The following is a 128,573-nucleotide window of genomic DNA, read 5'->3' as shown; positions in this document are numbered from 1 at the left end:
AGGGAGCTTTCCCAACACTGTGCTTCCTCATGCAGTGGTATCCTAAACCAGCTCCTGCAAGGAGTTATAAAGTGTCTCAGGCCTCCTTCAGGACTTCCCTTTGGGCCTTTTTCATACAGAAAATTCAGTGTCTTTGCTTTTCTAACCTCTAACAAGTCATGCACTGACCTGACAGAATCAGGTCAGTATGGGCAAGTCCCTCTGCTCCATGGCCACTAATGGACATGCATGGCCATCATGTGGTCTTGTGCCCTGGCCTCTGACCATCCTCACAGTTTTAATTGCTTTAATTCACAATCTCAGATCTGGTGTCCTGGCACCATCCAGGGGAAGATATGAGCATGGGGCACTTCCCAAAACTTCTCTACTTGGGATAGGGAGAACATGCACTCAGTCAGCCTCTCCTGCGTGTTTTGCTGTGCGCTTTTTCCTGTGTGCATTCCTCTGGCCCTGTCCAGGGCTGGGGAACAGCCCTTTGCCCTGTTTTATTTGGCCTTCTAGGCATTGTATCACTTCATTTTCAGAATGCCCCCATGGACTTCCAGGGACATGGGGATGTTGCTTGGCCTCCCGCTCGGGTGGGACAGGATGCGGGGAGGAACACTGCATCGTGGGAAAACATCTGAATTATGAGCCCCTTTGGGGGTGAGTGACTTCATACCGATGACCTGCGAGCAGCAAAGCAGGCTGAATTAGTGCAATAAAGTATTAATTAAGGAGATTGCCATAATGTCACAAAGATATTCTTGTGCTGGTTTACCCCATTGCTGTCAGGGAAGCTGGGCTATCAGGCCATGCACGGTTATGCCTTTACTCACTTGATTACGGGTATTTGACTCGGGTTAAGCCTTTGGGTTGGCACAGCTTTTGTGGCAGCATGCAGTGGGAAGAGCAGGGATGTGATGTGGAATAACAGGGACTCAGATGTTTTGAGACCATGCAGTTGGCAAGTTCGTCTCGTCTCAGGCAGTCTGAATGGATTAGCAGTGCTTTGCAGGTGCAGAGGGGAGGTGTGTTTTTAGGGCACCACTTGATTCCCAAGGTAGGCAGATGTGCTTTGAAGCAGCTGAGGTTTCTGAGCTGTTCTCATGGCTCCTCCGCTTGCCTAAGGACAGGGAATGGGGCTGGGCTTCAAACGATGAGTTGAATCCTGCCCTCTTTGAAGTCATTGGCAGAAATTCCCAGCTATGAGGTCTGTGTGTCTGAAGGCGCTGCAGCAGAGCAAAGCACCTTGTCTCGGGCTGGCCAGTTTAACTGGAGAGCCTGGAACCCACGTGTTTGGGGGGACCCTATGGGGCACATAAGCTATGTAGGTTCAGGCTGAGATGCAGAGTGCTTTGTGGCTCAGAGGCCTCATTAAAACACCCTGTAAGTATTTATTACAACCCATCCCTATTTCCTCCCTCCCTTGAAAGCCCGTACTTACCTGCTATGAACAACCTTTAGTGTGGGGGTATTCAGACACAGTTCAGTGGGCTCCAGGCAGGGTTTTCAATGTTGAAAATTACAGAAATAAAACACTGCAGAGAAACAGAGCCAATTGGATCTGGAAGGTGTGGAAGAGAGAGAAACAACGTTGTCAAGCCTCTTAGCATGGGAACGCTTGCACGTGTGTTTACTTGGTTGTGCTTCTGATAGGTGTCTCAAGCTTCCACAAATGATGCCTGGCACAGCCAAAGTGGTGAGGTGCAACAGTCATGGGAGCTCCTGTGATGGTAGTGGTTGGCTTTGACTCTTTGTATGGGTGAAGTGGCTCTTCAACCCCTCCCACGGGCTTGTACTGTCCTCCAGTTTGCATGATCTGGCACAAAGTTATAGGTGTTAATGCACAGTTACCAGTGGGCTGCAGCCATGAATGAGGCAGGACTGTGCAGCATCACAGCCCTGGATATATTGCAGTGGCCCAAATGTATGAAATCTATGGTAAAACTTCACTTTACTGTGTAGTCACTGATGACAGCAGTCACGAGCCCCAGATGTTGAGCTTGTCCTCTGCTCCTTGGAGACCTTGTCTCCATACCCCAAGGTCAATAGGGGCCAGAATACCAGAACTGGATGCTGCAATGGCACAAGCTGCTCTGGGTCACTGCTGCCCAGTGTTTGTCCTAACAGCAGTTATGTCTCTACTTCATCTGCTGGATGGATGCTTCCAGCTGGGTTGAAAAGCAATACCGTGGCTCCATAGCATGTCCACTTCTTTTTAGTTTGTTTTCCATTATGCTAAACGCCAGCATGTCTGATGCCATCTTACATTTAGACCAATATAGTAGGTATCTGCAGGACTGCAAAATCTCTGAGGCTGAGTAGTCAGTTGTCTGCTCTCTACTTATTTGACTGCTGTTGCTCTCTGTAGCCTATTCCTCCCCCTACCAAGACAGATTTGTTGCTATCAAAGTCCTGCAGCTGACATATTTCTAATCGTCCCTTTATTGCAGTCTATCTTCTGTAAACAATTAGCGAACCCTCTTTGGGATTTGGAGTTACTGCGTTAACTTCCTCATTGCATAGCTTTTTTTGGCTCTTTTATTGCTTGGCAAGAAAGATTTAGTGGCCAGAAGACATTAATACGCTTGCTCTCCAAGTTCCTGGGCTTTGGTTAATCACTCCAGCTGAAACCTGTTGATATTGGATGGTTTCTGGAACTTTATTGTGTGAGGCTTTATAGTACATTTAACAAAGGAGCAATAAATGAGCTATGTGGCAGGCACGTTTCTGTGACGGAAATTGTTCTCCCCTTTGGGACAGGATCCTAAGACCACTCAGGTGAGTGAGATTCTTTCCACTAACTCAGTGGGTGTTTGCTCTGGTCACTGAAGAAGGGTGTCAGGACTGCCACCCGGTCACTTGTGGTTGGGGGTCCTTTGCTACCCCCACACTCTGAGCTACACCATGATGGTCCTGGGCAAAGAGCTGTTGGTGAAAAGCCTGAGTTACTGAGCCTAGATCTCCTCTTGGGGGTTTAGGGGTGCCTGTCAATGTGAGCTATGCCTAAGAAGGACTTCTTGAAGAACCTCAGTATTATGTTGTTGTTTTGGAGTAATGTGTACAAAGCAAAATGATTTTTAATGTATTTTGTTTCCCGGTGTAATGGTGATTGTGATTTACTACTTACACAAAACCAGAGCACAGCCATTAGCTAGGTTTGCTGCATGACATTACTTGAGGAATCTCAAAATCGTCTTTGGTTGAGCTCAGATGCACCCACCATAACAAACTGACTCAGACCAGCCTGTTTTGACTGTGAACGCTGGCCTTTTATCTCCTTGTGTTGTGCCATCGTTTTATCTACATGCTGAAAGGTTTCTTTTTTCAACTGCTGAAAACTGGTTACTCATCAGGCTTGGAAGGGGTCTGCTGTCCTGTCCTGGCAGGCTGCTGCTCCCCCTAATCCAGGGCACCACATTCTTCTTGAACTCTGAGGAAAAGGGATTCCTCCCACCATTTTCCAGGCATTTCAGTGTCAGCATATTACATAATCCATGCACAGTTCAAGCCATGCTAGCATTGCTTTTTTTTCTTGATTACTCTTTATTATAGTGCTATGTCAGCATATTAGTTTGTTTTCTTTCCTGTTGGCTTCCAAGAATTTGGCTCAATCCTTGACATATGTTAGTGCTTTCATTGGCCAAAATTATGGTCACTGTGTGAATAAGCTTTATGCAGGGAAACTGAGCATCCACACCGGGATGCTGTACAGGAGGCGAAAGGGCTGAGGAAACACTGAGGTTTGGTGCCTGAATTGCCCATGGCAGGAGTTGGAATTAGATAACCCTTAAGGTCCCTTCTAGCATAAAACATTCTATGACTCTGTGATTCATCCCATCTTGTTTCAGCACCAGAGGATGTTCCTTGCCTTAGGACTCTGGTGGCCAAGAGACAGTCCCCTCTAGAGGGAAACTTGCTTCTTTTAGCAATGCACTAGACATGCCTATTACTATTGGAGGCCCAAAGCTTAGTTTTGGTGTGGTACCCAAGAAGGGTTAATCACTTCTGTCAGTTGAAGAACTGGAGAAAGCAGTAATGCTGTGCTTCCCCCTCCCTCCTCCCCTGTGCCCAGGCCAGTAATTAAAGTATTCATCTGGGATATGAGAGACTCCCAGGAGTGATTTTCCCCTGCTTGATGGGACTTGAACTTGCTTTCCCCAAAGAAATGTCCAAACGCAGCTCTCAAAGCCTCTCCCAGGCTCTAAAACTTTTAAAGATGTTCCCATTTGTATAAAGGAATTAAATTGCCACTGGAACAGTCCAGGTCTCCCCTCTTCCCAGTTGAAAGCCCTAATAACAGGCTCTGACGATTCAGGAAACCTGCCCACACAATTCGTGGCTTCTGTTTGAAGGGCTGAGATTTCAAAGCCAACCTCCATCAAGAAAACCCTCTCTGACTGAGTTACCAAATCCCAGCAGGGTCTTTCCATCAAACCACAAGGTGTGTTAAGCGGAGATGCTCCTCTCTTCTAATGCAAGCATCATGGATATGCTAGGTCCTACAAAGAAGTACTTTATTCAGAGAAGTCACCTTGCCTGTGGGGCCCCCAGGCAGCTCTCTGTAGTGGATGGCACCCATTTGAGGGGAGAATCATAAGGAAAAAGGGTGTTGTGGAAAGCAGGGTTTTCTCCAGCTCAGACTCTGGAGTCTCACGGGGCCAAAGGACCCCATCAGGAGGGTAAGCTTTAAGTGCTCCAGTTCAGTTTTGACTTTCAGGCTTGCATTCAGCAAGGCCATGAGTATTCCAGACCCTCTCTACCATAGGTTTGCTGCTAAGGACAGCTTGGTGGGCCATGAGGGCTTAAACCTCTTCTGTAACAAGTATAATATTTCACTCCAAATGAGATTTTCCTATTAGCAGCCATCTAAATAAGCAGTAAATTTTCCTGTGCAGTCAGTAAGAAGCACTGTATTTCATCAGCATGTGAACAGCGATTCATTAATGTTCTAGCTTTATTTTAACACATTTTTCTAAGCATTCAAAAAAAAAAACCCATTCCCTTTGCAGTAAACTATTTTATTTTCTGGTTGGGGGGAGTTGTTCTTTTTTAAACACACACATTGTGTGTAAGTTTATATATTTTTATATACATATGTATATGTATATACATAAAATATGTGTGTGTGTATATTTTATATAACATAGACTTATGTGTGTGTCTATATTATATTTGGCCTCTATCCACTCTGGCCTGACTGCCCTGAGCTTAGAAACTAAACAGTTTCAGGTTTGGCTGGTGCTGGGAAGGGGAGGGGGGGACCACCTGGGAACCTGGGTGCTGTGGGGACCGGCCAAGGAGTCGTGGTTAAACACGTGGTGCCTTTTAGACCGCAAGAGCGACATGAGTGGAAAGACTTCATTTGGCACCATTGTTGCTGCTGAGCTGATGGATGGGAGTTGAAAAAGAGAAGAAATAATATATATATGTCTTAATAAGTGAAAAATCCCTCCTCCTCATGGCTGGGTGTGGTGCTTTAGATGTCTGAACAGCAGAGCCTCCCTACCCTCCGGAGCTTACACTGCGAGGCCTTAAACCTGAGAAAACAAACACAAATATGCTTAACAGTATGCATGTGAGAACCTGCAGAACTGTTTGCTCTGGAGCCCGGGGGGAGCTCTGTGCAGGGAGCTGGAGGAAAGCCCATGCTGGGCATTGAGGGAGGCTTCAGTGCGGAGCAGTGTCACCGTGGGCTTGTCCCCACCATGTTTTGGCTTGAGTGTGGTGAGGATGCCAGTGCTGGCGGTGGGGAGGAAAGAGCCTTAGAGCTCTTCTTTTAAGGCCTGGAGCTGGTTTCACTTCTTTGTATTTATGTGCTTAGATGAGTGTGTCTAAAAAGCAGCTTGCCTATCTTTCCTACCATCTTGCTCCCTCATGGGTACCAGGGGAGATGCATGCAGAAGAGGTGAGGGATTCATGCCAAGAGGTTCAGCAGAGGTTTAAGTGGAGGGTTTTGGCTTGGTTTGCATCACTTCTGGACCACTTTTTTTCTTGGCCTTCCCTATGGATAGGAGTATGTGTGCACTTATATAGCTCAGAGGACCACAGTACATGGCTAGGGGACAGCCTGTGAAGATGCTTGTTCTGACTCGCTGGGATGCTGTTTGTCACCCTGTCACCTCTTTGGTCACTGGGGTGTGCTTTTGGGGATGCATCTGCTGTGTCTTTGTGGAACCTTTTGCACAACCTGCTGCCAATACTCTGACAAGGATGATTTCATACTATACATCTCACGACTAGTTATTTATAGCCATATATGTAGCAGGGGCTGGCCTTGGCACTGTGTCTGGCGGGCTTCACCCCCAGTGCATTGCCGAAAAAGACCCCCAGACAAAAGCAGAGATATGAATAAGGGCCAAGGATCATTACCTTGGGCAACAAAAGCCGTCCAGGAGAACAAAAATAGCACAGAAACAGCCCACAAAAGGCAGAAAATCCTTCCTTCCTGCCACCTCCTCTCCAGGCCTTGCCTCCAGTGCAGGGGAGTGCAAGGGCAGGCGATACCCTCGTCGAAGGAGCCGCAACAAAGAGCGCATCAGCACGTCCCCGGCCCCAGGGCTACCTTTGCAGCCCCACCATGCCCTTCCCTGAATGGGACATTCATTGTGTGGGGACACAATGGCGGAGAACCCCACGGTGACACTGAATGAGTTACAATGCCAACATCTGTGTGACAGTTTCTTTGCCGGGTGATGGAGAAGAGGCAATAAATTCCTGATAGGCTGACTTGGGAGAGCAGTCACCCATGGCAGGGCCGGGGCACGCAGGGATGGAGTCGCCTATTTAATGCTGCCGCATGTGTCCCCAGCTCCCTGCCTGTGCCTGGAAACTGGGGGTCAAATGCTGCAGCCCCCCTCTGACAAGGCGCTGGTGAAAGTCAACAGAGAATTAGGGACAGGCAGCAGCCACCGAGCCATTTAGCTCATCTCCTTGTTGCCGTCTGCTCTTTGTTCGGCTTAATGTGGATTGACCCGGTGATTGTTGGACTGTCTAATTCTTCAAGCCGGAGCCGAGATGCCTGCTTTTGGTTGGGGTGGTTTTGTGTTTTTATTTTAATGAAATGACTTTCTCCAGCTGCCTTGTCTCCAATAAAGGGGAGAAGCAGTCTGCAGGGGCGACAGGCAGTAGTGACAGTTTGAAGCTTGAGGAATGTGGGTTGAAATAAAACTGAACGCAGAGCTCCCCTCTGCTTGCTTAACTTGGATGTGGAGCAACAGGGAATGAGGATTTTCTGTTTAAAAAACAGCTATTCATGACCTTAAAACTGACTATTTCTCCTCTTAATACAGCCTTGCTCTTTATCCAATGGAGGCTGTGTGGTATCACCCGGTGATCCTACAGCAGGGCCATCCCACCTGGCTGAGATACAGCAGCTCTTTGATAAGAACGTAACATTTCAGCTTTGGACTCAGGTTGTATTTTCTTTTCCTGCCACGTGTCCCTCTATTCATTATCAAAGACGAGCTGCCTACTAAAAATAAGCCCTGGCATTTACATTTGCCCATTTCCTGAGGATTTCTTAAGAACAAAGAAGTGCTGATTAACGATCCTGTCACTGATTAATTATCAGAGTTTTAAGAGGCCATGTCTATCTGCACGGCAGCACAATTCCGTGTATGTTTAAACATTCCTTCTGCTGCATTATACATCATCCTCTTGGGACTACTCCCCATCTGACTTGGGAAGCGTTACAACTTTTCAGCTCTTGTTTGCTGCAGAGCCCAGCCTCCCTTTTAATGGTTGAGCCTGTGTAAACTTGCGGGTGAGTTAAAGCAAGTTTCCCTTCTGAATCCAAACGTCAGTCTTTAGTGATGTGCAAAATTGTTTTTGGCAGAGCTCCTCTCCAGTCAACATGCTATCTCTAGTTAATTATTATAATTTGACCTAAAACTGTTACATGTTCTGGAAACTCTCTGAGATTGAAGGGAAATCCTTTGAGTTCTTAATCCCTTAGCGTGCCATCTAAAACCAACTAAAAGCTGATGCATTGATCTGTCTTTTGATCTTTTCTCTCTGAGACTATAATAAAACTGCTGATCCATGATACCCTCAATTTGTCAGCAGAAAACACTGCATATTTATTTATTTGTTATTATATGGATCTTGAATTCGACTTGGTTTCCCTGAACCTCTTATATCCTGGAAAAGGTGCAAAAAGAATTGCATAGGAGCCAACAAGAAAAATCACTTCTAAAAAGTCACTCCTTGATGGAGTTACAGCCAGTAGGACCAGAAAGTCCTGTTAGATCATCTGGTCTTACCCCTATAAAATACAGAGGTCACAGAACTTCACCCATTTATTTCTGTATTAGGCTCAGTATGTTGTGTTTCACTGAACTGTATCTTTCAGAGAAGTATGCAGTCTTAATGTTAACAGGTTAGAAGAGAGGTAATCCCCCTGGGTAAGAGGCTGAGCATGCACAGAAATTAGAGATAAAAACCCTACAAAAACATAACCCCTCCATTTGCTTCTATTAAAGTAGGATTTTATTTAAAATACATTTTGTCTTCTTTAATCCAATGTCCATAAAAACTTCTGAGATGTGACTGATTTCCTTTGACAAATCACTCCGTTATTAAAGGAACTCTGGAAACAGCAACTGATATTCAACCTACGTATATTATGTTTCATTCCATCTCCTTAAAATGGCCATACCTGTTGTTATTTATCTCATTCTATTGCACAAGTGCTTATATTTGCCCGTCAGGAACTGTTGTCCCATGTACTGTACAATTCAAAGGAAAAAAATGATCCTTGCTTTAAACAACTCATGCTCCAATTGTTTTTTTCATTCAACACCCCTAAGTTTCCTTTGCTTTGTTGCTGACTAGATCCTCAATGTACCTGCTTTGGCTCCATCATGTAGAGATGGACCAAACCACACACAACCCACAGCATCTGAAGGGCTTGTTTGGTTATACCCTAGGAAGTATAACTTGTTCAGTTATGCCTTATGAGGCTCATTCTGTACCTGGCATAGCTGGGTGTAATAGCAGGGTTTGCCCCTTCTCATGTCCCAAAGTGGTGGACAAGCTAGTTTGCCTTGCCACATAGCCACAGAGATGATACACTGCCTTTGTCTTCCCTTCCTCCACATAGCAAAACCTGTCCCTAGATGGCCCCTGTTTGTCTTAAGGGAGGAAGCTCCTTTTAGCTGCTTGAGTCACGGAACTTCTGGAGGACCAATGTGACCTCCTGGATGGGATTTGGTGTTTGGTCTGACTAACATAGGATTTTGATGTCTGAGGCACTTGAAGCATCTGAGTCATTCTATTCAAATCACTGGAGGCAAAGAAGTGAGTCTCTCTTGTGTTTCCAAAAGGGCTGATTTTTTGCCATGTTTTAATCCCCCCCTTTTTTTTTCAGGGCTGAGCATTGCACCAGGAGCCTAAAGGCATCTCTTCCTTTTCTGCTCTCATTTCTGACTGTCACTTGGCACTCAGCGAGGTCTTGACTCCATCGCTGGAGGTTTCTCCTTTAGGCTTTTCCTCAGGCTGGTTGTCAAGACAGGCTCATAGGAGCAATGTCATTGAGTCCTCTCACCATGAGGAAGGAACTGAATCCAAGTTTGCTGTTTCTTGGCCCTGTGCCGTAGCTACCCTGGTGCTGAGAGCTTCCACTTCCCCCTCAGGACATGTTTTTGGTGAAGGTGCCAGTGGCTGCTGTGCATCATGCTGACACATCATGTTCAATAGGCCCGGACATTACATGATGGTGGAAGTCCCTGGTGTATCCCAAGTGGTTTGGGCAGAAAACAGGGTGTTTTTTTCTTGTTTTATCCAAGGAGGAAGCATCTCTGAAGCAGAACTTTGATCACCCACTTACACATGATGGAAATGTAGGTGATTTCAGCAACTATTTTTTCATCAAACAGGAAATTTGATCTACCTTCAGAGCCACCATGTTCTTAATCCAATATTGTGGCAACATAATTACAGCTACCCCAGAGTGGGGTGAGCACAGCAGGATCTGGATACCAGTGGCACACAGCATGGAGAGGAGGGTTAGGGGACCTGACAGGGCTGTGCAGCAAGGCACGGAAGGCTGTGATGCTTTCACTGGGGACACTGTAAGCTAATGTACGGACCTGGAGGAGCAGGCAGGAGTGAAAGCTGTGGTGGTGATAATTTGTGCTGATCTCGATACTCAGAGGACCATCAGGATTCATTTTCTCATAGTTCTGCTCAGCCCGGAATCAGGTTTAATCTTCCTTCCTCCAAACTGTGGATTGGGATATAGCTTTAGCTGGATACTGAGGCATTTCTTATTTGTAACTCCATTCAGACCTCATTAATATGTTTGATAATCCTCTAGAGCCATTGAAGAGGATATTCAATGTGTCCTACTGGGTTTGTTGATATGGTGTGTCTGTGAGCCCGAATAGAAACCTGAGCACCTCAATTCACATTGTCTTTGCTGCTGTTAGATGTCCCTGCAGCTTGGGTTTATACCCATTTGTTTGTGACAAAGAGAGAGATGGCTCAAAATATAGAAAGTCTGGTTGCAAGGAGGTTGGGAGCTGTCTTCAAAATCTGCTATTCAGGCATGTCTACACAGAGAGAGTGTGGATCCAAGGTACAAGAGCTGTTCTGGTGTTGGATTAGGAGCCCTCACAACGCTGTCATGAAAATAAATATCTTTGTGTTCCTTGGAGATCAAATTAACAGGTCCCTTGTTCCACATTAAATGAAATTTGTACATTCCTGTAGCCTTTTTATTGTGTCTCTTCGGGATTGTATCAGCAGCTGCTTGGGCAAATGCCAAGTGAATTGGACTCTGCAGCCACTTTGCATGGAGAAAAAGAAGCCAAGTGAACCCTGTGCTTGAAGCTCTGCTATGGATATCGATGGAGGGACATGGAGGTGCCTAGGCTGGGTTTTGCTTTGAGCATGCAGGATCCAAAATGCCAGCCTGGATGCCAAAGGAGCTATGGCAGCAGGAGCTAGCACAAGAAGAGCTTGAGCTCTGGGAAGGTGACCCTTTCCTCTCTGGCTCTGTCCATCTGGGTCTGGCTCCTGTAGTGGTCCCACTGCTGTCGAACCCAGTTGAGCTCCCACAATAGCATCAACTTCAGGAATCTAATACAGAAAAGACTCCATGTGGCCACAGCTGCCTCAAACATGATCCTCAGCCTTTGCTTGGAGCAGGTGTAAAATGTTGGCAGTTGCAAATTCTTCTCCTAAACCCCTTGGCTTTAGAATATTCCCATTAGAGATAGTTGTTTTCTCTCCCCTTCCCAAAGTATTGCAGCACTGGGCTGCCCCTGGAGCAAGTTCCAGCTCCCTCTCCTCACTAGCTCAGCCGTACTCCTCCTCCAGGGCTTGTCCAGACTTGGCACAAAGGTGCTAACACACTCGCACTGAAACATTTCCTAATGAAAGATGACATATTTTCAACTGAGCAGCTTTATCTTTTCCTGCTAACACCTGCTAAAAGCAGCTCCTTCTGTCCACACAGGGATTTGAAAACCTGTTTGCTCAAATACTTTAGCTGCCGTGTTTCAGGAATGCTCTTTTCCCCATGGCCAGGGTAGTCAGGACACAGGGGGCTGTGTTCCCTCCCCACGTGTGAACCTGGAGCTAATGACAAAGCCTGGCTTTGGATAGTGCAGGATCAGGTTTAAAATGAGTGACAAGCCCTGTTTGCTTTCACTCGGCATCCAGGCTGGGGTGGGAGAGGAAAGCTTCACAGGCCAGGCTGCAGGCACTGACCTCCTGCAATTCAACTTCTCTTTTCAGCTTGTTCCAAATGAGAACAATTTGTCCTGACATTTACTATTCCTCTTCCACTCCTTTCTGACAATGTCTTCGGTTTTGACTCGTTTCTCCTTGCCCATCTAAGAGTACCTAAACTTAATCAGAAAGATGATTAATTCTTCATTTTCAAAAGAACTGGCATCAGGTACCTCTGGCAACAAGAACTGCTTCCAAAGCCAGTTGGATTGAGCTCCTTCCTCCCCCTACATAAGTCAGGTCAGGTCAGGATTACCTGAGGTCTCATCCCAAAAATCCTCCAACCTCATCCACACATGAAGCTGTTTGTGTAATACTAGGAAGAGCTGTGGGAGTGGAGATTGCAGGGCTGGGCTTATGAGTTTCAGGCCTTTTGGGGAAGAAATCGTTGTTCCCTGTTTCCTTTGCTAGTTATACAGGACCAAACCAGCAGAACAGCTCTGTTACTGAAAGGGGCAAGTTAAGGCTCAATAAGGATGTCCTGTCTGGGCTCAATTCTGCTTGCAGTGAGCTCAGTCTCAGCACCTCAGTCCTCGGGTGCTTGTGTTGAATGTACCAGGTTCCCTCTTGGGAATAAGGAATAACCCAAAGTGAAGGAGACTGGGGGAGTCCTGCCGTTAGTCAGTGAATGAGTAATGAGATACTTATTGCTCCTCCCAGTGCATAAGGAGTGTAAGACATAAAGCTGGAACCTGTGTCCGAAAATTTAGGCAGAGCTACAGCAAGATTTATTTCAAGGCAAAATCTGGTAGAACTCAGTTGAACCGCCCTTTGTGTGACAGCACCTCCCAAGCCCTATGCAGTCTTCCAGGTTGAGCAACACCACCTTTTACCTTCTCCCCTTTCATGCTGTGCCCCAACCTGAGTCTGCCCATGACTCGCTTTGCCAGCCTGGATCTGTGTAGCACCTCACTTTGGGGGGAGCTCTGCCGAAGATGATGGGCTGTGCTTGGAGGGGATCCCTGCCAAGAGGAATTCCATGGGGAATTCACATGGGAAAGGTGATGGAAAGATGCTTTGGCTAGTGGGGCCAAGTGGGGTTAGCTGGCATGTCGCTTATCACAGCCAGAAGACAATAAACCTGGTGAACATACAGATCTTCCTTTAAGGTCACCCCTAGGTTCTTATACCCATGTGCTCAGTGGTGGCAAAACCCCTTCACCGTATAACCTAGAAAGAGGACTTTGTTTCCCAATACATTTCCTTAAGTTAGTAGTGTTCAATAATATTAATAGTGAAAGGAGTAAGGGAAAAACCTCTGTTTACAACTGCAGTGACAGCCAGCTCTTGCATTAGCTGGGTTTGTTGGTCTAGGTTGGATTTTCTATAGTCCAGACATTGTCCCCTGGAGCTACTGATGCAATGGGCAATTCTGTTTGTGACAGCTTGCATAGCTTCTAAGCTGCTTTTCACTTTTCATAGGAACAGGACAGAATTGTTTCAGAATGCTCTCCTAAAATGGATTTCCATAACATTCATGTGTTTGGGTCAAAAAGCCCATTAAAAAAATATCCACACCAAATCCTTACATCTCTCCCATTACAGATTCCCCAAAATTCCAGAAAATCTCCTCCAAATACATGATCAACCCCAAATGTCTTTGCCTGTGCTTCCACATGGTGACATTTTGACAAAATGGAGATTTTCAGAGTGTTTCCCTTAAAGTCCTTCTGTACACAACCTTTGAAACCTCACTTCACAAACCTCTATTTCTAACAAACTTACCCATGGCTCAGAGTTCCCAGTGCAGGTCCTTGGGTACATTCTTTCACTGGTTTCACTAATTCCCACACTGAACCTCTTCTCTTAAACCTATCTGTAAGGCTGTAAATCCAGTTCAGTCATAAAAAGTGGATCTACTTGCAGAATATATGCATTTTCCAAATCTTAGGGGACTGATTGTGCTCTGGTCCATGGAGCTAAGCCAGATTGCCCCAGCTGGCCCCCTTTCTAAAATGAAGGAATGAAAACAGGTCACACAAATGATAACTGCTTGATGACTTTCATTGCCCTGATCTCACTGGTGCAGTGTGGTTTATGATCCAAGCGTGGCATGGATGGGAATGGTCTGCTGTTCCTCAGGTACATTCCTCTTCCAGTTCTTGTGTTTGGCTGGTTTGTCACTGATGCATCTTTGACTATTCACCTCATTTCAGATGTGGACGTAAGTAGCAGTTTTTATTTGATGTGAAGAACAGAAGTAATCACAGTGCTTGGAAGCAAAAGGCACTGTTTGTTTTGCGATGCACACAGGGATTCCTGTTTTGCAGCTATGTTGCACATATTTCATAGCCTTGTAGACAGCTTCTGTCAATTAATGTGAATTATGGCTCCAGAAGCATTCGTTTACCATAAACCTGCAGTACATTAACTCCTGAGTTTTAATCCCTGCCAGCGGCAAATTCATTGCAATGCAAATAGAATGATTTTGAAACGTGTGACTAGAAAGACATTTCTCTTGCAGGACTGCTGCTTCAGATGCTGTGGGGAGCTGTTTTTGTATAGCTCATGATTCCAGTGGGGACACTTTGTGTATCAAGATCAGGCTACAGGCTCCCCCTGGAGCATGGGACTACTTGCCTCCCATTCTGTCCCCAGATAGAGAGGGAAAACCATTGCCCCTGGAATGGTGATAGTGGCACAAGATTGTAAACCTGGTCTATGAGTATGCAGAAAGCTGAAGGAAGAGGACAGCTCCTCCCAGCACAACCCAGGATTCTCTCCTAAGAGAACCCAAGAGCCCATAAAAGGACAAACCCCTGGCTCACTCCTCTCCTTCCTCCCACCTCTGCCCCAGGCTATGTGGTCTCAAAGTCCCTCCTGAGATCTGGGGCTTGCCAGCTCCCTCTCTGAGATGTTCACTCCTATCCCCAGTGAGCTGCCCCTTTCTTTAAGAGGCAGGTGAGTCTTCTGTTGGTCAAGTGCTTTATATCAGCTCATGGAAGAGCATGTTATGGATAAAACAAGGGAGCAAGCAAGGTGGCTAGCAGGTGGGAAGATGGGGTGTGGGTTGATATGATGCCCCAGGGTTTCAAAGATCGAGTTCATCTTCTGGCATTGCAACCTGGGAACTTGGGTTTCTTGAGAACTCTGTAGACCTCTTGGTAACGTTTGATACGTGTCATGGGGAGGAAGACTTAGAGCTGTAAACAAAAGTTAATCTTACAGAGCAAAGGGAGATGATTGCCTGCAGGGCCTGTATCCATGCAGATAACCAACTAAGTCTTGTTTTTTAATAGCAAGGAATGCAGGGTTTATTTAATTTTTTAGGCAGAGAATGTTCACAAAGATCTGTAGAGGACTTTCTTTCCTTTGGGATCTACAGATGGGATGCTGGTCTGTAGAAGCACATCCTGCATATGGAGGTATTTAGGCAGTGTGATAAGGCACTCCACTGGTAAGGATAGATAGATTTTGGATGGGGATTCTGAAACGGTGCTCAGCTGAGCACCCATCTCCACTCTGCTAGAGGCTCTTTTAGAGTATTTGGTCCTTTATCTAGTCTAGCCTGCATTTCAGTTAGCTATTTTTACAATGATGGCAAGAGAAAACACTAATCCAGGCATATCTATACTGTGTGGATATTCTGCTGAGTGTGTCCATAAAAGCACCTGGGCTGGCAGATAAGGCAACGTTCTGTCTTTTCTATCTTTTCTCAAGCCAGGACAAATCTTTCTGAAGCATTGACTTTCATATCTGCTCCTGAGGTAGAGTTTTCCTATGCACCTAGGGTAGCCGTACCAGCTGCTCTCTTCCACTATGGCAATGCAAAGCAAACCAGAAAAGCTGGCTAAGCTGCTAAGGGAAAGAGTTCCCATGGACTGGGGAATCCTCTAGTAGGGCAGAGTCAGTGCAGGACAATTCCCACTGCCAGCACATGGACTGGATTACAGCCAGGGACAGTGCCAATGGTGCCTGTATTCTGATGCATGATAAGTAAGCTTGTATAGATGTCGTTCAGATGATGACAGCAGCCTTCAAAGACATTTGGTAGTGACCTATGCATTGGTTGAATTGACTTTGCATAGCCTATAGCTTATCAAGTGAAACCCAAAACTTTTGATGCTCACTGGTTGGTTCTCCAGTGCTGCTCTAATGCTGGGGTGCTGACTGACCTATGCTGATCTCTGCCATGGCTGAAGAGTTTCTTTGCTGTATAACGCACCGTTGAGAGCTTTTACATCTCCCAAATGGGTTAGAATGTGTGTGTATTTTTGACTTAGCAGACACTTTTCACTGTGTGTGTACAGGGTGTAAGGAGCAGCTTGAGGAAACATCTTAGCACAGCAAAGCAAAGCACAGCGAAGTTTGTTATCTCTTGCAGACCAAGAAATCATTCCTGGGTACATAGGGTATTCAACCAGAGCATTTGCACCTCATCTACTACCTGCTTGCATAGGTAGAGTGCCTGTAACCACTGGAGAGTAAATGCGCTCTTAAGGGAATGAGACAGCTTTTGCAACTGAAACCTTCACAACATCAGCTTTGAGAAAGCATGACCACACTGGAAGGAGCCCAGTTGGATGGAGGCTGGGGTATGGACAGTGCTCCCAGGTGAGGGGAAGTGCATGGGGAGGAGAATTGTGCCTGTGAGCATGGTTGTGGCAAGTGGGCACAGACTGAACTGTCTTCCAACAAGCCTTTTGTAGTGGGTGTGCATTGCTAGTGCAGCTGGAAACCAATTTCCATCAGCTCCCAAGACAGGCTGGAGCTCACAGCAATGCCCAGTTCTGTATTTCAAGCTTTGCTGGAGCGTGCAGAGCTCTCGGTGGTACCAGTTGATGCCTGGTGCTCTAGGGCTTATTCCTATAAGCTGCCATTGCGTAGGAATGCCCTTTTATGAGAGACTCCTGCTGGTGTGGGTGTTGACCCATCTCATATATACAGACTCTGAAAGGTTTTCATTTATTCAGTGACCACAGAAACTAGTTCCTTTGCTATGGCTTGTCTGTTGTGGGAGACTGCCTTGTGTTGGAAACTATATTATCTGACATGCCTTAACTAGCATCACGTTAAATGCTGCTTTGCCCAGCTGTCCTTGCTGCTGCCAAAGGCAAAGTAATATTGAATATTGTGGTGCTGCTGATCTAATCATGCTAACGAATATATTTGCTAAGGCAAACTTTTCCACTGTAGACATAATCTGAAGTTTTAGACAAGTAAAGAGTACATAACTGATTCATCTCTACTTGGTGTCTGCTCCTTATGCTTGTAATTACCAGCAGCTTTTACAGAGGGTTTTGTTAGAGAGGAGAACATTCACCCATTCATCTCAACAACATTGTTAGTGGGAACAGTGGGGAACTTACAGAAAAACTTATTGCTCCCTGTTTCTCTTCCAACATCAGGGCAGGTGGGATGCAGGCATTAAGAAGGTGGTGAAAGCCATTCTAGGAACAAAGAAAGGAGCTGAGAAGTATGCTTTTGGCGTCTCATTCCTTGTTTTTCTGACCTGACCTTGCGCCATGCATACACTTCCAAGGAACGTCGTAAACCTTCTATTTTGAGTCAGGAAAGTGGGTTTTAAAAATCATTTCACCAAACTCTAACCAGGGCCAACACATGCACAAGGGCCCCTACATGCATCTGCAGCTTGTACCTGTGTGGCAGTTATTAGCTGGTCATCCCAGTTCATGGCTGAAATTCCAGCATTATCACTCTGCTTGCAGAGAAGCCAGAGTGAGCCGTGCATAACCACCCATTTCATCTTATAGAGGAGTTAGGCCATTTATGGAGGTTATTAAACAAGCAGAGATGGAGCTGGAGCTGGGTTCAAACAGTTGGTCAGTCTTAGCTTTCTCCTGCAAGCTCAAATCATTACAGTGCTTCCTATGGTAGCCGCTTCTGAGATTCACAGGTGAAAAGGCTGATAAGATGCATGGCTCGGAGGGGTGATTTAACAGGGCTTCCCTCCCACATGGAGCTGTGCCACAGCGGTCCTCATGGTCACAAAAAGCTTTTCATGGGATGGACTGGAATTTGAGGGAGAAATGCCCTAGCTCAGCTTCTGGAGCACTTTAGGAGCTGAAGATGATGAAACAGCGAGTGAGGCAGTCCTGCAAGATCTGAGGCACCGCCATCGCTTATGCATGGATGTACTAATTGGTAGGAGACTGGAGGCAAATCTGAATAAAAACACACTGCACAATTATGAGAGATTAAATCAAGTTGGATTAATTGAAATTGCAGGAGCGAGGGGAAGGAGCGCACTGCTGCAGCTTGAACTGGTTTTACAGAAACTATGTCCACCAAACCTCCCTGGCACTGAGCATCCAACCAGAGGCAACTCTTGAGTAACCAGCTGGCTTGCAATGAAAACCAGCTCCTTAAACAACCCTTTTTGCTTAACCCTTGGACCAGTTGGATAACTCTGCTAAGGATTAAGTAAAGAGGTTTGCAGAGGTGCATCCAGAGAGGATGGAGGTCAGAGCTTTTGGGTCCTGGAGGGATTATGCTCATTGCTTGACTTTCTTTGGTGCTGTCTGTAACCTGGCTTTCCACCTCAGCCCGTGCCAGAGCAGCCATTGTGCCCTGCCCAATGCCATGAGATCTCAGTCTTAAGTCTCACTGATACTTAAATATAATTAATAGTAAGATTAACCCAAGAAGCCCAGGGAAGGCTTTCTGCCCATATCTGCTCAGAGACTGCATCTCTATGAGAAAAACACACAGGAACTGCAAACTCAAAATGAAACTCCAAAGGAGAGTGCTGGGTCATTCGAGAGAAGTTTTAGCAACAAATCCAGCCCAGCTACCATAAAGTGTTAAAATATTACTCACTTGCTTTTATATGGCTGAAGATCAAGTGAAACACAGGCGTGACTGAAATACTGCCTGTCACAGGGGTCTTAGTGGCCAATCACCACCACACTTATAAAAGGCTGTTCTGCTCCAAGCAGCACCAGTGTCAGAGTGAAGGCAAGGGGGGAAGTGCAGTCAGAACTGAACCAGTAACTAGTTTTGCAAAACTTACGGATCTTTTTCATGTCTGAAGATTGCTTTTTTTTTTGAGAAAAAAATGTATCTATTCTACCTTAAATACAAGTGAAAATCAGAGCTGGTAACTGTCACCTTCACTTCCTTTCTTTGGAACCTCAGAGGCTGGGGTTGTGACACTAAATGATTTTTAGATTTTGTAGTTGCAAAGAAAAGCTGTAAAAGGCCATTGGAAAGTCCCCTCCAAATTAAACAGTGAGAGGTCAAATAAAATGAGCTATGACTGGTGACTTAGACTGAAAAGTAGTAATTAACCTGCTTCTTTGGGCTGGAATTAGAAATCTGGGGGTCTGTTAGTATAGAAAACTGCTACAAACCCCATGCCCTGCCTTTGTCTGGCACAGCACAGTGTTGTCTTCCATGCCTACCAGAGCAGGATGATTCCTTTTCCATGCAAATTTTTTGGTGTCAGGAATGGATCACCATGGGGGAGTTGAGGAGAGTTATCCTAGGGGCAACTTCTCACAGAAGCCAAGGTGGAAACACAGGTTGGAAATCCATTCCCTGGCCTCTCACTGAGCATGGATTCACATGGTGCTGTGCAGCCGCTCGGTCACTTACTGCATTAGTGACCTGGTCCAACTGTTAGCCCAGTAGTGACCATAGATGCTTTTTGAAACACATTATGGGAGGAAATGGAAAGTATTTCACCTTATCTGACTCAGTGAACCCCCTTTTGCAAATGGGGCTCCTAAAGTACATCAGTGTTCGTTTGCTCCTCTTCGTCCCTAAGAGAGAAGAATTGCAGAGGAGTGCGCTTTCCCTCCTGTTAAATACTTCTTACACGTCAAGCGTGTTCATTGCTGCTGGCAAAAAGCAGCCAGACCTGTAGAAGGAGAGATTGCTGAGGAATGTGTGGGGTGTTTGGGTGGAGCACAAAGGAGCAGATGTTCCCACAGAACAACAGGGTTTTATGGTGAATGCGCAGAGGTAAAGCCCTGGCTCCGGGGCAGCTGGATGCGTTAGGTGTACTCCAGAGTAAGAGTCACAGATGCAGCAGGACTGCAGGAAAAATAACTGCTGGGATGTGCCTGAACCCTTGAAATGCTGCCTGTGCGGGTTTCCCACTGAGGGAGCTGACTGCGATAGCTGTACATGGGATAATCTGTGTCTAGTTTGCAGTCTCCCTCAAGCAGAGAGTGATGACGTTTAATGTCAGGTAGAAAAATGCCTGTAAAAAGTAAAGGTGGGGAATTTCGAACCTGGGCATTTGAAGATGAGCCAGCTAAATCCATGTCTTAGTTGGCAACAGTGAAATGCCACGATTTTGGCTTGTAAGTCTTGTGTTTTGTAAGGGAGTGGTCAATATGTATGAAATACCTCTGCCACCTCACCCAGGCCAAGACAAGTCAATCCTCTGCTGCATGCCAGTGTGTCCTCATGCCCGGGTTCCTAGGGCTACTGCTACAATATGTTGCATGTACGATCAGCTAGTTAAAGAAGTTATTGCTTTAATTTGCACCAGACTGGGAGCTTGCGCTCTCAGCCCTTATCGAAACATGCACCTTAGCTTCAGTGTGTGTGAACTGTGGTGATTAACTGTAGAACCTCACCTGTCAAGTTCGGCAGCTTTGGCATCATCCTAAAAGATTCCGCAGGGATCTGGAGAACCCCTCTTGTGCCCCCACTTGTCACCGAACCCTGTCTACCTCTGTGTTCATGGAAGACTTGCCACCAACTCACCCTGTTTCTTGAGCTTGTATTGCTCTTGCTGTACTCAATGTACAAGTCTTTCTTGCTTCAGCACCTTCAAGAAGTGAAAATAGATTGATGGTTAATAATGCATTTCTCTTCTGATTCCCACTCTCTGAACATTATGTCAACCCAAAATCTGCTTCATCGGTGCCTGTGCTTCAAAAGCAGCTAAGACGAATGGCGTGGGTTACGCTCCTTGAGTGTTACTGAGAGCTTGGTGATATCTGATTTCCTCTGTCTTGGTTGTATCTTGCTCATGCGTGCATTCTGCACAGAAATCTGACAAACGAATCACCAGACTAAACTGAGATGTTTCGCCTCATCTGATATTTAATGTGAACCATTGGCTCCTTTGAGGCTGGAATGAAGTATTAGGTTACAGTCGCCGTAATTAGCAGTTGTGTGAAATGATCGTTAAATCCGCTTTCTGAGCCAAACAAATTATTCAGACATTGAGGAAGAAAACTAAACAAAGGTCAGATCAGCTTTAGATTTGATCATTTGGAATTATATGCAAAATAAGCTGGAAGGTTTGAATGGCACAGCGGCACAGGGACGTGGAAGATCTGTCCCTTTGTGGCCACAGATTCTTATTTCTCAAAGGGAGACAAAAGCTCTCATCATAATCCATGGGACTGTGTTTGCCCTGGCTGTCTTGCATAGCTGAATCATGAGAGATGATGTGGACTTTGTAAAGGAATATCTGTAGCACTATTTCAGGTGCTCCTGCAGTTGAAGGAAGGGGAAATTGGCTGATATGCGAGAGCTATGAGGAGCATTCCAGAACAAGAACCAGAAGAAAGCTAGTTACTGAGTGAATAAAGAAAAAAGCAGGTGCTGTGGCACTGATGCAGCTTCCCTAGGAGATGCTGAATAGCACAGGCTGGTCCTGCCATGTGCTGCGTGCAGGGCTGCACAGGGAGGGACACACCGCTCCCCAGTGCCCCTCTGCAGAGCAGGCAGGAGTTAAAATCAGTGATGACAGTTTTAGCCTCTTATTTGAATGCTGGCATCCAGACTGAAACGCTTTGCGGTCAGCTGAAGTGACAGTCTAATTTTAGGTATAATTCTCTGCTGCTGAGAGTGCGAAGTGACCCCTGTACCAAGGCACAGCTCATGCAGACCTGGAGTTCAAGGACAAAGAGTGGGGCCATAGGGGTAGTGAGGACTCAAAGCATTGCCTTTGACCTCTCTTTGCAGGGTAATCACAGGTTGACTTGTCACTGAACAACCCCAACTACAACATATTCCACAGATCTTTCCTATTGCATGAAGCCATAGTGATGTGCAAAACCACCACTGCTGACACTTAAGTACTGGGATGCAGCATTACAGCTGAGCACTCAACCTTAACGCTGCATTGCTTGACTGCTTCATTTCCCAACTTTAATGTTGCATAAACAACAGTTTTTCTGCCCTGTCCTACATGCTCACACATGCACAGAGGCCTTACTTCCCTCCCACACAGGCTACCCTCCCTTGGCTTTGCTGGAGATTTTACCTAACAACTGAAATAATGGCCTTTTATACAGTTTCTTAAGATTGACTTTAATGATGAGGATGAGCGTCTCCCTTTTGGAGAGCTGCCCGCTCTCCCTGGGCCCATACTGCTCTTATGTTCTTCCCTGTTCATAAAACCCCTGTGATACACTGACTCTGGGAAAGGCAAACACGAGGTAGCATCACCTACATGGGGGTTGTGGCGCATTCAGAAAAACTAACTAGCTTTTGGTCAGCCAACCAAGATTATTTTGGATTCTGTAACCTCAGAACCTCCCCTTTTGCCAATAATTTCTTGCCCTTTCTTTACCTTGTAAAAATTTCTTGACTTCTATATTTAAGTACAAGGCTGATGGAAAAGTCAGGACTATTTCTGTGCCAGCATAGCGCTGTAATGTTGTAATGAATACAGCACTTACCTTTCTGTGTTCTGAATGTCCGATAACAGGTTTGCTTTTGCAAACCCAGTTCCTGAAAATGTCATTAAAATCACTCTCAGAGAGTGGAGCTTTGCATGGAATGGACTTGGTATCCAAAGGCTCCCACTGGCTCTGGTTTCTTAACTCCTATTTATTCTTTAAAGAGGAAAAAATGTGATCCTCATAAATAAATGTTAATTTGGACTAAAACTAAACCAAAATGAGGTGCCAATGTGCACGTACCATCTGGGCTCTGACAATCTTTAGGTGAAAAATTGCATCATGAGCTAGTTAAAGGGGCATAGATTGGGGGTGGATGAGGTGTCTCCAAGCTGTTTCAGCCCATCTAAGACTTCCTCCAGGTTAAGGCAGAATTATGACCTTAGAACTAAACATCAATAAAACTGGTAAGCAATATGAAAAGCATCCATTTACCCAGAATATTTATTTACCAGCAGAACTCTTTGTATGCTGAAATTGTAACTAGTAAGTATGTAGATACAACTGTGTATTAATAACTACGTATTTGTTAGTTAGCAGAAAAAAGCATTGCAGCAAAGGGGAGTGATGCCCACCTGGCACACTCCAGGTACATTGGCCTGCCCTCTCCACAGACACTGATATTAACAGAAACACCAGGTTTTTGCTATTATTGGGTTGGAGGAGGTCCTCTCACCCACCATAAACATCTTTGCTCAGCCAGCACAAGAAGAGCTGGAAGCCCCTTTGCCTTCCTCACCTGCAGCCTGGGACCTGCACCCCTGTCTGGATCTTGGTGTTTGTTTAGCATCAGCCACACAATGTGTGCTGCTTTTATCTGCATTTTTCATCTAGTAGTCACCGTGCTGGTCAGGAGCCAAGTATGGTGGTTCAGACCTTGATGGTTGCCTTGCCAGATGAAAGCCCCTGGCCATTAGGGGTATACTGCACAGGGTCTCCTTCTCTCTCCTGGGCTATTTGGAAGGTGGTAATACTTGTAAAGGCATGACCTGATTTTCAGGCATGTCTGTCATTCTGTTGGGGTATGAGTATCTCCTCGGGTACTTCGTGAAGGGCTGCTTTGCAGATGATTTTCAGTAGTTTTATTATCAGTTGGTGTTTATACACCCCAGGCTGAGGAGGTGAAGGTTATTCTGTGTGAAATGGCTTTTTTGAAGAGGGACACCCTGCAGGGTTTCATTAAGATGGTCCGATTCTGGATTTTCCTGGTGTTTCCCAAAAGCCTGACCATAAATGACTTTGGGAGGTATTTGCAGAAGTTTTTCATGTGCAAGCCATAAACCTCCAACAGAAGCATTAGGTAGGAATGTGCATACTGACGAGGGCGTTTCCACAAACATATTTTATAATGCCCAGATCAATCAGTCCTAACATTTGCCTCCTGCATCTCTTGTGTAGGTTGGAGTTGACTGCATGGTTTCTGTCCAAGGATAACCACCAGAAGTCTGAGTAACTTGTATAGCAAGAGCTCCGAGATGACATTCAGACTGCCATGACTTTGAAATCTCACGTGCAGGTTGTAAATGAGAGCCTTTTTCTGACAGCACCACATTCCCAGTGTGTGAACTCATGAGTACCTGGAAAGATATTGCATCTTTCTTAGGAAACCATCTGGCAGCTTGGTCCTTTCCCTCCTCTTACAAAGATGACTCAGCTACTGCCATCCATGTGCCTGTCTCTGCTCTTCTCTTTGGTTTCCATACTGCCCTCACCAGCCAAACATCTCAATGACTTTCTGCTGACGTGTTCAGCAGTGCCTACTCAGCGGTTTCCTAAGGGCTCAAGGTCCATGGTCACGTAGTTAATGTTCTGCTGCAGTTGCCTTGGCTGGACGAGGCAGTGCTGTCTGCTAAGACAAGGCAAACTCCTCACTGACATCAAAGAAGAGAAGACATCCCTAGGAGACTGCTTTAGGCAAAAACTCAAGATTGGCAGAGAACTGGGAGTCCTCTGAAGGCACTGGCCAAGCTGAATCAATTACACACATTCCAGCTCTTGAGCCTTCACACTGGTGCACAGTGAAGGTGCGGAGGGCATCATCCATGTAATGTCAGCACTTGAGTGCATATTCCTGTGTCACTTCACACAGATGATTGTGTTAGGACCCTGTAACACAGGTGTGCAATGAGCCCCTAGCAGTGCTCATTGAGTTTGTTCCTCCATAACAGCCTCAAGCACCATCACCAGTGAGTGTGTCATCATCTGCAGGACAGAAGTGGCTGAGGGAGTTGAATATTGCAGGGAAGCACAAGACTATGAAAGCAGATCTCTGTCTCCTATAACAAGATTACCAGGTTACCTGTCAGTACTGTTAAAGCAGGTTTAATTCCAGGGTCTGCTAAAAGCAACTTCTGCAAAGTCTAGCAAATTCTTACTGTGGCAGAAAATTGTATTTGGTGCCTACCCCATATTACTGGTGGAAGCGGAAAAATCAGCTTTGACTGCTAGATGTGTTTTCTGCCATGTGAGGGAAGTGTCTGATGGAAGGTCAGCGCAAAGAATCATTTCCTGGCCAAGTTACGGGTTATACTGGGAAAGAAAGACACCCATGGTGCTACCCAGGAGAGACATAGAATTATTTCTCTTGGGCTTTTTTTGTAGGGCCAGAGCTATCTCAAAAGGCAGTGTGTTGGCTCCTGGGGAAGTAGCAAGCTGCTGCCTGGATCCTGGTCATCCAGGCTGTTTCCAATGTGCATGAGCACGTCAGGAGTGCACAACAGCACTTCTCCAAAGAGCACATCTGTGCAGGCTGTGATCGCTTTGTGTTTGCTAAGTTACTCTCCAAAGCAGATAGTTCCTTGAGGCAGCTCAGTGAGGGCTTGTAGGAATTTGTTTGGGGTTATTTTGCCCAGTTCTACCAGTCTGGCAGAGTCTTCAGGGGATGTGCTATGTTTTGTATTGCCTTTCCCAGCCTTGATTTTCTGCCATTAATACTTCAGGTTATGATCTTCTATTAAGACCTTTTGTCAGTATGAATCAAAAGGGAACAAGTTTCACCACCCCTGCTTGCAACCTGCTCTTTAATAAATCTCTAACATCTGGAAGTCTCTGATTACTCTAACATCCATGTTGACTTTGGCTCAGGGTAGGCTGAATCCAAATGCAGTGCCTACCTGAGATGTAAGGCACCTACCTTTGATGTAAGGCAGTGGTACCACCTTCCACCCCTGCCACTCTAACATGCCTCGAGAGCATGCAGAGGAAGGTGAGGCAGCGCCAGAGGTGAGTCTGTGTGGTGTTTAGCTGATTGCCAGTAACAGGGGCTAGACAGGGTGTGTTATCACCGGAGAGGCCATGTGTGATTATCCATGGTGTTACCTTGTTCTGCCCAGTGTTGGTTTTAGTTTGTGCTGCCTGATTTTCTGGCCAAATGCATAGAGAGTGCACCCCAGTGCCATGGATCTGTGGAGGTACTAATGCTCTATTGGTGCTAAACTCCCCCTTGCTTTTGCTGCTTGGGTTTGGTGCCCAATGCTTCTTTGGATGTAGAACTTGGCTAGAAGATGCACCTGACTCTGTCCGTTCTCCCTCTTCTCCTCTCCCACTGGGGTGCATCCTCCTTGATGGCAAAGCCACTTTTGCTTGCACTGGTGAGGAACCTAGAGCAAGTCATGCTTGGTAGGTGATGCACACAGATTTTGGCCTTTAACAAAATCATTTCTGGGCCAATCCCACTTGCATATTTGTTAAGGTATCTTTCTTCTGCTTTTATACTTTCTTGTCCCATCCCCTGCTTTTGCATGCTGCCCCCCAAAAGGGCCTAGGACAGGTACAATGGTTACGGGTAGGTGTTTGGTGGGGACCAAGCAGGGGAGCTGATCACACAGTGGTGCATGTGGGCACATATGACCCTGCAGGGCTAGGAGCCGATTGCAGCACCACATGGTAGGACATGGATTTCTTTCTCGTTTTAGATAATAATCTTGGGGGCAGGGCATGACACTCCTGCTTGACATGTTGCCTACACCTGAGATGCTGCTTGTGAAAAACAAAACGATGGTGATGAAACAGAGAAACTAAATCAGAGCTAACATGGCTGACAAGGTGGAGGAAGAAGAGGGTACAATGAATGTTTCTTGGTGAGCCCATGGTCCTGGGTCAAGAAGCCCTAGAAAGCTATTCAGCTCCCAGCATCTCCTCTGAGCATTCCCTTGTGTCCTCCTGTTGTTAGTAGCTCTGTGGTTTTAAGCAGATCCATTGGTCTCCTTTTATATTCCATTTTCATGTCAACACAAGTGATGACTCCAGACTCCCTATCTGCAGGTTATGCAGCCTCTGGGAGGGATGCACTTGCTCAGAGGAGTCCACCAGCAGGAGACACCTCCTTCAAGAGTTTTGAACGGCACCACCGCCAGGAAACTTTGCTATTTTAGTTGTAGTTGCCATCTATCACTGACACCTGCAGAGCCTCAGACTTCTCTTCCTTTTGCCAAATCCTCCCTGTCTCACCATAGAGCCATAACCAATGGGAATAAATCAGGGTTTCAGTAATTTGTTTGAATGTTGCTATGGAACAGGTCATGGCGTCCAGTGCGAGGTCCTATTTGTGTAGTCACCAGCAGAGGAAAGAAAACATTTGTTCTGCTTTGAGAAAGACCTCTTTCATGTGGAAAGGGCAGACAGTTCGGGTGGAAGGCTGTGGCCACCGCAGGATGAGCTGCAGCGGGATGTACACTCCTTGACACATCCCAACCGAGCAGCTCTGCAGATGTTCCTTGAGATGTGTTTGCACGTTGCTCAATGCACATCACACGCCGCAGCCAAATATTCATCCTCAGCTAAGAACTGGCTCTATTGTAGAGCAATTAAAAGTAAAGCACCACCCTCTCCTCCCTAGCCCACAAGCAAACAGTGCTGTGGGTGAAGGCCAGTGGAGGAAGAGTGACATCATGAAACCCAAGAGGGAAACCAAACATCACACCAGCTCCATGTGCTGGTCAGCTACTGAGCCAGGACAGAGACATGCCTTTTTGTGACTTCTGCGCTCCCTGTGTGCTCAGAGGACTTTTTTTGGGTAGCTATGAAGCACGGGTATGCTACACATGAAAGCTTAGTGCAGAGCGATCCATCCTTCTCCTGTTTTTCATGTCCTGGTGGCAAATGTTGCACAACCTCCTCACCACCCTGCCGTGATGGAGCTGTTTCCACATGAACCATCAGAAGGCCATTTAGCTGTGCTCTGACTGCAGCCCTGGATGGCAAGGGATTGGTCCCTGGCCCATGCCACTCCTGCTGGACAGGGCTTAGGGCTGGCCACCAGCGTGTGTCCTGAAAGCATGGAAACAACTCATTCCAGGCAGCAAGACTTCTTGCACAATGAAGTGCACCCTAATAGTATGTAATAAAGAAAAAACAGACTGATTTTTTCTTACAGTGGCAAATAAATTACCTAAAACCCTATATAATTCTATTTTCTGCTAGGATGCAATAGTGGTGGCACCAGTCCCAGGGCTGCAGATGTAACCTGCTCAGATGCATGCATTCCAATGTCTAGCTGCTTAAAACTATGGATGACTGCTACTATAGGTAGGCTATATGTAGGTAGATAAACTTGTATGCAAAATTGGGGTATCTGGGATGCAGTTCAACAGGGTTACTTGTAGGAATCTGTTAACATTATATGGAAGTGCTGGTAGGATTGGCCTAATATTTCCCAACCTTCCCCTTGCATCGTCTACTACAAGCGAAGCAAGGATTTAGTGAACTCCCTTGCTCAACCACTCCAAAACCAAAGCCAAACATGGGCTCCTCTGGGAGCAAGAAAGGGTGAAGCCCCTTGTGCCCATCCCACCAAGCACCGGGTGCCTGCTCCAATGCACCCAACTTCTCTCTTCCCTAGTGGTGGGCTCCTCTTGTGCCCCTTCCATCTCCACCAGCATCTGCAGGGCTGAACACAGCATGAGCACCACCACCATCACACTGGGAGAAATCTGCAAGAGGTTTACTGAGCAATTCCTACCCTTGTGCTACTGCTACATGCTCAATCCTGTGCGAGACTCCCCTATGCTCATACGCACACAATGGCTCGTGTGGCTATAAATACACACATTCCCAAATAAAGAATACGGCCCTTAAACCAAAATTGTTATAAATTTATTATGAATATAAAACCTGTGCTGGCCAGGACTCACAAAGCAGCAGTGTCAAAAATAAACCCTCCTGGCACTACAAATCCCAGAGCCAAGGAGACTCGGCTTTGCAAAGGACCCTCACGACAGGGAATAAAGCCCCCAATTGAACAACTTGTTTATTTCTTTTTGTTTCTTTGTAAAAGTAAGTTTGCCATGTTAACAAAAGCAGAATAGTTTTATTTAGTGTTCATCTCACACCTTGGACAGCTGCAGCTGTCAGGCACAGAAATACAGTATTAAAATAAACTGAATAAGAATTGCTCATCGAAAAGATCACACTAATGCAAACTTGTGGATTGGAACATTGACAGTATAAAATGTAACAAAATTGGAAATTTTAATTTTTAAGCTTTTAAAGATAATAGTCCAGGCTATAAAACTATATAAGCATTGAATAAGAAATGTTAAAGTCAACAAGTCTACAACAGATACATCTTGTAAAAACTCAATAAATTATATATATATTTATAATATCTAGTAACATTTGAAATCATGCACAGTTTTGTACATTTTCTTTTCTCAGTACAGGAAAACTCAATGCTTCCAGTACTTGGAATGTACACAATTAGCAGACATTTGTAAGAAAATACCAACAAATTCTTTTATTCCAACAGAACAGAACAAAACTCTATAGAAATCTACCTTCTCAACCTTCCATTGAAGTAACCTCAAAACTATAAATTATTTCTTTAGGATAAGGATTTTGTGGCTCTAAGAAAACAAAATAATCTTAAAATGAGATGCTGTCATCCTGTTATTCTGAAACATTGATATGTAATATGCACCAGAGGAGAATGGAAAGGATGAATTCAGGATGCAATTTTCCTTGCCTCTTTGTGGTAGTGAAGTCTTCCAGACAAAAAAAGCCCACTCATAAAAGTAACCGCAGCCCAAATCTTCCCCCTTGTCAGCTTGATCCATGCTAAAATTCCCTAGTTCCCATCTGTGCTTTTAAACAGCTATCTGATGTCGAGGAACAAAACCAGCACAGCATTTTAAACACAGAAAATGGGGCACCACTGGCATTTTCCAGTGCGTTACATACAACAGAAACACGCAGTCACTGCACCTCTCCTGCAAACACTGTCATTCTTCTTGCTATTTTGCTCGCATGGCATTTCTGAAGCCCAAAATACAACGGTACTGGCAAAAGGGGGGGAAAACGTTACCCCGCATCATCCAAAATCAACAGCGTGTTTTGCTGCACACCGGTTATTAAATCGACCACAAAGAATACCTTCATTTGAAAATAGAAAAATAAACACCCTCCTGCCCCCTTAATGCACAGTGGTTAAACTGATGGAAGAATTCTTAGCCCTGTTTTTCTGCAATATGTAAAAAATCATCTCTCTGCTGCTATTTGTTTGGTTTTAACCACTGGTGATGAATTGAAAAATAAACTCACCTTTGCTCACTGCAATCCAGGATAAACTAATATTTTGCTTTTTAATGAATACATATATATATATTTATAACATTAAATGTACTTTGTTAAAGGACTGTACACCTATACACTCTTTCAATATTTCCCATAAACACAAAAAGAAAAACTTGATTAATATATTTTTTCTCCATTTTTTAATAAGTTAAAGAAAACCCCACCCTTAAGCTCGGTGAACTTTAAAGTTTACAGTCACACTACGCTATTTAAACCCATGAACAGATAATGTTAATGTCTATAAATAACTTCTTTACAAATATACATGTTAAGGTACAATTTTTAAAACAAAACTGTGAAGGTATAAAACAAACACAAAAATCTTTTCTTTTTGCCCAGATCAGTATATCCTAGATTGCAATGCTCCTATTTTGAGACTCTCTCTCTCAGTACTGCTTTATGTTGCATTAGTATTATACATTCTTTTTTTTAATATATTTATTTATATATATACAGGATATATTTATAGATATATACACAGATTCTCTGGAATAAACCTTTTTGATATAAGTTAAAGGCTCTTGCCTACAGGTACCCGTAACTTCTTTCTCCGAGTCACTGCACGTAGATGGAGCCAAACTGCAGGTGTCGAGGGGTGGATGGAGAAGTGCCCACTCACCCTTGGCAAGCAAAGATGCACAAACCCCAAAAGCAAGATTTTTCTCCCCAAAGAGGTTGTTCTCAAAGGTCAAGATATGGCTTGAGATGCCCACCCCTGGGGTCTGCTCCAACCTCAGCATGGCCCCATTGCTCCCAGCCCAGTGCAAGGGCCAGTGGCATGGCCAAAGCACTGCCATTCAGATGACTTGACTGTCTCTTTTTATGTTCTTTTTTTCCTTTCTCCATGATGGTTTGCATTTTATTTAATTATCATTTTTTCCTCTTCTTCTTCTTCCAAAAAGGATTCCTTCTATGTAGCTGGGCAGAACGATCACGAAGCTATAAAAACGACGACAACAAAAATATAGATATTTTTATAAATATATGAATCCCTGCAGGCAACGTGGCTTTTCAGCTCCACCAAAAAGGTTCATGTACAGATTGCATAAGCGAAGAATTTCTACATTCTTTACACTTCTTTTTTTTTCATTTGTGTTTTTTCTTTCTTATTTAAAAAAAAAAAAAAAAGGAAGATTTTCTTTCCTCTTCTTCGTATTGCAGGCACAGTACGGCTATTCTGGCACTGGAAATGCAAGCGCAGAGGCTGGGAGGTCAGTGCCCCCCCAGCTTCAACATTCTCCTTAGTCCAAAAAAAAAAAACAAAACAACCCAAAAATGAAAAACAACCCCCCCAAAAAATCTCAGATATGATAAATCATCTTGGCAAGAGATTAGTTCCTTCAGGCCAAACAGTGCTTCTTGACTCTTTATACAGCAAATGGGAAAAAAACCAAAAGAACCAAAAAAAAAAGTTAATTATATTTCTTTTTCTACCCTGAACAGCTCGACAACAACACACATCTCTGGGCACCATCGTGCAGTTCCACTGGAAGATCCTTCATCCTCGGCACCCCACATTCCTGTCTCCATGGGCACACTGCCCTCCCGTCCGTCCGTCCATCCATCTCTCTGCCCAGGAGGGGCTCCTCACGTCCGGATGACGCCGTTGCAAGGAGGGTGCTTGGGCAGGCAGGGCTCATCGGGCAGCAGGTCATGTGCAAAGACTGAATCATCCCCCGAGGAGCACGTGCTGTGGGTGTCCTGGCCAGCTGGTGAGTACTGCTCGAAGGGCACCGAGAGGTCCAGGTACTCCTGCCAGGGCAACAGACCCATCAGTGCTGGGTGCCCACAGCGGGGACAGAGCAACCCCTCCCTGTGCCCACCCCATCACACTCACATCGGTGGATGTCACGGTGAGGACCCTGTCCAGGTCTTCCACCAACTGCTTGAAGGTTGGCCGCTGCGAGGGGACAGCGTGCCAGCACTCCCGCATGATCATATACCTGTATGAGAAGGCAAAGGGGACCATCAAACATGGTGCGGCTAAGTGGCACCCAATCACCCCCAAATCGCTTGAAAGAACAGCTATGGCCAATGCATCTTCAGCCATGGAGACCTTGGTGCATGGCCAGTTGAGTAGAAGACGAGGAAGGTTTTGTGGAGCCATCATCCTCATCACTGATCAACTCGTGTGTGCCCATACTCTCAAAGCAGAAGGACCTGTCCTAAAGTGACATGCCAGAGCTGCAACCCCAACCACCACCTACCAAACCAGGGGGGGCATGTTATGCAGCTCAGCAGCCATGGGCTGAGCTGCAATGAGTAGGGATGGGTAAGACTATCTGGAGATGGCTGAATAATCTCACAGTGCGGATACCCCTACAGACCCAACCACAGCCTCGGGTGGTATTTGGCCACAGAGGGAAGGGGTAAGGACATCAGCCCCATCACACACTCACAAATCATGGGTGCAGTTTGCGGGTTTATCCATCCGATGGCCTTCCTTCAAGAGTTTGAAGAGTTCTTCAACGGGAATTCCCGGGTATGGAGACCCTCCCAGAGTGAAGATCTCCCATAGTAGCACTCCAAAAGACCAGCTGGAAACCAAAGAATGATCTTTAAAATTCAATGAGTTTTTTTCCAAGCCCCCCCCATATCCCCTCCCCCCCTCTTGGCTTTATTTCTGTGCAGCCATGCATAGCTAACAGAGTCATCAATAGCATGACTAATTGCCTAGGCCATTTTTACTAGTTACTTGGAGATCTCTGCTGATCCAACTCAATAGCAAAGAAATCCCAGGCACCAAGTCTGAAATTGAAATGAGCATTTAATCAGATAGGTGACAGCCCATCTATCACCCACAGCTCTTTGTTAGGTCTTCCACCAGCTCCACTGAATGGAACAAATCAAATTATTCATGCACGGCTTCACTGAATTGCAGGCTTGGAACCACAGGCCACTAATTGTGCAAGCTGATACCAAAACTTGCTTGTTACAACACTCATTTCACTGGCCAAGCCGGGAGAAAAATACCCCAACAAGCATCAGTGGAGCACTAACGTTACACACTCCAGTCCTGCAGCTGCGCCCTGGGTAAAAGTCCTCCTTTTCAAACATATCTTTTGCCTTCTTCATTTTCTTTTTAAAAACAGGGATTATCTGTCCCTGTTTCGCTTTCACACACGCTCGCTCTCCCGTTCTCTAGCTTTGATTTATGTGTCATGCCCGCTGCAGCATTACCTAAGCATGGAAACTATGATTTAAGATCAATGAAAGCCAAAGTATGTGAAAAAATAGAGAAATAGATTCATTTGTCCAATTGCAAGCGGTGAGCTTTGGGGAGCAGGCACTGAATTACTGCAGAAATGCCATTATCAACCACATGTTGAAATAAAAAAGCCAGCGTGCATGCTGAGCTAGTTCAGCCCTTGTGAAGTTCAGACGTGACACAGATTTACACATGAGGCAGGCTCTGCTGTTTGCTTACCGTGCAGAGGCACTAAAACGGACAAGATAGGATTAGGAAAAATAAAGGAAATAAATGAAGCAGCAAAATTAATCCAAGAATGTATTTGTTGAATAGTCTCTGATCAACTCTACTAACAGCAGACAGAACGTTTCAAGCTCATCCCACATACTCAGCTGAAATGCAACTGTCTGGGGCAAAGTGTGCAGGAAGCCAAGGGCAATTCTTCTGCATGGAATTTTCTTTCTGCACAGTTTTTGACTGAGGAGGAATCACCTCATCTATAAATGACTAAGAAATACCTGCTTGCCTTCCAACAATTTTTCAGCAGCTCACTAGAGATCCTTGGATGAAAACAACTAGATAACAGTAAAACAAAACCACGTGTGCAAAGCTGCAGCTTGCAATCGAGTAATTTGTTTTTGCATCCCCAGGCACCCCAGCAGTGAAGGAGCCCTGCTCATGCTTAGCAGTACTTTGTCTTTAAGATACTATAGGTGTTGATTTCCTGGTCATTTCATTATTTTCCTTTTAAAGTGAGGGTATGCTTACACATCGCTCTGGTGAGTATAGACCCGGTCAAACAAAGCTTCTGGAGCCATCCATTTCACAGGCAGCCGACCCTGTAATTAGGAAGACAATGGGAACATCCCATCAGCATATTCCCCCAGCCACAACGGCACCATCTGAATCTTCTTTTCTAATCCAGTTTGAAACATTTTCATTAACAGCCACATCTGCCTTCCCGGTCACTGGGCAAAGCAGGAGTGGCCACATATAAACAGATTAGAGCATTTGATCCCTGGATCTTCATTGACAATCTATGCAGTAAATGCTCTCTGTGGAGGACTGTATTTCACTGCCAAGGCAGGTTTAACGTATCAGCTCATCTAAATCTTTGCATGGGAACAGCATCCATTGCTCATAAATGTAGCGAGCTCCGCAGCAGAGCTTGAGACAACACTTTCCATCTCTGGTTGGAAGAAGCAGTTGACTCCGAGTCTGAACCTGGCTTGGGCTGAACTTGAAGGGAAATTTCCAACATTGAAGGCAAGGGCCATATCCTCTAAGAAACAAATCCTGATCCTGCTGAGGGCTGAAGGAGGAGGCCTGACCCCAGGTTTCCAGGGGAACATCCTACATCAGGGTCATAAACATGGGTTGTCACATGTGAGATATATGAGATGACAAAGATCAGATTAATCATAATTCTTTGGGGCTTTGCTTGGCCCCTGGAGGGAGTCAGAAAGGACTGTTTTGTGTTTGAGGCATAATTCGGCTGCAGGGGGACTCTGTCCTCTTCTGACCCACTGTCTCACTGTGGGAGGCAACTAGAGATGGGACATAGGCAGGATGCATAAATAGGATTATGCTCTCAGCTGTCCAACACAGCTCTAACAGGGAAAGTCCATCTGACGTATGATTTAAATTCCCAACAATTGTAATTAATTTATGATCAAGAAATCCTTGTAATTAAGACAGATTTCTGATGTGATATTGGAAAGGACCAGTATTTACATGGTGAGCTTTGTAGGACTGCCTGGATATTTAGACCTCTTGTAGTCACAAGGCCCTCAGGTTCTGCAACGCCTTCAATGCCTTCTATTGCCATGCCTGAATTGCTATAGTTGCAGCTTCAGGTATAGCACCACATATACAAGAAGTGATATTTCTATGTCAAGGACTCTGGTGGGACAGAAGTTGGCTCCTTAGGACCTTTACTCAGAGAAATGGAGCAGACTGGAAAGGGCTCCATTCCCCTTTGGTTAAAAACTCAATTTCTCTTAGCCTAAAGCCTTGTGGCCAGAGCCGAAGCCTCACAATCAGCTGCTAGCAGCAGTATCTGTCAGGAAGAAAATGAATGGTGGGTGTATTGCTGGGACCAGCCTATCTACAGTTCCTCACTAGATGATGCCACCAGCAGATTTCTTCCTCCTAAGCCTCCCTAGAAAGTGAGGCATGGGATAAGGTCACTTGCTGCAGGGATGACTGAACTGCCTGTCAGGAGAACCGCCTGTCCTTGGCAGCTCTATACTTACATTGGTGGTTTTCTTGTAATAGTCGATGTTGTGGACGTCTCTAGCGAGGCCAAAATCAGCTATTTTCATCACATTGTCTTCAGTGACTAACACGTTCCTGGCTGCCAAGTCGCGATGAATGCACTGTGAAAGGTGAGCAAGTCAATAAATAAGGGCTTGTTAGCTGCTCGCGCCTGGAACCAACAGCACCGTGTGGTTTATGAGCTGCCGTTTCATTGACTCCCAAGCTCATAAAGCTGTGGGCACCGCTTCACTCCTCACTTTCTGTGTCACTGCCCCATCGTGCATACTCGGTGGGAGCCACCTCTTAGCAACACCTAATCTGCAGCCTCTGCGGTGACGCAGCCACGCGCCTTTTCTCTCCAAAGGGGATGATGCACAGAGGAGAAAGCTAACCCTCCTCTTGTGTGGGCACTTAAGGGGATGTGAAGCTGCTTTTCTGCCCTGCTTCCTCCAGGAAGAGGAGTGCAGGCTGATGCTTGAAGGAAATAATGTCCTAAAATTAAAATGTCCCAAATACATACACAGTACATAGAATCATAGAACAATGTGGGTTGGAAGGGACCTTTAAATGTCATCTAGTCCAATCCCCAACATCACAACTGTTAGCTGAGGAAGAAGCTAGATTAGCCTGCACTGTGCAGAGAGTTTAAAGCCACCAAGAGCCATCCACCCTGAACTGCAGCCACAAGACAAACACATCTGACATCTGAAGCTGAAGTTGCTTTTGCCATGGTGCTCCCTGCCCACAAAAGAGGACACACCGGCTGGTGCACAGCTTTGTGAACCCAAAGCCTGATTCTCCACTTGCTGATGTCAGGGCAAATCAAGACTTAATCCCAGGGTATGATGTAAGCAAACACAGCAGCCAGCTCAGTGCCAGCGAAGTGCTCCCCAGGGAGCATCGTAGCCATATCCACATATTGAGCCAAATCCACTGCCAGTTCTACTCCAACTGAGCCTATATGTGCTGCAGACAGCCACAAACACGTGAGCTACACCCAAGATCTCAGCTTCCTCATGACTGCTCTGCATCTTCAGTGCTCTCAGAAGGAAGATCAGAGAAGAATCAGAAGGAAGGACAGGGGATGCAGATCCTGACTGTTGTCTAATGTATCAGTGACATGGTGGAAGCTTCAACTTGGCATGATGCTCACACTGACCGCTGCTGCCTGAGCCTCAGAATCACACATCTGAAAGACAGCTACCTCTAGAAGTGACAGAGGTTGAATAGGTGAGGACAGGCAGCAAGGTCTGCATTTCTTGTGCTTTCATATGCATGTTGGGGATGCTAAACAGGCCTGCAGGTCACAGCGAGGGCTGTACAGCTGCATGATTCATGAATGCAGCCAGCATATGGCAACTCCTGCATATGGATGAAGCCTCCAGCAAAACACTCAAGACACTTCATACAGAAAAATGTGGTCTCTGAAGGGAGAAGCCTGCCAACATTTTGCCTGAGGTTGTCCTACACACACACAGAGCATTGCATGCCTTTGAACACACGGGTCTGACTGATGCTTCTACCAAATGAGGTTTCTCAACTCACTTTCTGAGATGCCAAGTACTCCATGCCCCGGGCCACCTGGTAGGCGCAGGAAACCAGGTCTTTAAATGTCAACTGCTCCTCGGGCAGCTTGCAGGTGTCGAAGGAATAGTCCATGCCAGGTGGGCGACGTGCCCTGAGGTATTCCCGCAAGTTCCCCTTTGACGCGTATTCCACCAACACATAGAGCGGTCCTGCAAGCAAGAGCACATCAGGATCCAGCGGAGGAACAGCTCACCACCAAGAGCTCATCTGGGATGTTCTGGGCAACCAGAGAGTAGTTACACAGAAGGGCCAGTCAAACCCAAGCCTCCCACAGCCCTGCGAGCTGCTTTGCTACGTACCGTCCTGTGTGCAGGCACCAAGGAGGTTAATGATGTTTTTATGCTTCCCAATCATTTTCATCATTTCCATCTCAGAGACCAGGTCAGAAAGGTCCTTGTCTGTGGCATCATCTGGGGAAAGCAAGAGTGGAACGCAAAAACATGAGGAGAAAAGTAAGTGTTTTGTGAAGCAGTCAATACAACTGCTGCATAGGCACGTGGGGTCTCGGTGGGGAAAACAGAACTCAAAATATGGCAGTGTTTGTTTGTTTTTATCCTACTTTGGGAAGAAGAATCAAACCCAAAGTTAACTACCGCAAGGAAAGATAAAAACCCAAATAAACCGAGATAAAAGTTCATATGGGAATTAACAAAGCCTTTCATCTTCTGCTTCATCCTGTGAAGTATTAAAGAAATAAAGTCACTTTTGCTAGGATAATTTTGCCTTTCTGATTGCTTTCCCCCCTCACCTCCAGGGGCAAAGAGTTAAGGACTGTGGAAGGTCAGAGCTGGGAGGGGGGCTACAGGAAGGAATGCATTTTTTTGCATGGAAAGTTTTCTGCAACTACAGTAGAAAAATGGGGAGAAACATCCCCAAATGAATGCTTTGGGTTAACAAGATGGAAATGTTCCTGCTTCCAAAAGCAACTTCAGAATGACAGAAATGTAAACTAAACAAATCCTTTTCTGATAAGAACTGTTATTTTTGTAAAGCTGTCACCCCATGTAACCTCAACCCCGGGCTGCTCACTGCTGGAGCATCTGCCCTGCTTCCTCCAGCTGAACTCCCCAGGGTGATTTTGCCTGCGTGTTGTCTGTGTTTACTGTGTAGAGGGTAAGGATGGGAACAGACTCGTGTGAAGGTGCCCAGTGACTCCTCCACTTCTGGCTTCCCTTTAACCTCTTGGGAGTTTGGGATCAAGTGTCTTTAGTGAAGAAACTCCTCACAAAGGAGTCTGTCAACCAAACATCTACAGTCTTCACCTGAGCTCGTTGCACAAGGCTTTGTGAGAACAGGCAGTGCTGGTTACAGGAGGAGTAAGGAGTGGGCTGATTCACAGAGCTGGCTAGACGGGAAGGGGGTTCCCCTTTTTCTCAGGGATGCTATTACCCCTTGGCAAAGAACCGGGTTAATTCCCAGTCCCTCTTCCTGATGGGATTTGCACTTTTAGGTGCTCTCCAAGGAGACAGCCATCACCCTCAGGCTATGTGGGTGAAAGGGATGAAAAGCTGTTCTTACTTTACTCTATTGTATCTGTTTGTATAAAAGACTTAGAAGAGAAGAGAGGAAACCCCAGTGCAAGATGCTGTTCTGCTCTCTGTCAAATTCCCGTACCTTTTAACATCTTGACAGCAACTGTGATGGCCTTGTTTGGCTTGTCCTTATCGATCCCAATCGCTTCCGCCATCACCACTTGGCCAAAACACCCTTCACCGAGCGGCTTCCCCAAGGTCAGGCTGAAGGGAGGAACAAGCAGCCACATTAGTGGGTACCAGGACGGTGGCATTACCAGCAGGCACTGGGATTGCGACCCGTGGGTCTGACTGACCGAGAGCGTGCCAATTCCCACTTGGGATCTGGAGGCAGTTCCAGCTCGGAGACATTGGCCAGCATTGGCCCATCGCTGGAGGAGAGACGTGTGATCCGGACCAGGGGCGTGTTGGAATTCATGGAAGAGTTGGACTCCAACGACACCTGCTTGGGTAGAGCAAATGAAGTGTTATTGCCAACTGTACTCCCAGGCTGGGCACTGCCTGAAATGGATCATGGAGAGGGTTTGAGCTATCTTTGCTCAGTGACTCAGTTGCATTCTGGCAATTTCTAAATGGGAAACTGTCTACTTCTCCCCACTTCCTTGCAGAACTGCACTGCGGTCAGGTTGTTAGCTGGTGGAAAGGAGGGATAGCTCAGCTGTGCCCTCTAGCAGGCGGGTTTAATCTGTTCATTTGTTCCATGTGTGTCTCCACAGCACGTACAAGCTACGGAGTGACTTCTGTTCTGGCACTGTAAATGCTTATCACAAGCTTGCAGTCAAAGCCGTGAAATCTGTATTCCTCACTCTGTGGTTTTACATTGTGCCTTTTCCTCCTGCCCCTGTCCACTGACACGTGGCAGAGCATCCCAAATTGCATGGAGAAAGAGGACCCTCTCCCACCTCCATAAGAATTGGCTTGGGTTCATCAGTGACCTCTGTGAAAGCAGGGACAAGCACAATTAAATGTGCTCTATGCTTCCCAAGGAGCTTCACCAGAGAGCCTGCACTAAAGTGTTCCCCTGCAAGATGCGCCTTCTGCGGCATCCATGGCTGCACTGCCAGCCCCTCTTGGACAAGGGCAACTGAAACATAGCTGCTCATGAACCAGAGCCAGCTGCCAACAGCTACTGCTCCACTGGAACAGAAACAAATCAATAAGAGGGGGTTAAACTCCTAGATGCAGCCAACTTATGTCCCTCTTGGGCAGTGTTTTCCTGGCAGAGTGCTGGACCTAGGGAGAACATTTCAGGGAGGGGAAAAAAGAGAGGGATGACCATAGGGGGGAATAGGAATCTTGTATCTACTTTCTGTTACCTGTCTCTTGAGTGGGAATTTGGAGACTTTCTGTACAGTGGGGGTGTTCATGGCTTTTTTGTTTGGCATTTTCATCCTGCAGACAACCACAGCAGCCACCACCAGGACGAAGAGAATAAAGCCAATGCCGTAACTGAAAATGCCAGCATACACTGAGCCCGAATCATCCATTTCCATGAGCTCCTCCGCTGCAGGGTGACAAGAGACACCAGTCAGGATGGGGTAGGCAGCTGCCTACATGCAACTATACAAAAGCAGTGCAAAGAATCTGGGGAGGACTTGCTCATCTATGCCAATCTGCTGAGTGACTTCAGTAAGGGGGCTCTCCCAGGCCAGTGGTTTTCAACCTGCGGCTGTAGCTAAAACAGTCTACCTTTTGGGGGGTAATTTTACTGCACTTTGATGCAACCCTGGGGTTTCTAAGAGCCTTCAGCCCACAGGTTGAAAACCAGTGCTCTAGGCTGAAGGCATCACGTTTGTGCTGTTCCTCTGACCCGGATCTTGCTTTCCCCGCCCATCCACACATAGCTGGATGTCTTGGATGTGCAAAAGCTGCAGGACGAGGGTTTGATGCATTTGACTTCACCAGCAAAGATTTCCACTGGACCGGTGCCTGCCCTGAGGGACCAAGGAGCCCAAAGGGCACCCAGGGGTAAGGCATCAGACAAGGCAAAAGCCTCACAATCTGCACAACTATTTAATAAAAACTTAGTTCTGTCGAGAAGAGGCTGGAAGGTCTGACCCAGAGAGGTGGCTGAGCCGGAGGGTGATGGCATGAACCAATCAGCCAGGGCTACCTGCTAGCAAGGCTTTTTTGGGACCAGCAAAGCTCAGCTATGTTTCTCCCCTTGTTCCTTTCAGGACAGGCACAGACACCGGAAAGGAAGGACTGGTGGGACTGGTTTTCTGTTCCCAAAAGGCGTGCTGGCATCAGAGGAACAGTCAGCAGTGGGAAACTTTATAATGAAGTCATGCCAGCGTGGTTAGCTCGCTAACGGCTCATGTACATCACTGCTGCCCCAAAGCAGCATCTTCGGCAAGCAGCAGGAGCTTTCCCCTGGCAGCAGCAGGCTCCACGTCTGCTCTTCAGTGGCTGTGTCCAGGGGGACATAGGGAAAGGCCTGTTGGTGACACTAGGGGCTGTGCCAGCGGTGCAGGGCCTGATTCTGCATGGAGCCATCTCCTCCTGCGAGGAAGGGTTACCAGACATCCTGGGATCAGATGTTGGTGCTGCAGCTCTGCTGCCTCTGCTCCACATCTCCCACAGTGTGGACAGGGGTTTACAAGCAGTCGGGCTGTATCCTGTGCCCTCTCTGTGGGCAGCGCTTCGGGGCCTGCTGCTGCACAGGCAGCTGTCAATCACTGCATCTGACTCCAGTATAAAGTTCCACTTCAGGGTTTTTGGTGGGTTTTCTCCTGCTTATTCTTTGCTTAAATGAGAGGTGTGATTTCACATGGTAAAAACAGTTGGATGAGACAACACCAGGAGATTTTCAAAATAACAGAGACATCAGTCTTATAACCAAAGGAAATGATTTCTCATCCAGTGGATAGCAGAAGCAGAAACAGGATCAGATCAGCTATTATAGAGCTGGCAAATACACAAAGGAAAGACCAGCAGCAGGTTCGAGCATGAAAGACACCTTGAGCCCCAAGGCGATTACATCCGAGCCACCCGCACAGATAAAGTCAAGATTAGAAATGCCGAAGTTTCCAGTTCCTAAACACATCCTGAGATGGATATGTTGCGAGTTGGACCAAATGTGGTCTATGGCTGCGTGAGCCAAAGTGGGGTGTACAGGATTTTCTGTGCCCTTTCAGTAAAGGTCTACTGAACATACTCCAGGTCTGTTCCTGCACTCTCTGCAAGGTACAACACCCATGAGATTCTCTATGAATACTGCTGGTGCTTTCCTGGAGTGTGCTCAAGCCTGCCCCATAGGTGGAGGCAGCTTCTGCAGGTGAAGGGACAGCACAGTCTCATTCCCCTCTTTTGAAGAGCAGACCTGTCTGTTGCATATTCTGCGCCGGCTTTATCATCAATGAGAGCTTTTGCACATGAAAGGACCACAAAAGGTCACCCTGGCCTTGGGTTTTAAGCCTGCTGCAGCTTTCATTGATCCCAGCTGGAGCAGGCAGCATGCAATGCCCCTGGGAGCCGGGACTCCTGGGTTCTGCCTACAGATGAGTCTCCTCGACCTTCTGTTTGAGATCGCTGTCTTGACCTGCTCATCCGTGAAGTGGAAATAATGCTACATGCAGGGAAGGGTGTACTCACACCAAGCACTTATGCATCTCATTTCAGGTTTAAGATATGAGATTAGACAGAAAGGTTCCTCCCTAAGATGATCCACAGCCCATGTCCAATTTAGGTGCCCCAGATCACCTGATGGGGAGGTTTCCTTCTCCCACTGTCAGTGTAGAAAGATAAAGCTCCTAAATTTGGCTTAACAGTCTTCTAACAGGGAGACTGTGAACACTTCCCTGTTATCTAGATCAAAAAAGACACTGGGCATTCTATGTCATTACTGCAATAATAATGCAACTGTTGAGCTGCAATGCAAAAAGTGTCAGCTGTGAGTATGCAACAGGAGCCTGCAGCAAATCCCAAGGGATTTGCTCCCAAAGAACACCCCCTCTTTCCAAGCAAGGGGTGGTGTGAAGGAACTTGGCATTTCTAAAGCAAAACATCAAGGCACCCTGGAAAGGAAAGGAGAGGCCAGCAGAGAAGAAAATACCTGGTAGCACCGTCAGCCAAGCAGAGTGATGTGAGAACCCAATAGAATTCCCTGCGAGACAAGTATATTCCCCAGCATCCTCAAAAGTAACATTTCGCAAGTACAGAATCTCTAGCTCCTTATCCGTTGTGTTAACACCTGCCGTCTACAGGGGAAAAAAAACACACACGTATAGAAAAGAGGGAAAACAGAGAATAAGCCACATTCCCAGCAAGTGTGAGGACACCACAGGCAAATCTCAAAAGCAGATTAAGGTGGTTTGGTTTGTATTATTTTCCAATGGCCCATCTTCCACATTCATTTATTCATTCCCCTCTGCAACCTGTAGTCAAAAGCAAAAAAGGTTCCCTTCACCAGGTTCTTACTCTGTCCCACTAAAGAAGCATGCAAGCAAAGGCATCCAAATGAAAAATTGCCCCCACAATATGACTGACTTCAGGTTAGTAGGGTGAGTACAAGGGTGGGGAAAGGAGGGTGGTAAAAGAGAAAAGGAAAGACAGAAAGAAAGGAGGATAGAGGGGAGATGTAGTGGGGAAAGACTCAAGTGCTGATCAGAGGAATATACAAACATTTTGGTTCATTTCATCCAAAAAAAAACAGTGAAATTTGGGGGTTTTTTACAAATTTTTCAGAGTGGGCATCTCAAAGCATATATTGAGTATACAGCCCTTGATACTGCACCGTAACTCTGGCCAAGAGCAAGAAGGTGCCTGTAGAGGAACTTTCCTGCAGTGGCACTGAGCAACACAGCAGCCCAACACTCCAGGCGGGAGTCAAACCCCAGAGCCCACGAGACTGCTGCTGCTCGCTCTATTTAACATGATGTTTGCTCGCACGAGCCAATGTTGACATTTATTTCTCCATTACTTCTCCAAGGGACAGAAGTGTTTGCATCAGTTTTACAGGTGAAAATCTCCAAACAGCTTGGGTTTCCAGAGCTTTGAACGTCACAGGTCATTAACATGCAATTCTGTTATCAGCACTCAATTGGAAAGAAGGGAAAGGAATAAAAGCGTGAAGAGTTGATAGCAAAATCTGACAGTCATTTTATTGTGGGAATTTTTCCATGGCAATTGCTGTATAGGCGTCACATTCTTGTTTAAAAAAAAATTAGCAAGAAAATAAGATCAAGCCATTCAGCATCAGTTGACAGGGTATAATACAAAATGAATAGGAATTTTAATCACTAGCTTCTTAAAATTGTTATAGCTCATTCTCGCAGTTGCCAGGGCCTTGGGACAGAGTCTGTGGTTTACCTGGTTTTGGTTTGCGAATGTGGAGCCAAAATGGTTTTTCGGCTATGCCTACGAAATTGTTGGCTCTACACAGATATTCTCCTTCATCTTGTTCTGTCACATTGAACAGATTTAGGTTAGCATCGGCTTCAGCGTTTTTACTGATCCAAGACTGCAGGAATAGACAGAAACCTGAACTTCAGTAAACCAAGCAATACCTCATCACACCTATATCAGCTAGGATTGACTATGCACAGCTATTTTCTTTTCGGCTGCGGCAACATCCCCTGCTCACCCTATGGTGAGAGACCTAACCCAGGACCTGGGTGAGGAAGAGGAGTTGCATTTGGCCCCCAAACCATGTGCGGGTGAACTCCCTTCCCTTCAGACAGACCAATTCCCCACTTCTCCATCAGACAGCAGAGGCCCTACCGTTTCTCTGTAACTCAGCAGACAGGAGCACCAGAGAAAGGGCTTAAGCAGAGAATTGTGTTTGCAACCCGGCTCAGCAAATACTGTTTCAATTATCAGATTCCAAAATAGAATTTGGAAACAAAATATAAGCAGTGGCGGTCTGAAAACTCGCTGCTGACTTTGCCTTTCAGAAATTAGCTGTAATTTTTTCCACTGCTTATAGGAGCCTCTTCTTTACTAAATAAAGTGGTGCACATAAATCAAACAAACTTCAGACTCTTAAGCAAGGATTTCATTTCTCTTCTTCCACGCTGCCACAACAGCACATCAGGTTTTTTCCCTAAACACCAAACAGTTGCTTTTATTTTGGTTGAAAATGCACAACCATTTTGGGTGGCCTCAGAAGGAGCCCAGGGAAAGTCTAGGAAAACTACCAACTGCAGCTCTGGAAATGAAAATAAGCCAATTGCTCTTCTTATTTTTGGTCTCTCCAGCCCAGTCTCGGTGCCTTCAAGGTCTGATCCTGCCAATATGACTTGCAGCCCTCTAAAATCAACCGGGCTGCCAGATCTGATAGGTTATTAAGAACTGAACCCACAGGTGGCATCAAAAGGAAGCCCCAGTGTCCACGGTTGATGACAAACACCACCAGTTTTGACCTGATCTCATCTCTAAGGCTTATGTGCTGGCAAGTCTGTGTGTTCTAGCAGGGAAACGTGCCTGCCAGCTGTTGCTGCCTTGTTTATAATTAAACTGGGCATGTTTCAATGCAGAACATACAATTTAGCCTTAACAAAGCTTGGGCACAGTGCTGCCAGCCCACTCTCTGTAACTGGAATGCATTTAGTGCTCTTCTGCAAAGAAAAAGGGGTTTCCTTTGATCACAAATTAGCCCAAGCTTTCAAGAACTGATGCAGGTGATGGCTTGGTTTTGTCAGGCTGTTAAGAAATAGCTTGAAAGTACAGCATTCAGTTTATCCAGCTGGACTGGGTTGGGTTTTGCTCCCCCCCTGTTTAGAAGTAAGGGTGGGAACTGCATGTGCTGGGCACCCCTCTGTCACTCTTGCTGCAATGGAGACCGGGATACTCCCTGTATATAAACTGCCCCATAGCGGCTCCTACACTCCACAAAATCTCCTGAAAGCAGGAGGGAAGGGCAGGCTGGTAAAAAAGCCTTATCTCCCTGCAGGCACCACAGTAGTGGGCAGGAGGGAGCCTTTTCTAAAGCAGCTGTAGGCACGGAAGGGCTGTTAACAGCACCTGCCTCCAGCAGCATGGCCAGGATGCTGGGTCAAAGCAACAGCAGTGTGTGGCACAAGGGGAACGAATCCATAAAGCCCACAGGCTGGCCTCAAGAGGACAGTGAGATCACTTTATCAGATCTTTAGTTTTAAAATACAAGCACACACACATAAAAACAAAATCCCTGCAAAGCTGGGCCTGACACAGCTCCACGGAGGCCCAGTACTAGCACACAATAGATGCATCCCAAAATGGAAATGCTCCATGCCCCAGCGCTGATGCCGGCATTAATACAATTCAAAGCATTCCTGATTAACCAGAAGTAGTAAATAGACGTGTGCTGGTCCTATTCAGCAAAAAAATAAAACCAAACAAAACTTGTGCATTCAAACGCCTGCCTGTGCTCCCCTTCGAGGAATGCAGAGCCTTTGCCGTTCACAGAAGAGAAGGTATTTGGCAATTCTAATTACCTAGCCACCCCGGTGCCGCTCCAACTTCATTTTAAAACACTATTTATGCGGACTATTTATATGTTCTTTGCCACAGCAAAATGGGAGCTTGTGCTTGTGACACAAGGCACTGTTCACAGCGGCTCTGCAAACTTCCAAAAGGTAGCACTTTATCCCACGGGGACCACACACGGAGCCCGGAGACTATACTAGATGGCATGTGACACAGGCAGCTATTCAGAGCTTGGTACTGGGCTGTGAAACCAGGGGGGAAATTCAAATATGCATAATTCAAACACATTTGGAGAGACAGCGAGGAAAGAAAAAGTTCTATCGACTCGCGAGAAGCACGTGTTGCCAATCCTGAAGAACGGTCTCCAACCATTTCTTCCAACCAATCTGTTATTTCAATCTGTGTAATTATTTCCAGGGTCTCTGGCTTTTATTATCATGTATCTGGCTGAGTTACAGTTTTGTAGATGATGTCTGATAAGTGGGGTGTTTTTTAAGCTTCATACAAAGAGACAGAGGGTGTGTGCAGCAGGATGTGTGTGGGGTATGTCCATGCGCAGGACAACCTCAGCTGTAGGGACAAAGTCTCCTTTCAACTATAACTACAGAGCCAGAAAAAGTCCATTTGGCCCTATACATTTTAATAAACACCAACACAGAATGCCTTGAAATGCTTAAAGAAAAAAAAGAAATTTTAGACATCAACTGTGCTTTTCACTCTCCATTCTCTACTTTTTATATTTACCTAGGTTGAGGGGAAACCAGACCCACTGGCTTTGTTCTGGCTGTAACCTGGAAATTCCTTTTCCTGACAGCATTTTAGCAAAGTCGAGTCTTACTAAGAGAGTTTTTGCTCAATAAAGGTTTTCCTGAGCACGGATAATAGCAATGTTCACAAATGTTAGGGGCTGGAACAAGGCTATCTTGGCTCTCAGGTGCTGGTAGCTCAGCATTATTTAGTATGTGCACGCTACAGTGTGTTTACATGAAAACGAAAGAATGTGTTTTAGTTGGGAGCCTTTTATTTTAGTAAGTGCTGAAAATATTGAAGCTGTAAAAAAAGGTTATTTTTACAATTTCAGGTCAAACTCAATCTGACGGCTCTTTCATTATGCTGCATTTCTCCCGGTTGTCTCAGCTGTTACAACTACTTTTCTTATCTATGCCACTACAGTAGTTGTGTTATCTCTGGCAAATAGAAGAGTCTGGAACACTGACTTTAGGACATTTTTGCTGTACCCCCTCCAAAAAGAAGAGTATTCCACTGTGTGGGCTTAAAGAAGGACTGCCCTGAGGGTGAGAAGAGCGTGTACCAACCTTCAGCACCGTGACATAGGGCGTCCCATCAGGGCCGTATTTGCTGCCATTGACTTCCACATGCTTCAGCCATTGGATGTGAGGCTGGGCATCGCTGTAAACCTTGCAGTGAAACTCCACATTGCTCCCTACCACCACGGTCTGGTTGGCAGGGAGCCCTGCTTGCAGGATTGGTCGGTGGGGTGACCTCTCTGAAAAAAACAGAAAATAGAGGGAAATCCTAATGAATTCACTTCTCTTTTTTTGCAGCATGGATTCTTCTCTGAACCCTTCATCTCCTGCCCTTTCAGCAGAGAGGGTGAAGACTGGGACTGACCCCCAAAGGTGTTCTGGCCACCACTTTACTCAGTGCTTCTCAAGCCAAACAGGGAAGAACCATCCAGGAATGGAGGAGGCATCTCAGCCCTGCCATTCCTTCTCTGGTTCCTTTGTAGACCAGCTAAGTAATTTATTGATCACATATCTGAGGCTGAATTGTTGGCCCAAAGGAAGCTTGTTGTTGGTTTTAGAAGACACATGATCCAGCATTTTGGGAAAGAAACCAAGCTCCTGTTTCCCATATCCAGTCACACACCACAGATCAGCTGTTGAAGGAGAACAGTGAAATCTCACCTAACACATCAAGCTGGTACGTGTGCCTAATGTTGCCGTATTTGTTCTCCACAACACAGGTGTAATTTCCTCGATCTGATGGCACAACACTCTCCATCACCAAGCTCCACTGCTGGTGTCGCAACTAGAAGAAGAAATTAAACCATCAAGCTTGCGGTCAAGTACCATCACCACCAGACTATTCAAATCAGTGAACAATCAGTGAGCTTCTACATACTTGGCCAGCATGAATGGACCCCAGAATAGGCCCGAACATCACAAGGACCCATCTCAAGGGTCATTAAAGGCTTAATGTGAAAAGGAATTAAGACCAAGGCAGGAACAGGGCAACACAGCAAAACACATTGAGATTGCAAGGTGACTTGTTGATGCTTCCACAATAACAATAGTGAAACCAGTTGAATGTGGCACCTCTCATTAGAATGTAAAAAGCATCAGCTAACTCATCTGCTGGTCCCCTCTGCCAGACCACTCTGGTCCAGAGACTTTGTCAGCTCAAAATATTGTACTCTCATCTGCAGATCTTTACCAGCCGCTACATATAACCCATAAGATGACTACAAACAAAAATCATACTACTGCATCTATAATATATTTTAAAGATGTGTGCTATGGAAGCAACAGGTCATGGCATCTGTCTGAGCAGAAATGAATGTCTACAACTGAGTTAGTCCCCTAAAATCCCTGTAAAGAACAGGAGAAAACATGCCCAGCCTCAAGTATGGTCCCTAGGATGCTTGGTCGGCCCTTCTATTTCGGCACCAAGTTTTATACTGCTTGGTTTTCTGTGTGGCTCAGGTCCAGAGATGTTAGCTGCTCAGTAGCAGGAAGGAAAGCACAGCCCATGCCTCCACTCTGACCGGGTGCCCTGTGATGCCAGCTAGAACATTTGTTTCTAATGAATATATAGGATATAACAGATATGGAAAGCAAATCTTGAATTAATACAGAAAGCAACCAACAGTGACAAAGATGATTTTAGGATGCATAGCATACAAAAGCTCTCCAAATCTCTGGATATTAATTTAACGCCTTTGGCTGCCCAGAGCAGAACGTCTAACTTCACTAAACATTTTGAAGATGACTCCAAGGACACAGAAGCAGGAGATTACAATAGTGCTGTGCTACAGAATGTCAAGGGCTGATGGAAAAACAAGGGCGTAATTGCTCCTGGAGTTTTCTTGCTGCAGCAGGTGAACTCTAATATGAAGTCATTTAACCTCTTTAGCTACACATAAATTGCATCCACATGCTTTCCCTTAAGGGGCCAAGTCACAGTTAAAGCCAGGATTTTACAAAGAGAATGTTTAAAAGTCACAGAACTAGGTGAGGCGTCCCTGCCCATGGCAGGGGGGTTGGAACTAGATGATCTTAAGGTCTTTTTGAACCCAAAACATTCTGTGAGTCTATGAGTAGGCAGCTTAGTTGCAAGATAGGCAAGCAGAAGTCATTTTAACAAAGTTTTGTAAATCTCTGCTTTCCTGAGAGCAGCACTGCTCAGCACCCCACTTTTCAGAGACCGCTGAATACAGCATTTAATTTCAGGTTATAGGAAATAGGAAGCTGTGGCAAAGTCTGTACAGAAATCTTGGTTATTGCAGATGTCTGGTCAGGTCTGACTGCACCCTTTGCCCACCCAGGACAGCACAGATGGAGCTCAATGCAGAACCAACATTCCACTTTTCATAATGCAACATCCCTCTGTAACAGCATGGCAATTACAGGGTAAAAGGAGCTCTGAGAACAGAGAACCTGGACCCTGAGTTCACAACTGAACATACCAGACTGTCAAGGAAGTTTCAATGCAAATTTGTGGCTGCTCCGTGGCTTATTTCCATACTGGCTTGTCTCATAGTTGTGCCTAAAAGCCTTTTTCTAACCCACTTTTCAGCATTGCAAAGCACTTGCGTCTGGAAGCCCCAGGAGCTACTCCAAAGAGCTGGGGCTCCAGGTACATGGATGACTCCCTAGTCTGACCAGTATTACAAAATCAGGTCCAAATTCGGTGTTTTACTTAGGATGCATTTTCAAAGATGCTTCTATAACACATTCAAAGCCTTTCTCCTTGCCAAGTTTGTGATGAGGACTTTGGACTTTGAACAGAGAAGAGACCCTGGGGGGCACAGGCCTATGGGGCAGAACCTGTTTGAAACTCTTACAGAAGCAAGAAGATTATTTTATTTGTTGGTTTAAGTTTGAGACTGGCATCTAGAGTTAAAGGATAATAAAAAGGGGCATTCACAAGTTAGGACAGTCACCACACTTGACAGAACATTAGAAACACGAAGTGACTTTGTGCAGGCATTAATCAATTGGGTGAGACACTGGAAATCCCTCTGGTTTATTTGGTGGTGTCATTCTTGGCTCCTGTGAAACTAACGCTTGCAGACACACTTGGAACCTCAGCCTGTGTTTGCCAGACTGGTATGCAAGTCAGTGCAATGGTCTGGGGAAGGGATAATCCTCCATCTCCCCTCCCCCTCAGTCTTCCCTTCTAGGGTCATTTAACACACACAGGCTTACGATATTAGAGATTCCAACAAGGATTTAACCATTAATGCTCTTTGGGAAATTTCATATGATAAGTCATATGAATTTCTTGTCTTTATCAGTTAAGGATGCACTGTAACAGAACTGGGTTAGCCTGCACTTTCTGTTTTCAACACTCGCCCTTCCCTCTTGCCGGCTTTACATCGGGCAGTCACACAGATCTAAATCCAGTTTGAAAGAGGCAGAAGTGGAAGAGTGGTCAGCTTTCATCTGGTGACCACAGACCTTTCACAATCAACACTGAAACTCTTCCACACACTGAAAACAAATGAGAACTATCTCAGCTCAAGGATTTCTGGGTTAAGACCAGACCTCGAGATGAAGTAAGCCAACCAAACTCTGCCAAATCTGGATATTGCCCATTCTTTTCAAGCTGCCTAATCCTGTTATGAAGATAAGGTGTAATGGGGAATTTAAACCTTAAATGCATGAGATACTGAGCAGGTTTTCAATTTCTTTTTCTGATTCAAATCTCAGCTGATATCTATCAGTATATTTATACTGGATGAGATTTACATCAGACTACTTACATCTAACCCCGGCTCAAGAGTAAAAACAAGCAAGTAAGGGAAGGAAATTTACAGAGAGAGAAAGATGTCTTTATATTAAGAAAAGGACAAAGAACTACACCTAGGCAGATAGAGAGCTTAAACCAATCTTGCTGTAATTGGCCTGACATTGCCTTCAATAGCTCTTTTAAGCATTGGCTTGTTGCTGAAGGTGCCCCTAGAGAAACAAAGCACAGCGATGCCAAAGACTCACTACCGTGTTGCAGAGGATGAAATGTGTCAACTTAAACGCAACGATAGATTAAAACCACTGGGAAGTGGGATGGGGAATTGCTTTCAGCTTCAGATTTGATTCTGCAAGCATAATTTAGTGCAGCTGATGTTACATAGTTTTGTAAAAAGCCATTTGATTGGTGCACGCAAGCCTGAAAACACTTCATGATGATCCTTACTGCCTGCAATTAGTAAAAGATGCCTGTGCTTTGTGAATGCTATCTGCTGAAAGGCTGTTTACCCACAGGAGTTGCTTCCCCACTTCTTTTCCATCCTTAACTTTCCAGAAGATCCAAACCTGAGCGTGTCCTCAGCCTCATCCAGGCTGGGACAGGGAAAGGACTGAGGAGGGAGCTTCAAAGGCTTCACTGAAGAAATCACAAAAGGCTCTTTCAGGAACGGGTCTGAGCTAACAGGAAAGAAACAGCCCACAACTGTGGGGAAGGAAGACTTTCTGAATCCTGCTCTGGTTTCTGGAGCCCAGCACACTTTGCATGCCTAGCTGCCTTCCAAAATGCTACAGATGTGGTAGGCATCAGCACACAGCTATTCAGAGTACTGATGAAGGTGTCTTGCTAAAAATCACCTTCCTTCCTTATTAGTAGCCCAGGGATATGCCAGGGCTGGCCGAGTGCAGGCAAAAATCACTGCTCAGGAGTCCTTCTTTCTGTACTGATCTTTGTTACAATCAGCTGCTGCCAGTGTTATTCTTCCCAAATAAATCCATAAAGGAGCCTGACTGTGACCTCAAGGGACAAAGTATTAACAACAATAACAAAATCAAAGAATTGATTTTCCTGTTAGAATCCTGCCACAATTTGTCATATCCAGTAGCACAGAAACTTCTGGCTAACCAAATCATTTGAGTGCTGTGGGGTTTTGTATCCCTTAGCTCTATCTATAAACATGAGCCAGAGCATTTTCCAGAACATCTCCTGGTAGAAAGCAAGGAGGGAGAAAAAAAGCAGCCAAGGAGCAGATGCTATTACTCTGGCTACAAGGGATTCCAACACTTGACCAAGGGTCAGTGATTTATACCACAAGAATGTTAATGACCACCAGCACGATGGCCCAGCTCTTTGGTGAGGTCCTCCTACACCTTCAAAGGATGCTGTGTCAGTTTTCGTCGAAAGCCTGGGAAGCCGGGAGCAGCTATGTCTCAACACACTGGGCTGATCTCCAGAAGTTAGGACAGGAGTTTGTGCTCCTGCTTTCTCATCATTGCTCACAATGCAATCATAAACCCAGCCTCTTTTTTACCTATTCATTGAACAGTCACAAACCCAGAGGGAATTAGTCTTCAATCCCAAGAGACAGCAGCCCTTTTTAACCCTTTGTGTCAAGCAATTGCTAAGGCTGCAAGAAACACCCCCGCTCCATCCCCACACACGTGTTCTCATATGTACCAACGTTAACTCCTGTGAAATACAATTTTCTACTGGTAGGAAACTGCTGATGAAAGAGATCCAAGCCAAGGCCTTACCTTGATGCCCCCAATCCTATGCTCTCCTTTGAACTCCTTGCCATTTTTCAGCCAGTAGATGGAAGGGGTTGGGTTTCCACCCGCCGGACATCGGAAGCGAACGGTGTTGGCGGCAGGAACTGCCAGCAGCTTCTTCTCCATCTTATCTGGCCTGGTCCAGAAGGGGACACCTGAGGAAGGAAAAACCAAGTTGAACAGACCCGTTTCTGCCACAGAGGATATCAGCTGGTGAGCAGATGCATTTGAGGAGGCTTTGGCATGTGCAGAGTGACAGTTAAATTGCTACCTGCTGCAGTTAAGATAAATGACACAGAAATGCTTTCCAGCTAAATGACTCTCATAGACGTAGACAGGGGTGTTTGCATTTAAGGTTTGTGATGAAAGGTTCATGACCAGGTTTTTGTCTTGGTAATGCCAGTGTAAATCTAGAGTAGCTGCTTTTAAATCAACAGGTAGAATTATCCCAGATCAGGATGAGATTTTAGCCTCAGCGTTTAAAAAGATACAGATGTACCTTCAGGGATAATGGTAGCCAAGAAGCACAAACAGCAGAAAGATGTTGGAACTGCAAAAACACATTGATGGGCCAGCAAGGGAGCAGGGGTTGCGTGCAGTTGAGTGCACTGGAAAACTCTGCCTCTCAGTGAGCACAGACGTAGCCTCCTTAAGGGAAGGAAAGAAGAAAACCAGCCAGTGCCAAACTGGTTTATCATGTTTATGTTCTATAAGTACAAGTGATTTTAGTTTTAAAGATTCATGTTACCCTTGAACAGGGATAAGTTGTTCTAAAACACCAGTGTTAGCATGAGATACTTTTTATAATCTGCCTCAAGAACAGTGATGTTTCTTGGCTACCTTACAAACATTACATATTCACTCCAAATTAAGGCAGCAGCAAACTCATTATACTGGGAAGGAAGAAAGTTTTTTTAACAGCCTCCCAAGCTTTCATTTCTGCTTAAGGAAACACTGCAGAGCTGCATGTGGGGTGCTTCCCCTCTCATACAGAAGGTCACATCCAGCCCCCCCAGCTCCACACCAAGGCGAAAGGGAGATGGGGGCAAACAGCATTTGGGCTGCAAAACAGCAAAGAGGAAGCCAAGGATCGTAACTGGCTATCTCCTCCGGGTGGGAAGGGAGCACACACAGACATAAGAGTACCCAAACCTACCAGTCAGAGACACCTGTGTGCTTCTGGCCAAGACAAACTAAAGGTGCTGGTCCTTCAGTAGCTGCTATGGAAAACATAATGGCCACCAAAGCTGCTGGGAAAGCATCGGTGCTGGCTTCTCCTGCAGCGGTGACGATGCTCAGGAGATGCTCACCACCCAGCATCACAGACCCACCTCAGTGCTGCTCTGAAGCCTCTGCAATCCCCTCCCCCCTGATGACAGGGGTGTACAAAGCTTTCCTTCTTTCTACATCCTTCTGAGATGCACCGGAGCTGTTCTCTTTCTCCAACGCTCCCTGATTAACTTAGCCCCAATGTGTCTGGCTCCACAAGCCCCATCCCTTTGCCATTCCAGGTAAGTCAGTGATGACCCCACTTTAGTCTAAGTACCCTGTGTCCCCCATGCAGGCTCCTGCTGCATTTCAGCTCCAAGGATTTTGCAGGCAAGGTCACAAAGCTCAGTCAAAGCAATCCATGCACCCACTGATTTTTAGCACCTCTACATGGCCCTGTCTTCCCATGGCTCCTTGTAAAGCCCACCTATTCATGAGGAATGTCAACAGCTACATTCAGGAGGCCCTCCATTTGCTGGAGATGGCCCTGCTGGGAACACGGTTCTCATGTCTCATCTCTTTCACAAGTCTTCTTGCCAGGGTGGCACTGAAACAGGAGTACGGCTGGCACAAACAGTCAGAAAGAGGAATCCCTGCAATTCCCATGCTCCTGCAAAATCCCTCTACAAACTTTGCTGTGAACACACAGCACATCCGGGTGGGCCCTCAAATGCTACACAGTAATGTGGGCTAAATAAAGCTGGACATCATGTTGCTATCTACCTTCCAACGTCTGAGCTTAAAATGTCGGTAGAACTGCACAAGAATGGGGAACATTCCAAAAAATGCTAGAAGAGTGGGTGCAAACCATAAAGGAAGAGCAGGTCTTGATGGCAAAGGAAGGTGCTGCTATCACACACATTGGGAAAAGGAGCAAGAAACCAAGAAAAAGAAAAGAAACCAAGCAAAGGTTGGGTGAAAGCCCAGGCAGCAGCAGGGGGGTGAATCTGGAGGAGGTGGGGTGGTGTTGGGAAGCCTGAAAAGGAGGGAGCTGCAGAAACCATGTTGGGAGACATCTGGTCCTAGGTTTCTGAAGCATGGGCTATTGCCTAGCCCAATGGTTCCTTTTGGCAACGCACCCTGATTTCCCAGAGACTTTACAGGAGGTTAACAGGGCTAAACGGGGTAGAGTTCAGGGAAAGGCCAGGCATGGATGGAGAAGTCCCTCTTCTCTGCTGCTAAGGGCAGCCAAATAACCTGCTGTTTGTTGTTTGATTAACGTATCTGCCTATAATAAATCCCATTTTATGGTGTCAGTGACACTCACCCGGGCACAGGGATCTAACTAGATCACGCAGCCACCCCACCAGGACTGTTCTCCTCCTTGTGCTGTGCTTTTGGGGAGTCTTCCCCTTTCCACACTGGCTGCGTGTGCTGCAGGGTGAGGTTTCACTACGTTTTCTCACTCAAAAGATGAGCTTGAATCTCACAGGAGTCCCATCAACCCACTGGCTGCAAACGTTGTCATTGAAGCCAAGAGGGATTTTGCCATCAGGCATCAGAGAGGAGCAGGAAAGTTTCCAGCTGGGGATATTCTCCATATGGAGCAAAGGCAGGATCCACTCCTCCCTCCTCCAATTAGACACTACTTCTTCCCCAAGTGCTTTCCCTTCGTTTGGGTGCTCTTCCATGCAACTCAGGGCTTGCCAGAGCTGGGCACCCCTGCATTGATGTGCCAAGCTTCAAACAATCAGAGCATCACTCAAGTCAAACTGGAACTGGAAGAAAGTGTCTGTTCATTGAAAACAGTGCCTTTGTTCTCACTTGCAGGAGCAGTGAACAAAACATCACTGCTTTCGGTTTGCTGTGCCCCCAGAGTCCTTTCATTACCACTTTTTAAGGGGGTGAAAATGTTGCTAACTTCTTTTCAAGGAATGCTTGCAAAGCTCCAGAGAGTTTCGGCAGCGAGAAAGGAGGAAGGATGAAAGACAGGAAAGATTTCCAGACCCGCTCTCTCTAAATTAATTACAAGCAGCGATTTTGCATGTGCAGGTGTGAAAAGAAAAGGGACCTGAAAAACATTATCACCGGCTCTTTCCCATCATCAAACACCAAACCCGACACAGTCCGTTTTGTTTGGTAAAGACAGCGGCCACCCATCCCACTGGAATGACCAATTAAAAAAAATGAGAGGGATACTTGGAATAATTAATACAGCCGAGCACTCATTTAGCAATTAGGAGCTGCCACAAAATTCTGTGGCAGACAGAATCAACCCTAATTGTGTAATTTCCCCAGCTGACGCCTCCAAGTACACAGCCAGATTTAATTGGAGATTATAGGGACTCTTTGAAGGTGCTGGGGCTACGCAGCGGGGGCTCCAAACAAACAGATACAGGCGGGTAGGGAGCACTGGGGCAGAAGAGCAGTGTGTGAAAAGGGTGTTTTGTTTTTGTTTCAGGGCCAGGAAATACAGCTGTAGAGAATAGAGGTACTGGAAAGCCTCTTTCTGCAAAGGCAGAACGCAGTTTGTGACAAGGCTGCAACAAACAGGCCAATGATTTGAAGCTGCTCAAGTTCCTCTTTCTTCTTTTCTGCTGCCCACCCCTAAGGGATGCCCCGTTTCTATGCGGCCCTTCAGGGAAGATGCTTGAAGGGGGCTGAGCAGAGCAGGGCACTCCACGTGGAGGGCCTATGTGCTCTCCAAGAGGTTTTGCACCAAATATTGATTTCTTTTAAGACAGGTTTCCTCTAATTCTCTTGCTTCGTTATTTCCAGCTCAAGTTAATAAACACTTTTGGGTCAAGCCCCCCCAGATTAACAAGATTTGCTTTAAACTCATGGTGCTGTTGGAGTCAGCTCTCCAAGCTCTTCTCTATAGATATGAGGATAAGAAACATTCTTGAACAACACAATTAAAGCAGAAAATTAACTTATCATCACAAGAGGCCAGGAGACAAAGTTTTTATTCAGTGACATGCAATATGGCAAAAGGCAGTGAGCCAGTCCTGGATGGATTAGTCCCCCCCTAAATATGAACAACTCTTGGTTACATTTTTCTTTTGCATAAAAGCATGTTTATTGCCTTCACTCCTCTAACTACTGACCATGGCTATGTCTGATGGCCAAGCAGAGGCCCATACACCCCATTATTAGGGTATCTTTTTGCCACAAGAGATGGAGGACACACACCTTTGGGCTGTCCATATGACATGGCACTGGCTATACCCATGTACCCAGGATGGTCCTGCAGCCCCTGTGGACTGTCCCACAGTGGTGGTGCCAGGGTTAATAACACAGCTCCCCAGACTCAAGAGAAGAAGTTTAAGTGGAGGGTCTGATGTCAAACAAACCAACATAAAGCACGTCCATGTCATGACATGCCATGAGGCCTCACCATGCTGGCACGTTAAGATGATGAACCATTTTTAAAGCAGAAGAGAATCCAACTTTTTATAACAAGACCTTTAAGCAAAGACAAGCTGTTACCTTCAGGTCTAAAAAAAGAGACAGCCTCGAAGTCAAGAAGACCCAGAATACAGGCTATAAATACATGTGGTGAAACCTGTGTTTTCCTTTTCAGTGGAGAAAACCATGTCTCTCTGTACCGTAAACCAGCTGATGGCTTTTGATATCTGTTGCTAAGAGATAGAGTTTACTACAAACCACATAATAAAAAGTACAGAACAATTAATTGTGCTCATCAAAACCTGTTCTGCAGGAGGAACAAATCCTGCAGGACCAAACCTGACCTTCCCTACACCTCTACCAGGCTTCAGCAGCATCAGGAGCACTGAGAGCCTCTGCAAAGGTGCCCATCACCTTACAGAATCCAGCCCTTAATTAGAAGCTATCAGAAAACCACTAACTGCTGCTGATGGGTCGCCTGGCACCGTAACTCACCACTGCTGTTCACATACTGGACAACACAGCTATGTGCTATGAATTTATTACAGTAGGAGACCTGTTTTAAAGAGTTCTGCATGTCCAATGCTATGGGCAGCAGAAATTTTCCAGTCATGTTGAACTTCTGCCAATGTACATAGCTGATTGGGAGTTCAAATGCAAGACATTTATTTATTGAAAACACATACACACAGGCAGCTCACTTTGCAGAAATATAAAGAGCATAATAAAATACCACACTAACGCCTCTGAAGCATGTAATGATCCTGATTAATGCTATTGCGCTTAAAGAAACAAGCACTGGGACTGAAAGAGATTCAGAGTAAAAGCACTGAGAGGCTCCGTCCTGGGGCTCCCTTTCCTATGTGAGCGAAAGAAAAAGGCAGTAAAGTCAAAGGGGTTGTTCCCGCCTACATAATCAGTTAATCTGGCTCTTGGGTAGTGTAAATTTTATGCTCTGACTCCAGCCAAGATGCTGGTAAGGACCAGAATCAAACCAGCTAAAAATGAAGCAGGTGAAGGTTTGCAATGGTGTAAAACTGGTGTAAAGTCAGTGAAGATAAGAAAGGTAAGCAGGTTTGTCTGGATTTACATTCAAGGAGAATTCATAAAGTCATCTGCTCATCGAGGCAGATTAGCAGAATCAGGCCTCAAAACAAATCACACTACTGTTGCTGTTGGATGTTATAGCAGCAGTACCACTCTGGCTGCTATTTCTAACTTTTTAGGTAAGCATCATCATGGTACCATCCTACGGTCACTGATATCAACACAGAAAGAGTGTCTGTCTGACCAGGTGAACATCTGGATGAGCCTCTCCACTTGGGAGCCACTCTGCCTTGAAAGAAAAGGCCTCTGTATGCCAGAAAATCAAATTACCTGTATCTTCTGACTCGTCATCATCATCTTCATCATCACCCGATGACGGGGAATCTAGGAAGAGAAGGAGAAAGAAGTGAAGCAGAAAGAGGATGGCATGCAGGGACACCATGCTCGACAAGGCTGTTGGTGCCATGGTGGGCTCCAGCGAGGGAGGACATTCCAGTGATGGGTCAGCCTTTTTTGCAGCTCCACCAGCCCGTCCCTCCCATGCTGCTGGGAGGTCAATTGGCCAGGAGCTTTCTGAACTGGGAGAGAGGTGTCATGAGTTTATCAGTGTTCTGCCACCAGAGACCAGGGTCCAATGCCAAACACTTCTCCCTGTGTCAAGCACTCTTCTCATAAACACAACAACAATTCCAAGAGGGGAAGTTTCTTTTTGCAGAACAAGCTCTCCCCCACTTTTTTTCCCCTCGAGCATTCACTCTGAAAACATTTTATTCCACCAAGTCTCAAAATGACAGGTCAGCATTTCTAATTCACTTTCCCTGCATTTTTTTTTTACCTCAATACACCCCTGCCACGTCTCCCTTTATTAACTCCTTGCTCAACCATTCAGACTAAAGCTTTTAAAACCTCCCCTTGCAACCAAACCTCCCTCAATCGATGTTTTGATGGCTGCTCCATGACCAGTTCCATCCCGTTATATTCCTCCTCCACAGACACCTCAAGGCAGTAACTGATTACAGGTTAACATCTAACATCCTGATCTGTTTCTCTTAATGTGGTCTAACATCTCACCTTCTCCACACTGTCTACAATGAAGTCTCAGTTCCTCTCCCCCCCCCCCCCAAACAAATGACTACTGTAAATGTAAATCCCATTATCAAATAGCAGCTTAGTGTTTGATTTAGTTTACACGATTTAGTACAATTCAGTGTCTGGAAGATTTAGCACCACTGACTTCATATAATCTCCAGGAATGTCTTTTTAAAATAAAAGTAAAATGCTAGCAATCCAGCAGCCTTTATATGCTGAGACAGGGGTGAAAGAACTTGGCCTTAAACACCAGAAAACAGGAAACTCTGAGTCTTCAACATGTGGCCAGAAATGCACTACTTCAGATCATGCCAGGCAGAACCTCCTTCATTTCAAGTTGCACTTGAGTTTTCTGCTGGTCTCTGACCAGCTCAGTGGAGGTAAAAATGAGAGGAAGGTGGAAAGGGGGAAGGCATAGAGAAAAACCAAAAGGTAAGGGAAAGGTAACAACAAATGCTATTTCTCTGCAGAATCTGAAAGGACTTTCCAGACATACCCACCATCTACAGGAGGAAGTAACACAGGAACCATCTCTATAGGCTGTAGCGGTGCATTGGGCTTTGCACCTTCTCCTTGGCAAAGTCTCAAGGAAGACTTGCAGCACGTATCTAACTGCAAACCCCAGCTGAGGTCCTGCTGGCAGCAGAACGAGGGAAATGCCACGGGGCTTGCTGAAAGTGAAGTGGATGTTTAGGAATTTTAGCTGAACCAGCAGGTTTACTCAAGTCCTGGCGAAGGCAGAAACCCAGCCAAATCCCCACCAGCATCAACGGAGAAACCAGCACATTCTCAGCCCTGCACTCTCAGATTTGGTTATCCATATATTAACATGTGATTATCATTTACTTCTGCTTTTCAATGAACCAATCATGACCAGAAGAGCTGAATCAATTTTTATACCAATTCAAATACATTTCCACAAGGCTGAGGGAAGAGACTTTGACCCTGTTCATGTTTCAGGTGAGAGGTGCAGCTTAGGATTTAAGACCAAATATCCCATGTTTAGAGCTACTGTCCTGTTCAGGTTACTAAAACATCACGTTTTGCAGAAGGTGACTGAAAATTTCTAAGCTATTCATGAACCATTTACTAAAATAGTAAACCTATTGTCAGACATCGACAAGTATTGGCATCAACAAGTGCTGCTAGATGCTATTCTCAAAAGCCCTTTAATTATGAATGGAAAAAGGCTTCATTTTCTTAGTCAGCTGTTTTGAATAGCTCAATCTTGGATATTTTGAAGGCCTTTTCTGCTGGTACCAGCCTGCGGGTCATGCTCATCACAGGCGTGCTGCTCAGCCACTAAATCCAAAGGCTGTTCTGTACATGAAATGGTTGCAGAAATGGAGCTTCTGCCAACAGGGCTGGAGATCAGTTTGTCCATGCAGCCTCTATTTCTGATCCTCTTCAAGCGCTCAGGTATTAAGAGGACAGTATGTTTCTTTCTGTAAGTTAGCAAAACATACAAGCCCATGTCTGTCAAGGGAGGCATTTTAAAGAGATTAAGCCCTGCTATTAATCAGACTGGTTTTCAACCCTAAAATGTGAGCTTCGACATCTCGTTGCTCTACCTTCAGCATCAAGCATATCACTGTACACACTGAGTGTCGCTGTGGAAGAGGCAATTTGTTGCAGACTCAAATCTCAGAGCTCCACATAGGAAAATCCTGATCCACTCCTAGAATCTGGAAGCACATCTCAAAATGGGACTTATGTGTGTACCAGCTAATTCTGAATACACCCAGCCTAGTTTTGCTCACATAAGAATACACATCAGAGCAATTCCAGATTGTTAGTGCAGATTTAAACCAGTTTAATGCAGAGAACAACGCCAGCCCCAAACATCAGATACTCACATAAACACCCAACCAGATACCTGAGCTAATCGCTGGCATTACCTTTAAGAATTGGGAACAAACCACAAACCTCTGATAACAATCTCATCTCCTCAGTGCAATCAATACTAATTATGAAGAAATATCTGCACATACAAGAGGCGCCACTATTGCCACATAAAGCAGGGCTTCAAAGTTTAAAACAAGTGCTGCTGACAGCTAAAACGGAGATTCCCACATTACCAGCACTTTGGTGGTAATGACAGTGGGCTAATAGAATCAAAGACTCATAATGCTGTCAGAAAGCAGGTTCAGGTTACTCGCTTGTTCTTAAGCTGTTATTAGCTATTATTAGCGAAGAGAAAAAACACAGGGGCTTAAAAGCAGAGGATTATCAGCCCTTCCACTATTAAAAACAATTTCTCACTTTACAAACTTTTGGGGCTGGCAGCTGTTTCATTTGAGTGTGTAACCAGCTGCCCTCTTCTGCCTCCGTGCTGCCCCTTGAACTCAAAAGCATTTAAATGTCACTTAAAAAAAGAAGAGAGAGTAACGTTTCTAACAACCTGTAGTTCCTTGGATAGTTCCAATAATCATACCTAGTTAAAGGAAGCCTTTCAAGGGCCAAATACTCCTTTAACCATTTAATTGATATGACCTTGAAGCATTCACAGCAATCTCCAGTAACATGCAATGAAAAGCAGATGTTGGTGGAGGCTCACTGAAACGAGCTTTTATTCTCATGATGGTTTGATTCTCACACACAAAATCCTATTTCTGGCACGAGAAAACCCTTTATGGAGTGGATGTGATTTACAATCACAAATATCTCTGTGTTTGGTTTTCAGACAGAGCCCCTCACTTTCTGAGGGAACTCAACTTTTGAAGGCAAGGACCTACTGTTCTGGGATGCTTGAAGAAGCTCCAGCAGTTCAAGGGCAAAAGAAAGTTTTCAAAACCTTAGATCTAAGGGGTTAGTTCTTCTGAAAATTCAGGCTTTTAATCGGTGTGATCAGGAGGTTTTCTATCTGCTCAGTGATGAGAGCCCATTTACCAATGCAGCGGCCTGGAATCACAGAGACAATCTTAGTGCTAGCCATTAGCTATCTGAGAACAACAGATTTTTCTGGCACATTCTGTTAAGTGATCCAGGCTTGCACAGCTTGTAGCTGTCCTCTCCTAATCACGGAAAACACGACCCAGCAAATGACAGCATGTGCTTTCCTAACACAGCACTTGTTTGCAATATACGAATTCCAGCAAGTACCTTTGATGAACCACATACTTGAGACATATACAGCTTACAGATGAACTAATTCAGAAACAGACTAGTAATTTGTGATAACTGGAATGAAGGGAAGAGATTTATCAACTATGGTAGAGAAACAGTTTTCAGGAACTTCCAGCTTTTACATGCAATTTTGCCACTGATTTGTCACATAAAGTGGGAACTTAACCTCCCTGAGCCACAGTTCACTCACCCACAAAAGACTTCAAAGGCACATGTAGCATTGCATCTATTTGAGTGTTAAAGGGGGATTTGGGATTTAATCTGACTAGCACCGTTTCTAAGTCTCTCTCAGTACATCAAGCTTTAACATTTGGTATGGACACACAAGCATTCTTTCATTGATTGGTTTGTTTTGTGAATCTAATCAGTGCCAGGAGTTACCAGGGAGGTAGAGACCTACCGAGTATGGACAAACACCACGAGGCACCAGCTCTGTTGAACATGTGGAGGCACAAAAGTAAGGATAAGTCACCGAGAGAGCTGTATTTCTGCTCGTACCTGTAACTCTGACTGTAAAGTTTCCCAGGACCTCATTGGAATGCCTTGGCTTGCAGCTGTACAGCCCCGAGTCATCATATGACACATTGATTATCTTCAACAGTTTTTGTCCAATATGAGTTCTGTTGGTAGGTGCAATCCCGATACCATCTTTAAACCAGAAAACGGACACGGAAGAGCCTTGGGTGTTACAGGAAAGTTCAATGGTATCTCCACTTCCAAACACCAACTCTTCTAGAAAGGCGGTCTCGCTCCTCAAGTATTCTGCAAAGGGAGAAAGAAATGGGAATGAGTCAATAAGAGCAGATGTCAGAAAACAGAAAAGCTGTTAAAAAAGAAATGTATATCTTATGTTTGTCCTACTGATGCTTCCACGTGCCCAGAACTCTTCCAAAGACAGATGTGCACACCATAATCAAGTAGCTGACCTACAAGGATGGCTTCAACCCTGTAGTAACCAAAACACGGCCATCACCCCACCAGGTGCATCACAACAAACAGAACAGACCTCTATGCAAGGTCATTGCAACACCCAATGTTGCATGGGGGGGTGATCTGGTAGATGTTAAGTGTGTGCTGCAAAGTTCACAGTTCAGTCTCTGGATCTCTTTATTCCTATTGAGTCTGTGCACAACCCCTGCAAGACCCACGACGGAGGGGATACAAGGAGGAGAAACGGGGATAAACCCATTTCTCAAGTGGCTCTGGGTGGCCTAAAGGCAAACTCTACGGGATGAAGGAATCAAGGAAGGCTGGACAGAAGATGCAGGCTGGAATGGCTGAAATAAATGAACCCACCACTAGCTCCCTGCTGCACCCCCTGTACAACAAAGAAGTGCAAACCCAAAGACTTGAGCATGAAAGGTTAAATCCCCATTTCTTTGGTCTATCTACCAGCTGCAGCAGTTTGTTCCTGATGTTCCAGAGTGATGACAGTGAACCCTGCCACATGGTGAAGTCTGTTTTACCATAGGATAAAGACACAAGGAAAGGTTCAGGCTCAAAAGTTTCCTCATGGAGGAATGTGGGGCATGCTGAAAGTCTGGTTTTTGTGTCCAATGGTCCTCAGGCTCATTTTAGTGACATGTAAACTCATTCTTGACATTGAATGGTTTATTTATCCTTTCTACCAGTTTAATAAGGAAGAATTAGCTCTCTACAGCTACCCTCAACCCAACTAGATCAACAGTAAGACTGCTGTTCTCCCCACCTTGTATTTGCTAACCAACATTTTCACTTGGCATTGCCCCATCTCTATCTTCTGGCTTACACCAGCTCTGAGGCTCTATGCTCCACTAGGCAGAGGAGTCTTGGTTTTGTACAATATGTATCATGTGGAATCCTATTCCACAATGAAGGCACTTTGATGCTATGATTACATGATTAGCAAGTAAAAAGTAATTCAAGACAGGTAAGTCTGAAGCTAATCCTACAATCCAGGTGGCCTGAGTTGATCTCTGATACTCTGATAGTAATGCAATATAGATAGAGATCCTAATTTTGCAGCTTAAGCATATTCATAGACTACAATTTGACTGTGAAACCGATGTAATTACAGCAGCTCTGAATACCTGAGGATGTGGTGTTGGCTTCAAGCTGCTCTTCTGCCATTAACTGGAAGAGTTGGAGCATTTTTAAGAGAAAAATGCATTGCTTTTCTTGTCGAGCAGGTTTTCATTCTTGTGGAAATGTAAAAGTTATAAATATCAAACTGTTTCAGTCAGTAGCCTTGCAGGGTAGAAATGAAGAATCCCAGGGGCCCCAAAATGTGGTATTTCATGGGAGGTATCGTCTCACAGGAGGCAAAGCCCACACTCATTGGGGTTTCAAAGAACTTTTGCTCTGATACCCTGGCAGCATTTCCAACTGAAATATTTTCGGGTTTGGCCAGAATGTTGTGGTATTCCTGCAGTCAAAGGTTGAGGGTGTTGGTTTTTTTTCCTTGTAATGAACAGATTTTCCCTGAAAGCATACACTTTTAGTAAAAAGAAAAAGAAGATGAAGCCCCAGCATCTCCTTATCAGACCAGCACTTGTTGAGACACTGAGTGTTTACCTATGGTCTCTTCCCAACCAGACTATATCCTTGGGGAAAATATGGCTGAGAAACATTGTGGTTTAACTGTTCCTTTCAGGTTTTTTCCTTTCTTCTTCTAGACTATAAGGATTTCTTTCAATGGTACCAACTTTGGCTACCAGTTAAAAAGCCCTGTATACACCTCTGTGTTAGCACGATGGGTACTGATCTTGCTTTGCTTGTTGACTCTGATGGAAGCTCTTGCTACTTTCATCTACTGGAAAACAAACCCCATGCAGCTGCACAACCCCTCCATACAAAATACACAGGTCTGCTCAAGATGTTTGCCAAATGATCAAGACTTGTGTATTTTGGCTTTTCTATCACAAACCTACCAAACAGGAACAAGCCCAGACTAAGTACAAACCCAAGTGCACTGTTCAGCCATTTAAAAGGAAATCACTCTTTTCTGAAAGCCATATTGAACGCGGGTTAATGACAAAGTGACAGACTTATTTTATAAAACATTATTAGGGCATGCTGAAATAAAGAGGAAATTCAATTTAGGCTCAGAGCAGAATGACTGGGGTCTGAAGCTTCTTCTGTGGGAAGGAGCATCGTCTCTTGTTTCTGACAACTTTATTTCAGCATCTCTGCTCTCAGTCCTTCCAGCAGATAGCGTGATACAAAGTTCAGCCCTCAAGATACTTAAATGTAAAGTCCAGTCCTAGTGACTTTACTCCTACTCACTGGGAGTAGTATCTAGAAAGACAGAGTGGTGAATTAAAATGAGAATGTTACTAGTGATTTTAATGTCACTTCTTTAAACAGCTGTTCAAATTTAAGTTTATATGCTTACGGCTTAAAAATTAAACGGGATCCAAACCTGAGACCTCCACAAAGCACTTAAATGTACATCGAGGTGCTTGAGTACTTTGCCCAACTGTGACTTGGAGAAAGAAATTTTACTCTTATTCCTCACATAGCTTTTAAATATGGTGATAAATCCAAAAGTGGGCACAGTCTCATCTCCTTGCTGGCTTCTTCTCAGTGAGGGTGATGGAACACTGGAACAGGCTGCCCAGGGAGGTTGTGGAGTCTCCTTCCCTGGAGACATTCAAAACCCGCCTGGACACATTCCTGTGTAACCTTATCTAGGTGTTCCTGCTCCGGCAGGGGGATTGGACTAGATGATCTTTCGAGGTCCCTTCCAATCTCTAGCATACTGTGATACTGTGATACTGTGAGAACAGCTGGAGTTTAAAGCAGTGAACCAGAACTCACATCTCCTACTGGGTGCCCAGAGCCCACCACCTCCTTCCTGCCTTCCAGCTGCACATGGCTGGTGTTTCCAACAACTTCTCAACAAGAGGCACCAAGACATGAAGTTGCCCCCTCTGAGGCCAAGCATCCAGCCATCAGACTGCCTTGCAGAAGTCATGGGTGTTTTAGTTACTGATGAACAGTGATTACACAGCATCAAGGCCTTTTCTGCTCCTTACCCCACCAGTGAGCAGGCTGGGGGTGTGCAAGATGCTGGCAGGGGACACAGCCAAGATAGATGACCCCAGCTGACCAAAGGGATATCCCATAGGGTATGGTGTCATGCTCAGCATGCAAAGCTGGGTCGAGAAGGGGGACATTTGGAGTCACGGTGTTTGCCTTCCCAAGTCACTGTTATGCATGGTGGAGCCCTGCTGTCCTGGAGATGGCTGAACATAGGAAGTGACGAGTCAATTCCTTGTTCTGCTTTGCTTGTGTGCGCAGCTTTTGCTTTACCTATTAAACTGTCTTTATCTCAACCCACGAGTTTTCTCACTTTAATTCCTCTGCTCCTCTCCCCAGTCCCACTGCAGGGGGAGTGAGCAAGCGGCTGTGTGGGGCTGAGCTGCTGGCTGGGGTTAAACCACAACACATGGGGATAAATTACCGGGAGTAAACTCACATAGGGATTACAGGAACCCACTCCATCACTTGACAGCAAGGCAGGGATTAATGCATTTGCTGCTTTAGCAGGTTCTTAGAAAGGAGTAGACAATTAAGGTTGTGGACTCCCAAAATATGACTAAAATTCAACCATTTATTAGTTCAATCCAAGCAGCATGAGCTGAAAATCACCAAGAGGCGCTTCTAATGGAGATCAGCACTTGCAGCATTATCAACTGCTGCTCACAGCAAACATGCTACAGAGAGAGACACATTTTAAGCTGTTCAGAAGAGCAAAAAGGCAGCAACTAGTCAGGAAGCACCTTCTACAATGAGAAGCAGCTGGCCCAGCAATGTTAAAATGCTTTTGTATGTATTCACTTATAAGGATAAGATACTTCATCTCTCTAGCTGCTTGGCTCATCCCAGTGAAAATTCACTTTCTGTGTGGTTCACAGCTCCAAGTGCTTAAGTGTGTCAGTATTTCCATCAGATGTCTGCTCCTCTCAGACATCAATACTTGTTTCTGGCTGAGCCTAGAAATGTTTTACTTTGGTTGTAACGCAGCAGCTCTCAAGAACTGGGGGGGGATATATGCAGTTATATACATTTTAGGCACAAAAGGACAGAGTGGTGGAGGGTGATGGATATTCTTGGGCTGCTTAGGGCCTCCCCCCCCCCCAAAACTCCAAGCCAACCTAGAGCCTGGCTGGTGCCCTCCTTGGTGTCAGAGACTATTTCCAGGTCCTGTGTCAAAAACCATGGGGGCTGTTACTGGGCAGCGAAGGCCCATCCTGCCTATGAGAGGCTCTATGAGATGGGGGACCCCAAGGCCCCACACCATGTTGGAGGGTGCTGAGTCCTGGATCCAGGACATTCTATCCAGTTGTTTCCCTTCATCTGTGTTTTTCTTCCTGGAATAGCTTTCCACGATTCCACTTTTCCAAACATCAAAGTACTTGAGAGGCTCCCGAGGGTCTGCTCAGGTGGGAGCATCATCATCCTCCTCCTCCTTCAGCGAGCATCCCGCAGCTGCGGCACGTCCACCACACAACCAAACACATCCCACTACAAAGGGCTCAAGGCACACAACCCTCAGTCAACTATCAGCAAGATATTCCTCACCCCACCCTGAACTCTGGCAATCCCAGAGAGGCTTTTCAGGATTGCTTCAGAGCCCAGTGCTGGAATGGAATAAGAGTCTCATTCCTAAGAGGATCATATTTTCCCCCTTTTCAAGCTGGACAAGCTGCAGTTGGCATGTTAACAAGCAGCAAGATAGCAGCACTCCATGTATTTCTCTCTTCAGGTTAATTCAAAACTGTTTCTTGTTCTATGCATTTTATTGCACCAAATCCAGTGTGACAGGATATATTACAGGATCACAGGGAAACAACCATGCCAGAGCTTTCTCCTGTTGTGTCTGGTATCCTGGTCCCAAGGGGACCATAGTCACAGCCACTGAGTTGGTGGCTAATTGCTGGAGGGATACAGAAACCTCCAGCATCAGTGAACAAGGCCATGATGGCAAACAGCACATAGACCAGCACCATGTCCTCTATGCATGCATAATCCTGGTTTAGTCTAAGTAAGTATCCCACCTGCATTAATAGGAGCCTACAGTATTATTCACCCCCTACAACACTGTTCTTCCCAACACCTGTGTGGCTCCTTATGGAATGGGGCTGCTCTCCCAACTTGCCTCAGGATTTCTGCACCGGGAAGAGCAAACCCCATTGCCCAGAAGGCAAATAAAACACTTCTCTTGCTGAACGCTATTCACTGGGACATGCCTTACTTTAAAAGCAGCCAGGAGGGATGACAAGCAGCCCCGGTGCCACCTCCCTGCAAGCACCCTGCCATGCCTCTGTTCCTTCTATCTCCCTACAGGCAGACAGACCCCGGGGGCATATTGGAAACCACCAAACCAGCCCCAGGTTCCGCACTGAGCAACAGCCCGGTGAGAGGTGGGCATGATAAGATCATGGGATTGCCTGTTTATCCAAGTACCTGCCTTCTCAGGGCAGATAAGATCAAGGGAGCGGCCCCCACAGCAAAGCGAGCTCACCTACAGTCACCACATACCCTCACTGCACTGTGGGAGCTGACGGGGTAGTTTTGATATGTGGATATTTGGTGGTGCTTTATGCAAAGCCTCCTCTCCTTTCTGCAGCATCCCTGCCTGGCTATGGCTCTGCTGCCCCCAAAGCACATCACCAGCCTGGCACAGCAAAATGTAATACATAATACATACATAATGTTATATATAGTATTTTATGCTTATGATAATGTCTATATTTTAGATATATAACTATTATATGAAATAGCTATATCCTGTCTTCGCTTTTCCTACTCTTTTCTCCCCCTCCAAGGTCAAGCCCCCTCTCGGAGCACATTTCCCAGCATCAGGCTGCAGCCATCCTGGGACAAAGGGGCTCTCTCTGGCAATCACAGCAGCATGGGATGCTTTGCCAAAGCAGTATCATTCCCTGAAATGGTGTTCAGCTGGGTTATCTCCCCTGAATCATAGAATCAGCTAGGTTGGAAAAGACTTTTAAGATCATCACATCCAACCGCTACCCCAGGGCTGCCAATTCCACCACTAAACCCTCCTCAATGGGGCTCGTACCACAGCAAGAATAAAACTATCCGGTTGCCTCTGTAAAACCCTAAAGCATGATCAGGCAATGTGTCTTCAGGAAACCACCCCTGAAAAGGGTTTGCCTCCATCGTTTGAAGATGCCACTTTATCTTTCACTGGATGCATGCTCCCTTGGCAGAGGAGGGCTGGTTCTGGAAACTTAAAAGTAGCTTTTCTAATAATAATGCAAGGTAAACTGCTTATTACCACAGCAGTGGCCTATGTAATTGTTACCAGACAACGCTGCTTCCAAAGATGTAACAAATGTGCTGCACTCTATTACCACCCAGCGGGGTTTTTACTTTAGGTCTGTATTAGGAGGAAAGCAAACTTCTTTCCTAGCGAATTAGCAGAACAATAACCAGGTTTAGTTCTATCATATGCAGTTTGCTCCATAAACAAGAGATTATGGAAAGGAGAGGAAAAGAAATCTCTAGTGTTTAGCTTGGCTATCCCCAACTGCGACTTTGGAAGAGCCTCTAGAATGGAAAAAGCAGATGTTGCAAATCTGCCTTATCTAGGGAGCAACTGTTGACTCTGTTGTGCAAATCCTAATTTACATCTGCATGAAAGGTTTCAGAGATTAAATGGCATTCAAGGAGGAATATTAGCTTTTCTCCCTCCCTCCAGCCCTCTGAATGGATTTACTACTGGCAATTAGCTTTCTGTTCCACCAGCCAAGTAGAAAACAGGATTCATGAGGACTCTACAGTATCCTCCTTTTAATGGACTGTTTTCTCAGATCACCCAATTCAGATGCTGGGAGTTAGAAGAAGAAATAAATCATCACAAAGCTAAAACAGTTACAGAAACACTTTGGCCAGGAGGATTTCCCTGTGGCACTTGGAAAGCCCTGAGGAGAGAAAGGAAACACAACAGGGAGCAAATCAAAAGGGTCTCCTGGCTACACCCAACAAAAATGGGAATGTAAAAACCCAGGAGACACAAAGCCTTGGTTGCTGCTGAGAGCCCAGGGCTTGTCCCAAGGACAGCCTTTGGCTGGGGCTTTGTTGGCTTAAGGGAACAGGCAGTGATGAGGAGGTCTCCTTAAAATCTGGCAAGACTGCAATCAAGTATTTTCCTTAGTTCCCCACTCAAAACACCAGAGGGAAGGCAACCACCACCTGTATCTATCTACCTATCTCACAGCTCTGCATTCCCTCCACAGAAACAGAAGAACTGATACGAAATATCCTCTACTTCATCAATGGTCCCCAAGGACAGGGAGCAGTGGAGGAGACGCCAGGCAGTGCGGGGATGCTGAGGTCCCCATGCTGTGCTGCTCCATGTGTCCTGCAAGAGCTCCCGGTTCATGCTGAATCACCTCAAGGATTCCCACCATGCAGATGGTTCCTGCTGTCCCTGCGCTGAAGCCTTTGTGCTCTACTCCAGAGGGGGCCACCGATGAGCTGTTATCACATCTCGGCAGCCCAGGCTTGCAGTGGGGATGACACCAGTCCCAGCCTGGCACACGGGCAAACACATCCTTGCAGCCACATGTCACACAGCCCTCCTCACCCAATCACAGTGGTCAACCCAGACAGCTCCCTACTCAAGGCAGAGTGACAGCACACTCGTTGGGCTGAACCTAGGTGGAGCACAAGACACTGTGCAGCTTGGTTACCATCCTTTTAGTGTCTGCCTCTGAAGAACAGTGGCCAACTTGGCCCCAGCTTTTGCACAGCTCAGAAGGGCATCTCAGCTTGATCTCAACACATGGATCCCACCACAAAGTGGCTGATGTTTTATATTCCTGCTCCTCATGCCTGAGGGTGTCCAAGAAACTTCAGCATTGCAGCAAGCAAGCAGCTGCCACAACCCCTTTCCAAAGCCAGTGGAAACAGCTATGGAAACTGAGGGCTTTCCAGCAGCCCAATGAACTGGGCAAAACTTGCTCCCAGCCTCCACTGGAGCCGGACTGAGTCCTATGACCAAGCCTATGCTCTTCAGCTTCAGCGCACCATGCCACCCCCTCCTGCTTTGCTGGACCAGGTTACCCAGCAGGTCTTTGTAGGTAATGCGTACCAAGCAGTTAGCACCAAGAATGATGGATTACATCAGTGAGTGTTCCACAAAGCAAAAAGAAACTGAAATTTTGGAAATACTTTAAAATTTCCTAATAAATCCTTAAAAGAATCAGCATGCATTGCTGAGTAATTCCTTTGAGTTACTTCTTCTGGGCTCTTCCTCTACACCCACATTTCTTTCCTAAAATCCTTCAAAAATTCATTGTTTTGGGGGGTTTGACCTCCAGGGTGGGTTTTCGGCTATTCAGTGAATTCTGGCAGAACGTTCACCACCTCTTTAGTGCTCTTGTAGGTGATTTTTTAAGCAATACATAAGGCCGTAAATTTACCTTTACATCATATGAACTTTAAAGGGATGTCAAGACATTTACAAAGGTCCCTTCACAATTCCCAGGCAGGCCTGGCCCTGGTAGTTACTTGTGATGCTTTTCTGGTACTTGTGATGCTTTTCTGAAGTGGGCTTTGAGATCACATGGCATCAGAAGAAATCCACCATAAAGCCCCAACCTTTCCCCTTCGGTTCACAGCTATGCAGCTCCCAAATCCCAGCTCCTCTGCATTTCCCTTGCACTTTTAATGCGAGCTCCTCTAATCTTCATTTAATGCAGGCAGCTGGCTGCAAATACCCCCGAACAATGACTTTAATCCTAAGTATCCTGAAGTCCCCCCTTCCTCCCTGCACCAAAACTGAAGGGGAAAAATGAAAAGAACAGCCTCATGACAGCAAGATGGAGAAATCCAAGTTATCCACTGGGCCAAAGGAGCAGAAAGACACAATGAGCTAAATTTTGCCTGGTTTGCTAATTAAAAACGGAAGCTACCCCACTCCAGAGCCAAGGCGGGAGATGGGGGGAGTTTTCTTGCTATTCACAAAACCGGCTTCCAACCGGGACCATATTCACTCCCCATTAATTGTCATTCCAACTACGAGTGTCCTAGTTTCAAAATGAAAACTGCCCTCCAATGCAGCTCGTGAAAACTAACACCAGTGTCGAGGCATTAAACAGAATTTATTGATTGCATTTTCCCACCCACTAAAACTTTAATAAGCATTAAACCTCAAACTCCTGGCCCCGTTTCCTCCCTCTACCCTCTCTCGCCATAAAAAGGGTCAGGCTCCTCTATATGGAGATTAGGACTTAATGTTTGGTATTTGTTTATGAGCCTATCAATTGCCTCTATTTCAGGAGGGGGAAGCACATCTCAAAAAGTAAAAACCCACCCTCTTGTACAAGGATTAAGAGAGGGCAAAGGTTTAGGGTAGTTTGGGTGGCTTTATTTCCAACTGATTGTGGGGTTTGGATATATGGTGGATCATGTTCACGTGAATGAAAAGGAGTAAATATTGCCCCTTTTGCAAGTTTCCCTTGAGTAACGTAAAATGGTATTTTTCAAAGATCCCCGTTTCTCAGTAATAAGACACAGAACTTCCAAGTCTTCTCTGCCGGCCCTTTCCAGCTGTGTCAAAGGAAAAACAAAACAATTTGGGGGCCGCTCTGTCTGCGTACTTAGTAAAGAAAACAAAGGTCAAACATTTGAAATGCAAAGGTCGGTGATTAAGCCCAGAAATCCATATCTAGGCATCAAAATGAATAGCCAGATTTTGAGAGTGCTGAAGCGATTTAAATGCAGAGCCTGACCTGGCTCAGCATCTTTCAAAACCAAGCCTGTTATTTCAGTGCCTCAAGCAAGATTTAGGTGCCAGGTACCCAAGCTGGGAGACGTTTAACAGTAATCTCCTTTCGGGAAGCCTGATCCACTTTAATCTAAAGTCGCGAATGACAAATGGGTTTTGTTATTTAGAAAGCACATCTAACTGAAGCTGCAACACTTTGTCCTTGTGCTAAACCCAAGTCTTATCCTTATTATTATTAGGAGTTGGGAGAGATAGGGAAAGAAAAGTAGATGTGGAGAATTCCTTTATTTCTCCTCTTTAAAGAAGGCTGCTAAAGGGATTAGACAGCTTTGAGTTCACTGCTCTGTTAAATCAACCTTACAATATTTTTTCAGCTTGTTTGACTTGCTGTTCCTGTACACATTTGTGTTTTCACCTTTCTTCATTCAAATCCCACACTTAGCATTTGTTCTGTGCTTCTCACAGGAAACTTGGTCAGTTCTTTATTTGTATTAAGTCTACTTGGAGTTATGGAAAACAGACTTGGAAAACAATCCCTAAATTAGCAGGACTTACCAGCTTCCATGCATACGCGCGCACACACACAGGGCATCACATACCATCCGACCCAAACACAGCGGTTTATCATTTCCAGCAGCAACAGCAAGGCATCAGGTTCACCAGAACGGACCTTTTAATGGTCTCCTGCAACCATATCTATTACGGTGGGGTTTGGACTGCACGTAATAAATTCAGAGAGAGTTCAAGGAAGTCATGCGTGTCTTGGTTCCCGCTGCCTTCAAGCGGTTTTAATGCCCCCCAAATAATCATCTACAAACTACTACGTTAGGCTCCTGTATTACCAGAAGCAGGTTAGATGCCCCTACACACAGTTATCTTAATGCTGCCGTAAGGAAACGTAGACCCTCTGCAGAGGACCCTCTCCAGTGTCCTGCAGCAGGACATGGCTGGTCCTACCTGCACCAGAGACCTTCCACTTTTGTACCTGCTCTGTCCTCTACAGTCTGACTTTCTCTGCTTTTTCTTTCCTTCCCCCCCCCTGCCCCGGAACACTTTCTTCTCTCTGAGGAGAAGCATCCAAGTGTCCGAGATGGATGCTGTTGTGACAGCAGGGATGGTCATTGCAACAGGCAAGCCAAGGGGAATAAAACAGCCACTTCTCTATGGCAGATAGAATATATGTACGACAAAAAATGAGCCCAGCAGCCACTCAAGGGCTGGGTTTGTCTGAAAGTCAGGCGCCAAAGGAGGTTGGTCAACCTCCTCATGTATTTGTACCTATTCACATTGATGTATACACCCACAAATGGAACAAGAGCTGCCCACAGCATTCCAGCCCCTCCACTCCCTTTCTGAGGGTGGGTGACTAATGCAGGGCCAGCTGCCCCAAGACACCATGTGCTGTTCCTCCAACTGTTCTTTTTCATCCCTAAAACGGCTGGGCTCAAGCAGTGGGTGATGTTATTCCTGCAAAGACTGCCCTGTTTGTCCCCACTTCATTTCCTATGCACTGGAAGGAGGGGGACAGAGGGGAAGAAAATCTCCACTTCAAACATTTACACTTATTTTCAAAGCACCTGAGGAGGTTTCAGGCCCTTTTTTTTTGCCAGGACTAACACATTCCACCCACAAGATGACGTTGTTCGGGTTGTTGAGAGCTCCTCACAGGAAGGATTTAACATTGTGCGGTCACCAGACCCAGGCAGACAGCTCAGTTTCTCGACCCATTGTAGGAACCAGTGGAAGGTACAAACCTGCCCCTTTTTGTCCCTGCACCAAGGGAGATGGGGCGTAGGAGAACCCCCTGCTGTCTGCCTCTGTGTTGTTCTCATCCCTCCATGAAAACTTTTCCCCCCAAACCCCCTGACGCCAACAGCCTACAGATAAAAATGAAGCAGAAATCTCATTCCTTCACTAAATAATAACACAGGTTGGAGTCCCAGTACAACTCATAAACACTTTCTAGGAGTTATTTTCCTTTTTGTCTGAGCATATTGCAAAGCATTTCTGTGGTGGAGGCTTCAGGTTTGGGTTTCTTTTGCCTCCTTGTCCAAATAACTGCAATACTAGTTGAGCCACTGGCCAAAAGAAAACTGTGACCCGTTCGTCCATGCTCCCAGAGTATGGACAATGCGCCCATTTGCTCCTGCAGCTTTCTCTGCGCTCTACCTGGAATGAAGGGAAGAGAACGTGCTGCTTTCAAGGTGCCCCCTCTAAGATACCCAAGGCCGAAAGTAAAGTTGAGCATCTGTAACACTGTATTTACTTAAACGCCACAGTATCTATTGCATTTATACTGTAACCCAGCTAGAATGTGAGCTGAGAGCGCAGGAGGGTGGCTTTACCCAGTATCCTCAGGACTAATGCCAGCATTCCCCAATAGCCGCATATACCCTTGTTCCCAAGAGAGGGAGATCAGGAGAATGGAAAGCCTGAAACTTGTTTTTTATGCTTAATTACAGATCTCAAGTGCCTGACATCAGGCTCTCACTCATTATGCTTTTGACACCGATGCTGAGCTGGAACCAACGCTTTTGCACTCGCTCATCACTCACTACGTTCACGAGTGTTGCAACTCTGAAGAAGGTGGGTGATGGATTTGTAGCAACTTGAGGCAGGGATGCAGAGAGGACACCATCTGCTGTTCCTTACTGCTGCTTTTTTCCTTCCTTTCTGTAATTAATCAAAGCACAAATTGGGAGGGCAGACTTTTCCTGCAGCCTCCTCTTCCCATCACCCCTGCGAAGCAAAGGCTAAGGACGCATCAGGGTTGCTGCAAGGTCTAAATGCTGCCTGTGGAGCGTGAAGCAGCATTAGGGCCGGTCAGTGGGAGTGCTCGGCTCCCAGCCCCGTGGCGCATCCCACCCAGGGGCCTCCCACCACATACAGCAAAAAAAAAAGAGGCTTTTTGAGTTTTCCCTGGAATAAATAATAATGCTTTCACAGAAAGCATGCATAACACACCGGCTGTAAAAAATCCATGTGGTTTTTCTTTCTCCCTCCCCAGCATTAACTCATAGCTCATCTCTAACGCTGTAAATACCAACTAATTTATGCACCTCCATTTACCAGCCCCCCTACTTGAATCCCCAGCCTATTAACATAACGATTTAAACTGGACATGTTTTCTCAAACAATCTTCTTTCATAAACTGCCAAGTGACAGTTGTTTACTGTCAACAAGCCTGGGTACTCTAAGACAGGGAGAAATATGCCCTTTCAAAAGGCAGATGTATCGGCTACCAGAGGAAGATTAAAATCTGGTGTTTTTCTCTTTTCCCTCCCCAAAAATGCTTAATTCGTGCAGATACACATGATACAGATCAGGAGAGATGGTTCTCTGCCTAATTCCAGTCATTCTTTTAATTAAAGACAGGCTCACAGAGGATTTATCTTTGGTTGCACATGCTGGTTGTCAGGGCACACTCATAATCTTCTCATTGCAACTGGTTTTTCCCCTTCACTTTTAGCTCCGATACCCCCCATCTCCCAAAGCACACCTTGGGGAATCAACAGGCTCATCTTGCACAGATCCTGCTACTGGCTAGGAACAAAACTCTTGCCTGGGGGAATCTATATAGACAAGTTATAAAAACCTAAACGAAGATCAAATCATCAGTTAGCTCAAGACCTACAGCCTCCAAACAAGCTGCTCAAGTATTTTGCTGGGAGGGAATTTCTTCTGCTTGAGTCTTGCACATGAAAGAGGAGGGTATGAAAAAACCAAACCCCCAATCCTCTGAGAAAACTCTTTTCTCCCCTGCTTTGACAGCCCATAAAGTGCCGGGAAAGCTCCTCACCGGCGCCTACCCCGGTGCAAGGGTCTCGGTGCAGGGAAAGCCGGCTCGGCCCCGGCTCGCTGCGGACCCCCGCAGGGGATTATTAACACTTTCCCCGGCGCATTGTGCGGCCCACAGATCACAGCACATGGGGCTAACGCCGGCCGACACTGATACAATGGCAATAAGGATGGGGCATGAGCGCACGGCGGCCGGCACTGCAGCTCGGCTCCACGCAGGACTTGAGCCAGAGTGATGGGGGGGCCGGGCAGTGACCATCACCGTTGCCTCAGGTCGTCACCGTCGCGTTTGGGCTGTGATGCTGCCATCGGTTTGCGCCAAAGCCGCAGTTATAAAAGCCAAGATTGGAAGCGAAGGTCTGCTTTGTAGCAGGGTGAGAGGAACGGGAGGTCAGAGAGCCGGCTCCAGGGATTGCCCCCATGAAGCAGCACCAGGCATCTCCCCACCCCCAAAGCGGGGAGCCCTTTTACTCGCTGAGTTTCTTCTGCTTGTTAAAATGTTTGGGTCATTAGAAAACTTCCCAAACAATCCCTGCTTATGCTAAATAGCTGCTCCCACCACGATCTGTGAAGGGCTTCAGCCTGCTCCCTTGGAAATCAATGGGGGCTTTTTGCTTTGGATTCAATAGGCGCAAGATCACGACCTCATTATTATTTTTACGGGACTACAAGCAGCAGAGAATGGCAAAACCCCTAAACAAAGCAACAACCCATGGCCAAGCTTGCCATGAAGGATCTTTACAAGCTCTGCCAAGCATCAAAGTAAAATTAAAAATCCAATTCTTGGGAGCTTCTCAGGGTTTTTTTGACAGGGAATGCATAAGGTCGATAAAAGCTGGTCTCATCATTTGGATCTAGGAACTTCTCCCATAGCTCACCCTTCCTCAAAAGAAAAGCCTTCACAGATGCTTATTTTGCCTTCCCCAGAGGGGAGTAAGAGGAGAGAAGTAGTCAGTCCAGGGCGTCGCAGTTACCCTGCACATCCCATGGAACCCTGAACAGAAACAGCCTCAAGACTTCACATCATTTCTGCCCCACGGCCATGATGAAACCCCACCAGTCCCTCTGTAGAGCCACCATCAGCAACACAAGGTGACCAGACAGCTCCAGGATATGGGTCCTGCTACGGGGACCGTGTCTGCACCCCACCTCCACAAAGGCCAAGAGATCACCTAGCAGTGATCTGCTCTCCAAAGCTTCACTGATTTAACTACATCAGCTGAAATAGTTTAGCGAGATTCCTTGTGAACAGCACAAGGTAGTTCGGTGCAATAAAGACACAACTATAAAACACTCCATTTTCTACATTAAATGAAAACAAGCTGATAAATACTTTCATCAGTTATCAAACAGCAGGAGTTGGGAAGCCAGCCTTGTGGGTCTCTGGCATGCCATAGTGCACCATGGTCGCCTGTTATTTCCTTTCCCTAAATGCCTTGTACTTAAACGAACAAATACAGGACGCTTGGCTCCTTAGGTAAAAGGAAAAGAGGGAAAGAAAACCCAACCAACACACTGTCATGTGTCAGCTTGACATTTTCAGGTAGTTCAATAGTGCACAGTACAATCCCTGTGTGCAAATACAGATGCTGGGGTCCTCATGCTGTGGCTTTCCTAGGAAAGAGTGCTTTCAGCACACACCACATCCTGCAGAACTTCCCTTGCTTGCAGAGAGTGATCCCAGACTTCATCCTTTCCTCACATGAAAACTTGGAACCCTTCTGACTTCTGAGTCATTAACACCTTTAACCCCTCGCAACCTGCAGAAATGGCACAGCCCCAATATCTCACAGATGCTAAGCGTGTAAGCACATGGTAATTGTTTTGCATACAGTTCTGTGTGATAAAGAAATCTCCTTCCAAGTTTTAATATCACCTCCTTATTTAACCAACTCTTTATCTTCCTCTGCTTTCTAGATTTGACAAAGCAAGGTCAGCACACGAGACCTACCTCCTCCTCTGCAATGAATACCACACCTTTTTTAGATGAGCACATCTGAAACTGAAGCAGTTACTGGAGAAAGGTTTTCTTGCTCAACTGTGCTGCTATATTCTTCATCAAATAAAAAGCTTTCCTACATTGCATAAGCTGAGTGTTACACGAATAAACAAGAAGTTAACTTCCTGGCTAGTCCCTATCCACCTGAATGCAACAAAACCCCCCTATCAGAATAACAGGGCAGGTTTACATCTGATTACCTTTCACATTTTAACTACTAAGTTTACCAAAGGTTTTACTCAGCTCGTATCTCACAGTTCTTGTTTGCTTTTGATATTACAGAAACTTCCTGGTCATTCAAGCCAAGGAGCAGATACTTCAGGGGTAAGCACACCAGCAAGACCGCATTCACCGCGGGAATAAAAGCCCTTCCTCACACATTCAGGGCTTTAAACCATATCTGTGGCACTTGGCAACCTGAGCTGTGAGCGTATCAGAAAGGGGGCACCGGGACAGTCAGAGAAAAAGTACATATTTCTTTACAAGATCCCCAGATAAACAGCCAAAAGAGCAGCAAACAGTAAGCTGATAAGCTCTGTAGGAGGCCAAGAAAAAGAAGTCAGGGTGTAACAAGGTATTTAAGGTGCCTTTGGTATTGTACGTGTCTTCAGACATGGGTTTAGCCCAGTGTTTGCAGTGGGGGTGCTACCAGATTTACACCCCCCTAAGAGCAGGGACTGCCCGCTTCCACGTACGGTGACTGCCTTTGCTGAACTACAGTCCCATCTGCTGCAAAGAAAAGGATGTGAGGCTAATTTTTACCAAGCCACCATCCTCTCTCTGGCATCCAGCCTAGTACATGAAAGAGAATAAAGTTTATTAACTAAACAGTATTAAAAAGAGATGAAATGGCAAACACCGAAACATCAAATCATGCTATCAAATGGCTTGGAGGGTGCTGAGTCAGCAGGCAATTTCAAGCTAGGGTTTGCGTTTGGGTTTTAGTTGGGTTCTGAAGGATCAGAAAAAACAAACAGGTATGGAGAGCCAAACAAGCTCCCAAGACACAGGAGAAGTTACAAGTATGTAGCACACTAGGAAAAAGGAGAAAAAGCTACTCAAACGGGGAACAGATTAAAGTCTGTTTAATTGATTGTGTATCAGGTTCAGCCTAGCTGGGAGAAAGTCACCAAACTGGGGAGCAAATTTCCCTGCTATTTTTAGTAGAAATATCTGAATTTGCAATATTCCTGCTGGGTCTACCCCACATGGACCAAAAATTGCCAAAAGCTAAACTATGGCATTCCTGGGGTAACGGTTGGATGATCTTAAAGGTCTTTTCCAATCTAGTTGATTCTATGAGAACCACACAGCCACTTGTCCACCTATTCTGAAGTCCAAGGGCCCATGCCCAGGCTCCTGCACTGGACCCTACACACTTGAAAGACCAGCCAGAATAACCCACCAGCAGGCCATGCCCTAAAACCTTAGCTGAAATTACAGTTCAGCTAATGCCTTCAGCCACAGCTCTGTGTGCCAGCTACAGATCACTGTCAGAAACAGCTTGGTCAAATGCTTTTGTAAACTGGAGCTTTAATAACTGCTCAGAAACTGGGCTGATTCCCTGTCTTTTAGGGTCTCCAGGTGAAACAGCAGATGTACACAGTAAATTTTCAGGGAGGACAGCTTTCTAAGCACAGAGCTGGGTGTCAAAGTTCACTTTTATTGACTATATTTTAAGAAGAAATATTTTGTTTCCCAGCCTTATAAAGGGGGGAAAGTCCTCCTCCAGCTTCACACAAAATTTCAGCTTTGTCCAGGCAGCAGACCGGGTCCCACTGGATGGAAATGGTCCAGATGCAGTGGTGATGCAGCCATCAAGACTTCTTTAGTGTTTGCCAAACTTCCAAACCCACGCTCAGGCGGCTTTGGGATAGGTACACTTTCCCAAACAGCACTGAAGATTTGTTGGAGGGAGTCATAACAGTCACTGTGCTGGTCAGAATGGCTTGCCTTAATTGTGTGATTTAATTAGCAGATCAACACTTCACTATACCATTTTCAGATTTACTTTCATCACGTTCCCTACTCAGTGGTTGTTAATAAAGTCTTAATTAAAAGGAAAAAGAAACCCTCAGATTTAATTGGAGCCACCCTTGTCTATACATGCAGAAGACCTGATGCTATACAGCCAGTATCTAATATATTAATGAATCTGTCTCTGCACTGGAATGGACTTTGTAGTTCACTATTTGCTAGTTAAGAAATAGATTTTTATAGAAGCCATATTTTATCATCCTTTACTTATGTCCTCTTATCGCTCAGTAAAATATATTAGTCTGAACATTAAAGACTTAATTTTTAGCTGCTAATGAGAACAAATAGATCAACTTTTAACCTCAGAACTGCATCACTCATACCTGCCCACTGAATCTAAAACGTTTCCGGTCTCAAGCAAAAGTAAGAAGCACGATCAATATATCAGAGACTCTTTTCAGAGGGTTTTAACACATAAATGCCAAGGACAGCTCCAGGAATGGTTGGTGCCATTTGGGACTCATTGCAATACCTCTTTAATTTCAAGGTGAAATCTGAAACACACAAAGCAAAGCGACGCAGATCATCATACCCTACACCTTGGACCCATTGCTGGGTGTGTGCCAAAAGGCTATGAGATCCTGGCTGCCACCAGCTTCATGAAGAGTAACACCTCAACCAGCACATCACCAGTTCTTCCTAAGCACAAAGGTCATAGGAATCGGTACATGCCCTCCCATTCAACTTAAGCAAAATCCCGAAAGAAACCCTCTTCCGTTCTTTTGGCTTGAAATCTGCCTGAGCAGTAACTCTTGAGTGACAATTTGACTCCAGTGCTGCACAAGGGAACGTCAGTTCCTGCTCCTGACAGACTGGGAGAGCTCTCCCCTTTCCTCACAAACCTTAGGGGCTCTCTATACAACTCTTTCAATGCACGCAGACAGCTTTAGCAGCTAACTAGTGCGCTACGAATCCTAAGAAGCCCAGAAATTCCCCTTTTCCACGTACACTGTATGCAGACAGACACACACAAACCAGCCACAGGAGACACGCCGGTTATCTGAAGTTTTTAAAAGCAAAACTCTCCTGTTTCAGTTGGTCTGCTCTCTAAGAAAACAGCCAGCGTTACTTGACATGCACAAATCGTACCAAGTAATATCTTTATCTGAATACTAATGCAAATTGGACGGGCTTTTTTATATTGATGTCTATTCTGTGGCTGCTGAATAGAGTGACCGCATGCTCAAGGCTGCAAAGGAGTTCACTGACCTCCCTAATCATCTCTGTCATAGCCCCTGAATGACATACACATTCAATCCTGCCTCGCCTCTCTACTTTCATTCATAAAAAAGAGAAAAAAGGGGGGTGGGGGGGAAATTTGACATTGTTCTTCCTGCAGCAGCCCCGAGAAAGGGAGAGAAGAGAAACTCAGCCCAGATGAGGCCCCTGGTGTTTTTAGTTTAGCTTCTATTCAGCAACAGCCCCGCCATCTGCCTCCTTCCTGCCAACAGCCGAACACCTCCCTGCGGAGATGTTAAAACCTGCACCCCCTCCACCTCCGCTAATAGCGAGTATTCATATTAGCAAACATACACATACCTTCAGAATGCCTCCCTTCAATGTGTGTTTTATGTAGCTGAGTATAGGCACAAAGCAGTAGCTGTTATAGCCTTCACAGCCCCGTGTGGAGAATTAGATCACTGGGGAAAAATCCTTCCAAGCCCCTTTATGGAAAATAAGGCCTTAGACTGTAAATGCAAAGCCCAGCGAACAACAACCCTCAGTAATGAGCCAATACCCCATGGCCCATTTGACTAGGAGAAAGAATTTGCTTTTTACCATTCAATTCAAAAAGACTGAAAAAGTAAGATGTGTTTTTACTTGGCTCTGAAGGTTTATATTCTTTACAGTTTCTTTTGCACAACCTTTCCCCCCCCCAAGTCGGACGGGCAGCGGGTGCCCCTGTGCTTGCGGGGCTGCTGGCTTCAGCATGGAGCTGGGCGAGCAGCACCAGCTTCACGCTTCCCGCAGCACACGTGGTTGGTGGCGGTGGGAGAGCTACCAGCATCCCTATGCAGCCCCCAGCCTGTTCATAGTGATGGGGTGACCCTTGGAGACACCGCTGGGTGCTGGAGTTAATGGAAGCCCTCTGCACAGAGCTGAACCCTGCTCCTAGAGAGCACAGAAGGGGTTGACAGTGACAACTCTGCCTTAGGGAAAGCTGACAGCGGTAAGAGAGCCTGTCCTGAGGATTTCTACCGGAGCCCCTAGAAATCCCAACCCGTCGCTCAGCTCACAGACATCCGATGATGTTTCCCTCAGTGTGAACTATGAGTGTGCCACTTGTTACATTTCCAACAGCATCCTAAAGCCTTGACTTGCAAAGGTGTCTTAAGAGCACGAGGAGGGTTGAGCACCACTTGAACACATTATCAACCCCCAGCTACAGGCTGAAGGTGTGGGGGGAAACCCAGGGGACCACCGAGGTTGCTCCCTACCCGATTGCTTCAACCCTGCCTAAAGTGCCAGTGCCAATACGTACTTAAGCCTAACCCAGGGAGAAGTGGGGACACTTCGCTTCTGGCACTTCCCACCCCAACAACCAGCCCAGGCTGCGCCCTTCCTCCCGCACACCGACCTTAACTGCTCTGACCAAGTCGCCGAGATGTTGCCCCATAAATCAATTCCTTTGGCTGTGAAAAATGAGCCAAACGAGTTACACTAAGAATCTGGTGTTTTATTAGGACTTTCTTGAAAACAAAACCAACCCCCGGTGTGATTTATAGCTTTAACCAAAAGGGGTATGAAAGTAATGCCCCCACCCCCCAGCCTCCACGAAGCCCATTTATTCCCCTGTCACTTTTTTGGCAAACAGGCTTCAAACCCTTTCCTGAACAATGGAAACTTTCTGCCGGGTACATGCAACCCCGAAACGGGGGACTGCGGAGGGGCTCCCTTCCATTAAAGAGCTTTGAAAAATAAACAGGGACTCAGGTAGCAGCTGAGGCGTATCAGAGACACGTTTCAAACCCGCCGTGTATCATTAAGAAAGCCCCAACAGCAAACTAAACAGCTTTTGTCCGACGTGTCAACTTTCTTTCACTTGCAACCTCAGCACTGCCACTCGAGGGGGGACCTTCGCTGGCTCCCCTGAAATGCTGTTCCCTCCTCAGCACAGCCGCAGTTACTAAGCTGCGATCCAGCGTGTGCCTACCTGGAGCCGGCGCAAATCGTGTTGCTCCTAAAACTTAGCTATAAACGACCCTTCCTCACTTTTCCCACACAAGCACACACACTCCCGGAGCACTTCGGATGTGCGCTGAAGATGCGCGCTAGGGAGGCATCCTTCCTTCCCCAACCACAGCCACGGATCCCACCGGGGGTGCTGCATGCGCTGCCACGGCGGGGAGAGGGCTCAAGGGAGACAAGCAACGGCTTAAAAGCAGTTCTTCCCTCCTGGGCACCTCTGCGGCTTGCCCGAGCCGCGGGGAGAGGAGGAGAACCCGGCCCGCCCGGCTGCCGCCTCCCGCGCTCCGAACTCCCGCTCCCAAGACGGCTCTGGCGGTCCGCACCCGCCCCGCTCCGCACTCCGATAAGGAGGTTCGTAGAGTTAAACCGATCCCCACCGAGACCGATCCCCCCTTCCCGACCCGATCCGCAGCGCGGAGCACGTGTGCGCGGCCGCGCAGGCTGCCTTACCTGCCGGCTGCCCGCCGCTCCTCTCCGCCGCCGCTCCGCCGGCCCGCCGCCCCGCCGGCATCCCTGCGACGGCCGCCGCCAGGCACAGGCACCAGACGGAGCCCCAGCCCGCCCGCATGCCTCCGGCGCGGCGCCGGGGCAGCGCACCGCCCGCCTCAGACATCCCGCGGCCGCATGCTGCCGCCGCTCACCGCTCCGCTCCGCCGCCGCGCTGCCAGGAGAGGGAAAGAGGCGCTTAGGGGAGGGGAGGACGAACCGCCCCGCCCCCGGTGCCGACACGGAGAAGGAGGAAAAATAAGAGTAAAAAGTAAAAATAGTAGTAAAAAGGGAGGGAAAAAAGTGGTGGATGGAGTAAAAACGCGCGGGGGGGGACGCGCTGAGTGCGGGCGCCTACCTGCGCAGGCACCGCGCATGGACGGAGCGAGCGCGCCCGGCCGTAGGAGCCCCGTCCGCCGCCCGCCCGTCCACCCGCAGCCGCGGCTCTCCTGCGTCTGCTCAGAGCGGCGCGGGCGCGGAGCGGGGCGGCCGCGATGTCTCCGCCCGCCGGGCCGGGCCGCCCGCCCCACCGCCCTGTCCCGCCCCGCCCCGCCGCAGCCGCCGCCGCGGGGGGCCGCGCCCGCCGCCCGCTCCGCTCCGCGCCCGGCCCCCGGGGCTGCGGGGGGGGATGAACGGGGCTCCGATGGGAGGGGGAAGGAGGCAGCCGGGCCCCTGGGTTCTCCCGCCAAGCGCTCGGGGGGAGGCAGGCGCCCTTTTCCCATAGACGTGAGTTGAAGTTGGCTCAGCCTCCCGGCAGCGCTCCCGTGGTGGCACCCGTGCGAGTCCTTCCTCCGGCCCTAGAAGTGCGCGCTTTCTGAGAAGAGGCGGTGGGAAGGGGCTGGAAGGGGTCCGTGGACCAAAAACGATGAGCAGCGCTTCGGCTCAGTCTGAGGACTTGCAGAGCCAACAGGCAACGCATCCTCCCCCCTGCATGGTTGCCATCCTGTACCCCGACACGAAGCCACCTGCAACCTGATAAAACCCCCCCCCCCCCCCCCGGGTTCAAGCAACAAACCCCAGAATCGCTGTGTTTTATTGATGGGAATAATCACAGCCTCTGCAGACTCTGCATGTTTCTTGCTTTAATAAAACCTAATTATATGTCACTTGCATTTAGTTAGGATTACAATGATCTAGTTATGGTTTGGGATCACAGCTATGCTTTGGGATAGTGTGGTCATCTCAGAGACCCCCTGACACAGCCGAGCTGCCTAAGTGACATGACTCAGTTCCTGCTGACAGGCGATCCGAGCGGCTTCGCAAGAAGTCACAGCTCCGCTTTAATCCCCCTTGACGCAACAGCTCTTTCGCCGAAAATAGATGCAAATATTAGCAGAGCTGAAAATGCTCTGCACAGGGGGCCCCAAAACCCCAACCTGCGTAAGAGCCAAGCTGAGGTTGTTCGGGTCAGAGGAAAAGCCAGGGCACTGCGGAGGTTTGGCATAAGTGAGGGATACAGCGGGGACCGCTGGTGGCCGCTGGGGAGGGCTCAGTTTGTGCTGTTGTCGCTGGGACCGGGATCTGTCTTGATACCTTTATCAGGCACAGAGGCTCTGACATCTCAATACTGTCGCATTGTGTGGGTTAGCATTGAGACGGGGCTGCGGCGAGGAAATCCTACATGTCAGCAGAGACCCTCGCCAGTGACACCATCGGTTTAAATGAAAACAATGGGGGGAGAAGCAGACGGAGAAATAAAATGTGGTTATTTCACCGTCGCAGAGACGGCTTGGCAGCGTGTCAGGCTGCGAGATGTTTGCTCTCACAACTGCTGCGCTGGAGGTGCCAGCAAATCGATACAAATAAAAACAACAGCAGCATCATTAGAACACTGTGTGAGGAGCCGCTGCCGTCGTTGACTTTTGGCAAAAGCAGGGCCAAATTCTGATCTCATGTAAAGTCAGCAGGGTAAGAGCAACACCCATTATTGTTACTATTCTGAGCCCCATTCTCCAAAAGGAGAGCACCAAAGGAGGATCAGGAGCTTCCCTAAGCCCTAAAAATACAAACCAAAGTGAGAATTCAGGGTGGTTTCTCACATTGTGACTGCATTTCAGAAGCGCTGCAATGACTGTTCCTCCATGTCAAGTGAAGGCAAATGCCTTCATGGTGCTCCTGGAGTGGGGTAATAGGGTGGAAACAGCTGATCCCAACCCAGGGAGCTTTAAGGTTGCTGGGAGATGTAAAAGTCTGCATCTCAGATCAAGTCAGCTCAGCCCTTTAATGGTTTAGAACTGGTTTTCATTTGGAGGAAAACTAAAAGCTTATAACATTTGGAAGCCCTTTGCAACAGGAAATCAAAGGGGTATTGAGATAGTCCTGTGTGAAGGACTTCAAGGTTCGCAGTTTTCCCTAGAGTGGGATATTTTTAGGTTTCCCATTTATTAACCTCTAGTGCAGCACACTCACTTGAGGCTGGGGAGCACAGACCCGATTAAGCACACGTTTGCTGAAGCTGCTTCGTCATTGCAGTGGCCACCGAGGCAGAGCCTGGGATGTAGGGCTGTGCAGCAAAAACTACGGCTCTGGACTGTGTCTCAGCCACTTTCTTGCCATAAAAAAAAAGAAAAAATCCATGTTTGAAGCCTAGTAAAGCCTGCACAACACAATTGCATATATTTTAGGACTGTTATGCCATAAGCCGCATGTTAGCCCCTTAAGTTTTCCTTCCCCCCTCAAGCTAGGAACATGCCCTCGCCTTCACACAGGGATACTCTGCCAACGTGTTTGTTCTTCTTTTCTACCCTTTATAAACATTCTCTTCCCAGAACTTTGTATTTGTTTATCCCTTTAATATCCAGAGCTGTCAGTGATGAAAATCAAACCCCTTTCGGCAACTCACGGATGGTGACTCGCTGCCTTTTTCTGAGCTACGGGCTGAAATACGATGTGGCCAGCAGTGTACTTGATGTCCAAGCCTGTCCCTGTCATGTTCCCACAGCTCCTCCATAAGCCCGGACCGCACTGAGGGGTTGGCCACCAAGGGCAGCTGTCCTGGGGAGGTTTGGGGGGGGGGTGTCCTTGTAGGCCCTGTTGGCATTGGCATGGCTAAACCCTCTCTTTCCTTTCATGCTTCTTCAAAGCCCTGCCTAGGAGAAGCTCCTGATCTCTCTCTGTGGAAGTGCAACCTTCTGATAGTCTCCAAATAAGTTAAACAGGATGCTCAGCAAAATCAGCTCCAGATCTGAATGGTTTGAGCAGTCCCTTTACCTTTCCATCCAGAAGATGGGGATGGAACAGGCTGTGAGATGCCTGTCCAAATGCCCTCTGGGATGAGGCTTCTTGTGAGTCACCTTTGATGATATTGCTGGAGGAGAGAGTGTGATGAGACGTGAGACAGGATGCAGTGGCACAAGCCACTTCCCTTCCCCTGCCAAATCTCCAGTGCACTGTTGCAAGGTGCTCCCCTGCAGTTTGTGCTGTCATATTTAGCAAGGCAGACAGCAGAGCAGAGGGACCACCCTGAGCTAACCCTGTGATGGACTCAAGAAGGACCTTGCAAAAGTGATACTGGGGACTGGTACCCCCACACTCCCAAAACTTTCTTCCTTAGCAGGCAGAAATCTATTCCTAAATCAATACTGAGTTGAAGCAAAGCAATGAAGTACTTAAAACTTTCATTTAAGTTTTAATATGCTGTCAAGTTTGATCAGAGATGTGGTCACATGTGTGAATCGTATCAGATTAGGTACACACAATAAATATGGCCAAATATTCCTTATCATCACTAAGGCTTGTTAACTGACCTGCATGCCAGAGCAAGTGCTGCAGCCCCACAGTGCTGTATTGAGCTGTCCCTCCAACCCAACAGACCATTACATGAGACTGAACTGAAACACTGGCTCAGAGACCAATGTCAGTGTGCAGGAGTAGGAGCCCAAGCTGCCCACCCTTCGCATCCAAGGGTTAAATAGCATCAGTAGATGCAGACGCTGGGGTATGTTTTCCAGAGCTCATGTCACCATCCATTTATATCAATAAGGTGCATGGGAATGGCTAAACCGTTTTTTATTAGCTAGCCAGCCCAAAGGACTGTGATTCCAGGCAGGTTTATTGAATTTCAAGCTGAAAAGTCGTTGTTGCTAAGATTAAGGATCCAAATGATTGTCAGGGGAAACACTGTGAGAGGTTAAGCCACCCTGTGAAGGCTCTCTCTATGCCTGCACCCTCTGTGAGCTGATTGCAACACAACCTCATCCTATGGGATTTGTTTCCCACCGAACAGCACGGACATATGAGGAATAGAGGGCTCTGGAAGGGTAAGTTGTTTGATTTGCAGGGAAAAGAGAGGGAATGAGTGTGCTGGAGAGACATACAGCGAGCCTGTTCTGCAGGAGCTGTGCATGGGGAGGTGCTGGTAGAGGTAAAATAAGTCATCAACTTGAAGAGCAAAGCAAATGATGGGAGAAAGTGCAGAGAAAAAAAAACAAACCCAAAGCAAAACAACAAGCCTGTGGAGGGTGTGAGAAGCAAAGATTTAAAATCAGAGCTCGAACTAATGCTGACTCAGCACAGCTGCTGCATGTGGGGACTGCACTGGGGTCACAGTGATTCCCCAAGGTGCCATTGACCACCAGTGCAGGCTGGGTGTGCCCTGTCTCTGGAGTGAAACAAGACAATGCTCCAGGGCATGGAGAGGAAAAGGCAAGAAATCGCTTCTGCCTGCCAGAACTATCCATGCCATCACCACTAGGACGTTTCAAGCGAGCTGGAGCATTGCACTTGTGGGTGTAGAAGGACACTTTACTTTGGGGGGCTGTTTGAAACGAAGCCACAACATGTTTAATCCCCCAGCAGCCTGTGCAGACTGGTGCCTGGGAGGAGAAACCACGCACTGCCAAAATGAGCTTCTGGGAGCCCAATGACCGTACTTGAAGTCCTCTCTCCTGGATACAAGCGCAGGCCACCACAGGACACTGGCTGCCTATCACTGCCTGCCCACCCTGGCTGCCCACCTGCAGCAGGGGTATGGAAACACCCCTTGTATCCAAACCTTTGGAAATATCACACACTGGGCTCTTCCCCAAGTCCTGCCTCTGCTGTATAGCCTAGTAGCCATATTCTCCAGGGGCTTTTTCCTTCCTCTGCCCCACTCTAAGGCAGGGGAAGGGATGTGTATTGAGCAGCATGAGAGCTTTCAGAATAAGCAGCCACATCCTAAAATAAATGTGAGCTAAGATCTTTCAGGTATTGGGGATGGCAGAATTTTAGTCAACATCAGGGCACCCATGCTACGACTTTTGGGCAAGCTCTTTCTCAGTGGCATGTTGTCTTGCTTCAGGGGAAGGCTCAAATATGGGGACAAATCAGCCATTCTTCATTCTGCTTTAATACAGCCTGTGTGCTCCTGCAAGCCAGTGCTGACACAGTCCTGAGTCTGACAGCAGCCCAGCCACAAACCTAGAGCCAGATCTGTATGGCTATCTCCTTGCCATTCCTGTGGTAGTGTTATTTTTCTAAAGAGCATGCTGCAAGCTCTGCTCTGGGTATACTGCTGCAGAGATAGGGTGGGTGCATGTATCAGTGTATTAAATACACAGGACGTGTTACAGAATTGGGTGGCTTTATAGCTTTTACTGGCCTTTGAAATAAGAAGCAATGTACACATGCATTCCAGATCCTCTGTGCACATCCAGCAGCTTTGCAGTGGAAAAGCAATTGAGGATCTCAGGATACTTTATAAACAGATAGCTCTACAGGGGATAGTTAAGTGTTATTATCCCCATGGTACAATTGGCCACTCCAAAAAGCTGAGGAAGGTGAACTGCCTTCCCAAATACCAACTCCTGATGTGCAGCTTGGCTCGCGGGACCTTGTCCAGCTCTGTTGTAATAAAGTGATAACTACCTCAGGGACGTTGTGCTGTTGCAGAAATGTGATTCCCCTCACGCAGCATGCTGGATGTCCAGATCAAACACCATGAAGAATGCAACCTGTGGTCAGGGAGGTTTGGCCTCCGTCTGCCCTGAAAGGCCTCTGCGTAGTAATTGTGGCATAAATCATTTCATTCGTCATTAAGAGAAGGACATTTGTGGTGTGGGAAACAGCAGTTACATAAGAAATTGGATAGGAGGCAGGTAGGTATTGACTTTAAGGCATTGCATAGAGCCAGTGCCTTTAATCAACAAGGGAAATGTTTGAATGTTAATAGAACTAACAATGAAACCGGAGTCGTGTTTTGACAAGTATTTCCAAACATTCCAGGAACACTGCGATGCTCGGGCAGCCTCTTTCCTAGGGGGAGGAATTGATTGCTCAGGTTATAGTGCACAAACAGCCTTGCCAGCGCCTGTGGTGTTGCGGTGGGCAGGGGATGGATAGTGGTCCTGGTGGCACCAGGGGACATGTGCAAGTCAATACTTTGCCTAAAGGAAAACACTTTCTTCCTAAACTGGACAAACATCCTGCAGGCTTCTGTGAAGTGAGCTCAACGCTGGGCACTTCCTGGGATAGAAATTCCCTTTTGTATTACCCTTTTATATGAAGAAATTGCTCAAGATACATTTTGGCGATGGCCCCCTCCCCTCTTGCATTTTGCCCCAAGTTTTGGGGGGAGTTTGTGTATACTTTTAGCACAGGTCAGCTCTGTCTGTTCTGAAAGGAAACCCTGAGTCATTTAAAATGTGACCAGAAAAGTGCTGGGGGACAGCTGTATTGTTGAGAATCAGCCCTGCCATGCTGTTCACAGCTAATTTTGCTGTAGGTCAATGGATCAGATAAATCATTAATAAGCATTTGGAAACACTGGATGCCAGGTACCCCTGATCTTGAGCACCTTGTAAAAGATTCACCCATGGGTCAAAGGTTTTTATTTATGGAGAAGACCCATGGTTTACCCCCAGATTTGCCATTAACTGTGTGACTCTGGAAACTCTCCACCCTCTGAGCATCTCCTGCCTCTGCAACACCTTGTCACCCACGTCTGCTTTGGTTTTAAAACCCACATAGCTTTAAGTGAAGTTAGCACCGGGGTTAGGAACCTGGTGGATATGGGTTATCCCTGTGCTCAAGGGAGAGGACTGGATGTCTCCAAAATACGACTTTTTGAACTTGGCTTGCTTCTAATGGTGCCAGTATCTGCTGATAATGGAGGGATCCTGGATGCTCAGTGGCTGAATAGGGGTAATTTTCACCCCATTTTAGCGGCCTCAGTGGGTGGAGGGGGGGCTTTAAGGCTTCACTGTAGGGATCTAAAGAGAAAGAGGATCTCCCAAAGCCTGCAGGAACTGGCTGGAAGTGACAGAGGTTGTTCAATGTGGGAGAACCATGGAGTCTGATGGCTTCATTTCTCTGAACCACCATCTTGCCTGAGGTTAGGGTCTGTGCCCTCCGTTTCATACGACACCATTTCCCGTTTGTGCATCACCATTAAATCCAAAAGATTGCAATTTCTTTACAAATCCCACTCAAATATGCCTTCAATACTAGTGAAAGGTAAATAGATACTTCTAAAGGCATTTTTTAGAGCGTAACTCCAGTCTTCATCAAAAAAACCCACAGCCAGAATAGCCAGTGGCTTTCAGTCAGTGGTTTCCAATCTTCTTCATTTTCAGACATCCACATTTTTTTCCCAGCACAGCTTCAGCCCCTTGTATAGTTAAATTGAAGCCTACTGACAATAGGCTTATTTTTCTTGTTAAGTTTTGTAGACCATTCAGAAGAAGTCAGTGGACCCTGGAGACCCACAGACTACAGTGAAACCAATTGAAAACTACTATATACTTATTTTTCTGTAACTAAATATCTTTTTTTCCCCCCATGTATTTATGCAGACTGTCTACTTCAGTCTCTACAGTGTCTGGAATCTGTGGACCTGCTAGTTAGGGGGGACAGAGGTTTGCTTCAGGGCTGAATCTAAATATTAGGTAGGTATTTTCAATCATTTAGTGATACTAGTATGTGTAACTACACATACTAGTATCATTATGGGAGTGTAACTATGACAGTAACTGGAAACTAACATTAAGGGACAAAATCAAGTCACTCCTCTTACTCATTAGTCTCTGAACTTGATGCAACAAAGGAAGAAAAGAGTTTAAGTGAATCAGAAAACCAGCAATAATTGCCAAAAGGCTTAATGGAGTTTACTTAGAAATTGCTTCTTAATTGCTCATGGTGGGCTCATGGGAGGCATCGTGCAAACAGTGCAGATCTTGCACATCTCTCTGTCCTACTTCTGGAGAGCAAGCCTCATTTCCTGGGTGGAAAAGTGTACAAAGCTGGGCACTTCAGAACCAGCAACAAGCAGGCGGCTGCAGTACCCACTCTGGTTCGTACAAGTCACTTGATTGTGGCAGCAAAATTTGTGTCCCTCTCCAAAACTCAGGCATAGTATTAATCATATGTCATGGTAAGACAAAAGGGTTGCAGATTGCCAGGAATATATTATCTCCTTTTTCAATTGGGAACACAAGTAGGAACTTGGTTGAAAAGGGCATATTTTCTCTGTGGCTGTTGATGCCTCAAACCATAGAAGTATCAAAATATTTGCAATAGTTTGTATCTTACTACACAGTGTGTGTGTGGGGGGGGGTAATACAGTGTCAGGCTGATTTCTCTGCAGAGAGCTGTGCAGCTGTGTAACAAGGAATATCTGTACATGTAAAAAGTGCAGCAAAATCAAACAACTTGGGCTTTAAAAATACATTCCTCTCTGCAGCTGACTGCTCAAGTTAACCTGGGAGCCAGGCAGCAAACCGACAGAAAGCTAAAACCACTACTTGCTCCCAGCCAACCGCCTGGCTCATAGGGTAATAAGAGAGACAAGGACACCACAGAAAAGTTAGCATTTTTGCTTGAAGGATGTGTGACAAATTTCCAGTCATTTCTTTGCCAAAATAGTTTCATAAATACTGGAGACATTTGATTTTTATCCACCCTGAATTCATAGAAATGTTGAAGCATGTTCTCACAGGTAGCCACAGTTAATCTGTGTAATCTTGAAATGGCTTCCAGCTTTTAGAAGTTTACATTAAGTAAAGATTATCCAATTATAGTTTTCTTTAAAGATAAGAAAGATAAGGTTGATGGAGAGACATGCTCGATGACTAAAGTATGCTACTTATGTTTCATACCATTTTTCACAGTATGCTGTGAGATGATTCTAAAGTTAAGAGACTGATTTTGGCTATGCAGGACTGTATGACATAGCACAGCAATCGAGGCATAAACACAAATAACGTTGACAATCATCGGTCATAAATATGACTGCTATCTAAAACCCATCATGGCACCATGGGTTTCCTCCAGAGTTACCCACTAGCTTTCAAAATGCCTCACTTCATATTTTGATTGCAGCCAATAAATTACCTGTGGCTTGACTCAGCCACTTGAAAATGAATGTTGACTGTTCAGGAAATTGTAAGCATTACTGGAAGGTCTGAAGTCTGACAAATGGCGGGCTATGGATCATTTTGCAGGAGGAATATCGTGCTCAGAGAAACCAGAAGAGCATTGGTGAGTTTGATGTTAGGAGATGCGCTCATGTACTAACTTTAAATTGCATGAAGTATTTTGTATTTGCTTTGAAAAATATTCCTTTTGTGAGCAGGCTTGGACAGATCTAAGAAACCTGGTGAGTATTGGTCCTGATAAGGCCAAACATGAAGTTAATAGTAATTTTGATTGTGTCAGAAAAATATTTCATGGAATGACTTGAGAAATAAACATTAGCGTAATGTGTCAAACTGGTAATAAACGCAACTAGAAATAAGCTGTTGTGGCTTATCATCATGAACCACCCAGCTGAAAGCAAAAGGGTAGCCTACCTACAACTGAAAATACAGGATATACCTAAAGGAAATGGTGTCTCATCTGGGGATGCTTCAACTCTGGAGCATCATTTCTCTCCACAAACAGCTGTCTCTGCAGCTGGGTGCACCTGCTCTGCTGTGCCAGGGAGGAAAGCTGTCTGGATGCTGCCCTGGGAGCACCCTGTGGGGGGAACTACCCTAAATACATGAATTACACCAAGCAAACAGCATGGCCACATTGCCAATGGCTCATCTAGTTGGAAACAGCAGTGCAGGGCCATTATTCAGTCCAACACTGATCTAGAAGGAGACTAATAATTTGCCATCTGGATTACTTGGTCTTTCTCCTCCTTTTCTTCCAGTTCTCTGACTTCCTTTCCCAAGGCTGTTTCCTTTAGAAGTCTTATGCTGGTGTCACGCTGTGTGTTTCACAAGCAGTTGAAGGCTTTTCGACTTGAGAAATGGCTGCTTGGTTTTTGTATCTCGGGACCCTTGGCCATAGCCAGTGGTGCCCACTGGGCAGAGCTGGGGAGATCCCACCTCCAGTCGGTTCCCGAAATACTAACCATATGCTTGGGCCTGAGAGTGAATAAGGAAAATTCTCCAAATCAAACAGGCTCTTGCAGCGCTTTTAACATCACAAGTGTTTATTTTTTCTGCTTGATGATGTTGGAAAACCTTAAAAGATCTGTGAATTTCACTGGATGGGGTCAGTGAGATTTTTCAGGGCAAAATTAATTCTGCCAAGAGACTGTGACACTTATGCAGGAAAAAGAAGAGAAAGGTTTGGACTTAACTGTTTCCTTGTCAAAGGTACTTGATGGAGGAAGACTGAAATATGTGATTTTTCCTTTGGCCGATGTATGCAATAACCACTTGTCCATATTCTGGCATCTTTTTTTCTGTTGCACTCAGTCTTTTTCCTAGGCTGTATTTGAAAGCCTCAAACTCACCTATGTGTTTGCAATGACTTATATGAAAGGGAATAAAAAGGTTGTGTCATTGTCACACCTGCAGACTTAACTTTATTGATATAAAGCTTCTGTACGTTGGGAGCTGGCTGTGCTCTGACACCACAGGTCACCACTGGCAAATCCAAGTTAGAAGACATGAGGTTGTTTGCTGGTGGGCATTGCTTGCCTCATGGCAGTGTGGAGTACAGGGGCATCTTAAGGACTGGTGTGAGAGAGGATCTGGAATAAAAGGATGGGAGATCCATCCTGAGGTCTGCAGAAGAGAGGTTTTGCCTTGTCAAAATCACCTGGTATCACTTTTTGGGTACTTGCTTTGGTACTTGCTGTTTTCTGTGTTTCCCAGCTTGGTCTATATCGTAATTTTTACTTCCTGAGGATGCTAAAACCTTAAAGAGAAAGCCTGAGGACTGCAGCTCTGTGAAATGGTGATGAAAGCCAACTTGGGCAGAAAATATAAGTGGGTTCCAGGCAATCTGGGCCAGAATTGGTGGCAAGTCAGTTTTCACTTCTCATCTCTTCACGCTCACAGTGAGTTTAGAAATCTCCTGCACCAACTCTATTTCTAATTCCAGATGAAAGACATTGCAGGCAGAGGAACTGAGCCAAGGGTGAGCTTCTCAGAAATGAGAGAAGGTGCAAGCAAACAGGGAGACACTGAGTGGGCAGATGGAGTCAGGGTCTCTGTTTACATATTCCTTACCAGGGTTCATTTCCACCCACCAGCTCTGTACCCTGGCAGTGCAACGTGACAAGGGGGTATCAGAGCTTAGCAGAAACATAATGATTGTGTCCAGAGTCAAAAGTGAAGAGAAAACCGAGCAAGCAGCAAACCCCTACTGTGCAGCATGATGGAGCCAGCATCAGTGTTTGATGCATTGGGGTCTCGCAAAGCAGCTGCTTCTGTAGCATCAGCCCTTTGCCCACAGATCTTCCCCATGAAGCACAGAGAAGGGTTCAAACACTGTTGGTCTTTGCCTCCCAGCTATGACTCCTTGGGACGTTGTGAATCTTCTACATGAGGAGAGAGGTTTTGGTCTTGTGTGTTTGCAGCTATTTTTCTCTGCAGCCAGTCCTCAGGATTTTGTTAGCATTGCAAATTCCTGTTTCACAATCAGCATTCTTCCAGCAAGATGGACAAAGGCATTTGAAACTAGCTGCATTTATCACTAATGCTCGAGCTGGATGAAAGACGGCTGGATCCTCTGCAGGGGGGTTGCGCCATAACTCCATCCACCCTGAGGGAGCCGTGCTGATTTACCACAGCTGAGGATCCGCTCGGTGGAATTTAATCTGGCAAGGCACTGGTGATGCTCTGATCAAAGGCAGCCTCTGCACAGAACAAATTCAAAAGGCTGAAGGACAGAAACCCCATGCGCTTGGGGCATGCTCTTCTTTAGGAGATGGCTGGAGAGTCCTGGCTCAGCCTGTTGCACAGCAATGCTGTTGCAGATAACAACCATCTGCATACTTGGCAGTCTCTCTCCAGTTGCATGTCCATCCCTGAGGCAATCGCTGTCCCTTGGATGGCCTGTTAGACCAGGTTTAGGCAGCACTGATAAGATTAAAGAGGTGAAAGAAAAGATACCACATTTGCCCTTGAAAGCCTGTTTGCTCAAGGGCCATCAGTGCTGGGGAAGCTCTTGCACCTGGGTAGCTGTGTCCATGTCAAAGTGTATGGTGAGCAGGACCAGACAGGTTGCTCGAGCAGCAGGGAGTACGGCTGCATCCATGCAGACATGTCCTTGGGGGTCCAGCAGGTTTTAAACTCACACAGCATAGGCTCCAGCATCAAACTGGTTGCAGGTGGGCAGCTAAGAGTGATATTTTCACAAGCAAGATGGTTTCTGGTTTGGCTTGTGTTTACCCAGCTGAACTGCAGTCAGTTTTAGCTCTGAAGACACTGAAGGCCAGCAGTGGAAACAAGCTGAAAAATGAATAATTTCCTTTTGTCTTCAGCACTTCTGCTTACTCACTCACAAGACTTTGAAGAGTCTGAATTTGGATGTTTCCCTCACCATCAGCGGCTTAAGGCAATTTCTTGGTCATCCCTGTCTAGCTTGAGCTGCTCTTTGCATGTCCTTGGAGTTGCTTAAACCCCCTCAAATGTTCACTCCAGGCTTTCTTTGATGAGTAGCTTGCATCCATCCCCACCTGTGTTTTCTTCCAGTTGCCTGATGGCAGGATGGCCCCTGCAGATGCTCTGCTTTCATTTTTAGCACGTATCTGTTGTGTGCCTCTCCCTTACTGGGTGCTGCTGGAGATTCAGATCTGGTGCACTCTGAGTCCACTCTGCCATCACTCTTGTGGCCGTAATGGAGAGCAGATTGATCCAAACCATATCTTTACCAGCAGGTGCAGGTTCAAATACCAGCAAAACACACCCAAACAACAGGTAAGTATGTGAGTAGTTATTCCACTGTGCTGTTGGGTTAGATGCTGTTGATTACAATGCTTAAAGAGGCTTCAAGTTATGTCTACAGGTTATCTCCACTATAGAGGAGCCCTTGATCAAGTTTTGCACTGTCTGCAATAACTTAATTTATTTAGATACCTCATTCTTCCCAAGGAGTTTGCATCCAAAGTAATTTTGTTGGCTCTTTGGAACTTCAGAGGGCTTTTTTTTTGGTTTGCTTCCCATTTGTTAACATGGAAATGACGTAGGGATTGAAGCCTGGGTGATGGAACTTTAAGCTGTAGACTTTTGAGGCTCAAATCTCGGTTAACACTGCTGTGCTGACTGCAGATGTGATTTCCTTCCAGACATTCTTACTGAGCTGCACATTGCTGCCAAGATATGTAAATTGCCTCACTTAGATTCCTTTGCTTTCTAATATCACATTGGGTTAGGCATTACCTGGCTTCTCATTAAGTCTGCTTTTTTTATAGCTAATTATTTAACCTCTTTTTTTTTTTTTTTTTTTTTGCTGATCTGGACAACATCTTGAGCTCTGCTTATATATCAGTACAGCTTTCATCTAAAAAACTGCACTGCCAGGAAAATCTAAGTAGTGCAGGGTATTGCTGCTGTACCGTATAAAGCCTACGTTGCATCTATATATGCTTTTTCTCCTGCTGAAATCCTGGGCAATGCCAGGGAGGAGAGGTGAGGGAAAACACCCTTCTGATGTCAGTGCCCATGAGAAGGCATTTAACTGTGCACTCTGCATCGTGTTAATGGTGCTCATTCATTTTGCTGGCATAGAGAAACAGAGTGAATCACCGTAATGACATTAGCTGAGACAAATAAAGTGTTATTTAACAAGGCCTTCAAAGCCAGTGACCTCTGTAGGCACACCACAGTCAGGACTTGGTCATTTTTTACTAGTATTGTTCATAGAGAAGCATCTCTTTCCTTAAATAGAACAGCTGACTTCAGGGAAAGAGGCTGGAAGCATGAAGCACAGGTAAACAGTTTGAGGGTGAAGCTCTTTCACATGGGAACAACCAAGCCAAGCACCTCAAAGCCTCAAATGGGAATCAGTTTAAGCAATATAAATCTGACCTTGAGAGATTGTTCTCCAAACCCTGTGCTGCAAACATGTTACGCTTCCTTAACAAAAGGAAGGTGGGTATTTGACTAGGAAGCTTTTTCTCAGTTGTTTAATTAAGACAATTAATGATTAATTTCATCAGCAGTTTCTGTTTTCTTTGTTGGTGTCCTGTGGCTGAAGGATAGCAAAGCTCCCTTTGTCTCAGAGCATCTCAGTGCTGGGAACCACTGTAGTTTTTTGTGCCTTTAGCTTTTGTCAGCATTTCCAATAATTGGACCAATTTATGGCAGGAATTACTCACCCTCCCTCTTCCCAGCAATCGATATTTGCAGCAGCCTGTTTCCTTTGTGTATTCTGGTACTTTCCAAGTTCATTTGGGAGCCCATGGGCTACATCTTGGAAACCATGGTTTGCTTCTTCAGAAGAAAATAAAAATGCAAGTCCCAGGGTGCACAGATCCTTTGAAGGCTTTTGGGATTCTGCAGTCTTCAGAAGCCATGGATCTGCTTGGAAGATTTGGCCATTTGTTCTTGCTTATGGAAGCTGTATCCTTAACTTGTGGGTTTCCAGAAAGACATCAGTGTAAGAAATGGAACTGAAGTCTCTCTTTTATTTCGAGTTTGCTGTCGTGTCCCGTTCTGAGCACTTTGGAAACTCCTCACCTAATAAAAACTGAAGGTAAACCTTTTCTATAAGAATAGATACTCAGGAACACAACAGCCATGAGCCCTTCCTGTGTCAAATCCTGTGTCAAAGCTCTGTCTAGAGCCAAGACTAAAGCCATATCCCATCATGGCTATAGGTTTGTTTTCATCAGGGAGTATGGGTGAGTATGTCTCTAAAGATATAAACATAGACTTGTATCAAAAAACTCATTTGAAGAGTGGGATGTATCTGACTCAATTTTAAGTGACTACAAGTTTGTCTTCAAGTGATTGCTTTATAGTAGGCATCCCCTCCAAAGGGAGCATCCCTGAAAGGGTGAGTCACAGAGCTCCTGGACCTGATGAAAGGGATTTTCAGACTCCTTGGATATATCCAGGGAATGTCCTTGACTGAAACATTGCTGGCTTCAGGTCAAAAAACTGCATCAGTAGAAGTCTAAACTTCTGTCCTTATGGTGTTTAGGAAACATCCTGATTTACTTACTTTAAACAAAGGCAGATATCCGGTTAAAATCCCTGGAGCTGCAGCCAGTAAGTGCCTTATTTCAGCACTGTGCTTGCAACAACGGCTGCCCACCATGAAAACACAGTTCAGGGGAATAAAAGTATTAAGAAAATAAATGGCTGTAGTACTTGAATTAGATGCAGATTTGAAATATGTGCGGAAAGATGGAGCAAGTAGAAAGAGCTGACAAAGGATAAATTGGCAGAACCTGGTGACAGCATGCTTAAGCCAGGCTGCTGCATATGGGATGTTTTTATCTTGTATATTTGATTTCTTGCCTCCTACTGAGCAGGTAAGAAAGGGATTTGCACTGCATCCACCTCAGAAATAGTCTGTGAAAGGCTGTTGCTGGCATGATGCAGAGCATGGAGAGCTGCAAAAGGAGCTGCAGGAGAAGACCTTGTTGTTATTAGTGGATGCCCTGGTGGGCAGTGGAGGTGTATGCCTTCTGAGGTTACACCTGCAAGTCGTCCATACTTGCAGGTCAGACAGATGCTTCAGTGTCTCCAGCACCATTATCTTAAGCATCTCACTAACATGAATGGATGTTGTGTTTTAACCCCAGACAGCAGCTAAGCTCCACACTAAGCCATTTGCTCACTTCCCCCCACTCCTCAGTGGGATGGGGGAGAGAGTCAAAAAAGAAAAAGGTTGAGATAAAGACAGTTTAATAAGAAAAGCAAAAGCTGTGGATAAACATTCTCCACCCCTTATTCCATACCATTTACATCATGCCCAGATCCCACATCATCCAATACGTTCTCACTCCCCCCCCCCCCTTCCCATTGTTTAATACAATACACAGATATCATTCCCCTAGTCTATGGACCACCCTTACAAAATGTCTCTGAATGTCCATAAATGTCTACAATGTCCCATAAGTTCATTTAGTCCGTGACTTTGGGCTCAAATGACCACATCTGTTATGGTCATTACTCAGGCAGGAGAGGTGGTGTGTTGTGTGGAGTTAGTGGACACCAAAGCCAGCTTGGGCTGGGTCATTGCTGCTTCTTGTAAAGTTTGTTCTCCGTTGGTTCAGGTGGTTCCTGCTATAGGAATTCCTATAGCATTTAATCATAAAATCACAGAATGGTTTGGGTTGGAAAGGACCTTAAGATCATCTAGTTCCAGCCCCCAGCCATGGGCAGGGATGTCTCACCCTCAACTATGTCGCCCAAGGCCCTGTCCAACCTGGCCTTGCAGACAACTCAGATCATGGGTTACAACAGTTTAAAGGTATTTCCATTACAGTAGGGTCCAGGCCATAGGGCTTAGCATTACAATGAACTCCCTTCCCCTTGCTTGGGCTTGGATTTATTCACAAGCTGCAGCCCCTTAGGGCTGAGCCTTATCTATGAGCCACAGTCTCTTCAAGGGTAAACCTGCTGCAGCATAGACTTACCCAGAGCCAATTGCTTTGAGATGAACCTGTTCCAAAGTGGTCTTGCCCATGGCCCTTCAGAGATATACCTGTTCCAGGATGGCCTTACTCACAGCCCTTCAGAAGTGAACCTGCTCCAACACAGCCTGCTGCAGGTGGTTTGACAACCAGCTTTTATGGCTGCAACCCATGGCTGCAGTCCCTTCAGGGGTGTACATGCTTTGTTGCTGGCTTATCCACTGCCGCACACTTTGAGGTGCTCTAGCATGAGTCATACACAGCTACTGATGCTTCAAGATGTATATGCTGCAGCACGGGCTTATCCACAGCCACAGATGCTTTGAGGTGTACCTTTTCCAGCATGAATTTATCCTTGAGCCACAAACCCTTCAGAGGTATATCTGCTGCAGCACAGACATAACCAAGGCCACAGGCGCTCTGAGATGTACCTGCTTTGGTGTGTACTTATTCACAGCCACAGACAGTCGGGGTGCCCTGCTCCCACATGGACCATCCTCAGGTCGTAGTCCCTTCAATTCGAGTTCACACTGGTGTTCCAGCTTGCCCAGTGCAGAAACATTAGTGATGCCATGGCCATCTGCCAACCCAGGCACATCACTGTTGCTGTTATCAGAACGTTCCCAGGCACACCACAGTAAGGTGATAAGCAGCACAGCACTACAGCAAGCAGTGAAAGCAAAGAGCAGCCACTAACAAGCACTAGACACTAATCGACATTAATGCAAGGAACCCCATGGCAAGCACAGAAGCCTGCCAATTAATAGCTAAACCGCAACAGCTATAATTTCTATCTAGCACATTCCAATCAAATCTGTCGTTATCTCAACTCTTTGAGAACCATGTTGGGTGCCAAAAAGGACTGTTGTGGTTTAATCCCAGACAGCAACTAAGCCCCACACAAGCATTCTCTCACTCCACCCTGGTGGGATGGGGGAGAGAATGAGAAGAGTAAAAGTCAGAAAACTTGTGGGTTAAGACAAAGACAGTTTAATAGGTAAAGCAAAGATGTGCATCCAACAAAGCAAAACAAAGCATTGACTCACTGCTTCCCATGGTCAAGCAGGTGTTCAGCCACTTCCAGGACAGCAGGGCTTCACCATGTGTAACAGTGACTTGGGAAAGCAAATCCTATCACTCCAAACATCCTCCCTTTCCTTCTTCCTCCCCTAGCTTTGTATGCTGAACATGATGTCATACGGCATGGGATACCCCTGGGGTCAGTTGGGGTCAGCTGTCCCGGCTGTGTCCCCTTCCAGCTCCTTGTGCATCCCCAGTCTACTTGCTGGTGGACTGTGGTGAGGAGCAGAACAGGCCTTGGCTCTGTGTAAGAACTGCTCAGCAGTAATGAAACCATCCCTGTGTTATCAGCACTGTTTCCAGCACAAATGCAAAACATAGCCCTGTATTAGCTTCTATGAAGAAAATGAACTCTCACAGCCAAAACCAGCACAATGAGTTTGGAAAATGGTTTTTGAAAGATGGGAAAAGGTCAGATGTCCTGCCTGGCTCATGCGGGAGATCTGGCATAAAGCTTCAATATCCTCAAACCCACACCTTAATGAATCAGGTATGTGAAACTGTAAAAAAATTGGGTTGCAAAAGACCTTTGAGGGGTCAGTGAATCCTTCCCCCAGCCCCTCCATTGCCACTCTGCTTTATGTGGCTCTGGGTCAGGGAGATGATGGTTGTTAACTCCCACAGTCTTTCAGTGTGCCAGGTATGCTCTGAAAGCTGTGGCTGGGCATCTACCTAGCTGTGGACAAAGTATTTCTCTTCTTTAACTGAGTCAAAGCAGCACCCAAAGATGCAACTTCTGAGGTGGAGCTGGTGTTTTGGCACAGCCTCACAGTGAGATGCGGGTGCTTCAAAGGGTCTTGTGTTCTTTTGGGTCAAATCCACTTTAGCCCATGCCTTCCTTTACCCTCACGTTAACAGAGAGGGGAGCGTGCTGTGGGATAAGTCCATCCTGCTTTCAGAAGTGAATCTGATTTGGCAGGGGGGTAAGTGGAGGAGGGTGGTTTCTTGGTTCATTTTCTGTCTTTTTCCAGTGGCTGGGGCTTTCTGAGGCACTTCCAGTTAGGATATCACATGTGAGAAGAAGGTCTGACTGTCACACCCTTTGTTGTTGCTGCTATTGGGACTGAGGGCATCATCAGAGAGTCAATAGGTCTGGACAGATGGTAGCATCAGACTTGGTGTCCCCTGCTTGGGCTCTTTGTAGTGACTCTAGCACTGCTAGACTTGAGTCATGTTCTTTGCTTTAGGGTAATGATACTCACTGGAGTCATCCTGGCTCTGAGGTTAGACTCATCTGGTATAAAAGAAAGGCGAGTTCAGAACAGGCCACCCTCAGACTCTAAACAAGAATGCTGTCGCTCCGTTTATGAATTCAAGATGTCAGGTTTTGCATCCCGAGATCTATTTTCTGCTATGGTTTCTATTCAAGAAGGGCTCTGCCTGTGTAATGAGTAGCAGCTGATGAGGTCTTACAGCTCAGCATTACGCAACCAAAATCAATAGCTTATATGCAGGAGCCCCTGGCATAGCTCAGCGAGGAGTGCAACCTGGGGCCAGTCCCATTTCTGAGGCCTCAACATTGTCCCTCTGCCTGCCTACATATTTCATATGTGTGGATAGGGATGTTTATTTCTGCCTTTTCTCCTAAATAAAAAAAACCCGGCTCTCCTGATTTCTTTCCAAAACCCATAAATCTATCAGTCAGGATGCCACTGCACCCTTCAGGACAGAGCTGTGCCTTAGCAGTGACTGTGCCTCATCCTCCAGGCAAGGTGAATCCTGTGGGTGCAGATAATACCTTCTATAGTACTTTTATTTTGGCCTAATGAAAGATCTCACATCTCCCCACATCTGATTCACGTCCTGAGGGCACTGTGGGTACCACAGCACCTAACTACCCTGACTGGGATCAAAAAGCCCAGACCCCACAGCAACCCTCCTCCTAGCCAACTCAATGTGGTCTCTCTTAATCCCTTTGATATCCCTAATTCCCCCAAGAAAAGTGTGCCAGGGAGCTGGTGAGTTGATCTAGGTAAACAATGGCATTGCAGGTTCCAAGAATGATAAATACATTGCTTCAGGTCAAACCAAAACAAATTATTTGCATTTTCTTGGTAAACTGGAAAAAAAAACGAAGATTCCTGTAGGGTCAACCCCAAATAGTTTCTTAATCCAACCCCAACATGTTTTGTTTTATTTATTAACCTTTTCACTTAACTTTGTTTTCTTTCAACTTGCATTGGTTTGTAAAACAAAAAGACTGTTTGGAGGCACAAATGTGAAAATTTTGAAATGAAACATTTTGGTATTTCAGAAAAAACCCAACCCATTTTGTTTAGAAGATGTTGAAACAATGTCTTTCGAAATTTTTTCACAATTTCCCTCCCACTCTTTTCTTTTTCTTTCCTTTTTTTTCCAGTCCCCCTCTAGCTGAAACTATTAGCTCTGCTCACCCTGAATTTGCAAGGAATTTGCAAGGAATTTAATCTTCCAAAAAGTTTGATTTCTGGAGTACTTGCTGTTAGTCACACACCCCCCCAACAAATAGAAACAAATGCTCTGTGGTACCTGTAAGAACCAGTTGTGGATGCTGTCATGATATGGATGAGGGAGGGAAGAGCAGCGGGTACCTCTGAGATGGACTCTGTCAGCCTAGGATATGGGCAGTAAATAGCTCTGCCTTTAAAACCTCTGTTACAACCATTACATCAAAATAGTTTTTTCTCTGTTTTGAGAGGTGAGCTCCAAACTGATGTTGCCTCTTGCCCCCTGCTCAGAGACCAAGCCTCCAGCAAGGCAGGTGTGGAAGGCGACTAGCTCAAAGCGAGGAACGGGTGATGGAGTTGGTGGGATTGTTGCTTGATATCACTGAGAAACTCTAGAGGAGCAGCAACTCCAGCAGGTTTGTTGGTGTGATGCATTTACTCTGTGAGATTTGTTGGCTGTGTGCAGAAGACGGGATCATTCCAGCAGAGCCAGCTGCTGGTTGGCAGAAGGTGGCATGTGGTTTGCAACCCCACACATGTGCTTCACCAACACCAGCCATGGCCCCAGACACAGGTGGGAGGTATTTGTGGTTCAATATTAATCACAAGAAGCGTGCCGCTGGTGGCAGCTGTAAGAGGAGTGAGATGATAATCATGTGTAACCTATTTCCACAAGCCTCGTGGCCCTCAGACCCTGCGGTGCAATCTGTTTGGAGCTGATCCCAGCCATTTGGCCTTGCTGTGTGTCCAAATGCATCTTTTGGGTAAAAGGCCCTGGGATGTCACCAGCTTGGGAAGCGCGGTCCAGGATGCTCATGAGCATCACAGCAAGCTTCGCTATGTGTTATGCCCTGAGGGGTGCAGCCCTAGGTTATATGTCCCTAAACAAGGCAGCCTCTCCTGGCAACACCCAAAATAGAGAGAAAAGAAGAAGGAGGAGAAGGAGAGGGAGCATGACCCTCAGTAAGATCACTGTCTTACACCAGATGGGCTAGGAGAGACGAAAGCCAGCTTTGAAGATTACTTCTTTCACTCATACCCAGCTGCTGGCAAGACCTTTCTCTCTTCTCCTCTGTGCTGGTAATGCCCTGCTCTGTTCTTGCCCACAAGAAGAATGACATGAAATATGAGAGCAAGAATAAAAAATTTAAAAAAAGGTTATTTTTTCTTTGAATAAAGCAACAAAGTGGCCAACAAATTGGTTCTTTGAAACTGATGGGGTGGAAGGAGTCAACTGGAAATAATTTTTGCTATATAGCCTTAAGACCTTTTCCCTGGCAAACAACTCATATTTTCTTTTGCATTTATAAACACCAAGTTGCCTTTTCATTTCAGTAAGTTCGGGCAAGTAAGAACAGATTAGTCTGTGGGGCAAAGGGCGATGGCAGTGGTTGGGGGGTATAAGTGTAATTAGTTGTGGGGTTTTTCACCCTGCTCAGTGAATGCAGGGGATGTGTGAGGGGAGGGATGGGGTTGGGTTCTGTGTTATGGTGCTGCATGCCTCTCCCATGGAAAATGAGATGTCCATCATCCTTGCTGGTGTGCAGGAACACCCCAACCATCTGCAGCACCACTGAAGCTGTGTTCTTGTTGCTGCCAGATTTTTACTTTTTGTCTCAATATTCACAGGTATCTTTTCCCACAATAACACCAACGTTTGCATGCAAACTCTGGTGCACCCTACTGTAGGGGTATTTGACTGTATGGGTTCTGTACAGGGTATGTAATGGCTGTAGGCACATATGACCATGAGGACAGGGAATGGTATTTCATCCCTGAGAGCAGAGTTGCAGCTCCAAAGGGCTATTTAAGGGGCAGCAAGTGGAAGATGCATGGCTAAGCCACAGCATTGGTGCTTCATGGTCAATGCATTCCATTGCATTGCATGAATCATGCTTCAGTGCATCCTGCCTTCACCAGTGGTTTGGATTCGTGCTAGAGCACTGCCATCCCACCTTCTGCCAAAATTAAGTGACTCAACCAGGATAATGAAGGAAGTCTGTGGCAAGGGGGTGAGCCCAGAACCTCCCTCCTTACCTTCTCTTCCTTTCTAACCATGGTACTAGCCCCATTTCTTTAATCTGTTGATTCACACACCGCACAGTGCATTCAAGGGGTGTAGGATGTGACTGAAGGAAGATACGAGGAAGGAACTCAGTTTCGGTAGCATTTTACACCCACTTCTCACCACTTGGAATAACTGCATGCAGGGCAGAGCAGTGGAGAAATAGGCTCCATTACCATGGGACTATTATGTTACATATCCCATAAAACAAGCCCTTCATTTTGCTCATTAAAATCAGGCATGGTTGTTTGTTGGAGTTCAGCTGTACAGTATTTCTTCTATTTGTGGGTTTAGCTATAAAACCGAAAGAAAACTTTCCTTACAGTTAATTTTCCTTTTAATTGCTTGTAGTGCAGTCCTTCTGACTCCAGACCATTTCTATAATTTACTTCACTACATTCTTCCCCCCTGTACCTCTTTTATAGGGCAGGAGCACTCTTTGCCTCCCCTGCATCCAGAATCCTTGTTGAAATGAAATGTAGAAATGTAACCACAAATTAAGGCTGTCGGCTCCCATATTTATGCTTTTTTTATTCCTGTTGCCAAGTTGAAAATGACCTTTTCTTTCTTTTTCTTTTTCTTTTTCTTTTTCTTTTTCTTTTTCTTTTTCTTTTTCTTTTTCTTTTTCTTTTTCTTTTTCTTTTTCTTTTTCTTTTTCTTTTTCTTTTTCTTTTTCTTTTTCTTTTTCTTTTTCTTTTTCTTTTTCTTTTTCCTTTTTCCTTTTCTTTTTCTTTTTTTATTTTTCTCCAGAAATAAAATAAAATCTAAAAAAATTAAATCAAGACAACTTTCTGAAGTCTGATAGAGAGGTTGTGCTCTGGTTGCAGGGAGAAAATGGGGACTCCAAAAGCAGTGGGGTGAGATTCCTACCTTGGCCACCAAGTTGCTATGTGGCTCATTGCTGCAGAGCAATGATGCTTGGCACACTGACCTTCCTAGGCTCCCCATCCCAGCAAAGCTGCTTCTCTGCCCTGCTCCAGCCCATAAAGGCTGGTTGTCAAACCATCTGGGCAGTGTTTCACAGTTCTTTGTAGTTCAGGAACACCAAGCTGTTTTTCAGGGGTAGTTGGAGATGTCTGCTTTTCAGCACAGGTGAAGGATGTCATAGGAAGGCAGTATTTGGGATGTTTTTATCCTGAATCCCCATGGGAAAAGGAAAGCAGCACCCCAGCTAGCCATGTGTCTGTACCTCATCAACCTCCTTCCACCTTTTCAGGCTGTTGGTGCCTCAAGTCATTTTTCCTGTGCCCCATGTGCCAGACTGATCTCTGCTGGGAGCTCTGCTCACTGCAGCTATGCACAGTATAAGGAGAAATAGAATTCCACTCTCCAGTGGAAACACAGTGCCTCTGTGTTTCTAAATGTGATCTCAAGGCATGGCTTCAAGACTGGGTTAAGCCAGCCTGCAGGACCTGAACTCTGATCAGTCCAAACTGCACTGACCCACATTGCCCTTGTTTTGGCTGAAGTTCAGTTACTGCTATCAGCAAGGGGGCAGAGGAATCCCCAGGTCTGATGAACTCCATCCATTGCTTCAATCAACCATGAGCAAGCATGACTGGAAGTAACGTGTGTGAAATGACTTGATGAGCCCAAATGAGCTCCTACCTCTATATTGATCTGCCCCTATAATTACTGCAAAAGAATAGGTTTGACACAGTAACATAGCAGATGGGCCAATAATGAAACTCCATGAAGGCAGACTCAGAGCATGCTGGGGGTCCTCAGCATCTGCTCATGTTACGACAGCGTATAGCAAAGCCAGTCTGGACTCCATGGGCTTAAATCCTGAAGGCACTGGGGATCCTGCCCCTCTACTCTGCTCTCGTGAGACCTCACCTGGAGTATTGTGTGCAGTTCTGGTGTCCTCAACACAAAAAGGACATGGAACTGTTGGAACAAGTCCAGAGGAGGCCACGAGGATGATCAGGGGGCTGGAGCACCTCCTGTATGAAGACAGGCTGAGGAAGTTGGGGCTGTTCAGCCTGGAGAAGAGAAGGCTGCATGGAGATCTCATAGCAGCCTTCCAGTATCTGAAGGGGGGCTATAAAGATGCTGGAGAGGAACTCTTCACTGGGGACTGTAGTGTAGGACAAGGAGTAACGGGTTAAAACTTTAACAGGGGAAGTTTAGATTGGATATAAGGGAGAAGTTCTTTCCTGTAAGGGTGGTGAGGCACTGGAATGGGTTGCCCAAGGAAGTTGTGAATGCTCCATCCCTGGTGGTGTTCAAGGCCAGGTTGAACAGAGCCTTGGGTGACATGGTTTAGTGTGAGGTGTCCCTGCCCATGGCAGGGGGTTTGGAACTAGATGATCTTAAGGTCCTTTCCAACCCTAACTGTTCTATGACTCTATAACATATTTTCAAGGCAACACAGTGAGCTTCCATGGGTATTTTACCACAGGCACATTATATCTGAGCACTTCACATGCCTTTGCCCCAACTAGAAGCAGCCTAGACCTAGGTGGCTGCTCCTGGTGAAAAGGATGCAGTGGCCACACTGCATGGGTTGGAGGTCAGTGTCTTTGGTTGCCCTGCAGTGGGCTATGCAGGCACACTGCCTGGGCTGCACATTAGGGTCATTAGGCAAAACCCATCTTGCACCCAGCCAGGGAGGGGAAGTGACTCCTCCAGGTCTCCAATGGTTCCCGTTTCTCGCCTGTCTGGTCTCAGCTGTGGATCTCCAGCCTCTTTGCTTGCGCTTTCGCCATATGTCTCCGAGCTTGCGACAGCTTGGTTCGTGCTCCAGGGTAACGCTTATTTACTGGCAGTAGGTTCACTAGTTGCCGGGGTAGGCAAGTTATTTACAGAGTTCCTATTTCCTAATAGTCTTATAATGCAGCCCACTGTTGACAGTTTGTTTGAAAAGTCGCTTTTCATATATAAACATGTTCCAGTCAGTTATTATTTGGTTTTCTAACTCCTGTTATCAATAGAATTTATTATTAACACCCCTCCCCACTTCATTAGAAAATGTTGTTCTGGAATACTTGTGTGTCGGCAAATGATAAATATTGAGATTTCTGCTTTTTAGATTTGTGAAAGGGCAATTCATTTATTCAAGGGCTCAACTTTTGACCCGATCTTTGGAGTAGTCACTTCTGCTGGTTGAATTATTCATCGTGAATAAATTATCCCATGAATTTATCCCCCTCCTGCCTTTTTTTCCCCTCTGTTTGTGAAGCATATGCTGAGTGATCCTGATTTCTGAGAACAGAGCCGTCACTAGCAAGAATTTGCTGAATAGTTGCATATACCCGATGCTTTCCACAGCAGCCATATCTGGTCGCCTCCTTCTCCGTCTGCTTTCCTGGAGACAGCCACATGGCTCTGTAGGTGTGCAGTGGAGGGGGAAGACTACATCCAAGCCCCTCTTCTTGGGGGGGACAAGACCACTCTACCTGCACATATCCAGTTGAAGGGGCTGGGATTGTAGCCTTCAGCTGATGGGGCAGACTCATGCAATCGGTCTGCCTCCGCATTTGGCCCAATATGTATAATTTAAGTCCTAGGGATGGGAGAAAAAGAAAGGGAAAGGGCACAAACCCCAAACAGAAGTCCATTCAGCAGACAGCCATGCTATCAAACGAGGTCTTAAGGAAAGTTTTTCGTCACTCCCAGTGAAACTCTAGGACTTTCATCTCTAAACGCTTTCAGAGCTGCAGACGAAAGGCTGCTGACTGGAAGCACTTGAAGCTCAGCTTTTGATTCCTGTGTTGCCTGCGCGCTTGGCTGAGGAGTGCTGCTGCAGCCCCATGTCTCTCTTCCAAAAGACAACAAGCATTTTCTTTCCCTCTCCTCATTTAATGTCATCCCAGTTGACCCAAGGAATGGACATTCCTATTTTCTGAGAGTCAAATATTAGGATAGCTTTGGATATCAATGTCCCCACAGTTGTCTTCCAAAATAACTTGTCTGCTCCTTTTTAGGGAGCAGGGTTTCCTGGACAGTTTAGCTTTGATTCTTGCTGGGTTTTGGGGAGGGATTTTTCCAAGGAGTGGGGAGAGGTTTTCAGAGGAAAACTCTGGCTGTTGCAAGACAGCTTTTAAATAAAACATGGAGTATTGCCTGTCCCTGAGGGAGACAAACGACCTGGGAGATGCAGAGCTATCACTCACACTTGGAAATGTGAGGGCTGAGGATTATAAAAGTGGAGTAGAATGGATTTGAAAGGAAAATCGTGTGTGGGAATAGAAGGTTCACTGCTGGGAATGGTTTGGCAAGTGGGTGCTGCTCCCTGTCTTAGAGGGAGGGAGGAGCTGATTTTCCACTGTTGTGTATGGTAACTTTTACTGCTACACAGAAACTGAATGTAAAACACTGCTCCTCAGAAATCTCTGCTCAGGAGTTGGTATTGATTTGCACCCACTTAGCACTCAATTTGTGCCAGTATAAAAGCCTACATAAGGCAGTGGCAAATCAGGATAATTTTGTGGTAGTCCTGAGTCAAGTAATGGTGTAATTAGGAGTAATGACCATGGAGGACTGTCTTTTTTGTACATGCACTTACTGTTCCTCCTCAGTGGATAGGTAATTGTTGTGAGGAAGGAGTGCTCAGTGTGTGTTGACACAGTGCATCTCCTCAGCACAGCGGTGCTCTCCCACCTCCAATGGCTGATCAGATTCATCATCCCATGCTATGCTGTGAATTAATTCCCTTTAGAAAACAGCATCTTGGACCCTCTGCCCGTAAAAACTATGACTCCAAAGCAACTTGATGCAGAAAGCTGGTTTAAATTAGAAGGAAAAGTGTATTTTTAAAACATCTCAGCTAATGCATCCTAAAGCCTCCCTTAAAGGGGACAAGTTACGTTTTCACACCTGCTGTGTTACTGAAGGGAAACTCGAGGGGTTGTAAGCTGATGTTAATGCATAGGTTTTACCTGTCTTAATTAGGAGTTTTGCAGTCATTGCTAATACATTATATGCATTTTTAAACCCTGTTTAGGCAGGCCCTATGTCCCCAGTAGTGAAGGGGAATAAAACTGGTCATAGGTTAGCTAGAAAATGAGAGAACTACCTGCTGTAGTGCTGTGACATGAATTTCTGGGTATATTTTGCAATGTAGTTGAAGAAAAAAGGGTAACTCTGGTCTTGCATTATCTGCGCCATTCTAAGACCATTTTTCCTTCTGATGGACCATAGTCGTAGGTTGTCTCTACCCTCCTGAGCCTCACCAGCTTTCACGCTGGGGCTTCTCACAGGATTCCCTGAAGCCCATGTAAAGGCATGGGATATTCATTAATATTCAGAAGAGTCAGTGCATGAAACACCATAGAGCCACCATGGAAACACTGCTCCAGACGTGAGCACCTGGGGTAGGGTGCATGTAAAGGGCTGTATTCATCCCATGCCTCCCATCTCGCCCTGAACCCATGTTCATTTCACAGAATGGTTTGGGTTGGAAAGGACCTTAAGATCATCCAATTCCAACCCCCTGCCGTAGACAGAGGCACCTCCCACCAAACCATGTCACCCAAGGCTCTGTCCAGCCTGGCCTTGAACATTGCCAGGGATGGAGCATTCACAGCTTCTTTGGGCGACCTGTGCCAGTGCCTCACCACCCTCACAGTAAAGAACTTCTTCCTTATATCTAACCTGAACTTCCCCTGTTTCAGTTTGAACCCATTACCACTTGTCCTATCATTACAGTCCCTGATGAAGTGTCCCTCTCCAGCACCCTGCAGGTTCTCTTCAGCTCCATTCTGCTGCAGGATCCTCAGCACAGGCTTGAGCAGTCCAGTTGTCCCTCTATTTCATGAGGCCAGCAGTGCTGTGCCTGCCTTGTGGGCTGCGAGGACACCCTAGGAGCACTGAGATGTTATCATGACGGCACCATGTAACCCTTTGCACCCTCTGTGCACTGAAGGCCTGGGATGATTTTGCAGAATCAAAACACCATTCTAGGAATTAATTGCATCGCATGCTGTGGAGCTGTGCTTAAATTCCCCTTTCAGATGTAGAAGCCTGACAAATATAATTTTTTTTCACAGCTTGCTGGCCATCTGCTGATCCTCTATAAATATAGCTGATATAGTGCTTTGTCTTGAAAAGGAAGACAACACACATTTACACACACAACCCATAAGGGTGTGATGCCTATGAAAGGTATTAGGAAATATCATAGTTGGCCAGGACCCATGAATCACGTAGAAGAGTAATGTGGCTAGATATGTGTGTGTGTTTAATTTACTCTGCCAGGGGCTGAACATACTTCCAAGACAACCCATGTTACCCATCAAAGGCCATACTGGTGACATTGCTTAGGTCTTTCTCCTGGTGGGATTCAGCACCTCTGAGAGTGGTTTCACCCAAGGTAGTTTTCATCTTTCCAGTGGGACAGAGGTACCACAGAGCTGGAGGTTTGCATCAAAAAATACCAGGAGAAAAGGCAAAGAGAGAGGAAGGAAAGGTGAAAAGAGAGGAAGGATGGCAGGTGGAAAGAAGGAAAGAAAGGATGAAAGGAAAGGAAGGATAGAAAAAAGAAAGGATGAAAAGAAGAAAAAGATGGAGGGAAAGAAGCATGGAAGGAAGGGAAGGAAGGGAAGGAAGAAAGGAAGGAAGGAGCCCTATGAAACAGGAAAAGAAGGTATTACCTACATTTTCCTAGGGCTTGCTACATGTTTTATCAATCTGCAGAGATGAGCATTTGAACATGATAGGTTTTAAAACAGCCCATCAGTTGGAAGCAGGATGCGAGCCTTTAGCACAGAGATGCATATTTCTTTTACATGGCTCACAACTAGGAGCTGCAATTATTGGATATAAACATTTCCTCTTCTGCTTCTGGTCACCGGAGCTTGGAATGCATTTGCACTTGGGGTTTTTTTTGCAATGAAGGGAGTTCCTGGCATTTTATTTTCCCTCCCTGCCGTGTGAATCAACTTGCTGGTTTCTTGGGAGTCCCTGCAGGAAGACGCAGGCAGGCGAGAGGCACAGCATCTCCCCAGGAGCATGAAGGCATGGTCCTTGGCTGGTTTTGCAGCCAGAGGAAGGGAAGGACAGGACAGGTTTATCTCCAGGGAGCTGTGGCTGTGAACGCAGGCGGGTGGCACCAGGCTGGAGCCTTTGGAGGCAGCTCCTCTCCCCAGGACTTGCCTGAGCCAAGTGGGCTGAGTGACGGATTTCTCCTCCGAGGGCAGTAGGGACAAACATCTTCCATTGCTGCAAAGCAACCTCAGGACAGTGGCTCCCTGGCTGCTCCTCCAGCCTGGGACAGGGGGCCTCTGCAGCTCTTTCATGTCTCTGTGTGAAGGTCAATATCGGTGTCCCCAACCAGGGAGGGTCCCTCGCCCCTGACCTGGCCTCTCCTCTCTCCTGCCCTCTCTGTAAGCTCCTAAAGTTGTATGAGTGACCAGGCAGATGTTCATGGCTCCTGCAATGCTCCACAGCATCCCAAATCCCTGCAGGCAGGGCCCTGTGTGCCTGCGGAGGGGGAGACGTGGCCCATTGTGCATTGACAAGGACTGGAAGACAGTAAACAAATAAATCAAAAATAATTGAAATGCCACCATGGGAAATAACTCCCTGAGGCCTGCAAGTAGACAGCTCCTTCCCAAAGAAAGTTACTGGGGATGCTGCCTTGGAGATGTCAGTGTAACGAAAACAAAACAAAACCCACCCCAAACCAGGGAGTGTTTTACTTTAACTAACGGGTCCCTTTTAAGTGTAGGAAATTGACATTGTGTTTGAATGGGGGCACCGTAGGAGCCCAAACTTGCCATACATGTATTTCCAAACCTACCACCTTCTGTAGAAACATCAAGGGAACACATTTGAATGGAAATAAATTCAGCTAACGCCTATTGATGCAAATGGGCAATTTCAAGTGCATTAAAGAATGCGGGCAGAGACGCTTCAGCAAACAATCCAGATCATGTTTTAATTAAGGTATTTTCTTTCTTCTTCTTTCTTTTTCCTTTCTTCCTTTTTTCCTCCCTTCCATTCGCGAGCACAAGAGCAAAGAATCCTCTTGGTCTCTGGGAAGACAAAATTACACCTAAAAAACAAGGCCGTCTAAAAGCATGCGCTTTGATAAACATATATAGACATGAATTTAATTGTGCCCGTGCGCTTTCACTCTGCAGAGGTGACAGCTGAGCCAATCAGCTAACTAATTAACATACACTGCAAACGAGATTCCTCTTTTCTCAGGACCAGGACAGATGGCCTATGCCACTCAGCCAGCTTCCTGCACCTAATCCCCTGCTCCTATTTGCTCCAGTGGCTGCAGATATTTGCATTCACTCAACAATAACCCATTGAAACAAATCACTCCCTTTTTTCTTGCCACCTCCAAGGAAGCACTACACGCCACTGCCAATGTGGAAATGCTGCCACAAAGAAGCCAATTATTATTTACAGAAAAATACCAGCAAAAGGGGAAAAAACAGAATTGCTGCTAAAAATAAAACAAGGCCCTTTAAAAAAAAAAAAAAGGGAGAAAAATAAAACGACATCTTTGAAATGGGTTTAGTCCATAAGGGATGCATTCAGAGTGCCTGGAGCAGGTTTTCATATTTCTTTGCCTGCTCCTGTTGCTATTGAATCCAATAGTGTGCTTTGCTTGTTAACAAGTTTTATGCTTTATTTTGGACAATCGTTTAATGCTTTGGCCAGCAATACAGATTCAGATTTGTTTTCTAACAGTCCCTTTTCCAATGGCCCACACGCTGCCAAGAACTGGTTGCAAAGCAGGATTTATTTTCAGTAATATCTTTTATCTAAGCACATCCCTGGATGCTCCATGGAGAAATCCAGGGTGCGACCGGGCAGCCTGAGGCTGCGTTTTGTAAGTTGGAAGATGCTGGTGCTGCAACATCCCCAGCTGCTTCCCAACAACTGTTGCTGTCCCCACCATCCAGGGTGGGCTCTCAGGAGTGGTTTGCAAAGGATGTACACCCCTGACAGCAGGGTGGTGAAGATGCCTTCACTCATGCTGATATTTTGGGTACCCCACTCTGATCCACCTCACAGCCCAGCTTTGCAGAGGTCTTCTGGCTTCTCAGAAATCTGGCTGCAATGGTTTTTGTCTTTGGATCCCATGGAAAGAGTGGCTTTTAAAGTACTGTTGCATGTACTGTGGTGCTCTGTGGTATGTTTGCCAAGTTGTAGAGGCTTGCAGTGACTGTGAGCAGAGTCCTCATCCAAGAACTGGAAGGAGGCAGAGCAAGTAGGGGACAGTGATGGGGGGGGGGGAAGTAAAATCAGGTGGGGATTTGGGAGATCAAAGAGAAAATCTTGGGAAAAAATTCTCCAAACTTTATTGGTACAGTCAGAAAACATGAATCCAGAAAGGCTTTTTCAGTCAATCATTACAGCTTGGGCCCAAACCAACGCTACATTCAGAAAATGAATGTAGGACCTGTAAGTCCCAACAACACACCTGTAACATGTCTTATTGTTGGTAAAAAGCATCACTAGCAGCTTGTATCAGATTGGTTTGAAAGAAAGAATTGAAAGAACTGAAAGAGAGGATTGGTTTGTGGATATTTTTGAAATACGGAGAAGTTTTGAAATATCTGTCATCTAAAATTCGTCTCTGTGTGCATCATTTTTGGTGTAACTTTAACCCGTTCCATCACATTTATGCTGCACTTTATTTCAGCTGACTGAGATGATCCCAGCCATTGATTCAAGTGTAGACTATTGTGATCATGTAACTGAGTCTTCTTTCCTGGGTTGGGGGAAATGCCTAGGTATGAAAATGTGGCTTCATGTTTGGCTACTGGTGCCTTGGGTCAGCCTTTCTGGGAAAGGAGCTGGTTGTCCAAGGTCCATATGCCCTTGTACACACCAGTATTAAAGCAGTAAGCAGTAAACATACTCAAGAAGGAGCTCGCAGTGACAAACTGAATAGTGTCCTCTCCCTCCTGTTGTCCCAGCTCAGTGGAAACGTTTACACTGGTTCTGGGAGATTACAAAACTCAAAACCTACCAAATCCACAGAAAAGCAACATTTCCGATGCAGTCCCAGACCAAGGACTGGAAGTGAAACTCCCCAGCAAGTAATTCCAGATCCATCAAAAGAAATTAATGTGTGAAAGTTTCCTTCTAGTTTGTGAAAATCCTTGCATATGCCTTGTGTGCAGACACTCAAGTACTGGTGAAATGAGGATTTGTACAGATGTGCACATCAGGTCCTTGTGGGCAGGTAGGTGCAAAGGCCAGGGCAACCTTGTCCCCTTGAAGGTGCACCAGGATTTCATTTCTAACAGAAAGCAGAGCTCCCAAGCACCCAAAACCCCAGCTACTTTTACTTTATTTTTTTTCCCAAGATTTATACTTTGTCTGCTGCCAGATTCACACGGAGAGGCCAAAGTAGAATAGGAGAGAATCTTCTCCATATATCTCCAGTTCAACCAGAGTGATGACAAGCAGCCAACTAATATCTGAGTGGGCTGTGATGAAACTTCCTGCTTGGCTATGCAGTCTTTCTCCTTTTACAACAGCCATGCTACAGGGTCCTTATTTGACCTGCAGCTCCACAACCTCAATCCTCCAAGGTTGGGCAGCCTAATTAAAACCAACAGAAAATGAGAATGCAATTTTGCACACTTCATCTCAGCCTGCAAGTTGGTTTGACCACTCCTAGTGCCTTCTTCACATCCATCCAGCACAGGAATGGTTTCAGGAACATTGCTGAGAAGCCCATTTCAGGGGTGGTTGCCCCACTTGTCATTCCCTCTTATCTTTCCACCAGATCCAGACCCTTCACAGAGGCAGGAATCCATCCCTGCTTTTTTCCCCTGGAGCTGTCTCCTCCTCCAGACATCGAAATGAATATGCAAGATGGAAAGATTGCAGCCTGGCAAAAAGCTGTGCTCTCCTTTGCATCTTAAATGACCACTGATCTCTCTGTAAAAATAACTTCTTACAGGAGCACACAAGCTCACTGGCTGGTTTCATGCAGTTAAAAGATACCCAACAACAAACCTCCCTGTATTTTTGAGACAAAGTCGTTTTTCGTAGCAGAGCCTTAAAAGTCCTTATAAATGTAAGATGCCAGTGGTTTCTCATGCAAACAAAAGATCCCAGGGCTTAGCTCTCTGCTGAGAGCGAGGAAGCGCCAGGGTAGGAATGAGGGAACATTCAAACGGGCTCCTCTCTGACAGCTTTATAGCCCAGATACAATGGGCAGAGCCTCTATACTGATGAGTCTAATTTAGGCAGCCCTGGCACCCGCCCCCCATGGCTCTAGTGCACATTAGTGCTGTCTTCTCCAATTCTTCTCCTCAGCCCTACCGAACAAATCAGCGTATCAGTCCCCGGGCCCCACGCACCAGGGCCCCGCACACCTTTGTGAGACTCCTTCCAGATAAAGCTGCTGCTTAGCAAAACAAAAGGAGTCTCATAATCTACTTATTGTGCCTCATTAGGATTGCGGGCGCTCTCTTCTAATGGGAAAGTTATAGGATCAAGCAGCCAGTGCACTTCAAGGTTACCATTCTGGGTAATAAAGACATTTTTCATCCCGTTCATGTCCAAGCATGACAAGACACAGCGGCTCGCTCCCAAGGAGCCGCTTGACATCTTCATTGTTCTACCTTCTTGGGGTGAGCACCACGAAACCAAGCGCGGCTTTTCCAGGGGGTGAGGTGCTTTGATTTGGTTTTTGTTCTGCTCCCAGCTGCAGGAGCGCGCCCGCTTGGGCAGGATCTCGGCGCATTTTCAAAGGAGAGCCCTGGGCAGATGTTATCAGGGACAGTTTATATAAATCCGAGCCTAGGTTAATTCAGAAAATATGTCGTTTCTGCAGCAGCTGTGAACCACACAATGTTATCGTGCTCCTGATATGCGGGCACTTAGATAACATGACAGTCCCTAGGTGATAGGGTCATATCAACCTTTGATGCTGAAACACATGCAAATTCCCTTTAGAGTTGGAAATGCAGTGCTTCTGGGAGCTGTTTAAGGAAGACATTGTTCAGATAGCATTTCTCACTGAAGCTGCAGTTTCTTATTTCCAAAGGAGAGGAGCCAGCTCTGTTGGATATTGCAGAAGTCCCTTAGGAACCTTTGAGAGATAGCTTAAAAATAACCATTCTAGCTCGGTTTAAATGGATTTATGGAGCATAAACAAAACAAAAACTTGGCTTGTTTAAGAAACTGTAGAGTCAAAGATCTGATGTGTTGGGTAAATGCAGCAGACAGAGTCAGGCTGCAGAAAACACTTACAAAACACTGAGCATTTGACTTTTACTTCATATGTAATTTACCTCTAATGGACCTTGTTGTATCATCAGTTTTGAAGTGCGGGTCCTTGATGAAGTCTTCAGGGAAAGCATTTAAGAAAACAGTGACACTTGTAAGGACACAAGGATTTCAAAGCCCTTCAGCAATGTAAAAAGACCTCAGTCCCGAGCACTTTATTTAGGCAAAACACAGATGGTTTCAGCATCAGAACTCAGACTAATCACACAAATTGTTTTAACCAACATTTAAAAACAGATCTCCTTCCTAGGAGGCACATCCATTATTTAAGGGTTCACAACAACCCTGCATTTCAATTTACTATTCAGCTGAGGACTAACACACCCTGGGAAAACCGGGGAGGGAATTTTGGGAGGTGCAAGGTCATTCCTTGCTTTGCCTGAGATAAAAGTTCCCTTTCCAAACTCCCCTAATCTTTCCCTGATATCCCGGTGCTTACAGAAAATCACTGTGGCCTCTTTAAAACAATGAATGGTCAACATTCGGTCTACTCGAAGAGGAATTCAATTTATAACCTCATTTGAAGGGGAGCTATCTCCCTGGTGGTAAAATAAAATGAGGTATTAGACTATGATATTGATATTAGACCATTGATATTGCCAGTGTGGTAATACTGAGGTAGATTTCACATTTGTTTTTTTCATACCTTTCCAAAGCATCCCTTGCACATGCTGCTGCTGGAGGTAGGTGTGATAGGATTTCTGAGGAGTTACAGTACCAAAAGCTTTGCTGTGAGTGATGAAGACCCCAGTCCTGTCACCAGTTGACACACAATCCAGCTCTTCTAAACATTTGCTCTCCAGTAAGTCTAATTTCAAACACAAGCAGTGCTTGCATGCATGTAGTGCATCAAGCCCTAGAGCAAAAAGCTGTAGCCAGCAGGTATGGCCTTCCCAGGAATGCAAGGAGGAATGAAGAGCAGTCACTGTTTTTTGGAAGCATTTGCTGAAACAGCCCAGCTGGGAGAGCAATAGCTGGTGAGGAGCCGCCAGGGAGTGTAACCTGGGAAGACGCTGCCCTTTTGGACAAAGCAGATGTAGTTTGCAGGTCTCTAGGCAATGACAAGTCTTGGAAAGTTGTAGCTAATGTTTCACCCAGTAGCATGCAAGGAGACCCAATTTCTTGGAAATAAAACATTTCCCATGGGTGTCTCATAAACAAACTATTCTGGCCACATTTAGTGAGCAGTCCCTTTCTAGGAAAGCAAATATACGACAAATCCCAACCAAAACTGAAGCCAAGCTACCCTGGCACTGAAAGAGCGATGCATGGGCTGAACCTGGAGCTGTGCCATTTTCCTTAATCTATTTGTAGAGAGGTAACAAATATCCAGTTTCTCTCTTGTATCAGCAGCTTTGAGGCCTCTTTGTAAGCAGAGCTAAAGTCAAGTGCATCTGTAATGCCTGTTATTGTGGCAGACACCACAGAGAGAGCATTAGGAGCTCCCTCCTCACCCAGGGAACACAAACCAGGGTGTGTTTATAGCCCAATAATTGCTTGTTTGTGTAAAGTAATGATGTCCCTGTTTGGCTTTTAGGCCAATTAGTAGAATAAAGGTGGTAAAACCACCAACATAATTAGTCTAATGACTATAAAACACTGACACTAAGTGTAAAATCTCTAGCCTTTTTGACACCCCGGTTTTATAGTGCAATATAAGGAGAGCAGTAACGTTTGGATGTGGAGGAGTTCCTCTGCTTTTGGAGCTGACTTTGAACGCCCCTGCACCGTCAGATGTGTTTGGAACGCCTGGGGTGGCTGACTGCAGTCTCATATTAAGAGAAACTTGCCTCTGCTAATGATACCTTGCACTGCTTTTCCCTTTGCTAATTAAGAGTGGCAGAAAAGATCTGGTTATCTTCTCCCCCCTAGTAGTTAATAAAAGACAAAACCAAAGCTCAACCTACCCCAGATTCCTGGGCAGAAGAAGAAACTGTTCCTTGCATCTGGGATTTCACTACTTTATCAATACGTTACCAGCTGAGATTGCTACAAGCAGTCATAAGGCACCATAAATCAGCCTTTTAGTGTCAGCCACAACGCCAGGGCTGTGTTTGGTGGGTGAACAGAAGAGGAGTTATCTGGACGTGCAGCTCCCCCTGAAACCATGAACAGCTTCATTGTGGCACTGCTGCTGCCTGCCCGGTGCAGTTAAAAAGGGACCATCAGGATGGGGAAGGCCGAGATTCAACCCAGGATAATTATTCACCCGGAGGGTCTCTTCAAGAAACCAATGCATCCTTTGGAGGGTTGAAAGCCCCTTGGCTAACTGATGGTGGTTCTTTCAGAGCAGGAGCCAAGCCTGTGCCCAGAGGGCTGTGTTACACCCTCAGCTTGTGTAGCACTTATGGCAGCAAAACTACTATTGCTAAATCCATCCTTCTGTAGTGTTATTCAGGGTGCTGGCTGATCACAGGCTGGGGCAGTTTGCAGTTATCTCAGTTTTCCTTATTAGTGTGGGGAATGAAGAGGCACTGCAGCCCCAGCCTCTCTGTCTCTCTCAAAGTCCCTAAATTTGCCCCTAATGTGCTGCATGTATTTAATCTTATGACCTTCTTTTACCCCTCTTCTACACCACAACATCTGCCCTGTGATTCCTGGCACAGCTCCCTCAAGAAGGAGGCTCCTGTGTGTGCTGAAGGCCGTGGGGGGAAATCAGTTTTCCCATTTCAAGTCTTTTATTTCAAGTAAAGCAATGGCTCACCTCACCTGGTTTTTAAGCCTGCCCACAGGGGACTCTAAGGGCATGAGATATCTGCAGACAGCAGAGAGTTTAAAAGCCAGCCTTATTGCCAGATGTTGGCTACCGCATCTACTGCTGGTTCTCCCACCCAACAAACCTGCCAGCAAGGTTCGGTTCCCTCCTGATCCATCAGGGAAGGTGGTCTGAGGCTGCCTTTGCACAGGAGCAGTCTAATGAGCGCTTACACTTTCCCTCCCCTTCAGCTCACAGGAATCAGGGCTGTGATGCAGGGACAGGGAGCTGAGGGCAAGAGCATCCTAAACTGCTCTGGTGAGATGGGCAGTAGAGTCCTCCATTGTGCCCCCACTCTGAGAGGTCTGAGAAACCACAACAGGGACCTTTCATGTGGCAAATGATGTAGTGATGCTTAAAATGTTTGGTTTTGTTTTTTTTTTACAAGGACACAGCTAATAAAAAGGAATTAGGGGGTGGTAGCATTTTGACCTTAAGTTTGAACTTCTTCCCAATGTTTGAGATTCCTTGAATTCGGGTTAGTTTTCCTGTTTGCTTTTTTTTTTAGCATTTTCTTGTAATGTTTTGAACATATGTAAAAAACACACCTTACTGAATTAAAGATGACAGTAGAGAAGATATATCCTGCCCAAGAAGCCCAGCTTTGGGGTTTTGAAGCTTTTATCTTTTAACAAGCCATCCCTCTTTCTTCCAGCCTCTGCAGAAGCTCAGCCTTCATGCCCTGGACTGCTCTCTTTCCATGGTTTATCTGAAAAAGGTTCTGCCTTACTTCACTCCTCTCAGATCAAAGGGAATGTTACCGGTTTACAAAGCATCCCCATTTCTTTCTGTCTCACTAACCTTTTCTCCAGGGGCAAGGGTTTGGGACCCATGCTTCTGGGCAACGCTGCACCCCCAGTGACAAGGGTGGCTATGGAAGCCTTCTGCACTGTGAATCAGAGAATCGTACCTAGACTTCCTTTTCCTAGGAAAAGTCGTTTAGTCTGATGGTTTGAGCCACCAAACATTTCTGGTGGAACAGCACTGAATGCAGGGGGGTCAATTTGACCCCTTGTCCTTGATTTGCACTGTGGGGAAGAAAGGAATAAAAGGCATAAAAATGTAAGTTGAAGACAGAGTGTCACCCTTTGCTTTGAATTTCCTGCCTTTTGTCAGGCTAAGTGCTCAATGCTATTTAAATGCAAGTTTTCTATAAGTAAATCCTCCCCCCGGCCGGGCTTTCATGGAAAGTTTTGCAGTGCCCATTGCTTTCATTGCTGCAGGTTTGGGGACAGTTCATCCAAAATCTGCCTCAGAAAGTTCAGTCCATCTCCAGGTTGCACTATAGCTGGGGATGCTTCCTTCAGCATCCGAGCAAAGGGAGGAGAAACACTTCTGCTTCTACCACTGACTGATTTTCTCCTACATCAGTGCCACCTAACCACCTTCTACTCCAGTTTACCTGTCAATGCAATGGTTAAACAGTGCTGCTATTGGGAGACATTACAAACACAAGCATTTCCAAGTGCCCGAACGTGCCTTGTGGGTTACACTTAGGCTGGAATAACTTCTTCAGACTCTCTTGCTAATAGTGCATCTTTTCTTCTTGCCAAGATGGCCAGATGGCTCTTAGTTAAAAAATAATATGAATCCATGTTTTCTTTGCTAGACTCTCATTACAGTATGTTGCTGATAAAGCACTTGCTTCTTAAATATTTTTCTCCCTTCTATCTACCCTACCCCTGCCTTGCCCCTAAACAGATTCGCAATTAACCATGGAAACAGATTCTCAATTAGGAATGGGCAAACCTCGCAAGCTCATTTTCACATATTTATGTGGCTGGTCAATGTTTTTCTGTCTCAGATGATATTTCTGATTGGTTTTCAATTAAATAAAAGCATCTGCTCCCTGGAAAAATGTTTCACTATAAATGAAGCTACAAACCAGTCTTGTTCCTTGGTAAGATATGTGTGAATCCTTTTATATGTTGGTGGTGAAAATAACGAATTTCTGACCTTATGTTTTTTTTTCAGGTTATTGAGTCCTGAAATTTCCTGCTGATTTAGTAAGGTATGAGATAAGAAGCCTATCTAAAAGGCAAACAAGTGAAACTAAGTGGGGATGCGGTCACTCTGCTCCGGAATCCTGCATTCATTGGCTATACCACAGTGTTGCACCTAGTGAATACACAGGTTGTCCTTTACCTTTTATGCTTTGGTGGAAATAATAGAGAATAACTCCATCAGACCACAGAGATGTACCTAGAGAGGCCACAAAATAATATGGTTGAAACGCTTGCCTGAACAAATCATTGTGAATCATACCATGACTTGGAAATGTGGTGGAAACATCAGATGTGCTGAAGACCAGATTATCCCAGAAATACCCCCAAATGGCCCCATATCCCTTGTCCTTTCTAGCTGTGGCCCTGAACACAGCCCAGGAAAGACAGAGTCATTAATTGGTGTTGCTCAGCTCATGCAGACCTCAGGACAAACTTAGTTTCTTTGGAAGCTCAGGAAAAAACCTTTATTTGTTCACTCAGGTAAGGCCATCCTTCCTGTCATATTTCAAAACCCTGGCCTAAAGCCTTGTTTCTATGTTTCAGGCAGCAAAACCCAAGTCACCCCTGGAGCATCGTGGACTGGGACAGCCTGTCCCTTGATGCAGGGATCTGCGGCTGGGTTTGAGCACCGGATTAGCCACAGAATAGCTAAGCTCCTATAAGGCTTGGGAAAACATGCTGCCCTTCCATGCTTAGTGGGTTTGCCAGGCTCTCCTGTCACTTAGAATGAATGGGGAGAGAAATCATTATTTAATTATCTGGGAAGCCCTTTAAAAGACTAATCAACAAGGAATTTCACTCCAGTAGTAACAGCTGCCTCTCACACTATGAGTCACAAAGAGAGATATTAAAAGGCTGTGTTTTTCTCAGTTAGTGAACTTATTAACTGTGCTCTCCTCTTTTATAAAAATGCTGCATTGTTCTCTAACAATGGTCCCCAGCCCTTGAGAAACATGCTGAAGGGGATGGGGGGCTGCCTTACTGTAAATTGGGGTTTACCTAGTGCAGGATCTCTCACTTTGAACCCCAGTTTTGCTTTGGTTTTGGGTTCAGGTGAGGCTCTTCCCTCAAGCCAGGTGGCAAAGAGGACTGAAATAAGAGGTGTCAAATGGAGGAAGCATAGGGAATGGGATAGGGATTCATGCTGTGACAGACAGTGATTTGCTCCCCCACCACCCTTGCAGTCAGAGAAAAGCACATTCGAGCTGAGTTCCCCTTGGAGAGGCAGCGTTTGCCTCAGTACTGAGGGAACAGCAGTGGAGCCAAGCTCAATGCATTGGGTTAGGCAGGATGAGCCAAAATGGATCTTTCCAGAAGAGACTGGAAGGTCAAGGACAGAATGAGAAGAGATGTCTCCTCCAGGACAACAGTTCTCAGTGGATGCTACTACTTGGGGATGTGTATTGTCACCGAGTTAGGAAGACTTGACCCAACTCTGCCATAAGATCCCACCCTAGAGCCTCTCTACAACAGCTCCTGTCATACCCGTGCCTGAGAGTGGATTCAGGAATGATAACAGACACGGGGCACTTGCTAAACTTCAGTGCAAGGAAACACTTTAATCTTCAAGTTCAAGTGGCAGTTCAAATGAAAGGAAAGCGATGTCTCAGCTGATAATTTCAGGTTACCTGTCGTCATCTCTGGGTTTACACTGCTTGGGCACCAGTTCTGCTGTCTTCTGCAATCTTGCAGCTATGTAATGAGCCCTTCAAAACTCAGCAGACTTCATCAGCCCCTTCTGGTCTATTAGCCAGACCCTTGGCCTTCTCAGAGCTCTGCAGAGGGAATAGCTGCCTTCCTGTGCCAGGCTTGTCATCTCACCAACATTTAAACACATAGATTTCCAAACACACCTGGATCAACAGTGCAATCTAATCACTGTGGGAGCATGGGGATGGGGATCAGATCCCTCCAGCAAACAGGGGTACAAATGACTGGAGGGATGCTGGTTGTGCAGGGCAGAGCATGAGCTGGGCATCTGCTTGGCAGTAGAGGGTTTCAAAGGTGTTGGTGTGTATGTGCGTATCTCTGTGGGTGGAAAGGCGGAGAGGAAGCATGAAGGGGTACGGGATTACAGCTGACTGAAAGCCCATTTCCCAGATGCACAGTGATTTGCTGCTTTCAATTTTTCTTAAGAAATCTTTTTCTCTGTGTGTGTGTATAAATTTCAACCTCCCAAAAGATGTTCTACCCCCCTGCTGCTCACAATCTAACATTTAGCTGTGAAAGATGTTTACAGGGTCAAATTAAATCCCTAGTATTTGAGCCAGTGTCTCAGCATAACAGAGCAGAGGTATCTCTGTCCAAGCAGTGCTGGGCCCTCTGATGCAGGGGAAAATATGCAATAATATTTACCTAGCACAGACAAAAATGGTACGAACACAACCGTCCCCTCCTCTTCTGGGGCCCTTGCTGGAGACAAACAGCTCAGCGGTCTGGCAGTGATAGATAAATCTCAAAGGGCAATATTTCAGCTTATATAAGGGGATGGGGCTCCCTGCCAAGACAGCTTCTACGATTTACATCAGGGAGGATTTAGCTGGAGATAAATCAGGGAGTCATTCCCCCCCGCGGAGCTGCGGTACCAGCAGCATTCACCTGTCTGCCCGGTGTCAGAGCCAAGCTCATCCCCAGGGCTCCAGGTATGAACTGCACTTTTGGGGTGCCCTCGGAGAGGTAGGCACTGATGGTGATGAGAGGCGACGGCAAACTCAGGTGTGCATAAACACTGGAGAAATAGGTATTTGGTTGGAGTGCTTTCCTACAGAGGAGAGGGAACGTGTCCTGGCAGGGGGGCAAATTGCCCCAAGGGATCAGTGTTCACCTCCCTACTTTGCCCCCATCTTTTATGCTGCCAATCTCTTGGCCTTGATCTGCCACCACCCAGCACCCTGTCCAGAAGTAAGCAGGACTTCCTGTACTTATCCTCCCTACGCAAGCGTTAAGATGAAAAGCATGGTAAGCAGCAGGAGTCCCAGCTCCCCTTGCTTACATCCCCACACAGCTGCTGTGGGGGAATCATTCTGGGGCTGGTGCGGACTTGCTCTCCAGGATGAGGCTGGGAGGACCAGTGAGTCAGAGCTGTCTGCACCAGAGCTTGTCCTGGGGCTGCTCTGATGGAGCTGCTCACATGCAACCCTCCCTTATGTCCCTGCTCCCAGCTATAGCCAAGCCATGATGGTTTGGTACCAGATGCATTTCTAGCTCCTGGTCATCTGGATCTGCTCAGGAGGGGTATTTGCTCCTGAGTTTTCACCCATACATCCATCACTTGTTGTAACTCATAAGCTAATAGGGTGTAAGCCACAGCACTCTGGTGTAAACAGAAGCGGTGCTTCTCCCTTTTTCCTTCTGCTAACTGGATTCAGGCACTTTACCTGGGACTGCTGGATGGGGGTGAAGCCTCAAGGAGCTGAGGGCAGGCCAGGCTCCACCTGATGCTCACTGGGAGGTCTTCAGCTGCTGGAGATGGAGCTTCCTCTGCCTCTGCACTCCATGCCTATTAGCTTTGTTGCATAAATAAAAAGCAATTTGCTCCTGATTGTTTGTATTTTGTTTTGATACTCAGTGGGCTCACAGCATGCAGAGGAGGCACACACATGGGGAGTGCACCAGTCTCCCAAGAGAGACCAATAAACCTTTAATCAGCGCAACAGGAAAGAGCTATCCTTTAAGATGCTTTGGGTATGTGTATTACAGAAGGACAGAATGGTACCTGCTTAAGAGAGCCCTGCTGTAGATCCCATCTGCAGATCTTGCAGGGAGTTCTATAAAACAAGGAGGAAAAGGTGCTTCAAGTTTTGTAGACTGCAACTTGATGTACGGGGGGGTTAAGAGTTTAATCTGACTGCATTTGATCTGGTTATCCATTGCCTCTGGACAAGATTGGGAGTATCTCAAACACCATCAGACAGAAGGGTTTGGGCTACCTGTGTCCGCATGGATGCTGGAGGGACACTGAAGGCCATGTCCAATGGCATCAGATGCCCATGCATAAACAACTGAATTGAACCACAGTGGTACCTCTTAAATCAAGTCATTGTCAGAGGGAAGGACTGAGCTAAGATCTCCTGCAAGAAAGGCTTGTGCCTGTTTCTGTAAAGAGCACTCACATTACTGGATACTGTACAATATCAAAAGGTTTCTGGTCAAGGCTGCTGTGAAAGCTCCTTAACAATAAGAAAATATTTCCTTATATTTGCCGTTTGATCATAACAGGAGACATTTTAATCAGCATTTCTCAGCCTGTCTGATATATAAAGAGCATTTTTTTCTGTTACACTGCCCTTACAAGTGTCCTACAGTCTGTTTGCTCACAAACAACAGTGATCATCTTTTCTAAAGGGAAAATATGGCTTTCTTTTTCTTAACTGGGCAAAACTCCTACTGAAGTTGGGTTCTGTCAGAAATGATGGGTCTCAGCCCAGGTCAGTGTCCTGGGGGGAAAAAAGGGAATGAGGACAGATGCAGAAGTTTGTCA

At 46.0% G+C, this 128,573-nt stretch overlaps 1 protein-coding gene across 7 annotated transcripts; it reads right to left on the bottom strand.

Moving 5' to 3' along the window:
- Window positions 1-28,399: 28,399 nt before the first annotated feature.
- FGFR3 (fibroblast growth factor receptor 3) lies at window positions 28,400-84,923 on the bottom strand. Of its 7 annotated transcripts, none has more exons than XM_057432269.1 (17): window positions 84,727-84,923; window positions 63,008-63,271; window positions 58,625-58,678; window positions 52,616-52,785; window positions 47,801-47,924; window positions 47,189-47,379; window positions 43,776-43,926; window positions 39,776-39,969; window positions 38,762-38,907; window positions 38,548-38,669; window positions 37,233-37,343; window positions 36,892-37,082; window positions 35,343-35,465; window positions 33,856-33,926; window positions 32,297-32,434; window positions 31,735-31,840; window positions 28,400-31,649 (listed from the first exon to the last, which is right to left on the bottom strand). In XM_057432269.1, the coding sequence occupies exons 1-17, from the start codon at window positions 84,887-84,889 to the stop codon at window positions 31,485-31,487; spliced, it is 2,484 nt and encodes an 827-aa protein (XP_057288252.1). In that variant the 5' UTR covers window positions 84,890-84,923; the 3' UTR covers window positions 28,400-31,484. The 7 variants fall into 7 exon arrangements, with proteins under 7 accessions (XP_057288252.1, XP_057288253.1, XP_057288254.1 ...); XM_057432270.1 differs by having other exon boundaries at window positions 38,762-38,910; window positions 39,782-39,969; XM_057432271.1 differs by having other exon boundaries at window positions 39,782-39,969.
- Between the last annotated feature and the right edge of the window lie 43,650 nt (window positions 84,924-128,573).

The sequence above is a fragment of the Pezoporus wallicus genome, unplaced genomic scaffold (assembly GCF_028554395.1).
Source record: "Pezoporus wallicus isolate ANWC-B61680 ecotype Strahan unplaced genomic scaffold, APGP_CSIRO_Pwel_v1 contig_8490, whole genome shotgun sequence".
NCBI classification, from domain to species: Eukaryota; Metazoa; Chordata; class Aves; order Psittaciformes; family Psittacidae; genus Pezoporus; species Pezoporus wallicus.
Note: the sequence above shows the minus strand (reverse complement) of the source record. Positions and strands in the feature narration are given on the sequence as shown.

Coding starts and splice junctions, on each gene's coding strand:
- FGFR3 (XM_057432269.1), bottom strand. CDS start 84,889: ATGTCTGAGGCGGGCGGTGCGCTGCCCCGGCGCCGCGCCGGAGGCATG. Junction 58,679..63,007: donor CTTTACAGTCAGAGTTACAG/GTACGAGCAGAA, acceptor TTCTCTTCCTAG/ATTCCCCGTCATCGGGTGAT. Junction 47,380..47,800: donor GTACCAGCTTGATGTGTTAG/GTGAGATTTCAC, acceptor TGTTTTTTTCAG/AGAGGTCACCCCACCGACCA.